General features: G+C 34.4%; 1 protein-coding gene across 6 annotated transcripts; it reads left to right on the top strand.

The window, feature by feature from the left end:
• Positions 1-4612: 4612 nt before the first annotated feature.
• HOMER1 (homer scaffold protein 1) lies at positions 4613-115313 on the top strand. Of its 6 annotated transcripts, XM_054688468.1 has the most exons (11): positions 4684-5705; positions 10598-10715; positions 45254-45410; positions 48860-48991; positions 52623-52715; positions 54170-54226; positions 60177-60316; positions 98179-98335; positions 102675-102785; positions 103377-103457; positions 113098-115313. In XM_054688468.1, exons 2-11 carry the CDS (start codon positions 10612-10614, stop codon positions 113284-113286), a joined length of 1221 nt encoding a protein of 406 aa, XP_054544443.1. In that variant the 5' UTR covers positions 4684-5705; positions 10598-10611; the 3' UTR covers positions 113287-115313. The 6 variants fall into 6 exon arrangements, with proteins under 6 accessions (XP_037386603.1, XP_054544443.1, XP_037386599.1 ...); XM_037530702.2 differs by lacking the exon at positions 10598-10715 and having other exon boundaries at positions 4685-5705; XM_037530701.2 differs by lacking the exons at positions 4684-5705; positions 10598-10715 and adding an exon at positions 24434-24607.
• The last annotated feature ends 8655 nt before the right edge of the window (positions 115314-123968 follow it).

Genomic DNA, 123968 nt, shown 5'->3' with positions numbered 1-123968 from the left:
CTTGGTGATGTTTTTCTCCTGTCTGATATCAAAAGACTCACAAAATAAGGTAGCTCATTTAAAACATTTTCCTCATGGTTGTCCTGTTTCCCCATTCAGGAAAAAGATTATTGGTTACCATGGCAATCAGCTTCCACAGCATTCCATTCTAAGTAACTGCACAGGTATAAGACAAGCTTTACTACTTGTTCTTTACTGTAGCTCCGCAGATTTGTATATTTTTCCTGCCTGTTGTTTAGAACAATCAACCAACCAAACAACCAACCAAAATTAAAAAAAATCTGAAGTTAAGCAGGTTAATTTTTTCCAAAGGCAACTTATCCTTTTCTGATGATTTAAAATACTTACATAAATAGCTGTACAATAATTTTCCTCACAGCACCATCTGAAAACTTTCTGGTATATTCTTTTACAATTCTGGGATTATATTAGAATCTCCTTAATCATATTTAGAAAAGAAATGATTAATTTACAGTAAAAATCAGAACAGGAGATATTCATGAAATCATTTCCCATGTGTTCCGTATCATTTCTTTCCTGAAGATAATATCTAATTTCCCTTCCTTCACCACTACCAAACTCTCTAACAAAATAGGGCAGACACTCAAAAGAGCAAAAGCTGTCCTCAGGCCAATGCCTTGGAGATGTCAAACACTTATTTTCCGAGCCCTAACACTATTAATTTTCATGTTTCTGTTCAGAACATTATTTATAACAACTAAAGTTGCTTTATCAATGGCCAAACACAATTCACTGGTGCCCAAAATGCTATATTGTAGATAAGGTGGGATGATTTTGGAGAATCAACTGGGTAAGTTCTGTTTTCCTACAAGGCTAGCATTCTTTTATCATTTGCTGGTCATTTAGCTTCTTTATAATTATGTGGCATAAACCGGGAATCTTGAAGTTCCTATTGTATGGATAGATATCTTTTTATCTATTATTTCTACTTATGACTTTATTTGAGGCAAAAAGTGGAATTTGATAATTAAAATGGAGCTTGAAAGGGATTTGCTATTGTTTAATGTTAAGTAATTAAAAATAAAAGTTGACTGTAACTCTCTTTCCTGCAAAGTTTTTCTATCTCCTAGATATCTTTTCATTGAAAAAGACATATATCACGACCAATCTATGAACACCCATTGAATATTGCCATCTCCTATTAAGGGCATGGAAGCAAACTCTGTAACTAAAACAGATGCCTTCGCCCACAGCTTCTAAAATCAGAGGGTATTCATAAACCTCTCTACAAATTCTCAGAGTATAGTGGGAAACAGAAACTGTTAAAAATTTGAAACTTCACTAAAGTTTAAGTTACTGTCTTTTCCGGTAAAAGAAAATATATTACTTTCTAGGAAGCTCATTACTTTAAAAAATATAAGCACTCAAAATTGGAAATTCATAGCTAGCATTGGGTTCCATCAGCTCAGTTTCAAGAGAAAAGATACTTTCTTTTAGATGGAAAATCACAGAAGGGTTCTCTGATTCCTCTCAAAACTGTATTAGAATTGCTTTAAAGGAGAAAAGTCAAGCACTTTACTTTTCCTTTCATAAATTTTATTTTTCTTGAATAAGTATTGCATTGTAACATAAGTTTCAGGTATGAATCACTGAGAATCAACATGTGTGTGGACTACTTTAAGTTTACTGCTAAAATCCAATTCTATCTTTCATCGTACAATGAAGCAGACATTTCGTGACACAATGTGTTATTTATTCCCTTCTATACTTATTACAATTCCACATACATTAGAAAGAAAAATTGTCCAATTATTTATAGAATTTTCTAGATTAAAAGTAGAGGCTACAGTTAAATAATCACATGATCTGTAAGTAATTGTATCACACTGTACCATTTGATTTATATAGAAAAAAAGTTGCTCTCAATCTTCTCTTGACAGATGAGCAGCTGAGAAGAGCTTCAAGCAGAAAAAACTAATGAAGGGTCAGTCTTCTAAAAGGCGGATATGCTCCTTTGACAGCTGGCTGCAGATAAGGGGAGGAAAAAAGATTATAAATCAGAGGAAGTCATGATGAAAGGATAAATGGAGTGCTTGATATGGTAAAGTGAGAGCTTAAATTAACTGGATGGGAAGAGCAGGAAAGTGAGATAAGTGATTTAGTTCAGATAAAAAACAGTTTGTAGATAAAATTCAGTAAAGTAATAACTTAATTTGTATTTTAATTTGAATGAGGCAAGGGATGACATTACTGTAGAATGGCAGTTTTATTGTTTTAATATTTTATAATAAGAAGCTCCATTTATTTCTTATTTGAAATATGAGTGAGTACAATTTTCTATTAATATGATAATATTAGACAAATAGGAAGCAGGGGTTTGCTTTTGATTAACCTTTGCTATAGCCTTAAAGAAAAAATCCAACAATAAGCAAAACCGTGATTTTGTATTGTGGCGATAACCAGAAAGCCCAGCTTACTTGCAAAATTGCTAACTTTTTTGGCCGGTGTCCTTTAACTTGATCAATAAAATGTAAATGCAAAAAGCTGCAAAACCAATGTCCTTAATTAGAAATCATGTGAGTAGTTTGACATTAAAAACATTTTTTAAATGACACGATTTAAATTCTCTAGTTTTCACTTCATTTATTTAAACTGCATTCATATCCATTTATAGCTCTCTTAACAATTATTTTATAGGTTGATTATGCTATGTCCTGGATTTTCCAGGTCACATCTGATTCCAAATATTTTGTCTATTATTAAATAAAGTGTCTAGATTTCAGTTTGGAAAACGTGGCCACTGCATTTACAGACTAACTCTGAAATAGCAATGGCCTTTGGCATTATGTAGTAACTATTTCTGGGTCATGATTATCAAGTTAAAACAAATTTCATTTTTTGAGTCTACGTAATACTAACCAGACAAAATAATGAGGCTATTTAAAGGATGTAGTAATTTGCAATTGGGAAAACACTCACAATATGCTTTATTATAGGCACAAAAACATAATTAGTAACCCTTTAGACCACCACTCATCCTTGACATATAGAAAATGAAAACTGCTTAAGAGATGTTGTAATTATGTATTATGTGGTTAAAACTAAGGACAAAAGCAACCTAAATGTGTACGTGTTAACATTAAACTGGAATTCATAGTCTTGATAAACCAGAACATAGAAGGTATATACTAGCATTGCTAAGTATGTGATAATTTCGAGTGAACTGTTAAGACTGACTCATTATCCTATGTTGAAGCATCGCTGTTCTGCAAATGAAAACATTTAGATCATCCAACGGCCTCTCCTCCTTTAATTATTATCCTTTATAACGTAATATTTGAACATGGCTCCCTTCTTTATTTTTTGGTGATTTAGGTAACCACCAAAGGGGTGGTGGTGGTGGGGGTGGTGGTGGTGGTGGTGGTGGTGGTGGTGGTGGTGGTGGTGGAGTTTAAAAATCTACTATGTGCAGAAGAGCATTTCATAATTATTTCGAAAAATAGGATTTTTCCCAAGTTTGTTGGAAATATTCCATCGCGAGTGATCAGGCTCTCCTCCCACATTTCGCGTTAGTTGGGATTTGAGAAGCCCGGGAATGCTGCCGTATCAGGGGTGGGAGTGGGAGATAGGATATCACCGGCTTGACACTTCGGCACTGTTGCTATGAATGAATCACTCGTGTTTGGCACATTTCTTGCAAGGAAATCTCCTCCCGTCTCTTCCTTCTCCGAGCTCTTCTCGGGCTGTCTCCTGCGCTTTGGCCTTTAAAGAGAAGTGAGAGCAGGTGGGCACAGAGGAGCTCGCCCAGTCCGCCTCCCCCTTCGCCTTCCCTAATTTAGCAGTACTTCCGGCCGCGTGACATCATCCCCCGCACCCGGTGACGTAAGCGGCGGGTGACGTGTGTGCGGAGAGGAGCGCGCTGACGTTGCTATTTAAAGGTCCTCCTGCGGGGAGGATGGAGACACAGCGCGAGCACCTGGTGCGGGGCGCGGAGGAGGCTGTGGCGGCCGCGAGCGGGGCCGGGAGCCAGCACTGGAGCAGAGCGCGCCGCCCGCCCGCCGCCGGCCACTAGGGGAGGGGGGAAAGGAAGGAAGGACGGACCGACGGACCCGCCGGCCGGCCGCGCTCCCCACGAGGGCCGGCGTGGCCCCACACCACCAGCCTCCTCTCAGCCCTCGCGGCCGTCGCCTCCTCCGGCTGCCCGCCGGGCCGCTCTGGGCTCTCCGGACGGGTCAGCCTCAGCCCCCGGCGCCCGGCTGCGGTTCCGCGGCAGCTGTCGCCTCCCGCTCCCGCCCGTGAGCAGGGGGAGGGGCCACTCGGGCCCCCTCCTCGTTCTCCCCGCCCCCTCCCCCCCCCCGCAGCCCGCTCTCCCGCCGCGCTGGGCTCACGCGGGCGGCGCTGACCCGGGAAGCTGCGCCCTGCGCTCTGAGGCGGAGGCAGCGACGGGCTTCAGGCCGCCCGGGCCGGCGCTGCTCTGCCGAGCGGGAGCTGGAGGCCGGCGGAGGCGGGTGGTGATGGAAGTGTGAGGAGGCGGCGGGCCCGGGGACTGTGAGGCGGCGCGTGGCGGCGGCGCGGAGCGTGAGAGGCGAGGAGCAGGGGTGGGGGCGCCGGAGCGGCGGCTCTCCCGCGGCTTCGAGCTCCGCTCCCCGGCCCCCGACGCGGGATTCGCCGCCCGCTTCAGCTCGGGCGCGCGCCCGTCGACCCTTCAGCCCCGTCCGCCGCTGCTCGTCCCGCCCCGGAGCTGGGGGCAGGGAGCCGGGGGCTGCGTGGGGCTCGGCGCTCTGATTCATTCATTCTTCGCCGAGGAGCCTCCGACCTGCTGCTGCTGTGTTCCAAAGAGAGGAGGGAAGAGGGTGCAGCCGCGAATGAAGGGCCGCGCGCCGACCGGGCTCCATTGTGCTCGGCGACGGGGGGCGGGAAGGGGCTGAGGGAGGTGGGATCGGGCCCCCTCCCCCTGCGCCCCGGCGTGCGCTGCGCCCCCAGCCTGCTGCCATCCTGGAAATGGCTCCGTTTATTCTCCTCGGGAGAATGAATCGATCCTGCCCAGCCTTCTCTTCCTCCTCCCCACCTCCTCTCTGCTCCGAGTCTTAGAAGGGGACAAATTAAAAAGACAGATTCCTATGTGGAGTGCCGTGCACGTCTCGAGCTGCCGAGTTTGCACTTCAAGGAGATTTTTCTATATCGCTTTTTCTAATGTGAGCGCAGGGAAGCAGTGGCTTGCTGCTTTTAGGATTTTTATTTTCACGTAGGGATCTCTAAAGTGCACGTCGCATTGGGTTGCACGCTCCACCCCCAGGGACCTGGTGTGGTGGAGAAATTTGAACCCGCAGCCTTAGTAGCACCGAAAAGGCCGAGTTACCTGGCTTTCCCTGAGTGTCGTGGAGGACATGAACAAAATGACCACCGAACTCATTTTTTATAGGACTCGGTGAAGCTGGATTCTGCGTTTTCCTACACGTAGACTCTTTTTTGTGGAATAGAGTTGACCGCTGTTTCCTCCGCGCAGCATTTTAACTCTAATAAGCAAATGCCACCTCTGTTTGAACGTTTTGGTATTTACGAAAGAGAAATCATTTTACCTAAGGGAACTAATTGAATTGTCAGCATCACCGAAATACCTCCAGAAAAGGATCTCGGGGGGTGGAAAAGCAACTGCGAAATAGCAGACGGAGGAATTCCTTTGGAAGTTATTCCGTAGCATAAAAGCAGAAACTTCAGAGCAAGTTTTCTTTGGTCAAAATGGGGTAAGGATTTTTGTGCTTAACACAGCTTCGAATCTGTTTATGTATGTGTGTTATTGAGCGGTGGTGGCGATTGTCTGTGTTTTATGTTTTCAAAGAAATTTGCCACCATGCTAAGCTGGTCGCACTTTAAAAAGAGGTGTGCTAACCTTTTAACAAGTTATTTTTGTAAAGTGACACCGGCGGTCATAATTAAGAAACATTTTTTGTTATACGAATATAGTTTTATTAGTAATATTTGGAATACATTCTTCGTTTTACTGGGCAAAGTGCACGATCAGTTTGTAATCAAAATCATGTTGTTTTAGGTTTTGTTGCCGGTATCTTTCAAAGAGAACTACTGCTTTCTCTCTGTACTTTGCACAAAGGGACGATTGTAAAGTAATGAGTGGTTGGAGTACTGTTCTTGAAAACGATCCAGTGTGTATTGTTGCCCTTACTGTGCCCTCTCTTTTGCCCTTGAATAGCCAAAGCTAAAATACATAGATGTATTGGGGCATTTGAAATCAAGAAAATCTGTGTGTCCTACTGATGGTCTCCACAGTGCCAGGCACTAGGTAGGAAAATCAGAGCCTCAGTAGGAAAAAGCTTTGAACGAACTTGTTTACTTTTTTTGTTTGTCTGTTTTAACCCTTTTCAGCTCAGATCTTTGTGTAACATGTCAAATTTACACCCTTCAGATTCAAAGTCAAAGAGTGCTTTTTCCAATCTTGTATTAACTCTTCAGACAGTTACTTAGTAAAATTCTTAGTGACTCTTCCTCAGTTAAGCCAGAAACTCATACTATATTGAGTAATGACTAGTCATTTCACTTACAGATTGTAGATTCTTCTCTTCTAAGAAGAACTTCCAGAATTTATTCTCTCTCTCTTTCTCTCTGTGCCTGTGTTCTGGTTAACACATCTGAAGTGTAGTTAAGGGGCAAGGATTGAAAAGATAGATTCTGAAATTCACCGTGACAGTTTGAGGATATATGCACACTCCTTAAAACTTGGAAAATTTTTTGATAGTACTATCTTTTTTGCTGAAGTTAGAATGTGAAGCTTATTGAACAACTTAAAAAATTTAGAATATATGTTGTAGGACTTCATCAGGAATTATAGAGAGTGACAATTGTTATAAAAATTTAAATGACAAGTGATGAGAATATGTATAACTTGCATGATTTGGGAAACTGCAGTTTAAATATCTCATTCTATTTCTAGTGTTGCTATTAGTAGCTTGGTTATCTGAGTAAATTACTTAACCTCTGTGAACTCTTATCTACAAAGGAAAGACTTAGATGAGTTTTAGGGATTTTTTCCAGTCTGAAAATGTGATTTTTTTTTCCTCCACCTTCTTTCCATTTTAATAGTTACTAGTTGGTTTCTTGAAGTAAATCTTTCAGATGGAGACATTGTATTCTCTAAGAGGTTTTCAAGCACCTAGGCTGGAAAACAGTTGTATTTGAAAATTATTTTTGCATGAATTGCAACAATTTTAATGTGAAAATTACTACTATTCAAAATCTTTGAAATATGGCTTCCCTTGACAATCTGCAGCTCTTGTTTAACATGTGCCAGAGCAAAAAAAAAAAAAAAGAAAAAACCAAGTGGCAGTTTTTCATGTTGAAGGCTGCATTCTCTCTAGGTGGTGGAGTGGTAGCATCATGAAAGAAAATCGATTTTCCACAACCTTTAGGCTGCATGAATGTCCATTATTTTACCAGGGGAGCTTGAGGTGAATTTAATACCAAGGGCTCTGATATTTAAAATATGAAAATAAGTCTTTACACAACATGCATTTAGACACTTCAGTGAAATGTGATTTGTTTAGAATCTGGTTTATTTGTCCTTATTTTAAAAGAACTTCAAAGAGGTTGAAGGAGAAAGGAGTGAGCATTTATGGCATTTGTTTTTTTTTGAAAGTCTGTATTTCTCATCAATAGTGATTTGGTTGCTGTAAGTTGTCAAGAGAAGATGGTGAAAGTAGAAGAGAGGAGCATACAAAGAAGGCATTTATGGACATTTTCACACTTTCTAGGTATTTATGCCTAGCATGTTTGTGAAATAAGCATAGCCTGCTAGATCTATTTATATCAAAAGGCCTTTAAAGTTTTAAACCAAGGCAATCGTAAATGACCTTACTCTGACAAGTGCCTAAAATTTAATATTGTGGGTGGAGAGTTTCATATATGAATTTATTTTTGACTACTGTTAGTTAATAAGAATTTGTCTTTGCTTAATTATGGATATAATTGCAAGTCTAGGGTCAAATTCTAAGCAAAAGGAATTATTTGAAAACACAATGAGTGATTAAGCTGAAAACAAGTCTATGACCCTTTAATTGCAGTCTATGAACTAGGGTGGAAAGGGGGTAAGAACAGCTGAAACTGACAGTTGGCAGCGTCTGTCAAAGTATCTTAGGTGCTCTGTGAACTGTGTTTCATTGCACTGAAAGCAGCTAAAGTATTGGTTTGTGAAACAGGTGTTTCACACCCCTGAAAATTAGAGCTTTTGTGTAAGATAAGGTCTGTGAAAAGCTTCAAAGTCTCAGTGAGGAGCCTGTTAGGTATGACCCCTTCTCCCATCTTATCTCATAATGAGAGAGTGAGTCATTAGCTATTTCAGAACTATTAGAGTAGGCAATGGAAATCAAGCACCCTCAACTAGTTTTTTATGCTACCTTTTGTTTGGCTTAACTCATATTGGCAATTTTGTACCATCAACAAGGGAATAGCGAACACCCACTCCGTTAAGAGTTATTTATAACATGTGGTTCTTCCTGCAATTGGGGTCTGATAATGCTGTTTTTGATTAATCTCACCTGCTTATGGAAACCTTGGGAAATCCATTTCTCTGACCTTCCTCAGCAAACTTCCTGAAGTGTGGAAGTGGGTCCTGTAGCATTGCAACCTGAACTGAGTCCCTTGTTTGCTGAGAGAGGAAACTGACACCTCTTTCTATCTCAGGCTACTTTGTGCCGCTCTCTGGGGCCTTATAGAAAAAATACGGAAACCTTTGTCCTGTACTGCAATGTGAGTGAACTTTGTTCAAAACGAGCAATCATTTTTAACATTAGAGAAGTTATATGCAAATCTCTAATTACTTGTCCATTTTAGCAATGTTGAATCCCTGTCATGTAGTAACTCAGTGTTGCTGATATGGTCGATTAAAACATGTTCCTTCCCTCAGAGAGTTCGTAATTTAGAAGTTGGAAGGACAGTTAAGCTTAAAATTAAGAAGTAAAATTGAGAAGTGAAATGTCTAAGGGGAACCAGAAGCACAGAGTGTGTATGTTTATAATATTAGCTGCTGAAGGAAGAATAAAAAAGATTTTGTGGAGGTGGTGATAGGTATTAAACTCTGAAAGATGAGTGCAGGTGAACTTGGTAGGCAAGTGAAAGGCCATTCAAGGATAGGGAACAGTGTGATTGGCAGCACTAAGTTGAGGTATTGTGAAAATCTGGCATGAAGAACTTTGCTTGGACTCTACAGGATGTAAAGCAAGAGAGTTCTGAAATCCAGTGCAGGGGCCAGGTTAGAGAGTCTTGAAGCACAAATGAAAGCTGATATATTTCATGTCCTTTTTGGTAATGACCCATTATAGTAAAATATACATTTTAACCTCAAAACCTAGTGTGCGTATGATAAAATGCCACAAAATAATGTGCATTGTGTGATGTACTCTGGTATTTTCTATGCTATTTGATTCAGTTTTATTTTTAGGAAAGAAAGACAGTTGGTACCCACTAAATTGATTTAACAACCCAGTGGTGGCATCTGGTAATTTGAAAATTAGTGATATAAAGAGTCAATGAGGTAGAGTGAGAAAACAGTTAAAAAACTAAATTGTAGTGTCCTGTGGAAAAACCAAACCAGAGCAGTGAATCCTGGCCAGTAGGGTAAGTCGATAGCTGGGCAGGTCCTAGAAAATTCCAGAGTGGGAAGAGGGGAGGGATGGAGATTGAGATGTGTGTGGTTGGTTGGTTGGGTAAGATTTTAGAATTACGGCATTTCATGTGCAGAGGTAAAAATGTTGGAAAATACATGGTAATCTTCCCAGAGATATACTCCTCAGATGGACCATGAGAAAGTAATTTGGGAATTTGAAAGGATTTTCTTACTGGCATAAAAACTGCACGGAAAGTGACAACACTTACAATGCAAGAGTACTTGGAGTTGTAGATAAGATTTGCCTTATAAACTAAAAAGTCCTATCACCTGAGAGAAACAGATTAATTAATTTTATATCAACATATTAGGAGGGTCTCAACCATAAGAATTTACATATTTTGTATACAGACCTTCCTCTCCCCCCACCCCAGTTTTATTGAACTTAGTGGATCTATATAGCACCTTATTGGTTTAAAGTGTACAGTATAATGATTTAACAGATTAATATACTGCAAAATGATTACCACAAGTCTAATAAATGTCCATCTCATATAGCTACATTATTTTTCTTATGAGAACTTACGTGGGAATAGGTTTAGTTCTGAATGTATTAATGGACTAATAGAGCCTACTGTGCTCCTACTGATCTTTTAAACTTTTTTTTTTTTTTTTTTGGGACTTTTTTTGAGTATTTACTTGCTCTTTCCAAATATTCTTTTCACCTACTCTGTAATCCTATTGCTATGTACAGTGAGGACTTTTCAAAAGAAACTTGGTTTCTCTTTGCTCTTACTTCCTTTTATCTCTGTGATTTCATCCCATTTCCCCCCTTGTCCTAGTTAAAACAGGCAGGAGATTAATAGCAGTGAACTCTGAGGGTTTTTTCTCTTTGATACAATGCTTTTACTTGCTTATAGGTAGTAGGAAAAACTTAAGTCCACTTCCACCCCCAAACCTGCTTCTTCCCTAATTTAACTCCTGAAAATTTACTCTTTTCCTCCCAACTTCTGTTTGTTTCAGAGTTGGGATTGGTTATGCTTGTCTGCTCCTCCCCTCACACTATTCTCTCCAAAAAGAAAATTGAAGTTTTTTCCCACAAGTTTGGTGATAATGGGATGGATTCACTGTCAACTGACAGGTAACACTATCTATATGGGATAGCCAGTGGTGTTACTGTGCCCTGATATAGGAATGTTATTTATAATTTATAAATAAGATATTTATGTTTTTTAAAAAACAAAATATTCTAGTTTTAAAAATGGGAAAAACCTTTAAAAATAGGTACATATTTAAGAAGGCACAATTTGAATAAGGGGAGGAGAATCAAGATTATGGTACTTGAGTACTTGTGTAAAGCACTTAGTAAGATTATATAAACTAGTCAAGATTGGTTACTTTACCTATGTGAATTAACTTGAGGGGAGCAAATATTAGAGCTAGGATAGAATGAATATGATATATGATGTTTTTGGCTCTGGCCTGAGATTTTTATGAGAACGAAATAGTGATTATGAGTAGTACATTAAGATGTGATTATGTAATTCTTAAAACAATATATATTATGTCATTTTGATTTGGTCACAACTTATAGAAATTAATCCTTTTAAAAAATACCCGCACTGTTCCTATTTTTATTTCTTTTACTTGTTTTCTTTGATTCCTGACTCGAGAAAAGAATTACTATTAAATTAAAATAGTTACCTTTCAAACTTGAAGGATTAAAACTTTTTCAACAAATTTGCAGGTCTATAATGAACAAACAAGTATAACAAAAAAGTTACTTAAAAATATAATGGCTGTGCTTAGGGAATTTCTTAATTTTGGTTCAGTGCAATGATTTATTTAATAATTTTGAAATGAAATCACAAAGTAAATCTGACTAGCGTTGCTTTTCCTTTTGGGATTTAGAGAATCATGAAGGTTAGTTTGGCTAATTTCAGGAAATGTTACTCATGTATTTAAAAGATAGAAGAAACTGTTCTATATGTAGTTTGTAACTTCAGTTTAGTTTTAAGTGGTTGAATGTCTCAGATGACAAGATGGTTAAATCTCAGAAGGTCTGACCCTTCCCTACTGTCATGTGATTTTTTTTTTTTTCTGACCTATGGTGTTTTAAATATTTATTTTTAGTTACCTGAGTGTTTTGTTGTTTAGGATTATTCCAACTCATTAGAAAGAGAGAAGGGAAAATAAATTTCAAATATATTATGCTTCCTGATAAAATAAAACTTTTTAAAAGCTTTATTTCACAGTTAGTTAGGATCTGGTTAGTTTAATGAAATATAGTTTCTTGTTTGTGTTGCATATTTGTAATACCCATGATCTGTGGCTCATACAGGAAAGTGAGTCTGTAGGTCATGAAATTCCTTATACTCATGGAATAAGTGAGCTTTCCTAGGGCCCAAACAGAATTTTCTGTTAAATTTTGAAAAGTTAAGTGCTTTTGAGGCATTTCAAGCTTATTAAATATTTTCATTTCAAAAGAATCTCCATGTAATAAGTGGTGTTTATTTAGTTGTTAGTCCATCTAAAGAGATAAAATTTTCAATCTTTACTGAATGGATATTGCAAAAGTAGGTAAAACTTTTTAAAAGCCAATCTTCAATATGTGAATAAAATTGTATAGTTAGAATCTTAATTTTGGGCAAGAAAATCTTATTTTTTACTGTATACTCCAGATACTATACTGTGTACAGTATATATGGTATAATCCAAATACAATAAAATTAGATCTTCTATTATCGTTCTGTTAAGAGAGAGATTTATCAGTGAACTTAAAAATCTTACTGTAGCCTGGTTTTCCTTCCCCCTATCACAAATCTAACACATTGGTCATTTCTTTGCTTCCTAATAAATATCTGTTGAAAGAAGACAAAATTTAAAACTTCATTGCTGTTTGTTTTAAGCAGCATTTTTGAGGGAAGAGGTCAAAACTGTTGACATGTATATATTTTTTTATGCTCTGCCTTTTCTCTCCACTTGCATTTTATCATCTTGTTTTTAAAAACTCTCACTTCTCTGATAAGTGTAATTTGGAATTAATTTTATAGGGACAAGTATAATTTAGAATTCCTTTTATGGGACATCTTTTTAGAGACTTTGCAAGGAAAAAATAATCTTAACAAATTTCTCCCCCAATAATGGATTTTGAAACCAGTATGACTCTTGTGTAGCTAAAAGAATTTAAATGTATAGCATTAACATTTTGCTTATGGTTTAGAACTGAATTTTGTTTACACTTAGCTGTCTTTTAAAGATAGGCTGCTGGAGGAAGTCAAAAGGTCATTGGTTTCTTTCTTGTATCAGAAAGCAAAATTCTATCAATCAAAAATTTAGCAATTTAGTCACTATTTTCTTTTCATAACAGTTTACCTTTGCAGTTTCTCTAGTGTGTAAAAAGTTACCTTACCCTTAATGCCCAATATTTGCTTCTATAAAAACCTTGCTTTATAGACATACAATGTTTTTCTATAAAACATGAAACGTTCCATGTTGTCTTTGTAGAGCATTGAACCAGTTCCTCAATGCAGAGCAGTTGTAAGAATTGAGGGCTTTCTATAAACCAATCAGGTCTAGGTAGAAATTCAACAACAACAACAACAACAAAACTACTGAGGGACCAGAGATATCAAAGCAGCTCTCATTACCTTGTAAGTCATTTAAAGACATGTTTATCATGTCATGCCTGTTAGCACATCTGGATTTTTATGTTCACATGCCTCAGTCCAGAATGATGTAGGAGTATCCTCGACATTGCAACTCCAATCCCCATGGAAAAGTTTGTTCCTCACTGTCCCTGAGTAGGAGACCTAAATAGAAATTTGCTGAGAGTCACAGCCCTGATACACATTCCATGGGTTCTACATGTTGCTTTTCCCTTGTTCACATACTAGTTTGTAGTGTGGCATACATGTATGATAGAAATTAAAATGATTTGGGGAATTAGACCCCATTTTTATTACACATTACTTCTTGATTCCTGGCAATTCGGTATATGGTTAGATGTCCCAGGTATTTTTCTGATAATTCTTCTAGGTAAATTGTGGAATATTTTTACCTTTATGTTTAAACATGCCTCATTCTTAATTGACTAGTTACTGCCTCCTGTTTCGTTTAAGTATTTAAGATAAGTTTAAGAGGGTTTTTCTGAATAAGGCTTTTTTTGTGAGTTGAAATTTTCTGCCCTAGTTATGTTGTTTCCCCCATTAGGTTCTTAATAACAGTCTATAGAAAATTATCTTCAGTATCTTGACTATCAAAGACTTCAGCACACTCATATTAGGAAATTTGTCAGTCTTCCTTTATGGAAGGTAACTGTACATTACTAAACTTATATAGGGTAATTATTTTGAGCCTGTTAGAATATATAAGCGTACTTACCCTATCCATTTACCTTTCTGTGCTCCCATTTTGCTTATTAATCTTATATAAAATGGCTGTTTTGTCTTACTCTCTTATTATGAATCTGTCACATGGTTTTTGACATTAAAATTCTTGTGCTTTGCCTAATCATCCTGTGACTCCTTGATTGTTTATAGAATGAAGATACTACCTATGCTTGTGTTACTTAGTATTGCCAGGGATTGTATACATTCAACTGAGTGGGGAGATTCCCAAGTTACTCTTAACTCATCTTTCTTGAGCTTCTGTTGATTAAAAAAAAGCTAGGTCTTGCAGACTACCTTTTTCCTTACTCAACATATATACATATATAAAATTTTAGTTGTCTGTTGTTGCTTTCAGTTAGTATTCTGTTAATGATAAATTGAAATTTATTGCTATGCTCATATTAGCATGGGGAAAATAATTAAATATTAATGACATTATTGTTTAGTTTTCTTTTGTGGCATATTAGTATATCACCTGTGGACATTTAAATGATAGATTATTTGTATGATAGGCAAATAGCCTAAAGAATGTTTTCAAAGATGGTGCAGTGGTCATTAGAAACCAGATGAAAAATTGTATAGTCCTTATAACCATAGCTATGTAAATTTTTTTTGTATATGCATAAAAATATTTGAAGGAAATTCCTTAAAGTGCTACTATGTTTATTTCTGGCAGCTGCCATGTGAAACTTTATTTTTTGGATCTTTCTGAACCATTTAGTTTCTCTTAATATACTAAATTTTAGACCTTTTCTTAGGTTTTAAGAGTGAAGGGTATTTAAAAATGTTTGTATCTGCAATGCAAAGTTACAAGGATCATTGTTTATACATGTAGATGCTTATGTGTATCAATTTTAGCTGGCTTTTCTAAAATTTTATTTCATTTTCTTTTCAAAATTGGCTTAAGAAGTACTCTTTTGCTATCATGACAATGATCATGAAAATTGTGTCTTTTTTAAGATTAAATGTAAAGCATAGTTCTGTTATGTTATTGTTATTTAGCGATGGACCGTGTATATGCACTGTAGTTCCTCAGAGCTTTTACTGTTAGTTCATGGGATCCTAAAGAGATACTCATATTTTTAGAAACTCATTTAGAGAGGGTTTCTAACCCCTCAGTTAAAAAAATATCTTATTTAGTATAAGTTTAATATTTTTGTGATGAGTTCATGAAATGTATCTTTTTTTCCCTTTTGATAGCGCTGAAACTGCATCCTAATTTTAGTGTACTTAAGTCTGTTCAGTGCATTATTTTTTAAAAATACATTGAAGTCTCACAAATGATTTAATGTTGTTATATGTGTTTGGTATTATAGTCCAAGAAACTGAAATCTGGTTTAGTTACAGCAAAGGAAAACAATTTCTTTAGGGCAATCCAATAGATGCAGACTCAAGAAACGGTTGACCTGTGTGTTTGAGTTGCCTTGGTTGGGGAGCTGCTTATGTGTATAGGAAAATCGAGAGAGTGCACACTCAGGTCTGCTTTATGCAAATACGGTTTTTCATTTAGTACAGTTCTGATTGGTGGAAAGTTCACTAAGGGATGATTGGTTGAATTTCAATCCTGAGTGGTCTTTGGCCTGCTGGCAGGGTTTCATTTTCTTATGGATGGACATTTTTGTATGGATGGGCTTGCCTGGACATGCCCTGGGACACCTCGGTCCAACCATCTATAGCTTCCCAACTCTGGTTTTTACCTGAACTTAGGTAGCTCCATTTTGGTTCTTCTTTTTTATATTACCTATTAGTATGGAGTTCCCAAAGCCCTGGCCTAGTACTGGGCACAGCTTGTGGAATACTTAAGTAGGCAGAGTCTACTTCTCTGAAGACTTCAGAAAAAGAAATCTTCAGATGTTATCTTGAAACACTTTTAGTAGGCTTAATCCTGAACCAAGAGACCTTCAAGGTGGATGGGCCTGTTGTAGCATATTGTACAATTTCTTTTCTTTTTTTTTTTAAAGATTTATTTATTTATGCATACAAGAACTGGAGTACAGGCCAGAGGTGTGGGGGTGAGAGGATTCACCAGAGACAGAGCGGGGAGCAGAACTGGCCGATCTACTGAAATACACTGCTGAGAGGAGCAGTGGGTGAGTCAGGAGAGGTCTGCTGTGCCATGTGGGTAGCTCCCTGGCTGGGGATCGAACTTGTGCTGCAGTGGCTGTGGATAGCTTCATAGGTTGTGTCTTAACCCCTTGCACTACCAGGGAGGCTCCATATTATACAATTTCTGAACCATCATGAGATAGTTGTAAGTTACTTTATCCCCTTATTCTGAAGAGAAGGTTGGGTTATATTGTGTCCAGATTTAAAATTGTTATTGTTTCTGAATTTTTTTCCCCCATAGGTTCCAAACTCTGATGCTACCATGGGTTGGGCAGAAAAAAATATGTCAAAGTGTAAGGTAGAAGGCAGTAGGGATTGGTGGTGATTGTGGGAGAGTGAAAAGAACATGTCCTGCCCAAAGATATTCATATCCCTATTCTAAAGATCCTCTGGCCAAAGAAACACATCTGAAGCCTAATCTCCTGATTTAGCAAACTTTTTTTTTTTTTTCAGTTCTTACCATGTACTAGTGACTGTGGTACTCTAATACAGGTTGGATACAGAAAGTTTAGAAATGCTTTAATTCTTGACTGAAGAAGGAAGAGCAGGACAGTGGCAGAAATCAGGTGATTGGCAGGTCTCAATTTTGACCCTGCATCAGAATCACTTAGAGGGTTTCTAAAAACACAGGGCGCTGGACTCTATACCAAGCATTTTTGATTCAGTAGGCCTCGGAGTGGATTCCACAAATTTGCTCTTCTAACAAATACCCAGTGATACTGGAGCTGCCTATCCAGGACCTTACTTTGAGAATAACTGCAATGGATAAAGTGAAGCTTACACATATGAGAAATTTTTGTCCTTTCAAAAGCTTCAGTGATCCTTGAAGTTTATTTTTCCCCCTCTCTGCTTTTAATTTGAAAAAATTACAGGTTTGAACTGAGGGGGAAAATCCCTGATTGAGTCATGTCTATTTCTTATAAGCCAAAAGATTCAAGACAACTTGAAACTGATCTCTCTTTAAAAACTGGTGTCTGTCAGCTGTTACCAGTTATACCAATTTCTTACTCAGTTACTTCTGCTTTTTGACATTCTGAATGTATTACTTTTAGACCTACTTGACATTACTTTGAATTCCTAACTTTTTATGTTTTTGGAGGAAGTATGGTTTCCTTTTAATGTAGTTTATTCCGCTTAGATAACTGAGTTTGTCCACATACCACACTATTAGTTTCCTATTGCTCTATGACAAAGTCACCACAATTTCAGTGGCTTAAAACAACACCCATTTATTTCAAAGTTTCTGAGTCAGATCATAGCTGGGTCTTCTGCTCATGTCTAACAAAGCAACAAGGTAGATGGCAGCAGGAACTAGAGGCTGTGGATCACTGTCTTCAGAACTCACAATGTTGGCTGAATTATTTTCCTTGCAAGGAGAGCTCATGGAAGATATGTCTTCAGAGCTGACAGGAAGAGCCCGTCTGATACTTCATTTTCTTTTGAAGTATTTCCTTAAATAGGCCAGGACCACCCAGGATAACTTTCCTTTCGATTACTTTAAAATCAACTGATTAATGACGTAATCACCCTTGTGTAGCCCATCATATTCAATCCTCTGTTCTCACTCAAGAGGAGAGTTTTCTGCAGAAGGTTTCCACTAGGAGGCAGTAATCTTTGTCCATCTAAAAAGTCAGTCTGTTATACCACATCTAATACCTCTGGAAGACTCTTGGTGGTTATCAAGATGTAGTCTATACAGATGTTGAATTTTAATCCTATATGCCTGAAGCTTATATGACATTATAAAGTACTATTTCTTCAGTTAAAAAAAAAAAAGCCTATGGAAAGTTTCCAAATGTTAAAATATTAATATATCTATTATGTTTTTTTAAAAGTTTTTAAAAATCTTGTAGTGCTGTGAACTCCTGGTCCAGTATGGACTGGTTACTCTTTAAGCAGGCTATACTAGGTTCTCATATTAGACTTTGCCTTGAATATATATTTGGTATTGTGCCCACTGTTTCTTGGACATTGTCTTCTCACTTGGTTTACTCGGTTTTGCTGAGGCTCACTTTCCTGTAGTTAACTGAAAATGGCTAGGTAAGTAATAACTTTTTTGAGACATTTGTGAAGGCATTGATCTAGTTTTATAGTTTCCAGTTTTTCTGTTGAAGTCTGCTTATTTGGCATTCCTGTTCATGTGTGACTTTTCCCCTACATTAGAAAGTTTTAGGATTTTCTCTTTATCCCCCCTGTGCTGCTAAAAAGGCTCATGATGATATGGTATGGATTTTTATTTCTATTTTGTTGTTTGTTATTTTACCATTTATTCTTTTGGTCACTGCTGGACCCTTTCAGTCTGTCAACTTGCTTTCCTAAGTTTGGAAGATTTTCTTCTATTTTTAGAAAATACCTGTTCGCTTTATGAATGCCTATTAGCTGATGATAGACCACCTTTTCATTTTAGTTTTTTTTTTTCTTTTTATGCTGCCATTTAAGGAATTTTCCGTGATTAGATTTTTAATTTCCACATAATTTTTTATTCCAATTTCTCTTTATTAATATCTCTTTTAGGGATATTTATACTGTTTTGAAGTTTTGTTATCAGTTCCTTAAATTGTCTGGTTTTTGTGTCCTTTTCTGTTTGCTTAGTTTTTTATTTCATGTTGTAATTTTTCCTGGAATATCTTACATACTGAAAAGCTGAATCAGTAATGCCTGTCACTGTTGGATTTTGTATTGGTTATTTAACTGGCCTCTCTCTTGGTGGTCCCCAAGTTTAGCTATAGAGAGATCTGTTCTTGAGATTGTAGGTCTTTTCTGTGAAAATGTTTAATTTTTTGAGACAATGATCTTCCAATATAAAAACTTATTGAATTCTGAGAGCAAGGCAAGTATATTCTCCCATTATGTACCTAGGAGGCATATTACCTGCTGTAATCTGGAAACCATCAGTGGGAGGGTTTTTAAGGGTTATGGCTTGGTTTGCAACCTTTTAGTGCAACTATTTTAGGCCCCACTTTTGTCTTCTATTAGGAAAGATAATTGCTGGACTATGTAGGATGGGAAAGGAAACAGAGCTTTTATTGCTATTACGTAAATTTCTGGTCAACTCCTCATCTCACACCCTTTTCCATAGACCCGTTACCTCTAAATTATGACCAGCAAGTTGATCAGTTATTAATTCCCATTTTGCAGGCATTTTACAGTTTCCTTGGCTTTGCCAAGTCATGTACTATTTCTTCATTCAAATCTGTATCATTCAAGATTGTATTAAAGTTAGTTGTGCACTGACATTACTTATGTAATTTCTATTCTTTGGTGTTATGGGTTTATACCTTCTTTCCTCTTCTTTAATTTGGTGGAAATTTCACAAAAGATGAATGTGTGCAATTAATTTGCCATGTTTGAATGGAATCACTGAGCCTTAGCTTTGAATTTATATAAGACATCTTTCAGAATGTGTTGACACTGTTGACGGTTAATTGATTGGAATTTGGTGGATGATGAAGTGTTGACTTTCTAAAAATCTGCCCCTGCAACCAACACCTGAAAAACCAATACATGATGTAAACACATCTTAAAATTAAAAAGTTAAAATTGATAGTCCAAACTTCATTAAAACAGAGCACTTATTCTCAACTCTGTCAGGTAACTAAGGTGTTGTTACACTTTATTCCCTAACTCTGTGCCTCTTGAGCACTTATAACAAACATTAAGCACTTAATTTGTTTTTTTTTTTTTTAAGCACTTAATTTGTGTCATGAGTCATGCCAGGCACTGGTAATATAAAGATGAGTAGACAGCCATGTAAACAAGAAATTACATTACTGTGATTTAAATGCTAAAATGGAGATGTACCGTTATGTTTGAGAACACAGAGAAGATTGCTTAGCCCATCTCTGCCTAGGAAGGTCAGAGGAGGCTTCACCTAGCCAGTTATATTTGTTTTGTGCCTTCAAGAACCCAGGGTGATAATTGGGGAGTGCAGGGGGCAGAGGGGAGAAAGAAAATGTGAGGGGGTTATTAGAGCATTTCAAGCATAGGAGTGGTGTATGTGAAAATTCAGAGGTGATGTATTTAGTTAGAAAATTAAGGTAATTTGGCACAACTCAGATATGGTATAAAGATAGAAAGTTATTTCAGGCCAAGGCATGACTGTGTTTTGTGTTAAAGGATTATATTTTTCTGCTAGACTAGTGGTCTTCTACATATTTTTATGTGGTACTCATATATCAATGAAAGATTTTGAGCATATTCCATCATAAGTATATAGTTATAAATTGTGTGTCCCACTCTCTGTGTATGTGTGTATATATATAAACATAAAAATAGAGATGAAAGAAGAGAAAATTAACATCTTCCTTGTTTCCCACTTTAGAGACCATTGCTTTAAGTAGTGGTGAACAGGAACAATTTTAGATACAATTTCTATACTTTTGTTCAAGATTAACGACTCAGGCTGCAATATGAAGGAAGGAGGAAGTTTGCACTTGGTGAAGGAGTGTGTGTGTGAGAAAGAGAGACAAATTGATGAAAGTGTCTTGCAGACACTCAAATTAATTGTGTTTTAGGTTCATTGCAACAGATTAGACAAGAATAATGAATAAACGGGGCCTCCCCCTGTGGCGCAGCGGTTGAGTGCTGGGCTGCGAGGCTGCCCGCAGTCTCTGCAGTGCCGGTTCAATCCCCGGCCTCTGGTGAGGGTCCCACATGGTGTGCAGACCTCTCCTGCCGCCCGCTGCTCCCCTCAGCAGTGTACTTCGTCAGTCTGCCTGTTCTGCTCCCCGCTTTGGCTCTGGTGAATTCTCTCACTCTCCCGAGCTTCTGACTGTACCCAGTGCTTGTATAAATAAATAAATAAATAAATAAATAAATAAATCTTTTTAAAAAAAGAATAATGAATAAGGAATAATGAATTAAGACAGAGTAGAACATGGACTGGATTCCAAAGAAATTTAAGTAGTAGTATCTGTAGGAGTTGACAGTGAATTAATAGGTATGGAGGGGTAAGAAGAGTGGCTTGGTCAGCCATTTGTTAAGACCAGGAGGAATGAAGCAAGTTGAGATGACAAATTGAGTATAAAACTTGGTATATTTATGACCATCTACATGGGAGATATTTATGGTTGGATGTCTAGATCTTTTATTCAAGAAAAGAAAACTGGGCTAAGGATAGAGTTCTAGGAAACACTAGAACATGTAAGTATTAGTTGAAGCTATGGATGAGGATGAGCTCATTCAGGGTATTAGTGGAAGAGAACAGATCAGAACTCTCTGGGGAACAATCCTTTAAAAGGGAGATAAGGAAGAGAGACACAAAGCTATGAGGCTAAGCCAATTAGAAAACTGTCAAAAATCCAGGAGAGGTGTTTTTAAAAAATGAATAGTTAGGATCATATGTAGCAGAAACATCAAACGAGGCAAAAAAAAAAAAAAGGTATTAGACTAGGTAAATAATGGTCCTTTTAATGCCCTCACTTTGAGAAGTTTGAGCAGCCTGGAATGAAAACCAAATTACCACAGGATGATGGTTCCAATTCAATGTGTAGATTTCTTCTTCAAGACCAAACTTTTTTGAAGTAGAGTATTGCTTCAGCAAGTTCTAGAGTTCAGGAAATTCTTTCGGTTTTGTTTTCAAAATGTTATTTAGCATTCGTTTTAAGCCCTGGAAAAGATTCCATAGCTCAGTTAAACTTAAAGTAGAGAGGGGAAAAAATGAGCCGATTGTATGTTAAAGGGCAGGAAACTGAAAGGGAGTTCCTTCGGTGGGGGCTTCCACTTCATTCACTCATTAAATGAATCTGTTTAATCTACAGCACTTGGGGATGTTCTATAGTTAATCATCATTGTATTATTCCTACCTTTTTTTTTTTTTTTTGTGGGACCCTCGCTGGTGGCCGGGGATCAAACTGGCGCTGCAGAGGCTGCGGGCAGCCTCGCTACCCAGCGCTCAACCGCTGCGCCACCAGGGGAGGCCCGTATTATTCCTACCTTTTACAGCCTTACAATGGTTGGATTTAGGGAGTTTAGAAAGACGCCTAAATGTTTAAATTTAAATTTTGTATTATAAAAAGTTTTGAGCAAACAAAACCTAAAGAGAATTGTGTAGTTAACCTCTGTGCATCCATCACCCAGCTTCAGCATATTGTTTTATCTGTACTACCTTTCTTCCACATTATTTTAAATCAAGATTTACATATAAACATGCAAAAAAACATTTATAATACCATTATCATACCAGAAATACCTAAAACCCCTAATAATTCCATAAAACCTAATCTGATACTTTCATATGGCCAAAGCTCTCCAGTGGCCTCATCAGTGTCTTTTTTTAAATCATTGGATCGCTTTAAGTCAACTTCCAGATGCAGTCTATCCATTGCATATGGTTGATATGTTTCTTGAGTCTCTCTTTTTTTTTTTTAAAAGATTTATTTATTTATTTATACAAGCACTGGGTACAGTCAGAAGCACGGGAGGGTGAGAGAATTCACCAGAGCCAGAGCGGGGAGCAGAGCAGGCAGAAGGACCAACGTACACTGCTGAGGGGAGCAGTGGGTGGTGGGAGAGGTCTGCGCGCCATATGGGACCCTCACCTGGGAATCGAACCGGCGCTGCAAAGGCTGTGGGCAGCTTCGCAACCCAGCGCTCAACCACTGCGCCACCGGGGAGGCCCTCTTGAGTCTCTTTTAATAACAGTCTACCGCCCGAATACCTTCTCCCTTTTTTCCTATTCATCAAAGTTGTTTTCCAGAATTTTCCACATTCTAGATTGGACAGATTGCGTCCTCATGGTGTCTTTTAACATGTCTCTCTGTTCTGTTTCTGGTAAACCTGGACCTGGATCTAGGCTTAATCAGATTTAGGTTTGAATTTTTTTCATACCCTCAAGAATGTGCCATAGATAGTATGGAATACTTCCTGGCATACTAGTTCATTACATTAGATAGCACAGAACAGTGTCTTGATTTTTTTCCTTTTTGTATGTTAAGGTTGATCCTGGGACTTGGTGTTATCTGCTTGATAATTATAAAGTATATTCTCCACATATACTTTATATATAAACCTTTTTTTTTTTTTTTTTTGTGGGACCCTCGCTGGCGGCCGGGGAACGAACCAGCGCGGCAGAGGCTACGGGCAGCCTCGCAGCCCAGAGCTCAACCACTGCGCCACCAGGGGAGGCCCTAAACCATTATATTTTAATAATTCCTAATTTTAATCTCCAGGAGTACCTTGCTGTCAAACATTGTTGCCTTTCTTGTAATCTTTTCTTCACACATAGCCAGAATGATCTTTTAAATATAAATTGAATCACTTATTATAACCCTGTTTTAAACTCTTTTAGTAGTGTGCCATTACCTGGAAACTAACATCTAAACTTCCTACCATGGTCTGTAAGGATCTGTGTAATTGTGCTTGATCTACCTTTATAGTCTAATTTTATGACATTCTTCTATTCTGTGGGAGGAAATATGGCATTATTTGTAGCATTGACTCTTGTACCAGACTGTCTGAGTGTGATCTTTGGCAAATCTTTAACTGTTCTGTGCCTCAGTTTTCCTATTTGAAAAATCAGTGTTTTAAGAGTATCTACCAACAAAATTATAATGATTAAATAATACATTTGAATCACTTAGAACAATGCCTGTGTACTGTAAGTGCCAAATGTTAGCTGTTGTGGTTGCTGCTGATGTTGCTGCTGTTGTTTTTGATCTCTGTGTTCCAGCCACACTTGTTCTTTTCAGTTTCTAGAACTGCCAAGTTCTTGCCAGCCTGAAGATCTTTACACTTTGTTCTGATTATCTCTTGCTACATACCATCCACTCCAAATTTACTGGCTTAAAGCAGCAGCAATCATTTATTTAATGCTCACAAATTTGCAGTTTGGGCAGACTTGGTGGGTATAGCCCATCTCTGCTCTACATGGCACTGGCTGGAGTGACTTAACTGGGGACCACAGGATGTACTTTTAATGAGTTTTTCATAATGTTTGTATTGTTCTGTAGCCTTAATTTTTTTTATTGGCTATTTGTTCATTTCAGAACATAAAGAACTTTTTCAATCCTTTTTACATTTGCAAATGAGAATATGTAAGTTTTCATTTTGATGGAAATATATGTTTAACCCTGTTTTTTAAATTATATTTTTCATTGAGTTAATGGTTTACGACACTGTAATGTTTTGGGGGAATAGGTTCACATCTCTTCAGATGTTTATCACCACATCACACCCAAAACCAAAGCACACCCGTAAGCCTCTTCTATAGGCCGTTGGGCCTCCTTGCCTCTTTCTTTCCCATCTCACATTCTTACCCTCTAGTAGCATAAGTTCTATGGTCACATTTATAGGGTTTGTTTGGGTTAGCTTTGTGTGTTCCTTTGTTTCTTTATATTCCATATATGAATGAAATCATCCAGTATTTGTCTTCTCCTGCTCATGTCATAATCCCCTCCAGCTCCGCCCATGTTTCTCATATGGCAAGATTTCATAATTTTTTTTATAGCTGAGTGATATTCCATTGTTCTTCATCTACTCACCTGTCCTTGGGCAGTTAGGTTTTTTCCACAACTTGGCTATTGTAAATGGTGCTGTGGTAAGCATAGGAGTGCATATATCACTTTGAATTAGTGTTTTTATACTCTTCGGATAAATATCTAGGAGTGGAATTGCTGGGTTATATGGTAGATTTATTTTTAATATTATAAATTGTATGCTTCCACTTACATAGAAAGTATGTCGGGAAAAATATATGTATTTGTAGTTCCTTGTATTTCATAAAAATCTCTGAATACTACCTATATAAGAAACTAAATACAGTGTTTACTAGGGGAAAGGAAGAGGAACTAAATGAATAGAAGACCAGGTAAGAAAGGAGATTTTAATTTTAAACTTTATTTATGATCTTTGTGAATTATTACCTAACCACAAAACTTAAATTAACAAAAAAAAAAAAAAAGTTTTGTCAGTGGCCGTGACTCTTTCTAGTTTTAAACTTTTCAACAGCTGTATAATGTGCAGTGGACTCAATCTTTCAACATCAGTTCAAGGATCTTAGCTCATTCTTCTGGACCAGACTTGAGGAAATCTGTTAGATCGCAAAGGATTTTTTTTTAAAGTAAAATGGACTTCTTTAGAGATTAAACCTGTGGTAAAGTGCTATGAATATGTTACATGTGTTACAGAAAAATAACAACTGCTCTATGCTGGATTAGAAAAAATAGTGAGTCACTCATAAATTGGCAAGGTAGTATTGGCTCTTGACTGAGAATTTACCTGGGCTGGGGACCTTGGGGACCTTCCCAACTTGGTTCCTTGATTCCTCTCCATAGGAAGCTTGGCTTTCTTCACATCATAGTGGCCTAGTTCTAAGAGTGAGTGTTCTAAGAGGAGAACCAAGCTGCAGCTGAATGACCTATTACAATCTAGACTCTAAAGTCACAGTGTCAGTTTTGCCTCATTATTTTGGTCCAATCACAAAAGCCCATTCATATTTAAGGGGAGTTGGCAAAGGCTCCACCTTCTGATAGCAGGATGGAAAGGTTCTAGAAAAAGAGGATATGTTGCAGCCATTTATGGAAAATTCACTTTGCCACACACATGCTGTTACCTAAGCCTGAAAAAGCTCTTTTTTCATAGTTCTTTGTTTTCCTTGGCAACGCTGATCACAGTTTGTGATTATCTCTGGCTGTCCATGAGGGTGAAAGTTTTTTTTTAGTTTGTTTGTTTGTATACCTACACGGAACCTGGTGAAGCATTAAAATATATTATTTGTAACATAATCTAAACACCATCTATCACATTTTCACCAGGAAAATCATATTCCAAACTGTGGGAACAGAGGTATACAAACACCAGTCTTTTAACTCCTCCTATTTCAGGTACTTCTGCTTAACTTAGGTGAGGATTGGGGTGGAGAGGAAAAACATGTATGTTATATAAATTTTGTGATATTAGAAGGGATGGGAGGAGTAAGCAGTTTGAATAACTGAATTCATATGAACTCTCCTATTTTTAAAACCCAAACCCGCAAATACTCTGTTTTCCTATTTTTCTAGTGTCCGTTTCATGACAAGAGGCTTCTAGTGGGTCTGACAAAGAAGCATGATAGCCTTAGAATTATTCAGTACTCTCAGGGAGCAGCAAATTCTTCACTCAGAGAAAGCTAAGCAGACCCTCACTCAGAACCAGTGTTTTCTCTTTTGGCACAGATAAAATGATTGGTTATGAGGTTTCTTGGCCCCCAGGAGATTGGGATTAGGCTTTTGAAAGTTCTATACATATAACATCAAGAACTAAAGATGACCTCAGATATGGTAATATCTGAGGTAATAGGGGGGTTGGGGGGTGGAATTTTCCACAGATCCTAAAAGCTTTAATTTACTTAAATACTGTGTGCCGTTTTGCTAAGTGTTGGAGACACAAGGGTGCCCCTGACCTCAAACGGTTTGCAAACTGGGGATGGGAGTTTACAGTAATTCCTTTATTATCTTTAACTCTCTTTTAACCCATAGTGTCTTTAAATTTTAAATGATTTTCATGTAGAAAGTTGGGTGTTGCTTTATATCCAATCTGACAATCTTTGTCTTTTAATTGGGGTGTTTAGATCATGTACATTTAATATAATTATTAATATGATTGGTTTAACATCTTTTTTGCTTTTCTCATCTGTTCTTTTTTCTTTTCACACCTGTTTTTTACTCCTTATTTACATTATTTTTTATGACTCTTTTAACCTACCACATTAGTTCTATACCTTTACTTTTTGAAGATTTATAATATATATCTTTAGCTTATCACAGTTTACCTCCAGGTGATGTTACATTACTTTACGAATAGTAAGACCTTTATAATATTGTACTATAGTGCTAATCCCCTGCCTTTGTGCTATTGTAGTGCATTCTACTTCTAATATAAACCTTACAATCCATTGTTATTATTTTTTACATAAACAGTCAATCATTTTTAAAGAGATTTTAAAAATAACCACTTATTTACCATTTTTGGTGCTCTTCATTCTTTTAAGTAGATTGAGATGTTGAAATGGCCTCTTTTTCTTCTACCTAAAACTCCTCTTTAACATTGTACAGGTCTTCTGATGATGAATTCTTTTACCTTTTGTGGTTTTTTTTTTTTAAGATTTATTTATTTATACAAGAATGGAGGTATAGGCCAGAGGTGTGGGAGGGTGAGAGAATTCACCAGAGACAGCAGGAAGCAGAACAGGCAGATGGACTGAAAACACTGCTGAGGGGAGCAACGGGCAAGACAGGAGAGGTCTGCCTTGACATGTGGGTATCTCCCTGGCCGGCTGGGAATTGAAACCGCGCTGCAGAGGCTGCGGAAAGCTTTACAGCGCTGTGATCAACCCGCTGCGCCACCAGGGAGGCCCAGCTTTTGTGTTTCTAAAAAATTCTTTTTATCTCTTTTTTTGAAAGGTAGACATCACATAACAGGAAAGTAATCATTAATCATTTTAAAGTGTAGAACATTTTAGTAGATTGACAATGTTATGTAACTATTACATCTGTCTAATTCCAAGACATTTTATCTTCCTAAATTCACTTTCATTTTTGAATGATATGTTCAGGTTGATGAGGTTTTTTTTTTTTTTTTAATATACTTTTAGTTGTTCTCCTGTCACCTGACTTGCCTTGTTTTGGATGAGAATTTTGCTGCCATTCTTTGTTCCCACTGTATGTCAGGTGCCCCATCACCCTGAGACTGTTTACAGTTTTCTCTTTATCATTGGTTTTAAGCAATTTAATTATGATGTGCCTTCATATAGTTTTCTTCATATTTCTTTGCACTTCATATTTGTTGAACTTCTTGGTCTATGGCTTCACAATAGTTTCTGTATCTGCAGGTTAACCTTTTTTTCTCTTTTCTGCAATGTCTAATTTGCTGTTAATTTCATATACTTTTTCAATCTCAGACATTGTATTTTTTTAATCTAAGGAAAATTGATTTGGGGCTTTTATGTATCTTCAAATCTCTCAACATGTGTATGCCTTCTTAAACATGTAAACTATTCTTATGATAGCTATCTTAATGCGCTTCTAGTTTCATTATCTATGTAATTTATGGGGATTTTTGTTGATTGTTTTTTCCTGTTATGGGTTGCATTTCACTTCAACAGTGAGAGTTAGATATTTAGAATTTTAGTTTGAATGCTGGATTTTTTTTTTATTTTTGGTATTCTTGTAGAAAGAGTTAATGAAAGAAAAAATTTTTCCACTTTCTGAAATAGTTCCTATAACCCATTTTATAAAACTCGTTTTTATGGCATCTGACCTTCTGTGTGTGTGTCAGAATCCTATAATTGTTCCAAAAGCTTTTACAGAAAGTGTATGCAACTTCCCTACAAATACAACTAGTTAGGAATTAAATTTTTAAAACTGAAGTGAAGCATTATCCTGAAAAAATGCCTTCTTTATAAGAGCTAAGGTATTCAATAAAATGCTGGAAGAATTAAGTTTTTAACATTTTTTCCCATAAGGAAACTAAATAAATAGGAAAAACAGTGAGACGAAAGTAGAATGTCTGTTTGCACATGTAAAATTTCTGTTTTATCAGAATATGCAATTTATTCCTTATCATATAATTGTTTTCAGAATGCCATGTGTGATGAAATCTAACAAAATCTGAAGCAGATATGAGATACTTTCAAAGACAGTTCTTTCACTACACATAGGCTAGTGCTGTACTGTTATTACTATTCTGTTACATAAATGGAATGAATCATTTTGTCAAAATATAATTGGGAGACTTATTGTCCCTTGCGGAAGGGAAGTTCAAGGACTGTGATAATTGCATGACTGAAAATAAGTTTTTGGATTATTCTAATCTACACTAGTATTCTGATGAAGTATTTTAGTACAGATTGTTTTCAAAATATAGGTAAAAGGTAAGTGGTACTAGTGCACATATATCTCTCTTATAAAAATACTAAAGTACTCTTGAAAGTGACAACATGCATAGTAACCATAGTTGTGTAGCTGGACTATGTCACTTCTGTCAAAAAAAATCCAGGCAAGGGCTGGGCAAGACTTTAGTGATAGTAGTGGACTCAGATCTACATAAAACAAAGAAAATCTTTTCTCATTCAAAGAGTCAGCATAGGATAAAGGCATGGGCTCTAGCGCCAGACTGTGAATGCCAGCTCTATCGTGTGTCATCTCAGTACAAATTACATACTCTCTATGCCTCAGGTTGCTTACTCATCTTCTGAAGAGAGATGATAATAACAACCTCATAAAGTTGAGAGGATTAAATAACACAGGCATGGTGCTTAGAACAGTATCTGACCATATGGTCAGCTCTCAAAAATGTTAATTACAACCAAAGAACTTATCACATGTCCACTTTATAAGTTTAGGCTTTAGTTTTCAGCCTTAAGAGTGACATACTTGAATGTGTCCAGTTGGATTAACTAATCTATGACTTCCCCTCTTTGGTACAAATGATGAAAGTTGTTAAACTGTGTGTTCATTAATTTCTGAAAGGACAGCTATTGAGATATATCATTATAACTGCAAGAGACTAAAAACTCATTTTTTTTGGTCACTATTTTTTTTTAATTCAGTAACTAGTGTTAAACTATTCAGTTTTTATTACGTGTGTAATCTTTCAGTTTCTATAGGGAATTTCCAATAATTCATAATATCAGGAATGAGTAAAAGGGACATTTAAAAATACTGTGTGAAAAGACCCAGATGACTAGATGTAGCAGGCACCTGAGGTGAAGTCACTGCAATAGTGGAGGAGAGAACATGGCTGTGTTTCTTGGCAAGCAAGTGTCTTGAGCTATAGTCTTGTTTTGGAATAATAACAAGCAGACAAGTTTTTTTCTAGTGCTGCCATATGGATTACTGAATAATACAGGGGTCCAATGGTACTTTTACCAATCTCTGAAAAGCTTCAAGGAAGAAATTTAAATCTTAATCCTGTGAAGGCTTTCTCCTAAGGAAATGAGGTAATAAATTTGCCTTCTGACTATATTACTAATGTGTGTGCGCGTGTGTGTGTGCATGTGTGTGGTGGGGGGAGATTTAGTCTTAGAGAATTTAGAATAGTTAACAAGTTCCTTATTAAAATACTTTGGATATTTCTGCCAAAGTGCCTAACAAAAAAGAGTGAATGATAGGAAGTGCCGATTTTTTAAAGTTATGGTTTAGCTTATAAATTTATAAAAACTTTGCATTCTTCCACAGTATAGCCATATTTACTTTTTTTTTTAATTTTTTATTTTTTATTTATTTATTTATTTTTTTTATAGAGGCATGTTTATTTCTTTATTTATTTGTTTTGTTTGTTTGTTCTGTTTACACATGCACTGGGTACAGTCAGAAGCGCGGGAGGGTGAGAGAATTCACCAGAGCCAGAGCCGGGAGCAGAGCAGGCAGAAGGACCGAAGTACACTGCTGAGGGGAGCAGCGGGCAGCAGGAGAGGTCTGCGCGCCATGTGGGACCCTCCTCAGGTGGCCGGGGAGCAGCCGGGGATCGAACCGGCGCCGCAGAGGCCGTGGGCAGCTTCGTAACCCAGCGCTCAACCGCTGTGCCACCGGGGAGACCCTAGCCATATTTACTTTTGATGTAATGCATGATTTTTTTATTACCATGATGTAAAATTGTTGTAGTGACATGCTGTGATTTTGTAGTGCCCCTCGTTTTTAGCACACTATTTTCTATTTTCTTGAGAGAAGGCTAATTTGTTTTTCTGAAATGAGCTGAGACTCTAGAGTTCTTTTTCACATGATGAGTGGCTGTATCTCACTATGATTGTTTTAAGAGTAGGCATTACGGCTTTGTCAGTAGTCCAAGGTATGGCTTTTGTAGAACGGGGTCGTAAGTGGTCACCAAATAGTTGGATGAGGAAGTCTTAACTGGAGTTCTATTATCCTCTTAACCATTACAGAATGTCTGCCCAACACAAATCTTCAGTAGAATTGATATGTTTTCTATTTATCTGTTGGCTCAGCTAACATTTGTGCATGGTTAGTCATTAAACCATCATCTTCTATGCTTTGCTAGCTGGAGAACCAGTTAAGGAACTTTCTCTAGCACTAGATGATTGGCTTTCTTAGAATTGGTGTTTTATGGGGTCCCATAGGACAAGATTGCTGGTTCACAATAAAGAGCCATGAAGGTAATTCAAGGTTACTAGTTGTGTAGGATAACTCTAGGTATTGTTACACATCATAAATGGAATTCTGATGGAAAACTTGCATCTATGGAGATTTGTGGCTGAATTGCAGGAAGCATTCTATAGGTAAGAGTGTCCCCAATCTGTATTTGCTAGATGGATGCATTATTGCTATGGTTGTGATTTTTTTTAAACTGTCATTCACTTTTTTTTTTTAATTTAAGGTATGTATTCAGTAATGTGTGCAAATCTGTGGCTCATTTTATTGTGTAATCACCAAGGTAATAATCTAGCAATGTTTTTTAAAACAAGCAAAAACATTGCTTTAAAATTGTTTGCTTAGAATTACTTCTTATTAGGAATACGGTACATGATTACATATAGGAAAACTGATTACATATAGGAAAACAAGTTACTTATAATTCCACTACTCAGTGCTATAAATGTCTTAGTATATTATCATTCATTCATTCATTATTTTCTGAGTGCTTAATATGTGCCAGGTATTTGAGTTCCTGGGGACACAGCATTGGTTAAAAAAGAGAAAATCCTTGTCCTTGAAGAGATTACAGTTTAGTTGGGGGAGACTGGCAATAAATAAGAAACTACATTGTATGTCAGATGATGATAAGTGCCTTGGGGAAGAGTAGAAGAAGGGAAGTAGGGGTGTCCTGGGAGAAGAGAAGAATAGGCTGCAATTTATATAGAGAGCAACTAGGAACAGTATCCCTGAGAAGGTAACTTTTGAGCAAACACCGAGTGGAGGCGAAGGAAGATTGATGCTAGAAAGTACTTAGGCAGAGGTCAGGTATTTTGCAAGTGTGAGAAATACTAGGAGGGCCAATATGGTTGGTGCAAAAGACAGTAAGCAACAGATGAAGTTAGAGGAAGCAGGGGACATATCCTATGGTGGTTCTTCCCTCTGGCTAACAGGAGAAGCACTTTGGAAGCTGGGTTACCCATCCAGACCATTGATTCTGGGACTGCAGGAGACCAGGTTTCTAAGGTGCAGCCAGGGTTCAGAAACTCTGGTAGAAGGTGTTTAGGTCATTTTAAGGACTTTTTATTTTTTTCAATACTTTGATTTCTAGTGAGGTTGAATTCCATTTCTATTTGCATTTTCTAAAATATGCTTACTCATAACATTTGCTAGCTGTGTGACTTGGCTAAGTCACATAGGACTTAATGTTTTTGTACTATGAACTGGGTGTGGTGTACCTGCCTCAGAGGATTTTCATGAACATTAATTAAAGGATTTTGTATTCCCAGGTTTTTAAACTTCTTCAACATGATCCATAGTAAAAATTCATCTTACATTGTGACAAGCATATATAAATATGTAGCCAAAAGTTTCATGGAACAATACATATACCCTTCCTTTGATGCAGTGTGGTATTTTGCATTCTCTTTTACATTTAAAATGTTCATTGTTAGCATTAAATTTATCATTGACTTCTTGAGTTGTGACCTGTCTTTGAAGAAGCACTGCTGTGAGGTGTGGAGTACTGTATTTTGTGAGGTACTCTTTTGTCTATAGTGATTATCACTTCCCAATACCTCAGAACTAAGCCTCTCTTTACCTCTATTAAAATTCATTTTTAGAAAAGTTAAATAGGAAAAAGACCTCACACCTAGCTTATTGTATTCCTGTATTGTATTGGTCAGAAAAAATGTTAAATACCTTCATAGTTAGCAAATATATTTGTTTGGGTTTCTATGATGATGTGACTGAATTATTAACACCTCTGTTTGAAATAGATTAGTGCATTGGATTTTATGTGCAAACCCCCAAACTGGGACATGACATCTGACAAGAGAGCTTTATCTATAATTTTTGTTACCTATAAAGCTGACAAAAATGGAAACATAAATCACAGTTATATTTAATACAAATTTTTTTTAACAGAAAAAAATATATGAAAGCTAGATAATCTGGAAAAACAGAGAAGTGTGTGTCTGCCGTATGTGAATACCAGATTCTGTTCACTGGTAGACTTTATAGCTAAACTATAAGGCCCACTCAGAAAGGAGCTAGCCATTAGCTATGTCTAGAGATAACTTGAATAGATGAAAGTGAAAATCACTTCAAAGTCTTAGAGATGTCTAAATGAAAAATGGTACTGAGAAACAGAGTGGAAATGGAGTAGTAGTAGTTACTCTTTGAAAAATACCCAGGAGTGTAACTTACCTGGTAGTAGAATTGTGTTGCCACTTTTGACCTCTAGTTTAACATTAAATATTTTATTAGTTTAAATTATGTTTTGATGATTAGCCAGGAACATTTTAAATAACTCTTAAAAGTCTGACAATATATATTTGCCACTCTTCCACTCATATCCTTCTACAAAGGAGAAATTTTGAGAAATGTTAGAAATGCTTTGGTATATGAAAATAGAAACAAAAATATACCATAATTTATTTCTAAAAAGAATAGAATTTATGTGCTGTGTCTTACCGTATTGATTTTTAAACATTGTCATCAGACTTAGCAAACCAAGCAACTCTGCCCTTTCCTATTTTAAGGAGGGTGACTGTAATTAAACTTATACATGTGCCAGGATTGTATGTATGACATGTTGAGTGTATATGGTTTGTGTGTTGAATTTTGTCTCTGATCTTTTCACTCTCTAGAGCTAAAATAATGTTTTAGGCAAGCCTGGAAATACGTATAGAAACCTGTTGGTCTCAAATTGTCCAGAAATACATGAAGAGTTCTGGAGCCTTACTAATAATCAGGGAGTGCAAATTTAAGCAATGATGAAATATCCATTAAATTGGCACAAATTAAAGATGTTACTTGCATATTACCAGTGTTGGGAGGAAATAATAGACTATTAAGATAATAAATTGGTAAATGTGCTATAAAGAGCACTTTGTAAATATGCTAGCATGCCCGCTCTATGGCCATGAACACTGCTTCTAGAATATCTCTTGCATGTGTACACAAGTAAGTATATGAGTGCGATTTTTTTTTTTACTAGCGCAAAATTATTAACACCTCTGTTTGAAATAGATCTAGTGCATGCCGTGTCCCCCAAACTGGGACATGACATCTGACAAGGGAGCTTCATCTATAATCTATGTGTTTGTCTGTAAGGAAATGGCTATATAAGATAGCCCAGTATTTTTTACTTCAAATACATTGTAAATACCACATGTAATTTAAATTTACTTTTAAAATTTTAAAAGGGGAAATCAATTTTAATATATTTTGACACAGTATATCCAAAATACTCTCTTTAACATGTGCTTGATATAAAAATAATTGATATTTTACATTCTTTTTTAAAATGGAGCCTTTGAAATCCATGTTGTATTTTGTACTTAAAGCATATTTCCGTTTGTATGCTAAGATTTTCATTGGAAGTACTTGATCTGAATGTAAACTTCAAAAACTAAATAGTTGAAAAAGTAGATTAAGCACAGGTTGTTCCATAACCTTGGAGCTTACACGTATTTTAGTAACTGCTTTGAATAGCAAATAAAATTTAAACTAATTCACTTTCTCAGTTGCATTAGCCATATTTCAGTGCTCAGTAGTCATATGGCTGATAACTATGCTATAGGATAGTGCAATTCTAATCAGCAAAAACTTTTGCCTAACAGTTAAAATAAATGATCTACATACATGTAAAATGTGGATGAGTATTCAAATTTCACAGTATCAATAAGAATTTCTAGACCCAGAAGTAGACCTCCATACATATAGTCACTCACTTTTAGACAAAGAAGCAAAAAGTGATTTAGTGGAGAAAGAATAGGACAGTCTTTTTAGTAAATGGTGCTGTAAACTTGGATAATCATGTGCAAAAATAAAAAAATGAATCGACATAGATCTTACACCTGTGACTAAAATTGACTCAAGTTTGGATAATAGACCTAAATGTAGAATTCACAGCTGTTTAGAGAAGGAATTTCTAGAAATATGTTGTAAAGTGTTACTATTTTGAGCAATTTTAAATATTCAGAATAATAATACAGGAGGTAATAGAATATCCTTGCATCCATGTAGCAATCAAATATAGCAAATATTGACATATTGCCAAAATACCTTCATATCTTTCTCATCAATCCTGGTTATATTTTTTTAGAATATTGTGTAGATACTATGTGGATTGAGTATCTAGTTTGTAGTAGATGTAAAAAAAAAAAAGGAGTACCAAAGACTATCACTGTTCCTTGAAGTATTATTAGTATTATATAATCTTTTAATGTTCAATTTATTTTAAATTTTTTTAGGAATTGGATGTCTACTAGAAAATTACTTATTGTAGATTTTAGGCCTGTGCTGCTGATATTAACAGAATTAAACTATTTGAAACAGGAGGCTATTTTCCTTACATTGCTCTGGTGTATATTTAACTTTAGTAGAAATTTAGTAATTTAACTTTAGTAGAAATCATTTGGGAAGAAAAGAAATGCTTGAAGTCTAATGCAATTGAAAATACGATATTAATACTAATTTTAAATGTTATTTAGTTATCTGCATATATCCTGATACATTGTGAAGCCTAAAGTGGATAGAGTTTTAAATGAGGGGAGGGGCAAAGGCAATGTCATTTTGCATTTAATAAATTAGAAGCCAGGTTCTTTGAGCATTGAACATGTTGAGTGAGTTTGTGAATTTCATCATATTCCTTGACCTATTTTTTTAATGTAGCTGCTAACTACAGTGTCCAAAATAAGTACTACAGTTTCTTTTAATTATTAGTGCTGTGGCCTAACACAAGGATTGGGATTGATAAAATCTATTCTTAAGGCGAGGAATAGTATTTAAGAAGCATGAACAGTCTAGTTTCTGTTTTTAAGTATAGCTTTATAATTTAATAAGCTTCAATTCCAAATGGAAAATTTTATCTTATCATAGTTTATTTATATGTCAACTGAATTCTCTATGTCATGAAAATATTTCTAATGCTTAGTTGTGATGCAAATTATGATTTTCTAAAAAGAGAAAAGTCACTTAAATATACAATTTGCTAGTTAAAATACCAGTGACTTCAAATTATACACTTGACAAAAATCCATCCAGAATAGGTATTTTGTAGTTGTTGGTGTCACATTTTAAGTCTGTAATACTTCTTATAACAATATCACTTTACAATTTTGTACTTGCTATGTATAATAACTTGAAAGTTTAAAAACAAATATATGCCTGCTATGTTTTTGGTTTATCACTAGATGGAGTTCTTGCAGTACAACTATGTGTGGGGCAGCCATTAGTAGAATAATCTTTGCTTTCTTCAAAATAAGCAATGTATTTAAAAAATTCTAAATGTATGAGCAATCAACTGTTAAAGACATAACATGGCAGCTGGAATACATAGTTGGCAATAATGCAGTCGTAATCTTTTAGTATCGTCAAACCAGCTCAATAAGATTTTTTTCATGTGTGTAAAAGGCCGAAGAGTAGAGGGGGAAGGGAGTTAAACTGTGTCCTTGATGATTCAGTAGACTTAACAATTTAAATTAACTTCTACAGGATAATACTTTAGAAGAAAATTCCAGTGCTTGAGTTTCAGCTTGTCTGAAAGCATGCTGTGCAGCCTCACAAGGACACTGGAACTAAATTCTTCAGGCATTACATCTGCAGCTAGTGGTCATGAGTGTCTCTCCACTCCTTGTTTTTTATCCTTGCCCTTGTTCCTTTGGCCTCAGCAAGTATTGTCCATCTCCTCTTGCCCCTTCAAACTCTAAAACCAAGCTGAAGATATAATGACTTCTGTCTTACTTCCTGTGTATTTACTTTTAGTGGAGGGTTTTTTTTTTCACCTGGAAGTGTATGTGTTTTCTACATGTCCTGTCTCACAGTTAGGCATGTTTGGATTTCTGTTTCTCTCCTGCTTTCATTATCCCTTTTTATGAATAGTACTTTTGATATAAGTACTGTTCAGTCAAATTGAAGACATTAAAAATTGTCACTTATTCTATAGTTATTTGGCTGTCTTCAAAAATAGCCCTTAAAGCATACTTTTCTCAGTATTCATTGTGATGCAGGTATAATTTCTACCACAGTGCCACTTATGAACATCCTTTAGTACCTGTACAAAGCTAAAAAATTAAATAGTACTTAAAGTTTTGTAAAGATGAGTATTAGTTCCTTATCTCATCCTTTCCTTCTAGCCTCCTTCAGAGGCAACTGCTTTTTAAAATTGTAATTTTGACTTATCTTGGTGGCTACTGCCATATCTGATATGATCTAATACTACTTTTTGATTAAGAGCTTTAAAGTCAATTGATAGTGAATTTTCATCATATCTACATTTCTTCCTCCCACAAGTCTCAGAGCAGTTAGTCTTATTATTTTTTCCATTGATTGCCTCTTTAATTTTATAGGGGACTCCAAAAATCTAATTATGTCTATTCTGGTCTTGTATTAAGAAGTTAATGAAAGACCAATGTAGCTTCCAGGGATTCTGGAACACCACCAGTCACATTCTATAGGATGATACATTATTGCAGATTTTATTATATATGTAAACAACTTTCTTAAATTATGATATGTTTAGTGTTTTAAATGACAACTGAGTGAAACAGGAATGCCTGGAGGCAGATTCATTGGTTCACTTTATCAAGGAACCCAATTCTTTTGTCTTTCCATCTACTATTGTTAGCAAACAATTCCTGCTTTGTTCTCAGGTTAGTGGCTGCCGTCAGTACTAATATGACTTCCTCAAGTCCAGGAATCACTGCGAACACAGCATTTGCTAGAACATTCCTTCTGTGTGTATCTCTTTATGAGTGTACCCAGAAGCTTCCAGCAAACTTTCCCTGATGATCTCAATTGATTAGAATTGCTTAGAGACTCATTCCTAATGCACTTCTTGCCATGAGAATTGCCATAATTAACTGTGAATGAAAGCTCGAAGTTGTGAGAAGGTTAGTTGCACCAAACAATGTGAGGTATATTAGGGAGGAGAGAAAAGGGAGAGGTGATGGATAGTCAGCCAACAATGTTTGTAACAGTGTCAGACTTTTAGTGGAGAACGTTACCTACCTTATTTTTTACATTTCTGTCAGGCTATTTTTTTTTAATTAAGTAGAAAGGGAATTATTTGAAACTATTTTCATTATGTTCCCTTTACTACATATCTTATTGTACTTACATATCTGACAAGAATATGTGTAACCTAGGCATTAAAAGAAAACCAGAAAATATAAAAATTTTCTTCCTTGCGCTTGATGCTATTTTTTTGATTTATAGCTTTGTACTTCCGTGGAACAAAAATTTATTGAGTAATCATAAATGTTTGCAAAAATAAAGACTTCAATAGTAAGTTTTAAAGAATGTTAGAACAAAGCTATCCAAATGATAAATGTTAAATTTTGGCTTTTTTCCTAAACCTAGAATATGTATTTTGCAAATCTTTGTTTTGTTTCAGTTTTTCATGATCTTCATTTCTTTCTTAAAACAGATGCCTGAGAGTTCAGTGCAGTGACATATCAACTCTTATGAGTTTGAATAAAACTTATTTTTAAAACACAATTCTAATTGTACATTTTTCTCAGGGTTCATCTTATACGTACATTCCTCTAATTTTCCACATCCATATTATGTTTTAGAGTCCGTGATTGCCATTTTTACAGGTTTTTATCTCAAGATAAAGATCTTTGATATTGTTCTTATATCAGCTAACTAGAATTCATTTAATAACTAATTGGAAAGTACTACCATAAGCTTTTCTTATAACAGGAAGGCCATTTGAACTACTCATTGTCTGATTATTGGTGTAAAAAATTACAAAGTAGATGATTCCCTAAGATCAGTGTGTGTTTGTGTGTTTAGTTTTGTTTCTCTAAGCTAGTTGCAAGTATTGCATCCAAAATTGAATTTCTTTTAAAACTGAATGTTAATGTTTAATTTCTTAGAAGAGTTACTTTAAATGTTAATATATATCTACTGAGGAAATAATACTGTGGTCACGGTTAACTAAATCTCCACTTTGTAATATGTCATTTATATATTTTTTCTAGTGCTTATTAGTAATAGCACTGAAGTTGGTAGAATACCCAGGCCAACTTTCAGTGAGATCTAGTTGCCTCGAAATTTATCTTTTGAGGACCTCCCCTGGTGGCACAGGCGTTTAAGCGCAGCGCTGTGAAGCTGTCCACAGCCTCTGCAGCGCTGGTTCAATCCTGGCCGGCCGGCAAGGGTCCCACCTGGCGCGGCAGACCTTTCCTGTCTCGCCCGCTGCTCCCCTCAGCAGTGTATTTCGTCAGTCTGCCTGTTCTGGCCCCTGCTCTGTCTCTGGTGAATTTTCTCAACCTCCCACACGTCTGGCCTGTACCCCGGTTCTTGTATAAATAAATAAATCTTAAAAAAAATTAGAAAATGTACATTTAAAAAATTTATCTTTTGATTTTCATATTGTGGTTATAAATATAAGTCCTACAAGAAATTAATGTATTCCATGAAATAACTCCTCGGGTTATGAGGTTTTCTTACTGTAGGATTTCTCAGAACCTTTTATACACTAATGTGCATTCTCAATATTTCAGAATGAGACATAACACAGTTTTTGCAGAACTTATTTAAACATGGAACAGTCATTTCCAGTGTTTCATAGAACATACTTTGGAAAATGTTGCTATTTCATGCATTTAATAATTGTGCAAATTGTTATAAAGGAAGTGGTGTGCCGTCTAACCTTTATGAGTGCTATCTGGTTTATTTGAAAAAGTTTTAACTTTAACACTTAGGCATTTGGGGTATCAGCTTCAGCTGCTTTACAGATCCTTTTAAGAAGATAAGAGCTTTAAGATTTCAGGTATAGCTTCTCTAAAATGAAATTTATCCACATGCTTAGTATTGAATGTATCTTAAACAGACTAGTGATAAGATCTCTTGACGATTCCCCAAACTTTTCATTCCAGCCTGTGGTTTCCTCTGCTGAACTACAAACTAATAATTAAGTTTCTTTCCAGACAGTTTTACATGTAAACCCTTGTAGATATCTGAACTCAGTCCAAACTGAGCTCATCCTCTCCCTTTCCTTTACCTATCCCAGACTTTTCTGTTTATTTTTCTGGCTGGTTGCACTTTCTTCTTGTCAATCAAATCAAACCAGAAATCCAGGAAACTCAGGTTTCTTTTTATCTTCTACATTAGTATTTCTCAGTCATGGCACTGTTGTCATTTTTGGCTAGATAACTCTTGCAGAAGGCTGTCCTGTGAATTGTAGATATTTACCAACATCCATGGCTTCTAGCAACTAGCCCAAAGTGCAGTTTCCTTTAGTTTTGACAGCCAAAAATGTCTTCAGATTTTGTGAAATGTCCCCTGGGGAACAAATCATCCTCGTTAGAACCACTGCCCTATGCCCACTCTGTTACTTATTCTTTCTTTCTGATTCTACTTTCTGAATTTACCTTTAATATCTCCTCTTCATTCTGCTCCCTAACCTCACATCCTCTTTATTTTTTTTTTAATACTCAAGATTCTTTAATAATGTTCTGACTAGCCTCCATGTCTAATGTTGTTTCCTTCCAATCCACACCCTTCAGTGCTGCCAAATTTTTCTTTGCAGAATGCAGACCTTTTCCGTTTTTATAGACTGTAGCTTCTAGCAGGGACTCTCATGAACTGGCTTGTCTCCCTCTTGCCTCATTCTTCAAAAGCATTCATCCTCAGGTCTAGCTGCTCAGCCACTGCACTGTGTCTTTTTCCCCACTATGCCATACTTTGTTTCAAATTCTACTTAGGCATCAGGTTCTCCATGGTAGCCCTCTGTTGCTTATTTACAGTCTATTGTGAAGATTTTTATTTTTTAACATACCACTCCTATGTGCATTTTTCAAAGGCAGAGGACCATTTCTCTTTCAGTTTTTGTGTGTAGTAGATACTCACTAAAAGCTTGAATCATTTATTCTCAGGCCCTGTTAGATGCAGTTACCTCCTTTTTACTTCTAGGAATTCTGTTCTATCAGCAGTGAAATTATTTTCCTAGTCATCATTCTGACTTTTATGGGTAAACTTTTGACAAGAGAAATCTTGAACTATAATTTTAAGAAATCAGCTGTTTCAAAGAGAATTGAAGAAAGCACTGTACTTAATTAATATTCATATATCATTTGCTTGTAAAATAGCTAGTTTATGCTAAAGATCTTTATAAGAGAACTAAATAGTGTGGATTAATTGTGCAGATTAAGTAAATTGTGTGAATTAATATTATATGGACTTATTTACTGGGCTCAATGTTTCATTTCTATTGAATGAAGACTTGCAAAAACAGGATTATTGTCTTAGCAACTAATTTAGTTTTTTTAGAAAATACATTTGTTAGAATATTTCTATAATTATGAGTCTGTACTCTTTAGAAATGTACCCCCAGTCAAATGAAAAAAAAAAAAAACAACCAAAAACCCAGTAAAGGCTACTGCCCCACTCCTCTTCCTTACATGCCTTAGTAGTTTTGTGTGATTTGATTTCCCTATAAATTGGAACTAGTCACTGCCAATATGGCCAACTACATATAGTACCTAGAACTTTAATTGAAAGATGGAAAGAAAAGCTAGCAGTGCAGGTCTTTTAGAAGGTAACCCAAATATTGCATCAGCCTCACTAAAAGTTAAGGATTGAGGTTGGGGAAAGAGGGAATGAATAAGATCTCCTAACTCAGTATTCTTCACCCTGCCACAGTGCCTGAGTGTTAAAACTTATTTGTTGAATGAATCCACATAGAATGCAATTAAGCCAGGAGTGTTGATTTTCTGTTTAATATTTTAGGGGGTGTTCTAAAATGTATCACTTTCTTTGAAAAGCAATTCTTTAATAAGAAAAATTATCATTGGAGGTTTCCAGAAATAAAAATTGAGACTACCTACAGGAAAGGTACCTCCCTTTTACACCAGCTCTCTCATACATCAAGGAGCTAACAGGAGGCATATGTGTCACCTATTACTAACACAAAGAACCATTTTGCTAAGAGCCCAGATTTTCCTTATCTGTTTTCTAATTTCTGTTTTTCATTCAGTGTTTTTAATTCTTTAAAATGTTTTTGATTTATTTGATTTTAAACATTAATGCCAGCTAATATTCTTCTTAGGACCTTGAATTGCGTTAAGAAAGTGAGGTATTGCGTAAATGAATTGAGCTTTATTTGGGCTAAAAATAAAGCTTGTAAATGCTGTTTCAAAAGAATTTTTTACTCAAAACTTGGAAACTTGCATTATAACACTTTTTTATATATACATCTAATGTTCTTTCTTCAGACTGTTAAAAAAAACTAATATATTTTAAGTATACATTTTTGAATAGTTTTGGTCTTGAAAATATAATTTTAAAACCTTTTTCTGTCTGTGTTTGTATTCCTACTTGATCTAAGTAAAAGAGACTGGTGGTGAGCTACTTTGTCTTCCTTATACTTACATGGAAATATGTATATACATATATTCAAAAATATATAGTAGAGATGATATAGAACTTTTTCAGTGTACTATTTGCCTATGTATTGTTATTTTTTCTTTTACACTGTGTATATTTCAGGAGTACAGTTTCACACCTGAATATGTGTATAAGCCTCACTGTACCCATCACCAAAGTTCTAGTGCCATTCCCACTATCAGATCGACCCCTTCTTACCCTTTACTCCTACTCATCATCCTCACCTCTCTGGTAACCAGTATATTTTTCAGAGTCTAAGTTATTCCTTGCTGTGAATTGTTAGTTCGTTTGTTTTGGTTATTTATATAACACACAAGTGAAAACCACTTTCTGATTTATTTCATTTAGCTTAATCACATCATGTTATACCCATGTTGGTGCAAAAGGCAAGATTTAATATTTTAATATCTGAGTAATATTCCATTGAGTATAATTGCCACACTTCTTTATCCAGTCATCCATAGATGGGTATTTAGGTTGTTTCATGTTTTGGCTATTGTAAATAATGCTGTGAACATAGAGGTCCATGTGTTTTTTCAAATTAGTGTTTTCATATTTTTTGGATAAATAGGATTGGTATTCATAAGTCATATGGTATTTTTGTATTAATTTTTTAAGGAATCACCATAGTGAGAATAATGTAGTTTATTTATTTCGTTGAGGTAACTGGTTTACACTGTAACTGGTTACTGAGGTAACTGGTTTAATCACTGTATGTAATTTGGAAATATAGGAACACACCTCTTCAGATATATGTTTCCTTACCACACCCATAATCCTCCCCCATAGTTCATTTTGCACCCTTCATACCCTGCTCTCCATCCACCATTCTCTCCCTCTAGAAGCCTCAATTCTGCAGTCAGGCTTACAGGGTTTGCTAAATGGTTTGGTTCTGTCTGACTCTTTGTTTTGTTTATATTCTACATAAAAGTGAAACCATCTGGTATTTCTCTTTTTCCTTCTGGCTTATTTTGCTTACCATTATCCCTCTAATTCCACTCATGATGTTACAAATGGCAAGAGTTCACTTTTTTTTTTTTTTAATACCTGATTACCATTCCATTGTATATATACACCACCTCTTCCTAATTCACTTGTCTGTTGTTGGGCATTTAGGTTGTTTGCATAACTTGGCTATTGTAAATAGTGCTGTAATAAACATAGGAGTGCATATATCCCTTTGTATTAGAGTTTTTGCATTCTTTGGAGTGGAATTACTGGATCATATGATAGATCTATGATCTATATCTATCTAACATTTTGAGAAATCTTCATACTGTTTTCCAAGGGGGGTTGGACCAGTCTACATGCCCACCAATATTTATATCAGTACCTTTTCATTTATATCCTCACCAGCACTCATTTCTGGTGTTTTGATATGGGTCATTCTGTTCTATCTGGTGTAAGGCAGTATCTCACTATGATTTTCATTTGCATTTTTCTGATGATAAGGGATAATGAACTTTTTTTCATGTGCCTGTTGGCCATCTGTATGTCTTTTTTTGAGAAATTTCTATTTAGCTTCCCTGCCCATTTTTTTATTGAGTTTTTTATTTGCTTTTTGTTGTACGATTTCTTTTAAGTTTTAGATATCAGTCCCTTATTGGATGTCTGGTGGGCAAATATTTTTTTTCCTATTTTGCAAGGTGTCTTTTTGTTTTAATAATTGTTTCTTTCATTCACCAGAAACTTTTTAGTTTCATGTAGTCCCCTTTGAGTCCCTTTTGTTTATATTCTCTTTTGTTTCTCTTGCTATGTAACATAGTTTTAAATGGGTAAAAACTTTTAACCTACTAAGGGTCAAGTGCAAATAGTTGTCTTTTAACAGAGTACAGTTGTATCTCATTAGTCATGGTAGTTATGTTGCATAAAGTTACCACAAATGCTGAATTATCAAATAATGAACCATTGCTCTTAAGGGAAGTAGAGGATTAGGGTTCCTGTGAGCCTTCAGTCACATTTTCATTAGCCAGTCAATACATAGCCTTGCTTTAAGTGTATTTTTGCTTAAAAACACCTTGTTTAATATATATTGTTAATTCATCACCACTGAAATCATGGCATATAGCAGTATAATTCATATCTGAATGAAGCTTATATGACATACATTTTTTCTCTGTAAGTCACATTAAAGCCTTCCAGTGCCTAGGAATAGGCAGCACATCAGCGCTGTGCTTAGCGTCCATTTTATTATGTTTTTTATTGAGGTAACATTTGTTTACAACACTGTATATGATTTAGAGGTATAGCTTCACACCTTTTCAGATGTATATTACCACACTACTCCCACCACCAAGGTACCCATAAACCTTTGCCATAGTCCATTGGGTCCCCTCTTAGGATACATTTTAAACAGAGAAAGCACCAATAAGGCACAAAAATGCAAAAAAATATAGCACTCAGTGGACTTCAGAAAGGGCATTTCTTTATAGTGTAAGAGTTGAAACAAGACAGAGGTTTGACTTGAACCTCATATGGGAACCATGCCTATCAGCAACTCATATTTTTCACATAGTGAAAGCCCTCAGTATTGATTTTAGTTCTACAAATAAATTTTAGTGAGTTGGAAAATTCACAAATATGGAGTCAGCAAATAATGTTTGATTGTGATTGTTGGAATTTGGGGGCATGCTGAATCATAGTTTTCATGTTCTGTTGTCCAGTGGAATAAAATTGACTACTCTTAGTACATCCTTTTATTTTCTGCCATACAGGGAACAACCCATCTTCAGCACTCGAGCTCACGTCTTCCAGATTGACCCAAATACAAAGAAGAACTGGGTACCCACCAGCAAGCATGCAGTTACTGTGTCTTACTTCTATGATAGCACAAGAAATGTGTATAGGATAATCAGTTTAGATGGCTCAAAGGTAAGTTACATTTACTTTAAATAACCTTGCTGCTTTATTTTATACAGTACAGCATTCCAGCCTTATTCAGAGGATTTTTATCTCTACTAAAATATTTCCTTTTGAGTTTTTAAAAATTTTAAACAAAATCATTTTCAGGAAAACATGTTTTGTTCACTAAATTACTTAGAATAATCACCTTATTTATATAGAGTTACATGCCAAAATCGTCTACAGATTTGAGGCCAGTTTACTTGATAAATATTAACTGCATTTTTGTTTATGTCAGACTCTGTGCTAGGAATATAGTGGTAACATGTATACAGTTTTTGGAGCACACAATGTGCTGAACTAGAATTCTTTCTAGATACACTTCTATAGATTAGTAGTCAGTTCAAAATCTCCAAAAACATGAAATCTGTCAACGTCAGTATTAAGACCAGGATCCTTTATTCTAAACAAGTTCATATGGAGGGCCTCCCCTGGTGGTGCAGCGGTTGAGTGCTGGGCTGTGAAGCTGCCCACAGCCTCTGCAGCGCCCGTTCGATCCCTGGCCACTGGCGAGGGTCCCACATGGCACGACAGACCTCTCCTGCCACACCTGCTGCTCCCTTCAGTGGTGTATTTCGTCAGTCTGCCTGTTCTGTTCCCCGCTCTGGCTCTGGTGAATTCTCTCACCCTTCTGTGCTTCTGACTGTACGCAGTGCTTGTATAAATAAATAAATAAATCTTTTAAAAAAAAAGTTCATATGGTTAAATCTAATTTTTTAAATTTTTTTTTAAAGATTTATTTATACATACAAGAACTGGGGTGCAGTCCAGAGTTTTAGGGGGTGAGAGGGTTCACCAGAGACAGAGTGGGGAACTGAACAGGCAGATCAACTGAAATACACTGCTGAGGGGAGCAGCAGGCGAGTCAGGAGAGGTCTGCTGTGCCATGTGGGTCACCTCCCTTGCTGGGGATTGAACTTGTGCTGTAGTGGCTGCAGTGAGCTTCATAGGTTGTATCTTAACTCCTTGCACCACCAGGGAGTCTCCTAATTTTTTATTTTTTAGAGGAAGCAAACAGAATGATGTTAAGAATATGGGTTCAGATTTCAGCTCCATCATCTACTAAGTTTTTGACTTTGGACACATTACTCTGAGCTCATTGTTCTTCTCTCAGTACTGATAGTCATAAGGATTAAATTCGTGGATATCTGCAGAGAACTTAGATCACTCGCTGATGGATAGACTACCAAAGGGGAAGAAAGTCCATTTTTTCATCAATGAATTTTGACTAACATATAGGTCATATAGATAGGAAATACAGATGTCAGAATCTGGTTATATAACCATGTAGAAAGATGAAAACTCCATTCTTCTCCTCCAACCTTTCCTGATGCTAATGAGGCTATTACACTCCCAGAAATTTTAGCATTTCATTGTAGGGGTCATAATGACATAGACTGTAGAGCTAACTGATTTGAATTTCTGTTCTGTAACTAGTCTTGTGGCCTAGAGCAAGATACCTTCATACCTTGGTTTTCTCATCTGTAAAAGGGATCTAACATGCAGATACCTGTATCATTATAAACTGGGAATGTTGTGAAGATTAAATAATTAATTTAGGCCAAGGCACTTAAGGTGTGTTTAACAATAACACTGCTGTTGTTATTGTTATTAATATTATTAGGCTATCAGTTATGTATTGCCTAGTGGTTTGGGGAAAATAAAATGATCATTGACTTAATGTTCAACTCAGTTTGTTTTTTCTGTGTGCTCATCCCTTGCTCTAACTCAATTTAAGCCCAGGGGCTAACATGTACTTATTCAAATAATTGATCTTCTTTTCATTTTCATTCAGAGGCTTCAAAGGATTTGGGAAATAATGATAATTTCTGTGAGGCATTATTTAATGAAGAATAATTTTGTTATATTTGGTAATTATTTAGTGAAATTAATAGATATTAATTATTATAATCTCAGACTCCATAGTGTTATTTTTCTTGACTGGAACGTTCAATTTTCTATCATCTGTATTTCTCTCTTAGCCTAAACTACAGTGAATTTATCATTTGTATTAGACGGGAGGGTTAAATAGTTTTTAAAAAGTGAAGTTCAAATGAAGTAGTTCAGTGTCTCATGTGATTAAATAATCCTTGTGTTCTTCCTCTGAAACAGTATGAACTGCTTCTGGCATTTCCATTTTTAAATATAGTTTACAGCTTATAATTATTAGGCTCTTAAATAACTTGTGGAAAAGTTTTTATTTTAACAAAATCTACTCTCTGTAGCAGAATTATATTTTCTATCACATGTTCTAGTTGCTTTTCTAAGCAACTAAACTGATGCTGTTGGTTTTTGGTAAGCAGCAATGGTTTATTTGGTGTGTTTAATGAGTATTTTTCTCTTCCCTACCCCCACTCCTATTTTGGAACTTCATAATGAGTTGGAAAGTCCTTATGTATCTAACCAGAAAAATGTCTTATTTAGTAGAACAAGTGTCTTGCATTCATTGTTACAACTTCATCAGTACTGCAGAGATCATCATATTTACATTAATACTGTTGTTTACATGGCAAACAGATTTAGCTTTGTTTTAAAAATTCTTCATTTTCATTCAACATTTAGTTGAATGTAGTTCACCAAATAATTGCATATGGACTGTCTAATGCTTACTTTTACTTTTTGCTGGAATCACTTAAAACTCAATTTTGGAGGCCGTTAGACTAAAATATTCTGAACTTTCACAGTAGAGACACAGGGAATGCACGTAGGCTAATATGTTATAATAATTGAAATATATTATTCAATAATTGCCAATGTTAATGTTTAATAACTTATGAAAATATAAGTTTTCTAAAATTACTAAGTGCTAAACAGAAGTGATAATGATTCTCAATTCATAAATTTATACCACAATGAAAAAAGTAGCAAAGTATGTAGTGAATTGATTTTTTTCTTTGAGTAAAGTAAAAATGTACTGAATAATTGAAAATATTTTCTCTATCATAATCAGGTAAATAAGCTTGAAAATTTTTGATTATATATTTTAAAAAATTAGTATACAAATAGAAAATTTGTTATTGATATATTATTTTTTTAAAGATTCTTTGGATGGTGAGTCCTAATCTTAAGTAACTACTAAAATCTACTTCCAGTGAGTATCATAAAAAATTAAGAGATTGGTTTTAAATATTCAAAGGGTAGAAACTGACACAATAAAAACTTTAAAAATTTTTTTGCGTCATAGGAAAATCTATTTTGATTGTAAGGTATTCAAGTCTTTGACAATGTCATTAATTTTTAGCTCTATTAACTATTTTATTAACACTGTTACAATACTATAAAATATTTCTCTAATTATCTTTATATATTTAACACTGTAGCTCATTATAAGCCCTAAATTTTATGTAACTAAATGGTCCTGTGTTTAAATGCCTGTTAGGTAATAATTGACAGATACTCATATTTGTTTTATTTTTCAGGCAATAATTAATAGCACCATCACCCCAAACATGACATTTACAAAAACATCTCAGAAGTTTGGCCAGTGGGCCGATAGCCGGGCAAATACTGTTTATGGACTGGGATTCTCCTCTGAGCATCATCTTTCAAAAGTAAGTTAAGCTATAAGAGCAAAATAGAAAACTCATCTTCAGCAGTTTAAGTCAGTTGTCTTAAATATATAATAACAAATTATAGGAGAAATTTGTTTAATTTTCTCAGCCCAACTTTAGAGTAAGAAATGAAAGATCATAGGTTCCTTTGTCAATAGGAAAATTTACTGTACTCATCAGAAACAGTCCCTATTGATTGAGAAGGGTTTGTGTGACTGTGTGCATGATAGGAAATAATGGGGGAATATCACTTTTTAACTGGGAGGATATCACTTCAAAATGGACTTAACTCAGGGATTAGAGATGTTGGAGATGTTCTGTAAGGCATGTAGACGCAACACTCTAATGAAGTGATAAAGATTTAGTGATAAAGATTTAGTGATAAAGATTTCAGTTTTTGACATGACAGCAGGTATACATAAATTACTGTGTTTTGAGAAAATTGTGTTTTGTCTTGGTGAGAATTACTCTGAGCGCTCTCTGTTGCAGTAGAGTGAGATCCAATAAACAACAATGAGTTGTTAGAACAGGGTGACCAAGTGAATTACTGCCTCAAGAAAAGCTGATAAAAAAACAGAGCATCCCCAGGCTAAGTACTAGAAGTAAAACAGTTGTCCCGCCATAAGCAAAAGCTGTGCTGTGTTAAACCAGCAGTACCTTCAGTTTTAGTGGTTGCCAAACAGGAAGTATGTAAGGAAACAATGTCAGAATAATAAGATAATTGGTGATGAGTATTGCACTTTGTCTCTTTTAATATTATGCTCACCAGTCCTAAAGATTTATGATTAAAGCCTTTCTGTTTGAAGCATTCACTAAAAAAGAAAATATAACCCTACTTTTGAAGCACTTTACATATGATTCAATGTGCATGACGAGCTGAAATTGTTCACATGTAGGGTAATTGGGTTCTTATAGACACACACCATTCACATTTATATAAAGCCTTATGCTATTTATTATAGACATCATTCAGGTATTAAAAATGAGTTGTTTTTTTAAAATCTTACACTTGTATAATATTTATTGACTTGACATGATAGGAGAGTTTAATAGTTGAAATAATCTTTGTTTCCTTTTGTTATAATTGTAAACATTCCTCAACACTGTTTTCAAGTGTTTTGATTTCTTTTTGAAGTTTAAAGCTCAATTTTAAACTATTTTAACTTTGTGTTGGTGATTTCAAGATATATTCTGTAAAATGATTAAAACAAGTGTTATCTGATTTAGCTTCTCTTTCACCCTTCTTACTCTCTAAATATACTTCTGGAATTGTGGCTGAGGAGTGAGTTTTAGATTCAAAATATTTCAGCATAACAGGGTCATAGACACCCAATTCATTATCCTTCCTTTAACAATCCCCTGAGAAAATTACACATTTATATAATACTTTAACCATTACTTGGGACCTTTTGGGAACTTTTCATTTGGAATTGTGTATTAAATTCTATAGCAGAAATATTAAATTATAATTGTATCCCACTTGCTGAATTTCTTGACAACACAGGAACTAAGTTATGAATTAATTGCTGAAACTTGTGTGAAATGATTTTCAGCCTAAGTCATTTTGATTATAAAGTTTTTGTTACAACTTTCAGGTAATTGGACAGCTATCTGATACAGTAAAGGAATAGTTTATTACATTCTATCAATCTTACTGTCTCCTTTCATTCTCCTTCCCATTTTTTTCTGGGAATGATTTATATTTCAATAATTTCATTTTTCCTCTTTAATGTTAGCATGTACTTTTGACCAATCTTACTGGTTAGTCTAGTATTTTTTTTTTTTTTGAGTGTAAATTGACTATTATGAAACAACCTGTTAGTTTTTGTAGTCAAGGTTATTTATTCACTAGACTTGACTCCAAGAATTCATGATCATCATCAATCTGCTCAGGATGTTTTGGTACAGAGACAGAACCATAATTTCTTTTCCAGCTACTTTGAAGGCTAATTTTGGTGCTTTAAAAGCTGGAAGGAGCCCAAACAAGTTTGTAGCTTTTATATAAATGAAGCAAGCATTTAGAAATATTCCTGTTTGCTTTATCATTGAAAACCATAAGTGAATCAAAGTGATATAAGGCAATTCTAGATAAGGGCCTCTCAAAGTAGGAGTATTGGAAGAACTGTATGGTCTCCTAAGTTAGATGTATGAGGAATATTCCAACTATGCTTGGATTGTTAGAGTGCTTACCACGTTGCATCTTGTTATCATGGAAACCTCAGCCTATGAGAACTAGCAACAGTGTAGGTCTTTGTGAAATTAAGAAGGATTTTAAACATTAAGTTCTTCGGAATGCTAAATTACTTGTTAAAAACTTTGTGTGCTACTTCAAGTCACATACAAAGAACTTAATTATGGTGTTTTTTTTTAAATTTCATTTCCATCATTGTGAATGAGACCTTTAAAGCTCCATATTCAGATTTTTTTCTTTTTTACAATAAGGAGATATTCTGTTCAATAAAAGAACTATAGTAACAGATTCAGTTCCCTGATCTATAAATTATAGATGGGGGTGGGGTAACAATATTTAATATCAGAGGAAAGTTGTAATAATGACAACTTTAATTTAGACACTCTTCCATCTCCCTACAGCAGGTCGGAACATCATCATTCTTTCCATCCAAAACTTTCCTTCCCAAGATGGCAATGAAATCAGGTTGGCTTATGGGAGTTTGAGGAGGGAACTATAATTTCAAATTTTTATTGCCTGTGCTAGCAGGTGTTTTAATTACATAGAGATTTTAGGTTTTTAAATTTGGTCATTTTGAGCCCTAACTTGATCTCTCTGAGAATAATAGTATACTACTTTCAGATACTGTTTGTGGCCATGGAATTTTTAGTTTCCTGGAAGTCCTAAGAATTAGCATTTATGTATGGTATTTTTAAATTGTTACTAGTCTTTTTTTTTTTTTTTTTTTGTGGGACCCTCGCTGGCGGCTGGGGATCGAACCGGCGCCACAGAGGCTGTGGGCAGCCTCGCAGCCCAGCGTTCAACCGCTGCGCCACCAGGGGAGGCCCAAAATTGTTACTAGTCTTAAATGACTTTGTGGAGTTAAGTCATTCCTTTCTGTTGCTAAATATTAGCTGTTTAGGAGTCTTTGGAAACGAAATTCAAGTAATGTCCAGACAGAGATAATATCTATGTTGTTTGATTGTGGAAGACAAAATGTCTTACGCAATAGAAGAGTTTATAATTTGTTAAAGTTAACATCATGCTGCAAATATTATGATGTTTAAGATTAGAAACTTAAGAGAGTCAGTTTTCTCCATGATAAACACACATGACATACCCATCTTTAGTAATTTTCACCCCTCTCCTGTTAGTCTCTCACTGTGATATTAATGTATGTATGAACAACCAAGAGGGATATAGGTAAGCTTGCTGATACCAGATTCTAACTTGGTTAAACTGTGCTGTTCTTGAATGAGATTTGTCAGAATACTTTATAGTGTACAAATGCTTGGTATTAGTTTTCTTTTTCTGTTGTTTTAATATTATTATATACTTGTAATTGATTTGAGGGCTAGATTGTGTAAAAGACAGTTATTCAGAAAATGGAAACAAAGCTAAGAAAGTGGGCATTGCAACTTAATTTTATTTGGTTAATGTATATAGTCTTCATACATTCAGTTTGCAGAAAAGTTTCAGGAATTTAAAGAAGCTGCTCGACTAGCAAAGGAGAAGTCACAAGAAAAGATGGAACTTACTAGTACACCCTCACAGGTGGGTATTTAATTTTTATTAGTATTTATGAGCCTTGTTCATTTCAGATGGTGTACTTTATGCCTGAGTTAAATTTGGAGAGGAGTGGCAAAATTAAGTTTATTTCCAAAGAGGACATAGAAATGCATGTACCAGTTAATCTGTACTCACGGAGAAAGGTTTTTTCCCCTCTGTATACCAATGTCTGTAAGAATCTTGAGGAAGGGGAGGGTAGTCAGGTTAGTAATTAAAACTCTAATTCTTTAATGCGCATACAGCTTAAAAACAATTGTACATAGAGAACATGAATTAGCCTGTTGTTTGCATTCTATATCTTGTGACAATTGAGTGCAGCCACACAGGAGAAGGTCAGAAAAGCACAAGTTTGATACACTCACAGATCCTAGAAACAGGGGGCATGGCACACCTCTGGAGCACTCACAGGATACCTTAGGGTGGTCAGGAAGCAGAAAACTGGGCAAAGAGCCTATATGGGGTGGCTGTACAAGGAAAACTGGAAGTAGTGCCTGTATGGGGTTTTCCCTGGGATGGGCTCTACACTACAAGAATTGTAGTTGGCTGATACATGACCTGGGATCATTAAGGCAGAGGAATATTGCCTCCTGGGTTGCACTGGCTAGACAGAGTAGGGATGGCTCTGGATTGGTTCATTTGCTTATCAGAGACATCCTACCTTAGCCCTTTGCTACCTCTAGATATTGAGTAGTTAGAGAGGTTATATAAGATGTAAAACATGATAATAAACAGAAAATTTTAAAAATTAGCTACTGATTTTAAAGTGTACTCAAATCTGACAGTTATGGCATCTTACTTTGTACTCTGCACTGAAAGCCAAAAGTTATATGGGTTTTATACAACTAACTTTCTTGGTTAAGAAATGAGTTAATAGCTGCTACTTGTCCATTATAGCCTTTCTTCATTAGAAGTTAGTTATATCTACAAATAATTTATTAGCTACATTTCAGTATGTTTACAAAGGTTTTAATATGCATGGTATGATTTATATAGAATGCCACTTATTTTCAGATTTTTAAAACAGATTTTCCAAAAATTAATTTTTTAAAGTTGTTTCTGTAACTTTTTTTGAGGTAACATTAGTTTATAACACTATATATGTTTTAGGGAAATAGTTTCATTATTTCAATTGTGATTTTAAGACTAGTGTTCAGCTTTGTGCTGGATTCTTCTCTATAATAATTATTTTTGAAACATAATATGAGAAGGAAGGATTAGATGTTACAAATGTTTCTCTGCAATAATGTCAATAATAACACGCTTACAAAAAACCTTTTTGAGGAAGTAAATAGGAATTGCCTTGGACTTTAGTGACCAGTCAAATGATTGGAACATTTTGGAAAATTTTTTGCTCTTCCCCCTTCTTCTTCACCTTTAGTACCATTATCTAATAAACCCTACTGATATAAAGAGTTCTGTTTTGGTTTTGTTTTTTGCAGGAAAGGAGAGCTCTGCTCAGTATGCTTTCAAAGTACATATTTCCTGACAGACTAAAGGTATACTCTGGATTGAAGCCAAGGTGCTATTTTACCTCCTCCGTACATGCAGTGACCTGGAATAACATGAATGATCATTTTAAAACTTAACCTTGAGTCTGTCTCCCCTAAGTGCTGTGATAGTGTAGTGATACTTTTAAGCATAAAATCCTATTTAAAATTTAGTATCAATACAAGTTGGAGCTCCAATTCTTCGGGTAAATGATTGCAGTGTTACAAGAAGATGCTGTAGCACATTCTGTAAGAGAATACTTAGAGGACTCCAATAAAACTGTAATGGATTACACTTGACCATTGTACTTAGTTCCCGTTTCTCTAACCATAGCTGCTTTTTGATTAAATGGCCATGAATTATTACAGGTTGCTGCTAAGTTTCCTTTGAGGTGGAAGGAATGTCTTTGAGCATTTATTTTCATCAAAGGAATATATCAAAGATATTTATATTTGGAAAATGCTGTGAGATCTAAGGAATAAATATCTTAAGTTCCTCAGTATACCTATCTTAATTTAGCTTCTCAAAATATTTTAAATTTGTTAATGTACTGGAACCAGAAAAAAAATTTTTTAAGTATTTTTCTTTTTGCACCTTTTACCTTTTTTGTGACAGTTCACCACACATCATAAATATTTCTATTTTAGTTTGCATTGTATGACCACTTAGCACTCTGATCCTACTCAGCCAGAAAGCAAAACTTGTCACTGGTTTAACACAATCTGTTAATTTAATATTCTACTTGAATAATAGAATATTCTCATGCATTCAGCAAAAGATGTCAAGAGGCTAACAGATCATCAATAAAGGTAGACACTCAGTTGGCCATAACTCTTGTTTTTATTTGAGGAAGTATATAGACTGGCTAAAATTTTTGAGTCTGACCTACTTTTGCTATCAATATGTACTCTTTAGAAACTGCTTACCCCAAGTCTATTCTTTATACGCTTGTTATGAGTGTTACATTAGTTACAGGATTGTTGGGAGGAATGAATGTGATAATAGCGATGTCATGACATGACTAATGACATTGTCATAAGATAATGGCAGTTATGTAGCCTCTAGAGTCTAACTTTGAATCCAGTTTCTAACCCTTTTTTTTTTTTTAACTTAAACTATTTTTTTAAATCTATAAAATGGGAATGAGCAATATGTCCTTGTAGAGCTCTTGTGAGGATTACATAGTGCTCACCATATTGTAAATGCTTAGTTATGTTAACAGCTGTTGGTTGTGGTGTGATTGTAATGATGCAAATAATGGTGAAAAGTCTTGGTATAGTATTTGACACATAAGTTATTTAGAGACATACAGATACTTTTGTTGAATTAATCCTGAATCCCCTGGAAGACTTGTTAAGATGCAAAATGCTGATCTGGCATTTATAGGGCTGAAATGGGGCCTGATAATGTGCGTTTGTAACAAGTAGTGAGGAGATGTGGATGCTGTTGAACTGGAACTACACTTTCAGAAGCAGTACCGTTTCACTTCCGCAAGGGCTTGTGATGAATGGGGTCTGGCATTTAGAGCAGTTAGCCACTTCCTTATTCTTAGACTCTTGAACTAAAGTTGTACACTTGATGTAAATTTATGGTCATGTCATGTCAGATAATCATAATGTCGTTTTGATCAAGGTAACATCTGTAGGAATAAATTGAATCCCATGTTGGCTGTTTCTTTCATTTCCCTCTTTAAATAATAGACATTAATCTAGAATTTTTTTCTCAGGTGAACATATTGCATTCTTTTGTTTCCATGGGAATCTTTTAAACAGTCAATTTTTTTGTTAAATTTGATAATTGACTTTAAATATGAATTTCTCATACAGTTTATAGTAAAAATACTATATTTCAGAAAATATTTTAGATACTTTCTTTAGAATGTGCACTGAAGAAAAAAAAGGGCCTCATAAGCAAATACTATCCAATATTTTTTTCATTTGAATTTAGAAAAAAAAATGTTCAGCTGTCAGTTAACTAAGACTTTTAATCTGAGTAAAGTCTATTTACCCTATCAGTTGTTTGTAACCAAACAAAAATTGCAGGGTTTTTTTCCCCAATTTAAAATTGTCATGTTCTTATAGTATTGAAAAAATTGTAGTAGCTCTCTTGATTTACATTGGATATGTCTAGCTTTTTCCTGAAGATTTTTTAGAATTCACTTCATAGAAAAAGTAGGTTATATATGTATGTGTGCATGTGTGTGCAAAGGAAGAATATTTCTTTAGCTTTATAAAAATAACATAATTTTTAAAATTTTCATCTTAGTGATGAATTCTATTTACCCAAATGAGCACTAACTATGTAAGTGATTACATTCTCAGTGAGTAATTATTTTATTTTATGAAAGTCAGATGATAGGCGTGAGTAGTAGTTTTTAGATCTATAAGATTAGAGGTTTGAATTATATGATTTCTTAGGACATTGTGAATCCAATAAATCACGAATGTTTTTAGATTTCTTTGAACAGGTATGTCACCGGGCTCTTTCGAAAGGTGATTGCACTTTCCAAATGTTACTACCCTGAACTATTATTTATATGTAGCCCATATATATACCATTAAAATTCATGAATGCTTATAAATTAATATTAAACTTTCTTAGTATCATTTAACTTTCTTAGTATCATTTCTTAGTATCATTTAATTGGGTTTTACTGAACCAGATCCAATAGATAACTTTACAGCCTCATGAAAGTTTCACTACAATTCTCTAGACATTACTGTTTGCTCTCCAAAGTAAGGGCAATGTAAATAAATATCTCTAATCCTGCTACTTAGCTCAGTGGAATGTTTATCAGTTTAACTAATGGGTGTACTGACTAGTTATTAGCAGTTTACCATTATAACCTTAAGTTAAAATTCAGTGTTTCACTTATCCACCAATATTTTGACTTAAACCTGACAACTTTTCTTTGAATATGAATCTGTTGTTTGGAATTTCATGTTATCTTTCTTATATAAACCATATAATAATTGTCAGCAGTTTTCTGTAAGTAGAGCCAAAACTCTGTACTTAAAAAGAAGTCTGAGTGTGATATTTGAAAGAGTTTTATGGCATTTTCTAATATGGTAGCATATTATATATGTTATATAATAGTATATTACATATACATAATTCAATCATGGGTTTTATTTAATTTTTTAGCCATTTATCTTTTAGTTGCTTTAAAGCATTTGTATTGGCTTTCATTAAAATAACCAATCTGATTTTATATTCAAATTTTATTCGTTTATATACATTTAATCCAACTATATAATTATATAAATAAACTATATAATTATGTAAATACAATTGGTATAAACATGTTCTGGACAAATATAACTGACTGTTGGTAAGCATTTAATGCAGTTGGTAGGTACAAAAATATGAGAGTGGAGATAAACACACCAGCCCTAAACATCACTCAGTCTGTACACTTTACATAGATAAGGAAGAGCTAGTCAGGAAGGAAGGAACTTCTATGAGATTTCAGAGAGGGCACTTGATGATGACCAACTTTAGGGTTAGGGTTAGGGTGTTTTTAACAACTATGTTGTATATACATATACACATACAAGTTTCTTTATAAAGATAATTATTTTCTTTTTCAAAAATTCAGTCTAATAGTTATGCCTCTAGTTTTTTATTTAATGTTTGATTTAAAGAAATAAAGTACACATAATTTTTATGTAAGATGTAGGGTTTTTTTTTGAAGAATAGAGGGAAATGTTTAAGAAATTACAAAAATTGTAATTTTAAAAAAGAACTATGTGTTCGGAATTTGTTAAAATAAGTGTCACAGTGTTGTTTTTACATATATAAGTTTTCTCAGAGGCTTCACAGAATATTTTTGGCTACCTATGGGGTAGTTGGAGGGCAAAGGGGTTTCATTTTCCTCTTATGCCCTTTTATACTGTTGAAACTTTTTCTTGTTCTCATGAACAAATACTAATTTTGTTGTTTTTAGACCTACTTTTAGAAAGTCATGCTCTGAGGTTTTTTTTTTCTATTTTAGAGGTAATGATCTTGGGTAATTAAATATGTCTTTTGTTAATGTAGCTAATATTCACCTTTCCTGAAGAAAAAGTTGCTGCACTGAAACATTGGAATTGTTGCAACCTTTATCCCTTTTTCCCCCCATCTCCTGCCCTTTCTTCTTTACTTGCCTCTGAGAATATTCTTCTGATTTCAGTAGCAACATTGTGGCTTCCCCATACCCACCTTATTTTCTCCTAGAAGGTAATAAAAACAAATATTAAATGATTCCTCCTCTTCTCTTTTAATTCTAATTTACTTTTGTCCCTTGAACTCTAGTCAATCAATTCCACCAAATCTATTAAGCATTAATTTCTAATGATGGTTATGCTCTTTCAAGTTAATAAGGTAATTTATGTCTGTTATTATTTCCACTAAATCAAGTCTTGGCGAACTTACTGTTTAGCAGAATGAACAGCTGGCCTTGATTATTTTAGTTTGGTTTGGACTTTCTTGAAAAATGGTACTGATTTATTGAAAGCAAAATTATAAGTTCATGGTTTCTCTCTCTGCTTATGCTTTTTTTCTGCCTAATTGACAAAGTTCATAACTAGAGGTGGTCATTTGGAGTTGACATTTTTGCAAAACAATTTTATATTGTCACATTACATACTATACAATTTATTCATGGATTTAGTGTCAGTGAATGGAAGCAGAGGATTTAGGAAAACAGTAGCAATGAAATTTTAAAAAGTTCAAAATGGAGTTTCCATTAATAATTGAAAAATAGTTAAAGTAATAATATAGAAACAGGAAAGTAGCCTTTTGGTCTTTGATAGCATTAAAGTACTATTAGTTAAAATATTTAAATATAAACAGCAGTATTAAACCAGGGATCCCCCAAAAAGAAAATCTTACCATACCTTTATGTTTTCTTTGTAGCACATCTTCATGTGCTGTTTTTAGTGTAAGTCTGTAGATTATCATGACTTAGATATCTTTTTATATTCTCATGTTTTTTTCCTGATTACAAGCATTTTCCCTTATTACACATATTCTTCTTGTTTTTATTTGTGACAATTTTGTTTTCTTTCTAGTTGGGACATTTTGACCCTACCTATGCACTCCCCCATTGGACACTGATGTTTTCATTTTCTTCTCTGCCACAGCCTAATGTTTCAGTTGTGAAGTTTTTTTGCTCAGAGATCGCAAAGGGTCCACCAAGCTGCTCTTTAACAGTATGGCTCTAGAGCCTCTCCTGGTTAACAGACATATCACTCTTTATTCTGATAACTAATTTCAAATTTGGAAATTTTAATGATGTCCCTGCTAGAATAATTCTCAGTTTGAACTTCATTTTAAATTCCATTTATTTTCCAGAGGATTTAATTAAATGTAACTACTACACAAAAAGTAGAAATAAGACAAGAAATGTGAAGAAAAATAATTTCATTATGAGTAGCAGAAAGAAAAGCTGAACTATACTGTATCATCATGTGTGATAAGTTATAGTGGTATTTCTGGTAGCTTTTTAAAATAGCTATAAGAGTGAAAAGGAGGGCAGGTAAAAAAAATTAAAACTTAAAAGATGACATTCTCTTTGCTTTCCTTCCCTCCAAATTAAAATCATATTTGTTTTTATGCCATCTTCCTTTCTTGTACAGTAATAACTTGAATTTGTTTTATTCTGGCCAGTTAGTTACTTACATTTTTCAATTCTTTGAAAGTACATTTCTAAATTGTGTTATGTTTATATATCTAAATTGTATTGTTTCAGTTAGTTTTCATATGAATTGCTTTGCTTTAAGATTTCTTCTCTGTCAAATTAGACCAAAGACATTTCTTCTCCTTCCAATTTTAAGTCTGACTCAAATTTCAATTGAAATATGGTTCATAAGTAAGTATATACAACAGTCAGTTTTAATTTTAAGATGGTCTTGTATCTTAAGTGTATACAAAAGTGTAACACTTTTTCATCTTTCACCTCTTCTTCTTTTAAAAAAGGAATCAGCAGGTGGAGATCTTCAATCACCTTTAACACCAGAAAGTATCAATGGAACAGATGATGAAAGAACACCTGATGTGACACAGAACTCAGAGACAAGGGCTGAACCAACTCAGAACGCATTGCCATTTTCACATAGGTACAAATTCAATTCAACCGTCATGATTAAGTAAATTGTATAAATATGAAGTTTACTTGGGTTCAGATAAAATTACAGTTTCAATCCTGGGTGAATGTTCCAGGTCAGATTTTTTTTAAACTATTTCTGTTAATCTCGGAAAAGTTTTAATAATAATTTTGATAGTTGCCTGGATGGACTAGAGTGTACCTTTTCTTTACCTTTGCAGAAAAAGGGCTACTGATCTAATTTTAGTACAAATAATTTTTCAGTGAAACGAAATTTATTGTAAATCTCTTCTACTCATTTTTTAACACAGTCCCTTAGAGGCCCCTTTTGCTAACCTGGTTTCTACTTTCATGAATGTTTTTGAGGGTTATAAATTTTTTTAATAATAAGCTTCCTACTCTGAAATTAAGCTTTACTATAGTCTTAGAGGTAATTTTACCATATGATTTCAAAGAAGGAAACGAGTTATTGGGGTAACTTTTAGCATGCACATGTTAATGTTAGCATCGGATTTATTTTACCATACCAAGTAAGGAGATAAATCTTCACATGCTTCTGAATGTTAAAAGAATTTGATACATTTAAAAGATACAAGTTATCCTAAATATGTTCCAAACTAGTTTCATTAGTTATTGAGCATATTATGACAGTTTTAGGCTATAAGGAGGCCTATGAAACTGCAGTTTTTCAAATATAAACAATTGCCTAGCAGTCATTGTTTTATCGTTAATTTTTCTTTGGAAACTTTTGTCTAGGTAGTTTTAGTTAGAGTTATGAAAACAGTTTTCCTTTGTTGTGTGTCTCTTAAGAGACCAGTTTTTAAAAAATAATTCTTTAGCATATTTTGAAGAATTGTGAAGTGAGATATTCCCAACTCTTTTTCATGAGAATTTTAATTTTGATTGAATTTGTTGAACATTAGGGCATAAGATTAAACACAGGGACTAACATTGAGCAGCCACATGGTTGGACTGAGAAAGAAGAGAAATTAATATTTTTTAAGAAATGGATGAGACAAACTATTTGTGAGACTATTCTAAATTGTTTTTAAAAATACTAACAATTTTGCATAAAGGAGTAGATACATCTTGGAATTATGGAGATCATGTTCTAACTATTACAGTATAAGCATTTTCTCTTTTATATTTATAAAAAGGAATATACCCATGAAAATTTTAGTTTCTCTGATTTGTTGCTAGGATCACATTGATTTATAAAACATGCAAGTTTTTAAAATATACAATTGCAATCAAAGAGCAATGTAAGTTTAGAAAAATTTTTATGTTGAGGGAAGGAATGTTTCTTTTTATTGCATTTGATATATCAATTTAATAGAATTAATTGCATTGAATATAAGTATTAACTTTGATTTATTTGGGTAACATGTAAATGAGCCATGTGTATTAATATGGTAGTATTTAGAATTATTGTATTTATCATTTACAAAAACTATTCCTAGTTTACTTTATGCACCTGAAATTTTCTAAATATTTATTGTTTTGCTAATCCTTAGTATTTAGAGTTCTTAATGGAAATTGGCTGTCTTTTATTGATTTTTCTCTGTTCTTGGGAGTATAGTAAGTGTCATTGCTTTGATTTGAAGGTATAGCTTCTTTTACTACTAGAATCTATAGATTAGCGAGGGGGAGATTTCAGTTCTAGAAATAAAGCTTAACAGATAGATTTGAGCTTTTAATTATGTTAAAGGCATTGCATAATTGTATAGTTCTTTTATAATTTTAAAAATACTTTAGCTATAGGACTTTAGAAGACTTATTCTCTGAACTTGTTTGGATTTTACACTAATCACCTAGTTGCTTTACTAAAATCACCATTTCTTTCTGAGATAAAAGATTGAATATTTTATAACTAATGTTCGAATCTCAAAATATCAAGATTAGACCTCAGAGATGGTATAATCTAGGATTTTCCATTTTACTGCTAAATAAAAAGCGAAAGTATTAGAATGTCTGTGATTTTTTAAAAAACAGAAAGGTAGGAAACAATGATTTATTCAATCTCATCTCATTATCAAACCATTTTGTGCTCTTAAAATTTCATACTTAAATCTCATGAATTAGTAATTAAAAGAATACCCTGGTTTTCATTTGCTCCTAAAAATTTTAGTAATATGGTTATAGTTCATTCTTCTCTGTAAGCTGTTTATTTTTTTAAGCATTACTTAACTTTAAAGCAGTATGCAAGATTTTCTGTTACACTTTAACATACAAATACATACAGATTTTAAGATACATATAAAAGAGAGAATACTATAGTGAACTCCCATGAAGATATGACTGGCTTCAACAGTTAATGAAAAAAATGGCCAGTCTTCTTTCATTTCTATCCCTACCCACTCTTCTACTTTTGTACTATTTATAAAACAAATCCCACACATATATAATTTTATCCATAAATTCTTTTTCAAATACTTTTGAACTTTTATAAAACATATTTAATAAGCTAGATAACTTTTTATATTCTAATTCAGTGGTATTTTAGGATTACCTTGAATTATTTTCTCTTTGATTTATAATTATACTGCTGAACTAAATTTTAAAATGTACAAACTGCTCATTATTCCTTGGCGAAGTGCTGTAGTACTGTTTTATGTCATTGTCATAAACTATGCAAAAGCATTATTTAATAAGTTTTAATAAATTAATAATTTTAACATACATTTAAATGCTTTTAAAAGCTTAGGAGTATGCAAAATTGGAAGACTGTGAGAATGAAAATGCTTACTAATTTCTTTGGGAAATTGGTATTATGTTTTATCTAAATTGCTGTTTTTTTTTTTTTCTTCAAATTTTCTTTTTTACCTACATGGTAATAATATCCTTTTGGACTGAGCAAGTATATTCTCTGTCTCACTAAAGTATTCAGGGCATCCTTTGAAACAATAATCTTTGATTAACTATATACTAAATAAAGTATAAGCTAATAGACTACCAAATACACACAGGGGGGACAGTTTTATTCTGTCATTCCAGAGAGGTGTTGTTTGCTTCATAGCATCAGCTAAATAGAATTCTGGAATTTACTTATTTTGTAATAATAATAATAATAAATTCTGGATTTTAAAATACAGTTTAAAGCTCTCAAAAATTCTCATGGAAGTGGTTAATTTTATAGTATCCCAATGCTGTTAGAATGCATTAGTGAAATAGAATACTGAAAATTAAAATCCCTTTTCTTTTTCTTTTGTTCATTGTGAATTTATGATCCTCAGACACAGAGTAAACACTAATAAATAACTGCTATTATCCTATTTTTGAGAGTTCAGAACATATATATGTACATTAGTAGTTCATGAAGCTATTTTTGTATTCATAAATTTTAATAATTTTGAATTAATAAAATATAGGCTTTTAAAACACCGATTATATATAAATTCTTTTAATGCTTAGCTAGTCTATTCTCATGGTGCTGTTAGAATTTATGCATTTTGGGGTACTGCATGTATTTTCTAATATAAATTTTTTTTCTGTCAGTTTGTGTGTTCCCAACAGATATTCATTAAATATGATATGCAGAAACATTACTCTTTTTAAAAAGATTTATTTATTCATGCATACAAGAACTGGGGTATAGATCAGAGGTGTGGGAGGTGAGAGGATTCACCAGAGACAGAGTGGGGAGCAGAACAGGCAGATCTATTGAAATGTACTGCTGAGAACAGCCAGCGAGACTGGAGAGGTCCACTTTGCCATGTGAGTTATCTCCCTGGCTGGGGATCGAACCCATGTTGCAGTGGCTGACAGTAGCTTGATGTTGCTGAGACTTAATCCCTTGCGCCACAAGGGAGGCCCAGAAACATAACTTTTTAGTGTATTGATTTTGCTGTAAATCAGTATAACAACAGTTTTACCAAAATTTATCTGAATGGTTTAACCCTATTCATATTCATTAAATTAAGTTTTTCATTATCAAATTTTTAGAAAGCTATTACTTTTAAGCTGTGATTAGAGATTTTTGTACGATTTCAAAAACTAATTTCATTGGAAATTTTACACAACACTTTTGTCCCATGTTAATATTTTTGAAAGTGCTTTCTCTTGAGTCATACAGTCTATGCTTCAAGATGATGCAAACAAGAAAAAAGTGAATGATTTTTAAGAGCTCTGAGGTGTTGTACTGTGTTGTACAGCTGTGCCATATATCTCACTTTTTTAATGCATAGTTAGCAAAACTTACAAGATTATACTCATAAACTAAAATAGGAATAATTTTTGCAGATGACTTGTGGGGTAAAATTTGTAAAGCTGGGCCTTAGTTTCATTAAGAAGTGCTTTATCAGTATAACTACAGATGAAAGTTTAAGTTATAAGATTCCCCTTTATTGTTAAAAAGTTACAATTGACTTAAATGTTGTTATTTTCCATCATCAAACCTCAAAATTTCGATTAGGTTTTTAAAAATTAAATGCCAAGACATTTTTGTGGGAAGTCAACAATGTAAAGATAACTAGAATTTCCTTTACCATAATTATGAACAGATAGTATTGTGTAAGTAGTGCTGTAGTAATTTGCTAACATATATGGTTCTGCATCTTTGAGAACCGAGAAGCAATCTATATGTTTTTAAATGATATTCAATAAAAAATGTACTTTAGTGACTAGGAGTGTTTATTAGCTTTCTAAAATATCCTTAAATTTCCTATCTTGCCCATTTTTTAATTAATTTTTTTATTGAGGTAACATTGGTCTATAATATTGTGTGTGAGTCAGAGGCACCTAGTTGATTGTTTTAAAAACAAGCCTTTTCTCATATCTACTAGAAGATTTTCAAGAAACTGTAAAAATGTGCTAAAGCAAATTTGTTTGGCATTAACCCTTAATATAGGTTATCTGTAAGAAGACAGATATTCATATGCTTAATAAAGGTGAAAGAATTTTCACAAATCCATTCTTAGTGATGTCAGCTTTATTTTCAAGATGACCAGTTGGAGTTAGAAGTGTGGCCATTCCCAATGGAACAGATTAATCATTGATTGATTATGATCTCTTCCCTGTGGACAGCTTTAAAAAATGTCTTTTGTTTTCTCATTTCAGTCCTTATAAGACCATAGTGGGGAATCCATTGGAAGGAGTTGTGTGACACAGACAATTCTGCTTTAGGACTTAGGGGGAAATATTCTTCCTTTGGATTGTCTTTCCTCCTTCTTTTTGCTGGATTAGTAAGGGACAAGATCAAGGTGTGAATATAGGCAGAGGCCTAGCAAGCCACAAAATATGTGAAATTTTGTGGTGTATAGGACAGTAAGGAATTGAGAGGTCTGTGGTAAACTGTGCAAGTTTGATTGAAAATATTAAAGTTTTTATAAAACAAAGCCAAATAGAGGGGTGGAAATTAGAGGATCCATCTGATTTCTAATCCATGTGATTTTCATATGGTTTAGTCCAAGGTAAGGATTTTGAGCAAATTCCCAGGTAGTAATATCCATTGCTATAATACCTTTATAAGCTCTCAGTTGTGATATTTGAGAGGATATGATTTACGGATTTGGAGTAACAGATACTTTTCCTCTGGTGACATATTGCTCTGTAGATATTACTAGTTCTCTCAAACAAAAAATCTGACCGTGTCACTTTCCTTCTTAAAATTCTGGCATGGTTTGTGTGTGCGTGTGTGTGCGCATATGTACGTATATATATGTATATGACTATATATATATGTACACATACCATTCCATGGTCATCAGATGAGGCCTCCCCAGCTTCATCACCTGGTGTTTCTATAGCAGTTACTCCACATACAACCAAGCTACTGCTAATCTTCAAGTCTTTGCTCCCTTGATTTTATAATAAAATTGTTCTCCCTTTGTATTACAATGATTGTATTTTCTCACTCTCCTTGCTCCACTCCCATGTCCTCGCACACTACCTATGTCTCCAATTGGACTACCATCTAGTCAACCTCTATATGTCCTATAAGCTTCAACATCACCTCCCCCAGTAAGCTTTCCCACATGCCCCATTCTGAATTGTGAGTCCTCTTCTCTTAAGTCTCTATTGGCCTCCAGACTGGCTTACGGAAGATAACATAGACTGCCCAGTCTCTTCTGACACAAGGATTGTGTTTTATTAATTTGTATCCCTGGTGCTTAGCATGGTAGACATTGAATAAACATATGAATGAAACAATTTCACAGAATTTGAATATATGCTCTGAAATCACCTTGGTATGGTGCTTCAGTCAGCCAAAGTTACATTTAAAGATTCACAAGACCTTGCAAATAAATATTAAACTGGTTATAATTTTTGAAAGTCACTCTTTTGAAGAATGAGATTTGAGTTTAACTGACTTAGTCAGATTTTCATGGTAATGAAGTAATTTTTCATACTTTTCTTGAGAATACTACTATTTAAAGAGCAATACAGTGTTTCAATGGTATATTTTCTGTGAAATTAGACAATATAATACTTACTTTTAAAACCCATTATAACCAAAATATGTTTCTAATAAAGATCCACACAAGTATTTAATATTGATTCAAGTGAACTTAGGGACTATAGATTAGTATAATTCTGTAGATTGGTATAATTCTCAACCAAAAAGTTAAGTACAGTCCCTAAGTTAACTTGATGACTGGCATCAAAAATATACCGCATAATAAGCTAACAAAAGATATCAATATTAGCAATAATTAATTTACCTTTTATTCTGTATTAGTTAATTATACCATTTAATCCAGTTAGCTAATATTCCTATTAATATTTTTAATAGCAGCTTTAAGAGATACAATTCACATGCTAAATAATTCACCAATTTAAAAGGTACAATTAAATGGTTTTTAGTATGCATATATGCCTTGTATTACTGTGCTTCAATTTATTGTGCATCACAGATCTTGTGAATTTTAATGACCTTCCACCAGAAAAAAGATTATGATTTGCTAAAGACTCAGATTGGATTTAAAAAAAAATTTTAAATTAGGATATGTACTTTTTTTTTAAAGATACAATGCTATTGCACACTTAATAGTCTGAAATATAGTATAAATATTATTTTTATATGCACTGGGAAACCAAAAAATTAGCATGTCTTGCTTTTTGCAACAATCAATTTATTGCGCTTGTCTTGTACTGAACCCACACATTCTCCAAGGTTTGCCTGTATTCAGAGTTGTGTAGTCATCACTGCAGTCAATTTTAAAATATATTTATCCCCCCAAAGCTCTGTATCTATTAGCGGTAACACCTGCTTTCCCTTTCACGCATTACCTACATCCCCCATACTTAAGCAAACACTAACTTACTTTCTGTTGCAATAGATCTGCCTGTTCTGGACAATCTGTATTTATGGACTCACAACATGTGGTTGTTTTGACTGTATTCTTTCACTTAACATATATTTTCAAGGTTCATTATGTTATAGAACATATCAATATTTCCTTCAGTTGTTGGATAATATTCCATTCTATGGATAAACCACGTTTTATTCATTCATTCATTAGTTGATAGACAGTTGGATTGGTTCCACCTTGTGAAATGTCCACCATTATTTAATGCTGCTATGAATATTTACATACGAGTTTTTGTGTGGACTTGTGTTTTCAGTTCACATGACTCATAGCTAGGACTAGAATTGCTGGGTTGCATGGTAATTCTGTATTTAATCTTTTGAAAATTGCCAGATGGTTTTATAAACCAGATGTATCACTTTACATTTCCACCAGCAGTGTATAAGGGTTGCAGTTTCTTCACATCATCAGCAACACTTGTGTTGTCTTTTTGATTATAGCCATAGGTGTGAAATGTTAGTTCATTGTGGTCTTGGTTTGTAGTTCCCTGATGACTAATGTTGTATACCTTTCCACATACTTTGGTGAAATAGCTACTCAGACCATTTGCCTATTTTTCCTCAGGTTATTTGTTTCTTAGTTATTGAGTTGTAATTCTTTATATACTCTGCATGTTGACTCCTTATCCTATAAATGATTTGTGGATTTTCTTCAACTCTGTGGGTTGTCTTTTTACTTTTTGGCAGTGTCCTTTGCAACACAGAATTTTTAATTTTAATGAAGTCCAGTTTATCTGTTTTCCCTTTGCTTTCTTAGGCTTTGAGTAGTTGAGAGACCATTTCTTAATACAAGGGCACGGAGGTTTACACCTATGTTTTCTTCAGAAAATTTTATAATTTTAGTTCTTATGTTTAGGTCTGATCCATTTTCAGTTAATTTTTGCATATGATTTGAGGTAGGAGTTGACTTCATTTTTTTGCAAGTGAATGTCCAGTGGCCTCAGTACCATTTGTTGAAAAGATTATTCTTTACCTCTTGAATTGTCTTGAAACCCTTGTGAAAAGCCAGTTGGCTGTACATTTGAGGGTTTTCTTCTAAACTCACAATTCTGTCCCACTGATCTTATGTCATTACTGTACTATCTTTATTATGTCATTACTGTACTATCTTTACTAGTAAGTTTTGAAATTGGGAATGTGAGTCTTCCAACTTTATTCTTCCTTTTTAAGATCATTTTGACTATTCTGAGTTCCTAAAATTTTCATGTGAATTTTAGCATCTATTTATGAATTTTTGCACAGAAGCCAGGGAGCCAGTTGAGATCCTATAGAATTTGTGGAAAAGTTTTGAGGGTCACTTTAACAATATTAAGTCTGTCAGTCATGAACATGGGATGTTTTCATTTATGTTTTTCTGCAGTGCTGTTTAGTTTTCAGAGGATAAGTTTTTCACTTAATTTGTTTAATTCCTAAGTATTTTATTGTTTTGATGCTGTTATTTTCATTTTCTAATTGGTCATTGCTAGTATATGGAAATATAATTGATTTTTGTATAGTGATCTTATATCCTGTAAAACTGTATCCTACAAACACATTAGTTTTAATAGTTTTTTAGTAGTTCTCTTAGGACTTTCTGTATACAAAATAATGTCATCTGGAAATAGAGATATTTTTACTTCTTTTTTTTTTTTTTTCCAATCTGGACTACGTTTTATTTCATTTTTATTTGATTATTTTCCCCTGGCTAGAACTTTCAGCACTATGTTGAATAAAAGTGACAAGGGTGGACGTCCTTGTCTTGTTCCTGATTTTAAGAGAAAGCTTTCAGTCTTTCCACACTTAAGTATGATATTAGTTCTGAGTTTTTCATGGATGTTCTTTGTCAGGATGAAAAAGTTGCCCTATATATTCAGCCTTTTCCTGTTTTACCATTAATATTCTTACTGGTTAGTGATTTTCTCATCTCATTTGGTATCTTTAGAACAAATATGAATAAGGCAGTATGTTTTCCTTATGGTTGCTTCTTAAAAGGTAATTGATAGTTTACTTCAAAGGAAAAAAGAATGAGATAGATAATTTTTCTTATAAACCTGTCACTGTTTTTTAAAAGCTCAAAACTAGGCCTCAGTTTTCCTATCTAAAAGTAAAATGTTCCACTTTTCTAGCTTTTTGTTTCTTGAAAATACGTCCAAAACTTTTATAAATGGTAGGAAAGGGGGTATATTTACTTTTTTCCTGATATTTGTAAGTAAAATAGTTAATTATTTTTCTTCAGTATTTTTAATGAAAACAAATTGATATAAAATATGCTCTTTTTAAAGGGTAAAGGTAAATATTTGTTTAAAAGCATAGTGAATAAGTTATATCATTTTCCCATGAATAGAAAGCACATTCTTATTAAATATGTATACAAATGTGCATATTTCAAGTTGTTGATTTCAAATAACTGATTTTTAATGTAATTATTACTCTAGAAAAGCATTGTGTAGTTTTTCTTATTGCATTATAGAAATGTTAGATGATTAATATTTTAAATGAATGTGATGAATACTTGTTTTACATCAACACTAATTTATCATAGAGGGATTGTATTTCTGAATGAGTATAAACTAAAGGAATTTTTGGCATGTTTTCACATTAGCGTGTAAGCAATATGGGAATGTTATAATTATGCATAGGACACTTTAAAGTTTGCCTATGCATAAAAAAATAGAATTTTTATCAAATTTTAGTCATTTGGTAAACTAAATTTTTTAGTCTCGTTTACCTGGAACACCAGCTTTTTATAAGTTTTAAACAATAAGTTTACCATGATATTTAATATTATATGCATGATACTTATATTCCATGATATTTATATATTACTTATAGTATATATACTATTACTAGTTACAGTACATATATAGTTATAGAGAGATTTCCTTCATAGCTTCTTTGAAGTTTATTGCATGAGGGTAATGGAAAAGCATGTTACAAGTGTCTTTAGAAAGTATATTCAATCCTTAAGCTTAATAGTTTCTTGTAATGGGATCATTCTCTAGGGCATACTTTATTCACAAGTTAAGGCCTTTCTGGCTTTATGAAATAATAGGGTTTTTTTTCCCTCTAAGATACAGAAAATGGATATTAATAATTTGCTAAATTACGTGAAGGACCCTATCAGTAGGTGTCATCTGAATCCAAGAACATTGCTATCATAAGCAGTCATACCTTTTCAACTTCTTTAAAAGGTGTCACTAAGCCATTTTGTCCTTCTTACATAAGATCAGGAAGTCTTCGCTTCCACAGTAAGGAAGGCAGATATTAAGAGGTCTTGTAGCCTGCAAGACTATCTGTGTATCAAGCCCTGAACATATTGCCACATTTTGTTTTGTTTTTTAAAGATTTATTTATTTTTATACAAGAACTGGGGTACAGGCCAGAGGTATGGGGGGTGAGAGGATTCACCAGAGACAGAGTGGGGAGCAGAAGAGACAGATCTGCTGAAATACACTGCTGAGGGGAGCAGTGGGCGAGACAGGAGAGGTCTGCCGCACCATGCAGGTATCTCCCTGGCTGGCCGGGAATCAAACCGGCGCTGCAGAGGCTGTGGACAGCTTCACAGTGCTGTGCTCAACCCGCTGTGCCACTGGGGAGGCCCCACATTTTGTTTTGTTTTTTTGAAGGCAATAGATATCTTAGGCAGAAATAATAAAGAAGAAAAAAAAAAAAACCCCAGCATAGTTAGATAGACTCCATTCCCTTTTCCCTGTTTCCCACTTCAAAAAATATTCTCCCTGAACATTTTTTCTCTTTGTGGAAAAGTTGGACTCCTTACTTCCTCCATCCATACCTATTGGATAATTTTTTTGTGGAAAGTCAGAAAAGATCAAGTTGGATTTTTTTTTTTTTTCTTACTGTGGAGAATGCCAATTTTTCTTGGTAGATGACTTCTGTGACCACGTTTAGTTTTGGACCTTAGCGGAGTCACCATTCCCCATGGAAGAAGAGGATCTGCGGTTTAACCTAATTGAAAAGATGCAAGTAGTCCCTGACTGAGAGAGACTGACATCCTGGAAGAAACTTGACAGTTTAAAAAGACCAAATCATCCTAAGTATAACTTTGAAGAATCAGAAGAAGTAGTACCTTTGAAGAAGACACTTAATTAAAGACACTTAATTCCTCTATATTTCTCAGTAACATTTATGATCTCACCATGTAGTGGAAGAGAAAAATGACTTGGCATGGCATCTTGCGTTTTCTTCCTTTGGCAAAATACTGTCATACTTGCTACACTTAATTTTCAGAAGACTGAAAAAGCCTTGATGGAGAAAGTTTTCTTTCTTGAAGATTAAGACAGCTATTATTCCTGATAAAGATAGTGAAAAATAAGCAACTTAATTTTCCTGGACTGCAAAATAGAACTGGTTCATAGATGCCATTTCTTTTAAGGCTTTAGCCATTTTCATGCGTGTATTCTTATATATTAGTCCATTTCTTGTGTTGTCATATGAGAACACTTAACTCCCCACCTCACAGGGATGTTGTGAGGCAAATTTCAAATGTTCCTAAGAAAAGTTTAGAATAAATCATTCTTGGCTGTTTCTTTGTTAATAGTTTCTATAATCATAAGATTTTGTTTATTTTAAAGTTTATAAGTGCTTTATTATAGTTATAAATGGATATTAAGTGTACTAAATGGAAGTAAGATAATTTGTATTTGATTTACAAATGAGCATACTTGTATAAATAATTCAATTGCATGAAACGTTGCATTGATATATTTTTCAACCAAGGGCTTTTATACAATTTTAATTAAAGAAGCTAAAGTAAAAGTGTCTGGTTTCCCCTTTTATTTAGTTGAGATTTAATTTTTCATACCTCTTAGATAAAAAGTGCAATCCAACTCATAAAATTTTCTTTTTTCCCCAAAGATATTTTTGTTTATTGTTTTAAATGCAAATATAAAAATTGCATTAGGTTGATACAGTAGTACTTAAATGATTCTAGAGTTTAGCTCTATCACATTTATCTTGAAATTTAAGTATCTGATTAAATTTTATAGAAGTTTAAATCCTTACTGTTTTAAACTCTCATTCTCTAGTGGGAAATTCAGACATAAATTGAATTTTCCATAATGCAATGCTTAGGTATAAATTTTGTTTTAAGACACAAAGGTTTCTTACCATGAAAACAGGTTTAGCTTTGAGGAGCAAGGAAAGCTTGCTTAAAGAGACAACATTAAATAAACCATTTCCTGATTAGTTTAAAAATACTAAGCCAACATTTGATATCTTTTTCCAAAGCAAATTTGCAAAAACAAAATCATAATGACTATGTACTTCTCATTATAACACACCATGATAATACTTGCATATAGAATAAAATTATCAATTTTAGGAGGCATAATTGTGATTGCTGTAATCTCAAGAAATGTATACTTTGTAGGAAAACTGTGTCCCCATGAAATTACAAAACTTTTATCTCTTACCAAATTTTGGGTGTTTTAAATATCATTCTTTTCCATATGATATTGTGATTGAGAAAGAATAGTGAAGTTCAAGTGGTAACAAAGATAGTTTTTATGGCATGGTGGAATATGCATTATTATTTTTCTTTCATAATTTATGGACAGGGAGATAAACTTTTAATTCCTTAGTTTGTGCAACACTCCAATTTAAAAAAACAAATGTAGCACTTTACTTCTTCAGTTCTCAACATTTTTTGACATATAATTTTCATCATTTGTGATAAATTAGTGGAAAATTAATCTATTTACTATGGGCAGTCAGTGTCTTTTAACGTGAGTAAGGCTTTTCATGAAGACTGGATTTCATTCATCTAATAGTAAAACTCCCTTAAAATCATAAACCTTAACTCATCAATCAATAAGTGTTTCTGTGTATCTTGAGAAATTAAAACTGATGTTTTATCTTTGAGCTATAAAACTATATAATAAGTAAAATGACAGTAAACATGTTCTATATCAGCAAAAATTTGAAAAGAGAATGCAAACCACCACTCAGAAATACAGAAGACTGAAAGATTACCATTAAAAGGCTAACTACAGTAATATTTGTTTTCTTTTATTACAGTTTATTTTTCTTCCCTCAAAGAGAAGTGTTTTCTATAGACTGTATTATTACAGGCTTAATCGAGGTGTAATACCTAATTCCTGTGATACCTGATAGACAAAAAGGTCGTAGCTCTGGTTGTCAGTAAAATATCAGTAAGATATACTCTGGCCAACAGTGATTTAATGGAAGTACAAACAACAGATGGTGAATCAGCTTAAGAAGGTGAAATAAAAGCATTTGTAATTTATCTCGTTTATGAAATGCCTCCCCAAATAGTATAAATAGTAAAAAATTGAAGAAAATAAAATAAAAACCATGCCTTAATTACAAGTAATTAGCAATAAACTGTGATGACTAGCTTTTCAAAGAGGGAGACATTTGCACATAGGAGCAAGGAATTGGGACATGCCTTGGATGGGATACATATTTCACTAAGTGTCAGGGTCCTGAGACGTCCTTCAAAGATTGAAGCTTCCTTGGGGTATAGATAAAAAAAAAAATCTGTGTTCTTAAAATGCCTGCAACTATATATTTCCAAATGACAGACTATGGAGGTAAAGGAAAAAATGCTGATAGATTACATTCGTTAGTTGTGAACCACCCTGTTGAATAATAAAGACCACTAGCATAAGTGGCAGAGGCAGAGAACTTTAATTATTAGAATGTTTCTTTGAGCTCAAAATAATTTGAATAAAAGATGAAAAACAATGAAAACAGTAAAAAATAAAAAAATAAGATTCTTAAAAACAAGATTCAAGCACACTGAGATGTCCATTATTTAGATTTTGATAAAAGTTGAGTAAACTGTGTTATTAGGTACAGGTAAAATTTAATAACTTTCATTAAATATAGTATTGTAGCAATAAAGAGTTGATAAGCCCTTGCTTCATATCATAGCAAAAAGAGTAAAAAAGAAAATTTGTATATAATGAGTAAAGGAAAGTGGTTTGAGTTAAAATTCATACATAGAAAATTCTTGATAGCCTGCAGCATTTGGTATCATTTTTATAATTTGAGTTTCTTAACATTTTGAGAAGTAATTGTATAACATTTCCTGTTTCACATAAATCAACCAACCCAATTTTTGCAAGTCAAAGCTTTGATATAGCACATGAATTATCAGATAATGGCTCCCAGAGTAAGGCTTTAAAATTGCTATCAAATGTCTACTTTCTATAGCTTTATTCCCACTGTCACAGTATCAAAAGACAAATCAATTCAAAGTGAATTTTGGGACTCAAGCTTATAATTTGGTAATCATAAATAATCTAGCAAGTCTTTTCTAAATTATTATATAATTTAAATGTTTGTTTTATAGCTTATTCTATATGCTTTATTTTTTTTCTTGAATTTTACTGATTTGCAAATCTTTTTTTTTTTGAAGATTTATTTATTTATGCATACAAGAGCTGGGGTACAGGCCGCAGATGTGGCGTGTGAGAAGATTCACCAGAGACAGAGCAGGGGACAGAACAGGCAAATTGACCAAAGTACACTGCTGAGGGGAGCAGCGGGCGAGCCAGGAGAGGTCTGCTGCGCCATGTGGGTAGCTCCCTGGCCGGCCAGGGATTGAACTCATGCTGCAGGGCCGTAGATTGCCTCATAGTGTGGTGCTTAACCCCTTGCGCCACTAGGGAGGCCCTGATTTGCAAATCTTTTATGTAACTCTACTTTTGGGAACACAACTCACAACTCTGTACATGCACGTGTCTTACCCTATCCCAAAGCTTCAGTGCCAGTACCTACCACCTTCCTTCTATTCTTCCCATCTCCCCCTCTCTTAGCCCCTCTGGTAACAAGTATATTTTCAGAGTCTATGAATTATCCTTATGTTTTACCAGTTTCTTTTCTTTGATTATTTATTATATGTTCCACAAGTGAGTGAAACCATTTGCTACCTGTCATTTTCAGCTTATTTCACTTAACATAATCACCTCCAGATCCATTCATCTTGTCCCAGTATAGTTGAGAAGATTTCCATTGAGTATCTATTCCACATTTTCTCTTTCTCTTGGTCTCTAACTGTGTTGATGTGCGTTTAAGTAGGCTCCATAACTTGGCTAATGTGAGTAATACTATGAACATAGGAGTGCATGCATCTTTTTGTATTAGAATTTTCACATTCTTTGGCTAGATACCTAAATGTGGCATTTCCATTTTTAGTTTTTTGAGCAATCTCCATACTGCTTTCCATATTGGCTACACTAAATTCACCAACAGCGAATGAGTGTTCTTTTTTCTACATATTCTTGCCAACAATTATTATTTCCAGTCCTTTTTATATAGGCCATTCTCATAGGTGTTGTGATACCACATGGTGTTGATTTGCATAAGTGATGTTGAGCATTTTTTTTTCCCCTTTCATGTGCCTATAGGCCATCTGTGTCTTCTTTGGACAATTGTCTATCTAAGTCTTTTGCCCATTTTTTGGTTGGGTTATTCTTTTGTGATTGAGTTGTATGAGTTCTTTATATATTTTGGACATTAACTCTTTGTTGGGGGTGTGATGTGCAAATATCTTTTCCCAGACCATAGGTTCCTCTTTTGTTTTAAAACAAAAATTTCAGTGTGATACAGTACAATATGCTTTTGTTTCCACTAAATGTATCTCTGTAGTTGATGTCCAGGAGTGTTACTGCCTATGTTTTCTTCTATGTATTTTATGGTTTCAGTCTTATATCCAAGTCTGTAATCCATTTTGAATTAAATTTTGTGTATGGAAATAATGATCTAGTTTCATTTTTTGGCATATGGCTGTGCTTGTTAAAGAGATTTTCCTTTTTCCATTGCATGGTCATAGCTTCTTTGTCAAAGATTAATTGTTTATATTGTGTGGGCTTATATCTGGGCTCTGTATTCCATTGGTCTGTGTTTCTGTTTTTGTTTCAGTATCATACTGTTTTGGTTACAGTTGCTGTGTAAAGTAGTTTGAAATCAGGGAGTGTAAAACTTCCATTTTTATTTTCTCAGGATTGCTTTGGTTATTTGGGGTCTTTTTTCGCTCCATACAAATTTTATAATTGTTTCATTTCCTTGAAAATGTCAGTGGGATTCTGATAGGGATTGCATTGAGCCTGTGATTGTTTTGGGTAACACTGCCATTTTAAGTTTATTTACCCAATCCATGAACACAGGAATCTTCACATTCTTTGTATCTTCTTCTATTTCCTTTGAATATAGTATTTTATACTTTTCAGTGAATAGATCGTTTACTTCCTTTGTTCAGTTTACTGCCAGATATTTTATATCTTTTGGTGTGGTTGTGAGTAGAATTGTTTTCTAAATTTTTCTATCTTCTAATTCATTGTTTGCACATAGACATGCAGCTGATTTCTGTGAATTGATTTTGTATTCTGTCACTTTATAGTATTATTTCTAGTAGATTTTTAGTAGAGTCTTTTGGGTATTCTGTGTATATTGTCATCATGTCTGTGAATAGTGATAGTTTCACTTCTTTTCTAGTGGATTCCTTTGTCTTTTTCGTGCTTGATTGCTCTGGTGGGATTTTCGACACTGTTGAATAGTAGTGTGAAAGTGGAATCCTTGTCTTGTTTCTGATCTTAGGGGAAATGCTTTCAGTTTTTGACCACTGAGTATGATATTCAATGTGGATTTGAGATATATTCCTTTTATTCCAAAATTATTCAGTGTTTTTATTGTAAATGGGTATTGAATCTTTTCAAATGATTTTCATCTTCCATTGAAATGATAGTATGATTTGCATATGTTGAATCAATTTGTATCCTGGAATGAGCCATTTGGTCATGGCGAGTGATTCTCTTAATATACTTCCGGATTTAACTTGCCAAGATTTTCCTGAGGAATTTTTGTGTCTGTCTCCGTTGGAGCTATTATTCTATCATTTTCTTTTTTCGTGTTGTCTTTGTTTGATTTGGGGGATCAAGGTAATGTTGACCTCATGAAATGTATTCGAGATTACTCCCCCCACTTCAATTATTTTTGAGAAGTTAGAAGGATAGGTATTATGTCTTCTTTAAAGGTTTGGTGGAATTTGTGAAGCCATCTGATCCTGGACTTTTATTCTTCAGGAGAGTTCTAATTATTTTCATTTCAGTGCCTGTGATTGTCATTAGATCAATAATAAGTGAATATATTATATATCAATAATAAATGAATGCAGTAAAGTGGCAGGATACAAAATCAGTAGACCTATTTCATCCTGATTCTTTCTTTAATTGTAAAAATTTGCCTATTTCTTCTGAGTTGCCCAGTTTGTTTGCACTTAAATGTTCATTGTAGTCTCTTACAATCCTTTGTACTGCCGCAGTATCTGTTGTAATTTCACCTCTTTTATTTCTGATTCTTTTTATTTGGGTTTTTTTCTCTTAGTGAGCCTAGCCTAAGGGTCTATCAGTTTTGTTTACCCTTTCAAAGAACCAGCTTTCACTTTTATTGATCTTTTGTATTTTTGGTTTCTTTTTTATTTCTGTTGTAATTTTTATTATTCCCTTCCTTCTGATTTTTTTTTTTATTTTGTTCTTTTTCTAGTTCCTTTCAAATGTAAAGTCAAGGTTTCTTTTGGTAATTTTTTCTTATTTATGTGACCCTTTACTGCTATGTGCTTTTGCTTTTAGTATATCCCATAGGATCTGATATCTTCTCTTCATTTTTGTTTATCTCTAGATAAAATTTATTTTTCCTTGATCTCTTCATTGAACCAGGTGTTGTTATTTCAAAGCTTCACCCCACCCACTGCACATGTTTTCTTCTTGGCATTGATTTCTAGTTTTGTACCTAGGTGATCAGGAAAGATGCTCAAAAATAATTTCGATTTTCATATATTTCTTAAGACATATTTTGCGTTCTGCATATGATCTACCCTTGAGAATATTCTGTGTTCACTTAAAAAGAATGTGTATTCATTTTGTTTGGCATGAAAGGCTCTATAAATGTCGTTAAGGCCACCTGATTGATCCATTGCTTAATTTAAGGCCATTATTTTCTTTTTTACTTTCTGTCTGGATGGTCTATCTATTGATTTAAGTGGTATATTGAGGTCCCCTACTACTATTATTATTGACAGCAATACTTTGTTGCTGTTAATAGGTCTGTTAGGTCTGTTAATAGTAGGTCTGTTAATAGTAACTATGTAACTTTCTGTAGGTCTGTTAATAATTATTATATATATTTGCATGTACTGATGACATTTTATCTTCTTCATGAATTTTCCCCTTGATCTTCATGTAGTGCCCAACATTGTCACCAGTTTCCTTTTTTGGCTGAAAGTCTGATTTATCAGATATGAGAATAGCAGTTCCTACTTTTTTCTCTGTTATTTATTTGAACTATCTGACTCCTGTCTTTGTCTTAAGATCTGATGTGAGTCTCTTGTGAGCATGGTAGAGATGGTCTTGCTTTGTAATATAACCCATATTCTAAAACTTGATCTTTTAATTGATAACTTTGGACCATTCACACTTAGGGTGATTGTTGACATGAGTTTTATTTGCTGTCATGCTTGTGCTTTGGATGGCTTTATCTTTCTGATACTTTTTTCCATGTATTCCTGTCTTTTCATTTGGATGGCTTTACCTGGTGGTTCTCTGTTTATTTATTTCTTCTTCTTTATACTCAGTTTTTGTTTTGTAGCTACCATGATGGTTCTATCAAACTTACTGTATCTGAAAATAGTTCTTTTAGTGCCACTATCAATTCATTCTATTGGACAGAATACTACAGCAAGAATAGTGTTTTTGGAACTCCTAACCTCATAATAATGAGAAAAATACTATGTGAACAGTAATCTAGTTTGAGGGTAGTTACAAAATTATTGACAAAATTTTATACATTAACAGTAATAGAAATAAAGGTCCTTTTAAAATAATTTGGAACCGGGTTTCTATAGCCTCTAATGATTTTTAATACCGAGGTTTTTTGTTTTTTTTTTCATTAAAAAATTTAGAGTGCTTTCCTCCTAAATATGATAATATCTGATATAAAATGTATATTCTTCTTACCAATCTAGGATAGAAAGCAAATATTAAAGTTGGTGAATACATGCTACATAAATAATGAAGAAATTTAACAGTGCTGGTCATCACCTTAATAGTATTACTTTTCTGGTCCTTAAAACTTAGATGAGCTAGCTATCTTGTATCAATGCCTGTTTTATTATGGGAACAGTTCTGGGGATGTATCCTGAGCCAAATTTAGTTTCAGATAGAATAATTTCCTGGGAGGAAATGTGAACAATACAATGCTTTTATGATCATTTTCTTGGCCTCTAAAATTAATACACATTCTTACCATCATCTTCCTTTTACAAATAAAAGGGTAGAACTTGTATTCTTCTGATTATACCACCAGTAGTATTCATTTAAGCAAATTACCATCTCTGAGTAGTTTTCCCATCTATTAAATATTTGAGGACAGTAATAATATTTAAAACCTCCTTTAGTTTTATAAATGAATAAGATATCCTCTTGCAGTCTTCTATAGCTGGCATAACATTTAGTAGTGTTTGTAATCATCATAAGCATTGATAATGTTACTGAGCTACATAAAAAGTATTATATTAATGAAATTAACCATTTTGTCTTAAGTAGAAAATTTCTAGGAAAAGTAAGTATAGTGTTCTGTGTTTTTAGATTATATGAGCATATAAATCAAATTATTTAAGTTCTTTTCAGATAGCACTATGGATTCAAAGTGTGCGATCCATCAATTACTACTTTTCAGCAATAGATTCATTTATAATTAAGTTAATACAACATCATAGTGTTCTAGAATGGATATTATAATGGATTAAATTTCCAAACTATAAAGCTATCTAATAACTAGACTTTTTTAAACCCATAGTGACAATTAAATCTTCTATATTTGGGAATAGATTTTAGTGGTGTTAAATCATAAACAGAAACTAGGGGAACATTGCTTTATATAATTACTCACTATGAAACCAGTTGAAAAAAGGTTTAAGTAGAAAATACTATCCTTTGGGAAAGAAAGATATAAGGATTTAGTAAGTAATATATTGCTATACCTAGAAATAATAGGGTAGATATTTTGCACTTCTAATAGTGTTGTTTGTTGTTTGTTGTCTCACCTGTGAGCCACACCTCACAGTCTTATAAATTCTAAAGTACTTTATATAGAGAACACATTATACACAAAAAGGATGAATACCCCACTGAAATTCAGTGATGCTGATTGAGAGTAAGATCATCTTTTTTCTTTTTCTTCCTCTGTTTTTCTTCCTGAAGAGATCTTGTAATAGTTAATTTATTTCAATTCAAAACTCTGACTGCTAGGCTGTGTGCACTCTCCTTAGTTCTTCTAAAGATGAGGTAGTAGAGTATATATAGAAGTCTAGATAGGCTTATATTTAAGCCATTTTAAAAAATTAATTTTTATTGAGGTAATGGTTTACAATACTACATGTTTTAGGGTTCACACGTCTTCAAATGTGTATTATCACACCATACCTACCACGAAAGCACCCAATTCTCCACTATAATTCACTGGCCCTCTCGCCCCAATACTCCCCATCTCTCACTGTGCCCCTCTTATAGTTTCAATTTTGCAATTGAAACAATTCTAGGATTTGTTTTGTTTTGGTTTTGTCTGTTGCTTTGCTTTGTTTATGTTCCAAATGTGAATGATATTATCCAGTATTTTCCTTTCTTTTCCTGACATATTATGCTTAGCATAATCCCCTCTAGTTCCATGTTGTCACAAAGGGCAAGATTCCATCTGTTTTTTTCATCGCTAGTTAGTATTCCAATTGTGTATACCACTTTTTCTTTATCCACTTATCTTCTGCTGTTGGGCATTTAAGTCATTTCCCTGTCTTGACTATTGTAAATAGTATTGCAATGACCATATGCAACAACCAAGGGAGTGCATATATCCCTTTTCATTCTTTTCTTTTTTTTTTTTGCATTTGTTGATAGCTACCTAGGATTGGAATTACTGGATCATGTGGTAGATCTTTTTTTTAAATATTTTGAGAAGCTTCCACACTGATTTCCATAGAGGCTGGACTAGTGTACATTCCCATTAATAGTGTGTGAGAGTTCTTTTTCTCCACATCCTCACCAACATTTGTTGTTTCTGCTCTGTTGGATATAAGCCATTCTCATAGGTGTGAGGTAGTTTCTCATTGTGGTTTTGATTTGTGCTTCCATGATTATAATTGTTGATGAGCATTTTTTTTTTCATGTGCCTTAGGCAATCTGTATGTCTTTGGAGAAGTATCTATTGAGATTTCTGCATCTTTTATTTGGTTTCTTGCCATCTTATTGTATGGGTTCTTTGTAGATCTTAACTATTAGCTCGTGTGAGATGTGTGATCTGAGATGTAAGGAGGTTAGGAATTTTTCTAAAATCTAGAGAGACCAGAATTATAATTTGATTCTAATCCTTTGTTGCTCTACCCCAGTCTTCCCTAATCTATTTTAAATAAATTTTAAGTCTTTATGTGAAGATTAAACTTGTAAAACATAATTAACAAGATTCATGCATTATTTGGTATAGAAATAGATTATGGCTCTTTAACTGTGTAGTTGAAATTTACAAATAAATAATAGCTCTGTACATTTAATTCATTTGAGAATATATCACATATTTAGATTGAGTCATCAATGTTGATTTTACAGTCATTTACATTGATAAATATTTTAACAGGTATTAGTATATATGTGCATACATGTTTCTGTTACAGTATTCTTGATTATGTAGCTGCAAGCAATAAAAATTATTAGGAAATGTTATATTTGGGTAATTTGTATGAGCCTAGGACACAGGAAACTTACATGCTTTTTTTTGGCTTTTAACCTGTTTTCCTAATAATATAGTTAAGAATACAATATAGGTATTTAGTAGCTGGCTTATAGCTTTAATTCCATTTAGAGCTAAGCTTTATCTTTCCCAAACCATAATGGAATGAATACACATCTGGAATGCTTGTTCTAAGTGTTCTCAGATTTGCATACTAGGCACAGCAACTTAACAACAACCAGAGGGGTGCTCATAACAAGTTAAAATCATTTCATGGGTAAAGCAAGTTAAAACTTGAGTATAGCTTCAGAGGTATTCTGCAGAATAGGCTTACAGTCCCTAAAGAGTTCAAAAGTAAAGTCATATAAATTTTATTTGACAGTAAAGAGGTTAAAATTAGCTCTATTGTAAACCAGTGATTCCCAAACCATGTCCAGAGACAGGAATACCTGGAAGGCAGTTATCTTTGTGGAGTGTTTTTAAGGTTTTTTTTTTAAATATTTATTTAATTATATATATAATTTACATCATTTTTCCTTTTTGTTCATTGTATGCTTTCTCCTCTCAGGTGCATTCCCCCTATAATTTCCACCACCAATTCACCCATGCACCATCACCATAGTCCCTTGTGCTCTTCCCTCCTGTTGTGATTCCCCTCCTTCCTGCCCTGCATGGTGTCTCTTATTTATAGTTGCCTGTTAATTTTGTTTTTTTAATACAAGTTTGTTTTTTTTTTTAATCCTATTTGGTTCCCCTACATTCCTCCTGTAAGTGAAACAATCTGATATTTTTCTCTTTCTTTCTGGCTTATTTCAAGGAGCATAATCCCTTCTAGCCCCACCCATGTTGCTGTGAACGGCATGAGTTTATCTTCTTTGATTGCAGAGTAATATTCAGTGTGTATATGTACCACATCTTCTGATCCAGTCATCTGTTTCTGGGCATTTTGAGTTGTCTCCATATCTTACCTTGTAAATAGTGCTGCAATAAACATAGGGGTGCAGGTATCCTTTTGGATAATGTTTTTGTGTCCTTTGGGTAGATTCCTAGGGTAGATTCCTGGGTCAAATGGTAACTCCATTTTTAGTAGTTTGAGGAACCTGCACACAGCTTTCCTTAGTGATTGGATCAGTCTGCATTCCCTCTAGTAGTGTAGGAGAGTTCCTTTTTCTCCATGTTCTCGCCAACATTTGTTGTTTCCTCTTTTTTAATATGAGCCAGTCTCACTGGTGTAAGGTGGTATCTCATTGTGGTTTTGACTTGCATGTCCCTGATTACAAGTGATGTTGAACATTTTTTCATATACCTGTTGGCCATTTGTATTTTGTGGAGTGTTTTTATATGTATATAAAATATAAGAGAAGTGAGTGTATTACATATATAATGGCATATATAAGGGCCTCCCTGGTGGCGCAGAGGTTGAGCGCTGGGTTGCGAAACTTCCCACCGTCTCTGTAGCGCCGGCTCAATCCTGGCCACTGGGTGAGGGTCCCACAAGGCGTGCAGACCTCTCCTGCTGCCTGCTGCTCCCCTCAGCAGTGTACTTTGTCAGTCTGGCTGCTCTGCTCTCCGCTCTGACTCTGGTGAATTCTCTCATCCTCCCGTGCTTCTGACTGTACCCAGTGCTTGTATAAATAAATAAATAAATAAATCTTTAAAAAAAAAAAAAAAAACAGAAAGAAATCACCTACCAAGTTATTTATGTGAAATTACCATGAGCTACACACAATGATAGTCAGTGGTCAAACTAAGCAAGACCAACTATTTCTGGCAGTTCGCCAAATATAGGTCCATTTTAATACACATACAAAACCATTTGTTGAGGATGTCTGTGTTCCAGGTCAGAGTGAGAAGGAACTTTATGAGGCAGTAGAACATATAATAGTATGGTAGTAATAAACAATAATATAGAGGTAGTGATTACGGGGTGCTCTAGAAGCCCAAAAGCCCTAGCTATTTCCATGGCTACTTTGGCAGTAGTTTCATACTTTCCTATATACTTGCTTGACATATTTGAGTGCCAGGTACTGTGGCTACATTAGTGAACAAGAAAAAGTCTCTATTCTCATGGTGTTTAAGCTTATGTGGGATAGTGAGAAAAACAATTACATAAATAATTGTATAATTACTGTCATAAAAACTACCTTGAAAGATGAGATCAAAGTGAGAGAGTGGGGCAGGTGGTAGTATGGCTGGATCAGAAGAGGGAGGCCCTCTTGAATTGTCACATATCTCTCACCATTCCAGAGAATAGAAATCAGTTTAAAATAAAGGGAAGGAGGGCCTCCCTGGTGGCGCAGCGGTTGAGCGCTGGGTTGCGAAGCTGCCCGCAGCCTCTGCAGTGCTGGTTCGATCCCCAACTGCTCCCCGGCCACCAGAGGAGGGTCCCACATGGCGCGCAGACCTCTCCTGCCGCCCGCTGCTCCCCTCAGCAGTGTACTTCGGTCCTTCTGCCTGCTCTGCTCCCCGCTCTGGCTCTGGTGAATTCTCTCACCCTCCCGCGCTTCTGACTGTACCCAGTGCTTGTATTAATAAATAAATAAATCTTTAAAAAAAAATAAAATAAAATAAAGGGAAGGAGTGTCCCATTGAGAGGGAGGGGCATCTGCTTTGGACTTGAAGCACTAAGGTGTTTAGTGCCCTCACCCAAGATCACAGCAGTGACAAATGGAAAAAAATCTTTAGAGCAAGACTGGGATGGAAAAAGTGAAAGGATTGCTCATTATCTAGCTTTGTGAGCAAGGAATTAGGAAGAGATGAAGATTTTTCTTGTTCACTAACTTGTAAGCCTTTGAGAACAATAGCCATACTTATTCATCTTTGAATTCATATTGTGTGGTAGTGGGTATGTAATAAACATTTGTTGAATCATTTAACTGGCTAATTGTTCCATATATATTAGATTTTTTTTCCTCCACTTAGAAATACCTTGGAGAATGAGATAGATGTATATTAGACACATAAAAGTTATTAAATACTGTTGATTTATTACTGATTGCTTGAATTAAGTTCAAGAATTACACTGATAAGTTATTTCATTATCCAGTAACCATAAAATGCTATCATATGACTAAATAAATGAGAAACATAAACCTAATGCATTGATAGAAAATGAATCAATAGTTTTTTGACTATTTTATCTTTCTTCAAATAGACTACAGGAACCAAAATAAGTAAATGTCCATATTTCCTAGAATTTTTCATGTTTCTCAATCTGTTATAAACCTGGATTATCACTTAATACAGGTTAAGATCATCTGTGGATACAGTATTGTGGTTTTAGTAATTGGAATCCAAAATAAATATTCCTTCTAAATTCTTCGTTTTTACAAAATGCATTCAAAAGAGAAAATTGCTATAGTTTCAAAAGATTAATATTTTTAAGTTGCATATGAAGTTAATTGTGATAAGTCATGACATTTAAATGTAATTCTTAAAGAACTCAATGTGAAGAATCAGCCTTACAGATTTTATATTTACATAGTTTCTCTTGTATTTATTTCCCCTCCTCACCTTTATTGAGATTGAGTATACATTATGTAGGTTTGGAGTGTAAAATGTGTTGATTTAGTAAACTAATATGCTACAAAATATTTTATCACCATAGCATTAAATAACACTTGTGTTGTGTAATTATTGTTTCTTTTTTTGTGGTGAGAGTTCTGCTCTCTTAGAACTTTCAAGTATATTATACAGTATTATTAACCATAACCACTCTGCTGTACTTTAGCTCCCCAGAACTTATTCATTGAATAGCTGAAAGTTTATACTCTTTGACCAAAATCTTGATTCCCTTTCTTCTCATTCCCTAGCCCCTGGTAACCACCATTCTAGTCTCTGTTTCTGTATATCCAGCTGTTTTCAATTCCACATAATAAATAATATTTAGTTATTTGTCTTTCTATGAAAAGAAAAAATGAATTATTTCATTTAGCATAATATTCTCAAGTTATATCCATATTATCACAAATGGAAGGATGCTCTTTCTGATGGCTGAATAATATTCCACCACACCATCTTTTATTCATTCATCCATTGATGGATACTTAGGTTGTTTCCATAGGTCAACTCTTATGAATAGTGCCGCAGTGAGCATGAGATCCCAAGTCTTTAATGTGTTTTCCATAAATCAGTAATAGTTGTGGAGAGGTAATTTAATTGGTTTAATGTTGCCAACACTATGGCATGACCAGCTCATACATCAGGCATTTACATGAAGAGATCACTTATATGGGTGGTCAGAAAGTTTCTGATAAAAGTTCCTTTCAAGCCTGGGATATGTGGTTATTTGGGGTGGTTTTCTGAAAGCTGTTAATAAACCAAGTAAACTTCTGAAAGTATTTTTTAGTACTAAGAGCCCAATTTTAATGGAATACATATATATTCATAAATATTCATAATAGTCTTTCAATTTTGAGTATTTAGTAACATGTCCATTATTTTCATATTCTCAAAGAGAAATATACAAGTCCTACTTTATTAATTTATCTATTTAATACCATTCTCCATTTTGAAATATGTTTCACAAGACATCTCAGCTTCCAAACTGAAATAAGGATGGGCAGATAAAAATATTATTGTCTTCAGTAAAATATAGCAAATACTATTTCCTTATGAATAAAAGGACAGGTTTAAAATTAATTGATATCACTCTTTGCAAAAAATAAATGTCTATTCTTAAGAACTGAGAGAAACATAATTCTTTACTTAGTATGTAAGGCTATTTCCCTGACAAAGTCTCCCCAATAGGATAATCTAACATGCTCTGAATAAATTTCCAAAGGAAGTTTTTAGTCATTAACCAGTTTTTATAAAAAGGAAACCAACACAGAAATTGACTTGTATGAAGAAGTAGATGCATAATTCACCACATCACCTTGAGTAAATTCTTTTCTCACTTAGGAATTAGCATAAGACTCACTAAGTAGCTTGTATTTACTCCCTTCCTTAGATCCAGCATCAATACTCCAAATTCACTCACACGGATGGATAAAGTATGATTTACATAAAATATTTAAAACACCTGTAAAGTATTCTAGTTTGAAGCTTATGTAAATATCTTTGAACAAGACGTTGGTATCCATACTTCCTACCTTAAAAAAGAATAGGCTGCTTTAAAATGTTAAAGAGAATCTCTTTAGAGGTTTTAGATCATTGTGGATTCAGGAGTGGCAGTGAGAGTAAAAAGTAGACGTGAACTGGTATCTCCTGTGGCCCTTTTCCCCTTGTATCCCCTTACTTGACCAGAGCTACCTTGAAGTACATGGCAAAGACACAGAAGGCAGCACACACAGATGTTAATAGGTGTTAGAGTATAGTGAGTCCTCACTTAACATGATAGTTAGGTTCTTGGAAACTGTGACTTTAAGCAAAAGGACATAAAACAAAACCAGGGTTGTTTCCTTCAATGTTGGCCAGAATTCTTTTTTTCTCATCAATGTTAGAACAGAAAGGATGTTGAATGAAACTTTTTTCAGGGCTGCTGTACAGACAGGAGGAGTAACAGTTACTCTAATCTGTTGATACATTTTTGTTTCTGCTGTGGCAAAATTGTAAGTGCCATGAGGTTTCTAAGGGCCTCCTTTTTTTATGGGTTTATGGATCCCTCCATTTGAGTGAATAAAAATGAGAGTAAAGCTACAAGCTCGTGAAATCATATGAGAAACTCCACTGAAGTGCAAGGTGTTTCTTATCAGCTAAATATGACATAGTTCCTTTCTCTCATAATCAGAATTGAACTTTGCCACTTCATAAAAATCATTTTTGTTTACTTATTCATTCATATGCAAGTTTTTTCCTGAGATCTATACCAAAGGCTTAAACTTTATAAATACATCTATAATAATACATTTATTGTGCTTAAAGACAACAGCAGAAATCATTGAGGCACACCTCATGTGGCTTTCATTTAAATTACGTCTCTTTGTTATTCACATCACTAGTCAAGAATAGCTCTCTTAAAATATTTAATGTGAAATCTTTTTTTAAAAGATGTATTTATTTATGCATACAAGAGCTGGGGTGTAGGCCAGAGGTGTGGGGCGGGGATTGAGAGGATTCAGCAGAGACAGAGTGGGGAGCAGAACAGGCAGACTGACTGAAATACACTGCTGTGGGTGAGACAGGAGAGGTCTGCTGTGCCATGTAGGTCACCTTCCTGGCCTGGGATCAAACTCTGACTGCTGATAACTTCATGGTGCTGAGACTTAACCCCTTGCGCCACCAGGGAGGCCCTGAAATCATTTAAAATTTTTCATAGCTCACTGAAGATTCTTTAAAGATTCTCTATTGCTTGTGCATAAGGGATGATAATAATAATTGTTAAATGTCTTTTATGTGCTTTCTTCAGGGGTACTTATCCCTCATAGTCACCCAATGAGGATAGTTAATATTTATGGTAATTTTCTAGATGAGGAGTCTGAGACATAACTAACAGATGTTTGGACCAATGATTTGAACTAAGTCAGCTGGGTCCTGAGCTTATGCTTCCCCACCCCATTTTAAATTGATACATAATTGACATATAACATTGTATTAATTTTAGCCATATCTGAAACTATGTTTTTAATCACTTTTTGACAATTGGCTCTTTTTTTTTTTTTTTAAGATTTATTTGTTTATTTGTTTGTTTATACATACAAGCACTGGGTACAGTCAGAAGCGCGGGAGGGTGAGAAAATTCACCAGAGCCAGAGCGGGGAGCAGAGCAGGCAGAAGGACCGAAGTACACTGCTGAGGGTAGCAGTGGGCGGCAGGAGAGGTCTGCATGCCATGTGGGACCCTAGCCGGTGGCCAGGGATCGAACTGGCACTGCAGAGGCTGCGGGCAGCTTTGCAATCCAGCGCTCAACCGCTGCGCCACCATTATGCGTTTTGAAGTAATTTGTTTCAGATTAATTTTATTTTTTTAAGATTTATTTTTATTTATTTATGCCTACAAGAACTGGGGTGTAGGCCAGCCAGAGGTGCGGGGTGTGTGTGTGAGAGAATTCACCAGAGACAGAGTGGGGAGCAGAACAGACAGTTCTAAAATACACTGTTGAGGAAAGCAGCAGGTGAGACAGGAGAGGTCTGCTGTACCATACGTGGATTAGCTCCTTGACTGGCAATCGAACTAAGGCCATCAGGGTGATAATGCAAGACTTAACCTCTAAGCCACCAGGGAGGTGCTCAGATTAATTTTATAACTTCCTCGGAGAAGTCATTGATGTTTGATTTTCTTAAGTAAAATTCCTTATTTTATTTGATCTCTGATCCCTTTGATGCACCATTATTTTATGTACTAACAAGAAAAGATAATTAACAATCATTTCAGACTTAATGTAGACATAGATGTTAATATAACTATGTTATACTTTTGTATACATGTACTAATAAGTGGTTTAGATGTTCTGTTACTTCATTTTCAGAGTCCAACTCTTCTAACTCATTGTGTTAAGAAATTATGTCCACATTTTTCAGCCCAGTATCTTTTTTTGTCTATGAGTAACATTGTTGTTTGATTGAAGTAACATTGTATTTTTTTTTTAAGATTTATTTTTATTTTTATTTATACAAGCACTGGGTACAGTCAGAAGCGCGGGAGGGTGAGAGAATTCACCAGAGCCAGAGCAGGGAGCAGAGCAGGCAGAAGGACCGAAGTACACTGCTGAGGGGAGCAGCGGGCGGCAGGAGAGGTCTGCACGCCATGTGGGACCCTCCTCCGGTGGCCGGGGAGCAGCCGGGGATCGAACCGGCGCTGCAGAGGCTGCGGGCAGCTTCACAACCCAGCGCTCAACCACTGCGCCACCGGGGAGGCCCATGAAGTAACATTGTATTACAACATTAAATAAGTTTTAGATATTCATCATTGAGAATCAACACTACAGTGTTTCTTTGAAAACTACTTCTCTCTTTTCTCTGAGATTGTCTTCCAAGCCACTGTTTGTTAAAGTTTTAAGACTTAAACTCCATTTTAATTATAAACATCCTGTTTCCCAAAGTATGATCAAGTGGTTTACAGTTCAGTATAGGGACTTTACTCAAAACTTTCCCAGAAAGGGACTCCCTGGTGCCACAAGGTGTTAAGTCTCAGCACTATGAAGCTATCAACAGCCACTGCAGCAGGAGTTCGATCCTTAGCCAGGGAGCTAACCCACATGGTGCAGCAGACCTCTCCTGTCTTGCCCTCTGCTCCCCTCAGCAGTGTACTTCAGTAAGTCTGCTTGTTCTGCTCCCCACTCTATCTGGTGAATCCTCTCACCCCCCCACCCACCACCACCGCACACCTCTGACCTACACCACAGCTCTTGTATGCATAAATAAAATAAATCTTCAAAAAAAAAAAAACTTTCCCAGAAAACATGTCTTGCTCAATTTACCCATAGTTGTCAATGTCTGTATTGTTTGTTAATCCAGACATGTTTACTAAGATGATGGATTGTGAGACAAGGAAGGAACCTGAACTGAAAAAAAGTAAGATTTGGGAGACCATCAGGCAAAAACTAAAGGCAAGTGTTAGAGGAGTCAGCGTTTATAAGCATAGCATAAGGAACAGAAGAAAACAAACACTGGATAAGAGGACCCCAAGGATAAGGAAGTTAACAAATTGTCCAATTTATAGTAAGCTCTGAGAAACATTTTATGCAATTAGGCAAATGAAGACTCAGCTATGTCTAGTAGATCTTTCAGTTTATTAGACTGCTTGACAGGACCCGAATTCCCTACTCACTGAAGTCCTTTTGGCAATAAATACTGTTTTTAAACAATAGAAAGGTGTTTTTATTCAAGAGGTATTGCTCTCCTTTAAAAGAACAACTTCAGTATTATTAGGAAACAAAAATTTGAATACTGAAGTGTTGAAAAGACATTAGTTTCTAAGTGGAACTAATTTGGGGCCAATTGGCCAGTGTGAAAGCACCTAGCCCCAAAAGTGGGACACAAGTAGGCTCATGTGCATTCTGGTTGCTTCTGCATTCACAGGCATGAAAAGGAATGAAGAACAGGCAGTTGCAGAAACAAGGCCACATTGTGGGGCCTCCCAGAATGACCTCACTAACAATACTGAGAATAATATCAGAAGAGAGTCCATTGCAACCTACTAGTTCTTTTTAAAGAGATTATCTGGATTTTCACAATTTTACATAATTAACAAGTGTAGGGAGTATGGAGAAGGGATTACCATTCTAATATATGCAAGGGGTTTCCATCCTGGACCCTGGAGGCTTGGGAGAAGCAGTTTTTGTAAATTCTATAACCACTTGCATATAGGTTCACTCCACAGGTTTAATACATGCATTGCTTTATGCATTAGGCTCTTTTTAAGTTGTTAGTCTTTTGAAGTTCTTTTTCTTCTAGATTTTACATAGTTAATTTAATGAAGTTTACTTTCTCAGAGATCTTTGGCTTTAAAGAAAGAAAACCTGTACAATTCCAGCTTAAAGAACCTTTCAAATGATGTTTTTGGAGTGTTTTGAACTCTTTAGATCTGAAGCCAACAGGAAGCCAGCTGGTCCTTTTTGAAGGGAAACCTTACAACAGTCACAGAAATAAAGAATTATTTTGCCCTTATTTCAGTATTCAGATATGAAATCACAGTGATATTTCAATATCTCCTGACTCACAAGTGTCTCCAGCTAACCAATTTAGTGATTTCTTTGCAGACAGTTTACTTAATGTAAAACTGTCAAACTTATACCTGTAAAAAAAAGAGCTAGATTAGCCAGTGAAACCCAACATTTTTAAAACAAGTATTCCTGAAATGTAAGATGTTAACTTAAAGTTTTGCTATCACATACCTGAGGAGAGAAAGTCTACATTGTGGAAAAAACACATGGGATGGAAAATAATGGCATGTCATTAAATAAATTAATTAAAATAAAATAAGAATTAATAACAAGGTATGAATTAATTACTGTTAAAAGTCAGTCTAATGTTGGAGTAAAGAAAGGATTTTTTTTTCCCTCAAAATTGCTCAACGTGCAAAGTATTTAAAATGTTATACAAAGACTGAATACATCTAACATAACTAACACAGCTCATATAGAACTTTCTTCAGGATTCCTTTGGAATTTATTGTAAGTTGAAATTGTATATGATTTTCTAATCTAGGAGACAAAATGAGTATGTGAAGAAGCAAAGACAATTTAAGATTGACAAAAATCAAAAACTTTTTATTTCCTAAGTTGTACTTTCTACTGTGCTCTAAAAAAATGGATTATTAACGGAGCCATTCATAAAGTAGAAGAAGCAAGAATGTTATAAAAGATTCAAATTTACCAGCAGAGGTAAAATTTTGGTTGATTTAAAACAAAGCTTGAAAACATTTATTTACCTTGGAACTAAGTATAAGAAAACGCAGAAACATAGCTTAGCATTGAACTTATTTTAGGATTATTTAGTATTCATTATCAGCATTATTAAAACTCAAGTAGTTGTGATTTATTATAATATGAAAAAAATTTTATATTGATAATTTTCTTGAACATTTATTTAAGTGCAATCAGCAGTTAGGTTAATTGGGAGTCTATTGGATAATTTATCTGGGGCCAGATTTCACTACTTAATATATTAGAGGCTCAAGGCATATTCATGGACATGAAGTAATAGACCAGTTATAGTATATCAAGACTGGTACCATTACCTTCGTTATCCTGTCCAAGAGACCTTATTTAGATTTCTTCCTGCCCAAAACTAGTTTTTAATTACACCTTCTCTATGTCCCATTCCTTTTGTTTGTGTATCCCTCTGGCAATCCTTGTATGTACTTGTTATCATCATCTCCAGATGCCCACTCACCTCTTTCTTTTTTTTCATTCTCATTATGTGTCACAGCCATTGTTTTCTGCCCACCCAGTCTCTTCCCATACCAACAAGTACAGAAACGAGTAGAGCAGCTTAGATACCACTGGACATTTAAGATCTGATTTTCCAGCTTATTTTTTTGTAACCTTACAGTCACAGAAAAAGTATCTAGGAGTGTTTAGAAACCCCCCCCCTCTTTTTGATAACATGGTAATGTCTTTTTTCTTTTTAATGAAAGTATAATTTCTATGTGCTAAGATTCATCCTTTCTACTGCATTGTTTATGAGTTTTGATGAATGTGTGCAGTTGTGTAGAGACCAACATGATCGAGGTAAAGAAAATTGTTGTCATCCCTCAAAGTTTTGTCTGCTTATTTGTAATCCACCTTTTCCCCGGCAGTCAGTAATCTGTTGTTTATCCCTATAGTTCTGTCTTTTCCCCGATGTCATAAAAATGGAATCTTACAGTATGCGGCCTTTTTTTTCTTTACAAAATTGTGATAAGATATGTTTAACAAAATTTATCATCTGAACCATTTTTAAGTGTATAGAGTTAATTTTATTCACATTGCAGTGGAATCCATCTGTAGAACTCTTCATATTGCAAAACTAAAACTATGCACAATTCATTCCTGTTCTCACTAGTGAGCCAGTACCTGGCAAACACACTTCTATTTTCTATCTCTATGAATTTGACTAGGTAACATATATGTGCAGTCCTACAGTATTTGACTTTTTGTGACTGATTTATTTAGCCTAATGTCCTCAAGCTTCATTCACATTGTAGTATGTTCAAAAATTCTTCCTTTTTTGGAGTCAATTATATTCCAATTTATGTATATACCACACTTTGTTTATTCACCTGTTGGTGGATACTTGGGTTGCTTCTTTTTTTGACTATTTTCCATAATACTATTATGAATATTGTTGTACAGATATCTGTTAGACATTATATATAGAGAAGTGAAATTACTAAGATCATATGGCATTTCTAATCATAATTTTTTGAGGAACTTAAATACGGTTTCCATAGCAACTGTGCCATTTTTACATTCCCTCCAACAGAGCACAAAGGTTCCAATTTTTCCATATCCTTGCCAATGCTTTTTTTCTGTTTTTTTTTGTTTGTTTGTTTGTTTTTGGTTTTGTTTTTATAGTAACCATACTAATGGGTACAAGGTGGAACACATTGTGGTTTTGATTGCATTTACTAATGATAGTAATGTTGAGTATCTTTTTAAATGCATATTGACTCATTTGTATATCTTCTTTGGAGAAATGTGTACTTCAAGTCCAAATGTCACCTCATTAATATAAACTCCATGTAGCTTAAAAGAACTTATTGTAAGTAACAATAATCACAGTTTATCATCATGGCTTTGAATTAATTTCAGAAACTAAGAACAAAAGACCAAATATTATAGCAAATGATCATTGCTTTCATTGCACAGGGAATTCCAAAGTTTTTGGAAACTGTGAGTGAGGAATTTTTGACAAAAACCAAAATATTATTTATTATAAACCATAATATTACAGATACATAGTGTGGGCTATTTATTTTTAACTGAGGTAATATTTGGATACTCCCATCAGGTATTGTCACTGTAATGCACCCATCACCCATTCACCTATAGTCCACCATCATAGTCCACTGTGCTTCCTTCCCTCATATACTGTTAACTTTTTTAACAAGATAATTGTATGGGGCCTCTCCGGTGGTGTAGCGGTTGAGCGCTGGGTTGTGAAGCTGCCCGCAGCCTTTGCAGCGCCGGTTCGATCCCCGGCTGCTCCCCGGCCACCGGAGGAGGGTCCCACATGGCGCGCAGACCTCTCCTGCCGCCCGCTGCTCCCCTCAGCAGTGTACTTCGGTCCTTCTGCCCGCTCTGCTCCCTGCTCTGGCTCTGGTGAATTCTCTCACCCTCCCGCGCTTCTGACTGTACCCAGTGCGTGTATAAATAAATAAATAAATAAATAAATCTTTTTTTTTTTAAAAAAAAAGATTAATTGTATGTATGAGTTTGTTTGCTAAAGCTATTCTAACAAAGACCACAAAATGGATGACTTAAAAAATAGAAATTTATTTTTCACAGTGCTGGAGGTTAGATCGAGGTGTCAGCAGACTTGTTTCTTCTAGGATCTTCCCCTGACCTGCAGTTGCTGTCTTCTAATGTTTTCATGTCATCTTCCTCTGTGCATGTCCATATCCTAATTTCCTCTTGTTATAAGACCACCAGTCATATTAGTTTAGGTCCCACTCTAGTGACGCCATTTAATATTCATAACCTCTTTTTAAAACCCTATCTATAGTCATTCTGAGGTACTACTGGTTGGAACTTCAACATATGAATTTGGAAAGGACACATTTGGGCCCATAATACATGGAATTAAAAAAAAAGCCAAATGTAGAGATCATCTAGGATAGCCCTGTCCAGTAGAACTTTATGTAATGATGAAAAGGTCTATATCTTTGCTGCCCGATATGATAGCCACTAGCCACATGTGACTATTTAATACGTAAAATATACCTAATGGGACTAAAAAGATTAATTTTTACCTTTACTAATTTCTGAGCAGTTTAAATTTAATTGGCCTCTTGTAGATCTGGTGACTAACATTTATAGTTTTTGTTTTTTTTTTTAAAGATTTATTTATTTATACATGCGCTGGGTACAGTCAGAAGCGCGGGAGGGTGAGAGAATTCACCAGAGTCAGAGCAGGGAGCAGAGCAGGCAGAAGGACCGAAGTACACTGCTGAGGGGAGCAGCGGGCGGCAGGAGAGGTCTGCGCGCCATGTGGAACCCTCGCCGGCAGCTGGGGATCGAACCAGCACTGCAGAGGCTGAGGGCAGCATCACAGCCCGGTGCTCAACTGCTGCGCCACCAGGGGAGGCCCAAACATTTATAGTTTTTGACTAATCTCTATTTGGCAAGTGAAGTATAAATGTTTGAAAGACTAGTCTAAGATCGTACAAGTAATTATTGAAATAATTGTGATGTACACTGGGTTCTCAAAACTCTTAATGGACTTTGCCACCTATAGACTATAAAATAAAACCTAAGGAAATAAAGTCTAAAACACCATATTTTTTTTATTCTTTTTCCACTATAAAACCACATGTGGTAATTTTATAATTATGTAGCTTCTTACAAATGGATTTTAAAAATATTCAAAACAATTTTTTCTTCTCTTTAAGTTTTAGAAGCTTAATATATCAAGTGTTTAAATTAGTTCAGTAAGATTTTCATTATCAGAAGCATTCATTTCAATAAAACTCATGTCTGTAGGGGAAAAACAGGCAGGAAATTTTTTTAAAATCTGTAATTCCATTAGAGCAGTTGAATCAATGCATACTTTGCTCAGAAACTATGAATCTAGAAAATCAATTCACAAAAGAAGAAATAGAGAAAAGCTTTCTTTTCAAGGATAAAAATAGGTTGCTGATATTGCTAGCTTATTTTTTTTTCATTTTTTGGTAAAATTTAAACAATTTTAGCATTCATTAAAATATTTTAACTTTTCATTATACTATTTTAACTTTTAAATAGTTTAAAATATTTTAACTTATTAAACTAATTTTATACTTGTAGAAGAGTTATAAAAACTGTACAGAGAATCCTTGTATGCTCCTTCACCTAACTTCCCTTAATGTTAACAACTTCTATAACCATAATAAAATTATCAAAATCAGAAAATAACTAATACTACTAACTAAACTACAGACCTCAGTCTTCACCTATGTCCCTTCTCTGTTCTTGGAATTTGTCCAGGTTCCCAGATTGCGTTTAATTATTTCTTCTTAGTTTTCATTCTGTTTCTCAGTCTCATCCTTTTTTGATACATTTAAATAGTATCAATCGGTTATTTTGTAGATTTCCCTTGGTTTGGGTTTAAACAGTGTTTTCTCATTACTGAATTAAGGTTGTGCATTTTGGCATGAGTAATGAGAAAATGATCTTGTGTCCTCTATACATCGTATCAGGGGCTTCATGATGCTGAGATGGCTTGCTCTTGGTTATGAGTTTTAGAAATCTTGGTGAGAGGAACTATGCTTTCTTTCACATAGTATACATTGAAATTACTGTAAAATATCAGTGCATCAGAACATTTACTCTATAGTATAAATGACTTATCAAAAATCAAAGTACCGATTAAAGAAAGCTGTTAACATCACTAGTTAGCTAATGGGGCGAGTTTAATAGAATTTCACTAGTAGGAACTGTTCAATAATGAGAAAGAGAAACCACCTTTTTCTTTCAAATGAGGCAATTCTTTCTTCATTGGAAAGTTAAAAGAATTATTAAGAGAAGGGTCTTCTCAATTAATGGAATTGTCTTTGTAATAGAAAATCGTCTTGGTTGAGATACTTAACTCTGGGCAACATATGAAGTGGAACATTAAATGAGAAAAAAGTGATTCGTTTAGGTTTTTTTGTTCTATATATAACACTGGAATTCTATCAGGAATTAAGTTATTAGGACCAGTTTTTAAGTTTAGCCTGTAATATAACCCAAAATCAATTTATTGCAGCAAATTTTTACATTTTGGACATTTAAAATATTCTAAATAAATTGAAATAAACCAGCAATCATTTGAAAAGGAAAACATGCTCCAAACCTTATTGACATTAAACCATCTTCATTTGTTTTATGAAGGAAGGAAATTTACTTTAGGCTTAATGCTCTTAAAATATGTAGTACATTATTAGGTTTGGCTTATGGATTTGTTTAGGATATTATATTTATTCCTCAAAAGAGAATAGATAGAAAGTCTTTTTTTAGGTACCTGTGTCAGTTATAATGAAGATGGAAACTATTCCACATTAAATCTACCGCTTTAGTATTTTCTAGATCTTCACTGCGAATATTTCATTGAAATAATTGTTTTTATGCGTTTTGAATTGTATTTGAAACATACATAGACTATAAAGAAAATAATAGATTGTTATTATTAAGTATTCAAAGTAAGAGTATTAAGTATTAAGTAGTAAGTATTAAGTATTCAAAGTAAGAGTATTCAGTATAATGGGTGGAGTATTCTTTTCTTTTCTTTTAGTTCAGCAATCAGCAAACATTGGGAAGCTGAACTGGCTACCCTCAAAGGAAATAATGCCAAGCTCACTGCAGCCCTGTTGGAGTCCACTGCCAACGTAAAACAATGGAAACAACAACTTGCTGCATATCAAGAGGAAGCAGAACGTCTGCATAAGCGGGTAGGTCCAGGGATGTATGGCTAACACATTTCCTTGTCAGAGGAAATGTACATGTAGGTTCAGCATAGTTCCATCTTCTGAAGATTTTCATTGGTTGTTGAAACATATATATGAGTTGTATATATACATGGATTTATTCAGTGAAAAAAAATTTTTCTACAGTTTAATGAGAACGAAGAATATATAACTTCTGGAGTCAAAAGACCTGGTCTCAAATTCCTGTTCTGTCACTTATTAGCTGTGCAACTTCAATGAGTTATTCCCCTTTAAGTAGGAATAATATATACTTAGTGCAATTTCTAATTGAGAAACTAATTGACATTTCTTTGCTTGGAGCCTAAATGATAGATGCTTTTATTATTTTTATTGTTTTTTAAAGAAGGAATAATGTAAAAAATATAGATAGGGTTTTTTTTTTTAATAAAAATTGGTAGTATTGGGAATTTGGAGCAGGAAAAGAAAATCAGAAATCACAATATTATTAATATCAAAAGCACAATTACTTTAAAAAAATTTTTTTATTCGAAGAATATACTTTCACCAACAGGAAGAAAGTGCTACTAATTCATTTTTAGAAAAAAGATGCCAAACAATTGAATGCCACAGAAATGGGTTTAGTACCAGAGCACAGTTTGAAAAGTGTACTATACCCAGGGTAACTGGCAAAGCAAGATAGAAATAGAATAAAGACTGGGAGGGAGAGTAACAAAACTGAGTAAATATCATTCTATCCCATGTTAATTTATAAGGAGGAATTAGGAAGATGTTATTTAATGAGTAGTTTCCATTTTGTAAAACTTTTTTTGCAAAAAGTTCTGGATATTTGTTTCACAACTGTGTGATTATATTTAACTGAACTGTACACTTAAAAATAGTTGAGATGACAAATTATATGTTTTTCATTGACATAAAAAGTAAGCCATAAGCCAATATAGTCATTGAAGAGATACCTTGTCTACATGTTTTATCTCCTGCCCACGGTAATTTTGCTTTAAATAGTCAACTGAATTTTAAAGAATTTAAGAGGGGCCTCCCTGGGGGTGCAAGAGGTTAAGCATCACACTATGAAGCAATCCGAAGCCTCTGCAACACAAGTTCAATCCCTGGTCGGCCAGCGAGCAACCCAAAGGCGCAGCAGACCTCTCCTGTCTCTCCTGCTGCCCCCCTCAGCAGTGTATTTCGGTCAGTCTGCCTGTTCTGTTCCCCACTCTGTCTGGTGAATTCTCTCACCCACCCCCCCCTTATCTCTGGCCTGTACCCCAGCTGTTGTGTGCATAAATAAATCTTTAAAAAAAAAAGGAATTTAAGAAATAGAATTTTTTAATTTACTCACCTATTTATAATTCTCAATGCTCTTTTTTTTCCTTCCTGCATATCTATTCAGGTTAAATAACTTTCTTTGCATTTTTTTTTATTGCATGTGTACTAGCAAAAATTCTGTTAACTTTGATAAAGACTGGTTTTGTCATTACTTCAGGTTGCCTTTTCCCTATTTCTTCACATTTCATTATTTTTCAGTTGTGTTCTGGACATTGTAAATGAGATGGTGTAGAGCCCATAGATTCTGTTACTTTATTCTGAATAGTATTGATTTTGTTTCAGTAAGTGGTTGAATTACCTTAAATTTGTGAAGAAATGGACTTAAAGCTTTATCTGAATAAGTTTATTTCAGTTTTGCTTCTACTTTTAGCACAAAGCCTTCACTCTTGGGATATCATGATCTCTAAGGCACAAGTCTTCTGGGGTTTCAGTGGAAAGCTTTAGGTATTTGCCCAGGCCCTCTATACACTTTATTGAGAATGATGACTAAACTCAAACATGATTTTGTCTTTTTGTGGTGAGCACTACCATGGGTAGTGCTTTAAACCTTCCAGTTTTTTTCCACCTTCCTAAACTTCTTACATTCTTACCTGTGCATGTGTAGTTCAGGGGTCAAAGATCTGAGGAAAATCTATATGCTTATTTGGCAGCTTCCTTTCCTACAGTGCCTTCCATTTTTAACTATTTCCATTTGTTTTGAGGAATCTCAGAGTTCAGGCTTCTCCAGGAGATAAGGCTTCTGTTTTCATTGCAGTCGAGCAACACAGCCAGATTACAGAGTGCCTTCACACAAAAAGATGTGTAAATGTTTGTCTCATCCAATGTAATTGCTTTCTCTTGGTCTTTTGCCCAATTAGGGTCATTGAACAGTTGATTTTTACATTTTGTCTATGATCTGCAATTGTTATTTACAAGAAAGTTATTCTAATAAAAACTACATCATTATCAGAACGCCCATGAGGAATTTATTACCCAAATGGACAAAGAAAACTAATAAATATCAATTCTTAAGATTTTTGAACATATGTTTCATTTTGTGGACTAGAGGACAGGAATATAGAGGAATGGCTCTCTGGAGAAAGTGTGTGCTGAGTTGGAAGTTGAGAGTTTATTAGGATCTGAATGGTTTTCAGAGGTAATAAAAGGCATTCTATAATAGTTAAATCAACAAGGTGAATATGAACATGGCTTGTTCTTCCGACAAGGAGACTTCCCTATTTTTACTTCAAAGTACACACTGGGTATCTTCAGCAATGAGGATGGTTAAGTAGATTGAAGCCAGTGTATAGAGGAACGAGGGCATAGATTTGATGTTATAAAAGAAATGAGCAGTTGAAAGACTGAGTGGAGAGGAGTTGCCCAGTGAAAGATAATGTTAGCTGTTAACAGAACAGATAAATATAGATAAAGATTATAATTATATCCCCTGGCAAGCCATTGTTTTTATTTAGGGTTCTGAGTCTCAGCACAAGGCTATTAGTACATAAATAGAAAGGAACAAAATGATTTGAGGGATAGAGTGACAGAATGTGAAGGACGATTAGGTGTTTGGAAAATGTGAAGGAGAAGAATTTGCTGTTTCCTTAGTTGTCTAGTTGTCTAGAATTTACTATATTCTAATCATCTAAAATGTATGAGATCTTTATAATATGTCTAATATCTAGAAATAGGAAATGACTTATGACATCTATGCAAATGTAAAATGTATGAGATCCTAATATGTATAAAGAAATGTGATGTTTTGTGTGTATTTGTGTGCAATTTTGTCTATTTTGACCATCTTGGATAGAATAACTTTTAAAGGACAATTCTCTCTTCTGCTTTCTCAAAAAAAGCATGTGCTTATTTATTTATTTAAAGATTTATTTTATTTATACAAGAAACTGGGGTACAGGCCAGAGCACGGGAGGGCGAGAGAATTCACCAGAGACAGAGCAGGGAGCAGAACAGGCAGATGGACTGAAAACACTGCTGAGGGGAGCAGCAGGCGAGACAGGAGAGGTCTGCTGTGCCATGTGGGTATCTCCCTACCTGTCTGGGAATCGAACCCGTGCTGCAGAGGCTGCAGACAGCTTCATAGCACTGTGCTCAACCTGCTGCGCCCCTGGGGAGGCCCAAGCATGTGCTTATTTAAAGTTAGGTTGTTCTTTGGCCCCTCAGTACTTTTTGTTTTGTTTTGTTTTGTTTTGTTTTTTAAAGATCTATTTATGCATACAAGAACTGGGGTACAGGCCAGAGATGCGGGGGAGGGGTGAGAGGATTCACCAGAGACAGAGTGGAGAACAGAACAGGTGGATTGACTGAAATACACTGCTGAGGGGAGCTGTGGTCAAGTCAGGAGAGGTCTGCTGTGCCATGTGGGTTGCTCCCTGGCTGGCCAGGGATCGAACTCATGCTGCAGTGGCTGCGGGTAGCTTCATAGGTTGTGTCTTAGCCCCTTGCGCCACCAGGGAGGACCTCTCAGTACATTCTTATTGGCCAAAGAACTGTCATCTTTTGTCATGAGAGACACTATTGATGTGAAGTCATTTTATTATTGAATGATTTAAATTGTATTATAAGTATATCTTTTCTTCCACATTCTCTTATATTTTAGAAATGTTTGAAAATGTTTTTAGAAGTGTTTGAAAATTTCTGTCCTCTGTAAGGCCTGTTTTGAGACCCCATATTTATTTTGAAGGCTACAGGTAGAAGACAGATGACTATATCTGATTTTGGGTATGTTTTTAGAAGAAATTTTTGAAGAAGATTTTCATTATAAGGGCCCTCTACTGTCATTAATCACTTAATTTAAATTTTCCTAACCTTTTCTGACTAGACCATGTAAATATGTAATTGTTTTCTTATGTCTTTTTTCTTTGTCCTAAATTCTTATCTTTAAAGACTCTTCATTCTACCCTCCATTGCATTAATATTTCATAATTAATTTTCACCTATTGCTTCAAAATTCTTCATTTCTTTGACCAGAAATCCTTTGAAATTGTCGTATTGTTTAACATGTGTTGTCATTTAATTTTAGGTTACCGAACTTGAATGTGTTAGTAGTCAAGCAAATGCAGTGCATACCCATAAGACAGAATTAAATCAGACCATACAAGAACTGGAAGAGACACTAAAAGTGAAGGAAGAGGTATTTGTTACTTTCTACTCATCTGTAATGTAGCTAACATATGTGTACAGAATAATAGAGTTTGTGTCACATTCAAAGGCATTTTATGCAATAAAATAAGATTGTGGGGGTTTTTTAAGATGAAATTTTCCTTGAGTGATTTAAGCTTGTCAATAATTTTTTTATCCCTGTTTCTGTTGTTGCAAACTGTGAAGAAGCCTTTAGACTGAGATACTGCCTGTTGCCTTCTGCATGAAGGTTGCTTTCATACAATCAACAGAAAATATGTTAGAGGTTAAATGAATTTTACAAGTTGTTGCTTTCTCTTGTTTCCAGTAAAAGGATTTAAAACCCTAGAAAAGAATTATTTCCACAAAACTTGAAGCAACATTAAAATGTTTAAATTGTTATTTCTAAGTAGTGTTTTGCCAAAACTTCCAAGTTAGACTTGTTGCTTAATAATATTCTGTTCTAGACAACATATCTATAAAGATTAATTCAGTCAGTATAAACATTTAAAATAATGTTTTTGAATCACCTTTTTTTCTAAGGATTGCGACAGTAATTTCAAGAAAAAAATAAGGCTTTCTCTTTTTGCTCTAACTATTCTAGGAAATAGAAAGATTAAAACAAGAAATTGATAATGCCAGAGAACTACAAGAACAGAGGGACTCTTTGACCCAGAAACTACAGGTAAACTTTAATAAAATTTGTAGTCATTTCTGCATAGAGAGGCATAAATCATTCTTTCACATAGTAATGGCTTTTTCATGAGACTCCTTTTTGTAATGTTTAGTCATTCTTCTTTTGCAGAACTTGTGATTCATGCCTAATCATTGATTTTTCAACGATTACTTAATACCTTCATCTAGGGTAGCATATAATCATCATAGATGGTCATTTGTAAGTTATTGGTAATAAATTATTTTAGAAATTTAGACTTAAAAAAAATGCCCTAAATTCAAAGAAAATTTCTGAAATTGATTTCATTCATCATGGGAATTCTGCTTATTTTTTACACTTAATTAATAGGTGAATAACAGCAGTAGTTGTGCCTTAATAGAAATCAAGTTGGTGCTTTTTCTGCCTTTATTCTAATTTCACTTGGTTTTATCTGCATAAATAGAATGTTTTCTGATTCTAATTGATCCCTATATGCCCTGTGGCAGTGGTAGCTGACCATGGTTAAAAGAGATTTTTCAAAATTTATTCCATACTCTCGTCCTTCCAGATCAGGTACTTTTCTTATACCCCTTGGCTAGTAGCTGCAGTAAAGAAGGATTAAAGCTACTTTAGGATTTGTAGTAGAGATAAGTATATGTAGAAAGAAGAATTTGAGATAAAGAGAGATGTGGTACTGAAAGCCCAGAATTATGGGCAGTATCAGTTTGTAACAAGAATGGCCAATATTTAGTGAGTACTTGCTATATACTGGAGTCTGCTAAGCTCTTATGTTATTCATTTAATCCACATGAGGAAACTAGAACATGGATGGTTTATCTTTTCCAATCTATATTGAAGTGGAGATAGACAAATTCTATGACAATAGACAATAGATTCTTCATGAAGAAAACAGAGTCTTTATATGAAATGAAATATTTTTCTCTCCCTCTCCCATCACTGGCTTTTAGCTATCTGAGGAAAACAAGGTTACTTGTTTTGGTTTGCCCTATTAAATTTGTTTCTACATTTTAATCATCAGTGTAGATTAGTAGATCTCAACTGAGATCCCCAGGGTGCCCCAGGGTACATTTAGAAGTGTATGGAGGCATTTTTTATTTTCACAACCAGGCCTATGCAGCTATCATCTAGTAAGTCAGAGCCAATGATGCTGCCAAACATTGAATTATCCCACCCAAAATGTCACTAGTGCCAAGACTAAGAAGCCCTGGTGTAGAACCAAAATTTGAAGTGTAATCAAGTCTGAAAGAAATGAAGATGCAGTCCAGTTTTGTCTTTTTTTTGGTCTGGTTTTGGCTTCCATTTTTTTGAGTACTAGCTCTGATTCAGGCATATGCTAAGCACTTAACATATATTAGCTCTACTGTGTTTAACACATTAAAGATGTGATTTTCCCCATTTTCAAACTAGTTCAAAAGTGTTAACAAGTTTAATCTAGGCACTTTTCTAGAAAGTAGTGAGCCTACATTTGTTTTGATTACAAAGTCTTTGTTCTTTATGCATTATCACACTACTTCAGGCAGTCAAGCATCCAAACTACCTAACAATTCCAGAGAAATCAAGAGACAATTCATTCATAACAGAATTCTAAATATATTTTGTCAGTGATTAGGCAACTTTAAATATATTTTATCATTGATTGAGCAACAGTTAATTGAATTTTACAACTTTTACAACTGGTACCTGGAATGATGAATATCCATTCTTACCTACTGTTTCACTAAATTTCAAAAATACTTATCAAAACAATCTACCTAAAGCAGGGGAGGGAAGTTTTCAGAAAACCTCAGGATGAATTAAAAAGCCATAGAAATAACCTGTATTTTTTCCAATTAAAAGAAACTTTTTCCTTTATACCCTCCCACCTTAAAATATCTGCTTTTCAAATGTCCCAATACCCTTGAACTTCTGTTCATAAGTTCTTTATAGAAAGTTGGATTCATTAAATTTCTTGAGTGGTAGATAAACTTCTGTAATTGCAGTACATGGAATGGGTGGTAAGTATGAATATGGATAGAAAAGTCATAGTTATAGGTACATTAAAATATTATGATACAATTTTTCCAAGTTTTTCCCCAAATATGAGTATAACATATGCGTATTGTAAAAAAAATATAAAATATTTTGTAAGTTCTAACAAGATATAATTTACAAAAATATAATTTATAAGGAAACATAATGAATCACAATCCCATCATCCTAAGGCAAAGCACTTGCATTTCCTCCCTTCAGTTTTGCATAATTTTTTCTGTGCATGAGACACGTAGACACCATTTTTATTTTGTTTTCCTAACATCACATTGTAACATAAGGCCAGTGGCTGCATAGTGTTCTCTTATATAGATGTGCCACCACTTCCCAACATTACTACAGGGATGGCGATTTATGTTGTTTCTGGTTTACCTATAATAAATCTTATTTAATTAAACTTTGCCTTTCTGATTATTTCTTTAAGACAGACTTTTAAATGAGAAATACTTGGTGTCAGTGTTTTAAAATTTCTTAGGCAGAGAAATTGATATCTAAAAAGCAGGATACCCACTGGTTATTGGTCTCCCCTAATCTTGGCTGTCTGACAGCTCACATAGTAGTTTCTTTGTCTCCCTCCTTGCCCACCTCCTCCACAGCCTTTCCTGTTACACACTCTTTGTAATATCATATTTTCTTTTCCTTGTAGCATTTATCACTATCCAAAATGATCTTGTTTGTACATTTTATTTTTAAACCGTTTATTTCTAAATTATTTATGACAGAAAAGTTGCATAAACAACACAAGGATTTTTCATATACTTCTCATGTACATCTCCCAAATGCTTTGCCATATTTGTTCTGTTTTTCATTCTGGATCTTTCTCTGTATCTCTACGTATTACATTTTTCCTGAAATGTTTGAGAATAAGTTGAGATATGGTATCCTTTTACCTCTATATACTTCACTATGCATTTTTTAAGAGCAAGAACATTCTGCTGCATAACCATGAAAATTAAGAAATTACAGTCTCTACTCAAATTCCTATAATTGTCCTAATATTTTCCTTTACAACAACTTTTAAAAATATGTTTTTCTGGTACAGGGTTCATTCAGTCTTGCATGTTGCATTTGATTGTCCTATTTATTTTGATGTTCAAATTATTCCAGATTTGACCAATCAGAACCCTTCAGTCCAGACTCTATGTCCTTTTAATATGATCACATCATTTGTTAAAGAACTTCATGTTTTAGCAGAACTTGATATTCTAGCCCTGGGATTAGCTGTTTCTCTAAGGAGAAAATTCTTTTTTTAAAAAAAGATTTATTTTATTATACATACAAAACTGGGGTACAGGCCAGAGGTGTGGGTGGTAAGAAGATTCACCAGAGACAGCATGGGGAACAGAACAGGTGGACCGACTGAAATACACTGCTGAGGGGAGCAGCGGGTGAGTCAGGAGAGGTCTGCTGTGCCATCTGGGTAGCTCCCTGGCCAGGAATCGAACTCATGCTGCAGTGGCTGCGGATAGTGTCATAGGTTGCCTCTTAACCCCTTGTATTACCAGGGAGGCCTTCCAAGGAGAAAATTCTTTTAGCAAAGATTGTTATTTCGAAACTGAGATCCAGGCACTAGATGTTCTTTTTGCTATTGTGATAACATTTCTTCAGGTTCCTCTTAATAAACACAACTAGGAGTATACATATACCACCACATTATGTCCTATATATATGTTTTTAAAATGAATTTATACTCTGCTCCCAATGTAGTCCAATGTGAAGTTCATTGTAAGATTCCCAATTTTCATATTTCTAATTTCTTCCCCAAAACTAAGAAAACTGTCCCATTCTCACAGTGTATTTACTTACTTCCTCAGTCCTAGAAAGCATAGAATGTAATTTCTGAATTGTTAATTTTATACCACTGCAAGAAAAAAAAAACCTTACCAACTAGACAGCAGTATAAATTTTTTTATGTTCAAAAGTTAGTTGGATTAGTTTTTCCCTTTCCCGTCTTTGATTAGATTATTCATTTAAGATGCAATTATGTTCATTTGTGTTATATTGGATTCCAATTTAGTTTTTTCTTCCCCATCCTTTTTTAATTATATATATGTGTGTTTACTGAGTATATGAAACACTATGTGGTCCCCAAAGTCAGAATTATTGAAAAAGATATCTTTAAAGAACTATTATATCTTCTTATCTCTTCCAATCAGTTTATCCAAGTTCCAGCCCCAATTTTTCTATGCTACAAGTGGACAGATGTATCTTTTTTACTGTCCCCCTATTTCTACACAAATGGTAACACACTCTAGATTGCTTGATATACAGCTTTTTCACCTAGAATATGTACTGAAAATCACTTTATCAGTTCATAGATAAAAATCATTTTTTTATTTTAAATAATAGCTCTTATATATTGAAGAAAACCTAAGCAGGCATCTTCCACAGTATGTCAAAAACCCAAGACATTTGCCCATTCACACAGCAAATTTCTTGGCACCCAGAGCCATGGCTTTCTCACAGTTGACATAATGCTGAACTTTTCCAATTCCACAACACAAGGCAAGCTCTGCTCTTGGTGATTATGAGGATCCCATCTGTACCTACCAAATATACAGTGTAGGTGATTCCAGCAAGCTTTAACACTGTACAGTGTAGAGTAGTGTAGATGGTATAGAGAAAGATTTTAGGGAAGAATGAAATAAAAGTATATTATTAGGAATATTGGAAGTACTGTTTTACATATTATTTTTAACTCAGTACTTTAGCGATTAGATGGAGTTTGTAAACCTGAAGATTTTTAAGAGCATTTTTGAAAGTATTATACAATCAGACTTTCAGAGATCATTCAGTTCAATTCAACAGCCTGCTAAGCACATCATCAGGTGTGAATTACAAAGATCAGCAAAGGGATCATGCTCAGCGAAATAAGCCAGAATGAAAAAGAAAAATACTGTATGGTCTCACTCATAGCAGGAATTTAGAAAACCTAACTAAGGGACCAGGAAGAAGACTAATTATAATAAAGTAAAAATCAAAATCAACAAGAAACTATAAACCGGAGACACACTACTGGGGGCGGGGGGACGAAGGGAGTAGGATCAAAACAAGGCTGGTGGGAATTGTATGGGTGCTATAACCAAGATGAAAATGCATACATTGTGCAAAAATGAAAAATGGTGTAAAAATATATGTAAAATAAAAAAATTTGTAAAGTGTACAATAATCATATAAATGCAAGGAAGTAAATGATGCTTTGAGAAAGTAAAAAAAAAAAAAAAAAAACCACTTTTCTATAACTACAATACTTTCAGGACAAAGTCCGGGCTTATTAGAGCATTATACAAATTCCCCATAACTCAGTCCCTTATGTCCTACAAAGTACAGTGCCCTGACATACTATGCTGTTTCATGCTTCAATGTCTTTGTGTAACACAACTTTTTTCTCTTTGGAATTATCCTCATACCATCAACCTGCCAAATTTCTATTCATACTCTTAAAATCCAGTCCAAGGGACCTTTCTTCATTCCCCTTTCTCTCTCTCTTTTTTTTTTTTTTATATCTCAATAACCACTTTATTTTTTTTAAATAATAAATTTTATTTTTATATTCCCCATACAATAGCAGCACTATTTACAATAGCTAAGCTTTGGAAACAGCCCAAATGCCCAAAAATAGATGACTGGATCAAGAAGATGTGGTGCATATACACCATGGAATATTACTCAGCATTCATTCCCCTTTCTCTTGTTCAGGTGTCAGGTGGCATCACATTCTTCTGTTGACCTGGTTTCCCTTTTTTATAGGACTGGGAGGAGCATTTTTTTTTATAGCTATGTAGTACTTAATTTGTATATGTGATGGTTTATTCAGCCACACTCCTTTATTATAGGTATTTAGGTTGTTTACAGTATTCTGCAAAGTATAGCAATAAATAATACTTGCATAGGTATTTTGTTATTATTGGATGTATATCTTCAGAGTAAATTCTAGAAGCAAGATTACTAAGTGAGAAGCTAAATAGTTTCATTCAATATTGTTAAATTCCCCTCTTTAATGACATGTACCAATACCCTTTCATACCTGCAGTAAAAGTGAGTGTCCGTTTATCCACAACCTCACCATTAAAACATACTGTCATACTTTTTAACTTATGGCAATGTGTGATAGGTCAGAAATTATCATTTTAGTTTGTATAGCTCATATAATGGGTGAAATTGAATATCTTTCATAAACTTAAGGGCAATTTTTGCTACTTTTATATGTGTGGATTGTGTGTTCCTCTCTTTTGGCTTTTACTCTATAGGTTCTTTAGTCCTTTTTCCAGTGAATTTCAAGGGATCTTTATATATCTGTGATTATGTCACAAATATTCTCTAGCTTGTCATTGTTTTTGGTCTTTGCTTAAAGTGATGTTTTTGTTTTATGTAGTAGTGAAATTTATCATTTCTTTTATTATTTCTGGCTTGGCATCAGAGGTAGCTCTTTTCCAAACTCATACAAAAATTTATCCATAACTCTCTCTAGTATATATATGGTTTCATTTGTTACAATTAGAGCTGTGATTCATTTGTTTATTCTTAGTAATATTTATTGAATGAGTCAAAATTTCTATATGTGGTTGCTGTGTTGTTCTTCTGTCAAATTGCTAGCTGAATTGTTAACACTGTCTTGATACTTATATGTCTTGCTGTATATTAAGGTTAATTATCTAACATGGTAATAATATATCTAGCTTGTTAGAGTTCATGATACGAATTATATGTCAAGAACAGCATTTTTTCTGTAGTTCTATTTAGATTAAATAAAGTTTAGATTTAAATTTATAGAAAATTAAATCTGATGTGGCCCCATTGACATTGGTAGTAATTGTTTAAAATTTTTTTAATCATGCTGGAGTTTTAGGTTCCATATCTAACTGATACAAAACATGACCTTCTGTCCACTAGGATATTATACTTTCAGTTATTGCCCTTTCAAGCTCTCCGAAGGGAGTTAGCAAATTCTGTCTTCCAATGCTTTATCTAGGCTGAACCGAGCCTCTGAGTGCCTTGGCACATGTCTTACATATCTGGAAATGAGAAAGGGAACACAGTAGGAAAAAAAAATGATAATAAGAAAATGATAATAAGAAAACTGTGTTAGGAGGGAGAATAAAAGGCAAGAAGGAGGAGGATTGGAAAATACACAGAAGGTAGAAAATCAGAAAATTCTACCAGCTAGGTCTCCCATGCTTCATATTGACCCCTGTGCACTGGGCTGTCTGTGCTTGCTCTATGGTCATGTTCCCCACTGCAGAACAGGCCAGCAGCATCAGCATTGTGTTGGGTCACTTTTGTTATATGCCTAGTAAAATTCCTCCAATCAGAGAAATGGCTATGAGTGCCGGACTCCTAGACAGAACAATTCAATATTAATAACTGAGGGAATTTTGTATTTTGCTTGCTTCCATTGAAAATGTTTGGGTGTTTCATTGATTGGCAAGGAGAACAAGGCAGCCTTTCATTTCTAAGGAAGGCTTTAGAGGGCAACTGGGTGGTGCCTGTTGAAGTGGGTGTTTTCTAGTGAATGACTTTTAGTCTATTTTTATAGTTGAAAATGTTCTACTCTTAACCTTATTGTTTAAGCAGGCAAAAGAGCATGCTGTGCAACCATGAATGGAATTTTTACATTTGATCTCAGGGTCTAATTTTCTCTTTCATAGTGTAGAAGCTCCTTGAATTTGGCTTCTGAATTTATAAATACTTTATTAGTTTCAGATTTTACTCTCAGTTCACCTGTATATTATTCAAAGGCAAAAAGATTAGAACTATACCTGTTTAATATCAACAGTAAATACTTTAGAATTAGATTGGGATTCCTTAAATTCTTCTTTTATAAGTTATTATAGCTGCTTTTTTCCTTTCTTAGTTTCCCAGACTTGCAATTTATCTGTGGAATCTTTGCTTGAAATTTGTTCATATTTATTTATGTCAAAGCAAGTGAACATTTCCTTATGTTCAGAATCCTAAACCGAGTGTTGCTTTTGTACATGTATTTGAGCCAATTTCCCAGTTATCTTTCTGAAAACTTTAATTTTTCAGCTATTAGAAGGCATAATCCCATAATCCCAACAACCAGAGTTACTTTCTGTTGTGCATTAATTCTTAATGTTTGTCCTTATTGATAGAAATTTGTGCACAGGTGAAATGTGTTGCTTCATGTTCTGTTCTTTTTATTTAACATTCATCGGTCTTTCAATAATTAAAAAAAAAAAAACAGGGCCTCCCCGGTGGCGCAGCGGTTGAGCGCTGGGTTGCGAAGCTGCCCGCAGCCTCTGCAGCGCCGGTTCGATCCCCGGCTGCTCCCCGGCCACCGGAGGAGGGTCCCGCATGGCGCGCAGACCTCTCCTGCCGCCCGCTGCTCCCCTCAGCAGTGTACTTCGTCAGTCTGCCTGCTATGCTCTCCCCTTTGGCTCTGGTGAATTCTCTCACCCTCCCGCGCTTCTGACTGTACCCAGTGCTTGTATAAATAAATAAATCTTCAAAAAAAAAAAAAAAAATTCCACTATCATTTAGACTTGGTAGAAGTTTTTTTAGAGATTTACATTTAATGATATATTAACACTTAAAACATTTTCTGAGGCTGATTCATACTGTGCAGCTAACTTCAACATGTCTTAATTGTCCCATATAATTTTCATATATGATTATAATTTGTGTCAGTCATTTAATTCCTCACAAATATATACATGAACTTTCCAGAAAGGATATATGACTTTGCTTATCTGAATATCTTATTTAAAGTGTAATAGTTTTTTAGGTATAAAGTGTAAATTTCTGTGTCTGAAGTGTGATAGACTTCTTGCTGTTTTTCTCTATTTAATTTTTTTAATCGAAACTAAATCTTTACCTCATGGCATATTTTATTTTTTAGAATCACTTATTATGTTTGTCATGATAGGAAATACTTTTAAAGCAATAATCACTTCTAAATAACTCTTAAGCATGCCAGATTTATTGTACTAAAACAAATTAAAAACATTTTTTTGTTCCCATTTTTTCTTTCCTTGGTTTGGAATATGTTGGATTGTTAGCTTTGCAGTTCTCTTATATGTCCTGTCATTATATATTGTCCCCACAATTTTTAGCATTGAGCTATATTCTCGACTACACCCATTCATCTTGATACTGAGGCAAAACAAATTATAATTGACGTATTCTGAGCATCCTAAAACCTCATCTTGGAGAGTCATTTTCTTCTTTAAATCTTCCTCTAGAATTGCCAATGAGGATAAGAAACTAATTTATTTCTTTTCCTGCTTTCATTTGAGATTGCTAACATTGTGCATTAGGCAAAGTACTTGGCAGAAGTAGAAACGAGATGCAGAGAGTCCACAAAATGGCTCTTCAATCCTGTCGTGGTATATGAGGTGCCTAGAGTATTCTCTGGCATGAAGTAAGCAATCAGGAAATTTTTGTTGGATGGAGGGATAGATTCCTGAACAATCCAGTCACTAAAACCACATGGATTTCTCAAATGACAGAATCTGAAATATCTTTAAATTGTGTTAATGTGAGATTCAGAAGCTCATCTGATTGTCAGATAGCATTAATTACCATGATAAAAGTGAAAGTTATATGGTTGTCTAAGTCATGAACTGACATACATGCATTTATTGAACTTTTGTTTCTAAAGGAAGTAGAAATTCGGAACAAAGACCTGGAGGGACAACTGTCTGACTTAGAGCAACGTCTGGAGAAAAGTCAGAATGAACAAGAAGCTTTTCGCAATAACCTGAAGACACTCTTAGAAATTCTTGATGGAAAAATATTTGAACTAACAGAATTACGAGATAACTTGGCCAAGCTACTAGAATGCAGCTAAGGAAAGTGAAAATTTCAGTGCCAATTGATTAAAAGATATACTGTCTCTCTTTATAGGACTGTTTGGGCTCTGCGTCAAGATTGCACAAAAAAATTTAAATATCACTCCTCCAGGAAGAGGATCTTTTGAAAATTGGAATTGTATATTTCAGTGTAAACTTTAGAATTCAGCTTGTAGCTAGTTTGGGGAAAAAGAGATGAAAAACTTGAACTACAAATTACCTCCATGTATATTATTGGCCATAGTTAACTAGAAAGTTATAGACAATTAATGCAATCTTTTTTCTGATATTAGCCAATGGGAGAATTAACAATGTCTGGGTCTCATTTCTCTTTTGTGTTCAACACAGTGAAGGTTATCTGCTTTTTAAATTATTTTATTTATGATATCTAAAACTGTGTTTTGTGCAAAAACTTAGTGATGAAAGCCCTGTCTTTTGTTGTAATCTGAATAATTTCTCAGGATATTTTTGCACTGCTGAGAAGCAGTGCCATTACCAATTAATTCTTGCCAGGAGTGAAAGAGAGCTGCATCTTTAAATGAAACATACTTACTCTAACTGGGTGTATAGAGTTCTTCCCTTTTTTTTTATACTGGAAGATATTTCACTCTGGTGACCACTCTGGTGTTCTCCAATCTTGTCTGCTGTATAGTTTACTTTTCCATATTGATTCCATGTACTTCTGAGAAGATATTGTCTCCCATTTTATTACACATTTTAAAGCCAACTAATGAAGGCAGCTGAGTCCCTCAGAAATTTTTCTTTTTAAATTTCTAATAAATTTGACACACAGTACTGAACTATAGCAGCCCGTCACTGACGGTCTGGTCTAGCAATGTTAAGTATATTAACAGAATATGCAGTTACTTTATTTATATATTTTGCAAGAAATCTTTTCTGAATGATCAATGCATTTCAATTTACAAATATTAATGGTTATTGGGTAACTGTTTATTATAGATCATTTTAAGGTGTATAGCTATTTTAAAGGGGATCCATTTCCATCAAACAGCCTATCAGAGGACTATTGGAATTGGAGCCGTGTACTCTGTCTGGGTCTTCACATCAACCACATCTTTAGTCAAACCTCACAAGGCAATATTCTGAACTGTTAACTAGGCATTTCAAAACTAGGCATTTCAATTCAATAGACTCTTCTCAGTGAACAGGTTTTAATGTTGTTTTGATGTAATTTTAAAAGACTTTTAGCAAACATGCATTTCTTTCTATATTTCTTTTAAGAGGCTATTTTAAAAGTAAGCCAAGTGCTGTCTAGTCTGCTTATGGAATAGGAATTGCATCAAAGTCCATATATTCTTGCTGTACAATGCCTGTGATGTTGAGGAGGGTTCTTTTTTAAGTGTATGCCTGAGTATCTGACTCTATGGAGTTTGCAAATGCACTGACTTTTTGTTTGTATCCCAAAACAATTGAATTGTTAAGTACAAAATTAAGCTAATTAATCAATTTGTAACCATTTTTTTCACTCACAAACAGCTACTTAAAACTAGATAATTTTGTTTTATATATGTATGTGTATGTATGTGAATACATACATATTAATTTATATTAGAGTGAAAAATAAATGGTTTGTTTCTAAAGTTAATTTCTAAAGTGAGTTTTCAGATGTCTATGAAAGTTTATATCAGACACTTAATCATCACTTAATCATCAAGTAGTATGTGTGCTTTAACATCATGTAAGTTACCTCCATCTTAGGATATTTTCCTCACCTATTTAGTGTGTGGAGGATAATTTAGGTACACAAACTCAGAGCTGAAATTTTTCTCTGATAAATCAGATAGTAAAATGTATTTGATTTATTTGATTGGAATTTTGAAAATAGAAATTATTTAATCCATCAGTTTCTGAGTAACAAAGAGCACCAAATTTTAATTTAAATAGGGGGTTTAACTCTAGGAATCAGGGAATTTGGTTATGAAGAGTTAAAAATTTAAAAAAACAATTAAGCTGTTGAATGGTAAGTGAATTATTTTAATGCTGTAATAAGATATTTTAAAATTTTCACATAGTTGTCATTTAATGGGAAAGTAATTCACCAAAATGTCTCCACTTGAACTGTACTGATATGCGAGACATGTGTGTAATTCATATGCATATACCCATATGTCTGTACAGAAAATTATTTTTAATATTTTCCTACTGATATGAAATTTAAAATTGGAAATTTTGTGAGTTTTTTCCTTTTCCAATAAGAGCCTAATTTTTTTTCCTTTTTTAGTGATTAAGCAATTTCTTGAGGGCTGCACCTTTAAATTCCCAGATTGTCATTTAGGCATGTACAGTAAATGGGATAAGGTGGACACAAGTGCACATATAAATAAAATCTTTAGACTATTTTAAATATTCATTTACAGTAGGAGAGTATCTAGATTCCTTCATCAATAAGTCATAATTAGGTTGTGTGCCTACTGTAGTTTTCTCCATTTCTGTATTATATAAATAAAAGTTTGCATATTAAAATTTGATTTTTTTTCCCAGAGATAAGCATTATAAAATGTATCTATATTTAGATCAAACTGTGGTAATATATTTATCAGAAAATAATGTTGGGGATGATAGCCTGAACATGTGGACTTGAAGTGACACAGAAAAGGAAAGCAGACTGATCCCATTGTGTATAAGTTATTATATGACAACTATGAATTCTTGTACAAAAACAACTGAAAAAAAAAGAAAAACAAAAATACAATTTTTATTTTGAAATACATTTGTTGTTCTCTGAAGAATGTACTTTATCCTTTTTTTCCTTTAGTCTTTTACAGATATTTAAAAGCATTTAAGTGATGGCAGCATTTACTTAAATCTTACAGGTGCTACTGGATTTTGCATTAGTGTGTTATGTTGTGAAATCCTAACTTTGACATAAAAGGTTTTATAAGTATTTCCCTGCCTGGAAAATTAGTTTTTGTTTCTCTCTCTCTGTCTCTCTCTGTCACTCCCCATCTCTCCTCCCCTTCTCCCCCCCTCCCTTCTCTCCTTCTCTTTCCCTTTCTCTCCCTCTTTCACTTTCCCCCTCTCCCACATTAAAATGTTCATGAAGTTGCATCCTTCCTTGTCCCCAGAGGAACTCAAGCACCATCTTAGATTTAATGTTTTGCTGTCATTGAACTGTTGGGAAGCAGAGGAAAAACGTACTTTTTTTTTTTTTTCAAGTGGTACTAAAAGGGACACTAAAATTAAACCACCACCATCTTTTAAAACTCATTTCTTTGCCCTGTTAAAATTAAATTTATTCTTTAACATGTGTGCTTACAATTGTCTATGTTTTTATTTAACTCTGGAGTATACAGTTCAGCTACTCTTGTGAACTTGATTTTCTGTCAGTTCTGGAATGGGAGGCAGGCCAGAAGGAAAATTTGTTTGATGACTGTGGATTTGTTTTGTTTTTTAAGAAACACTTTCATTTATTTGATATCAAATGATTTTAACTTCCTGAAATTCTGTACTTGAAGTCATGAAATAGTCTTCATTGAATTTTTATCTTCTGGATATTTTTTGCATTGTTTCTTTATCACTCATGAAGTAAATTAATTTATATAAAATCTTAAAGAAGAAAACCTTCAGGTAAGAAGTATTTGAAAATAACACAATTTTCTAAAAATAATTTCTCAAGTAGGATACTGTGGTGTAATATTTGTTGAAAAGATAATTTTCATGTGAGAGTATTTTTAAAATTACTAGAAAAGTATTATTCATTAGACTGGAAATAGATGTATAATTTGCCTTTATATTGTGAAATTGTGTTTTTGCCTAATATGTCAAATTAGAACTTAAATTTTTATGAGTTTTTCTTTGTGGGAAACTGATATCGCACAAATAGAAGTATAGTTATTGAATTAAAGAAATGTTTTTCATTTTTTGATTACATGTTGCTAGTAAGATAGCTAGCAGTTTTAGCCAAGGAAAAAAAGAACTCAAAAACTCAATCAGCACTACACTGCCTAGTGATTTGTTTAGTATACTAGATAGAAAGAAACAGTGTAAGTCATTTTTGCCAAAAACAGATGACCCAAGAAATAAATTCCATCTGAACTAGAATAAAACAAATGCCACAGCTCCCAATAGACTTGTAGAAAGAACTCTGATCTCTTTAAGGACCCTTCAGTCCTCTAGAGGAAAGGATACATTCCTGAGACCACCAGTAGTAGGTTTGGAAAAGGAGAGGATATGTATTATGATAGCAGAATCAGAAAAAGAGCACAGTGGCTTTAGGTTTTTTCTCTATGGCATATCGAAATAGCCAGAGACACATAAAGTGCCACGTCTACTTTGCTGTTGCCTTTTTTTTTAATTATTATTATTTTATATATTTTTACATCATTTTTTATTTTTGCACAATGTACGCATTTTCATCTTGGTTATATTCCCCATACAATTCCCACCCCCCTTAATTTGACCCTACTCCCTCCTCCCCTCTCTCCCCCATAGTGTGTCTCTGCTTTATAGTTGCTTGTTGATTTTGATTTTTACTTTATTATAGTCTTTTTTTAACAAAAAGGAGTTGGGATTGTCCTAATGAATTTCAGAGGCTTTCAAGAGATCCTGTCATTTGTTTGTGAGGATGTTTTCCCATATAAGACATCTAACTTTCAGAACTCACTGAACTGTGGGATTCTGACCAACTTTTGTTAACTATTTTCATGTCAGATCTACACAGATAAATATATTATTCTGCTTTGTCCTAGTAATAACAAATTAAGATGATAATGGGTACCAAATAAATTCAAAGTTAAACCCATTTCTGCAATGTAGAAAAATGTCTTCTGGGTATTTTTTCTTATCAACATTCATTTTATCTTATGATATATAATTGTTACTATATATACATACATATATATATATATAGTAGATCATATTTAGATGGCTTGTGTATGTGACTTACCTAATTGTTGTACCTTAAGTAGAAGGACTGTTTCAGAAAGCATGGGTAGAAAGCAGACATACTTAAAGTAAATGCTTTCCCGACAACTTCAGTGTGAAATGGAACAGAAAGGACTATTTGTTGAATATCGGCTATTTGACAAGTACTGTACTAACTTTGGCATTTCATTTTTATGTATAGGCCCCCTTCCAAGGGTATTCTTTTGGAAGGAGGAAGGGGTGAAGGAAGGGAAGAGGCTGATATGATCACTCCTGCTGTGTTCTCCCAAAGCTCAGCTGGGACATCCATTATGCCAGGCAACAGGTGGAGAGCTTGTTCACATTTCTGGTAGAGTTTTTCCCTCTAGTTTGCCTGCCTTGCCTCTAGAATATCTCTGTTAGCCCACTTCTTAACAGTATATTTTATATTTGCTTTTCTTGAACTTCTTCCTACAACCACCTTTGGTGTTTATAATGCTTGTTATCATTCAGTTATAAATTATACTGTTTATAGGCATCATATTTATGCAATATTTTTTAGTCCCAATTTTTTTTAACTTACAGGCTTCAGATAAGCCAGAGAAATAAGTCTCATATGCAGAATTTCAGTCTATAAAATTTAAGTAGCAAACTATATAGAAAGATGTTGGGAAAGCAAGGTCAACAAACAAATTGTAAACTATAAAACTCATCCCTTAATACTAAACAGTAGTTCAGCAGGATATGACTTTTGCATTCAGTTGTGGGTAAGTTGTGGTCAGTTTTGCTTCCACAGAAGTTAAGACCTTTCCAGGTTGATCAAACTGTTAGATCAGCCACATTGAAGTAACGCATAGCTGTAGAAACTTTAGCTGGGTGATACTAGAGATAAGGATGAAAACACTTCATATAGTTCCCAATTGGGACAGATGTTCAGTGAATAATTATTAAAGCACTTGGAACTGTATTTTACTGGACATGGCATATGTTTTTAAAACCCAGAAATTTCATGTACTTAATTGTTGACCTTTTTTTTGTGGTTGCAGTAAAGGATACATAGCATAATATAAATGTACCATTTAACCATTTTAAGTGTACAATTCATTGGTGTTAAATACATTTACAATGTTTTATAACCATCATCATTTTCTATTTCCAGAACTTCATCATCCCAAACAGAAAGTCTATACCTATTTAACAGTAATTTCCCAATCTTCCTCCCCCAGTCTATGAGAATCTCTATTCTACATTCTATCTCTATGAATTTGCCTGTTCTAGGTTCTCATGTAAGTGAAATCATGCAATATTTGTCTTTTGGTGTCTGGTTTATTTCACTTAGCATAATGTTTTCAAGGTTTATCTATGCTGTGGCATATATCAGAATTTCAGTCTTTTTCAATGCTGAATAATATTCCCTTTTAGTAATACACCACATTTTGTTCATCCATCATCTGTTGATGGACATGTGGGTCATTTCCATCTTTGGGCCATTTAGACAATTGTGCAAAAACAATCATGTACAAGTATTTGAGACTCTGCTTTCATTTCTTTAGGTATGTAGCTAGGAGTGGAATTGTTGGATCCTCTGGTAATTTTATGTTTAAATTTTTTAATAACTGCCAAAGGATTGGATTCATTTAAAGGACTCATAGAACAGGTGACATCTCTCTGGTACTTTAGTCATGTTGTTAGTGTTTTAATAATAGACCAGCAAGTGGTCCATGGCCTCTTAGTGATGCCTTCTATTCTATTACCCAAAACATTTATTGAGGACCTGCTATGTTCCAGGCCCCAACAGAAACTAGAGAGACGCTCACAACTTAGTACAGGACACAGAGTTACTTCCAATACGTATGTGCTATGATAATGAAGTGCACTAATTGAAGGGAGCCTAGAAAAAAGGAGTCAAGAATTCTTCCCAGAACAGATGTTAACTGACTGAATCTTGATGGAGGAATAGAAGCTAGCCAATTGAAGAAGAAATGAAAGAATTGTAGAAAGTATCATGAGCAGAGGTTCAGAGAAATGAAAACATTGAGACATGTAGAAAATTAGAAGGAGTTAGAACATTAAAATAACACTAAAATGTTTAATAACATTTAAATGTTATTCCCTAACATTAAAATGTTAGGGAAAGGTTTGACAAAAGAAAGTGACATAGAATTGGCCAAAGGAAAGACTTTGTAAGTCTTATGAAAGGTTTTATTCTAAATGTAATGCAGAAATATTGAATAATTTTTTGGAAGTCATATAATACAAATTTCTCTAAGTATAGGTAGTTTTGCAAATCACAATAACCTCTATCGAGAGGTAAGTAACTGCCAAAGGACAGGCGCAGTGGAAATCAGGGCAGGCACAATGGAAATAGAGAAGATAGGATGTATTTAGGAGGTAGAACCAGTAGAATTTCTGGCTAATGTGGATGGCAGGGAAAGGAGAAGAATGCAGGATGATTGTTAGATCTCTTGAATTGGACAACCAGCTGAGATGGTGAATTCAGGAAAGAGAAGGGCTTAATTTTGGTGGAGGTGAGGAGACAAGACAAAGCAATATGAGTTTTAAGGTGCCTGGAGAATATCCAAGTGGAGGTGGGAGTCTAAATAGAGAAATGTATAGTAGGAGATAAATATATAATGGTAGCTGAGGATATAAGAAATGGAGAGAATGCAAGATAAAATGTTGCTTTGAACCAGGTGTAGGATGAATTTAGAAAAGAGGCAGGAGGAATGACCAAAGGGATACATGGATAACCAAAGAATTAGAACTCATGGAAGACTAGAGTGGAGTTTCAGAAAGGAAAATTTCACATTAAATAAATCAACTCATGTCTTGAGGCAGTGATATTCAAACTGTGTGCTGTTGAGACCCTTCATTAATATTAAAAATATTTAAGTTAAAACCAAATTAAAATATGCTATATATAACATTTTAATGTTTTGAAATCCAGCAAGTATCAGGACCAGGTTGGTTGGTTTTTGTGCAGACGCCAGAATAAAGCCAGGTCTAGTAAACTGAAGATTGTCCGATGTTTCAAGGTGAGCTATTAACTACATTTTTTAGTGTGAATCAGGAATTTTTCAATACTGTGCAACTGAAACAAAATACAGAAATGGGGTCTACATAAGATAATCTGTATCTTCTATAAATCCAGTCTTTCTGTTCATATAATAGAAATCCATGAAGCTGTCATTTGTAAGAGGTTGTGGGGGGTGGGGTTTGGAGGGGCTACAGGCAAAAAGGTTGACATCCACTTTCGTAGAGAACTTGGATTATTAATCTTTCTGTGACTCACCTGCCTCTCCTGAAAGTCAGAGTGTAGAGGCTTTAGTTTATTTATTACAATGTGTTTCTTAAATGTGTTATTTTGATACTGAATTCACACTGAGACCAGGTGATTTTATGTTTGCATTGCTATAGCAAGTTTAGAGAGTTAACTTTTCTGTTATCTTAAATGTTCCTTACTCCTTTTCTTTCATACTAATTCATGAACAGATAACTGTACACAAATTATCTCTGGTAGAAATTATCTCAAATGACAACAAAGTACTCTTTGTATTTGGTTTTAGACTGCTGTATGGTATTTGACTTTTATTTTTAGTTTAAAATTAAAATTAGCCTGAATTCCTTGAGTAGACATGACTTGCACTACTTGGACAACAAATTAGAGCATGTTAGACATTCCAGGAAAAAAGAGGAGCTACGGGCTTTCAAATTTGGCTCCATACAATCCATAAAAATTGCAAATCACTTGTGAATTGTCAAATAAACTCTAACTTTCAAACCACTTTTGTTTATATTTTTCTATTTAGGGGGTTAATCTTTGGACTCCTTTGGCAGAACTTTTATTTCAGAGTACATTCTTTGCTTTAAAACCCGTGTTATCTATGTAATAGAGTAAAACATAGCATTTTAGTCTGTGGCACATGGCCATCTCATAACAGTTCACAGCAAAGTTTCACAATGTCACAATCTCTGTGTTACTATTATCCCTACTTTATAGCTTTATATAGAGTCTGCAATTCAAGCAAGATTAAGTGGTCAGCCAAGGAAGAAGTAGACTGAGTAGGACATAGGACTTCTTTCTGTTAATCCTTTCCCATTCCCACTCCATCATGCCTATGAACTCTAGGCCTTTTTTAAGAAGGCAGATATAAAATTTTATCAATTCACAATATTTATTAACAACCTATCACTTAATGAGGAAAGTCATTTATTTTCCATTTCACAGTGGCATTAGATCTTTGAGTATTTCTGCCCCTCCCACTCACTTTAAAAAAACAACTTGATTTTAATTATGTAGATGGTTCATATATGCTTTCTTTTTGCAATCAGTTTTAATAGTACAGATAAAGTAAGAGTCACCCTTGACATCTTAGTTCCCACCCTAAAAATTACTGTGAAAATCTAGTTAATGTCTATCCTTTCAGCTTTTTAATATACATTTATAGGCTACATATATTGCTGATAGAAATAATTGTATTGGAGAAAAGAACACATAAATTTTATTTATTGTATGTCTTGTTCTATAATTTGTAATTTCTTACATAAATCTCTTTGGACGATCTGTCCAAATTGGTACATATAGATCTACTTCATTCCTTTTGACTCCAGAGTATTCCATTTTATTGAGACATCATAGTTTATGTAAGCATTTTCATTGTTTTTCTTTTTAATTCTACTCAGTCTTCTTGACCTTGAGGCTACTTGGTTAAGTATTAGGGGTATTCAAGTTTCATTAGTGCCCATTCACCAAATATCACACAATTCCCCTTATATTCCCAATCAGAATGAACTCCAGATAAGTAAATGTTTCTGAAAACCAAACTCAAAAAAAGTCGTAATTTTTTTAAATGAAAATCTTTCTAAATTATACTATAAGCAACACTTAGCAACTTGTTTTAGATGTAGTACTTGACAACTATGTTAAATGGCTGAATGCTTAGTGTCTTAGAAAAGAGAGGACATGTAATGTAAACTTTCAGCTTTGCTGGGTGAGTTGGTCCACCAGCTATTGTAGAGTGTCTATGGAAGACAGGGGAACCAGCAGGAGACAATTTAGAACTTAAAGTGCTGTGTTTTACAACATTCAGAGTGGGGAAGGAGATAGGATTAATGAGGAAGAAGAAATAGGGAGATGCCTAAACTGTGATGTATCTGGACACATCTCTCCTATGCCATGGACTTTTTGTCACCTTATTGGTGGCATTGCTTCTGGTGATTATTCAAACAAACATTTTGTGAGATTTACAGTGCCACTAGAGACATTTCACAAGCATTTTTAATAGTACAGGTAAAGGAAAAGTCACCTTTGGCTCATCCTAGAAATTACTACTCAAATCTATGCAAAGATGGATGCAAAGAAGACAAGATACATCCACACACTCAAGAAGTGTATAATCTAATGAAGGCAGCACATATGATAACCAATGGCTGCCACAAGACATTAACACATATCTATGCAGAGGGTTGAGCTTGTTGATGTCTTTGAGGTGGTAGCATTTGAGCCGAGATATAAAAGATGAGTAGATATCCTAGATTTGGTGATGGAGAGCCTAGAGGAAAGGATCTGCTACAAGTATAAAAAGTCACACATTCAAATTCAGCCTGGGATACTGTGGGGACACAGTGACTTAGCTTGGGGCACTCAAACAGACCAGGTGGACAGATTCCACCTTGTCTGGTGTCCTACTGCCCTAAAGGCAGTAAAAAGCCACAGAAAACTTGGAGCAAAGTGACATGATTTTAGGAAGAGTAAATCACAATGTTATATGTCAATTATACTGTATTAAAGCTGGGGGACGTAGGAATAATGGATTTA

Source organism: Talpa occidentalis, unplaced genomic scaffold (genome assembly GCF_014898055.3).
Source record: "Talpa occidentalis isolate TD23 unplaced genomic scaffold, MPIMG_talOcc4v2.1 talOcc4.6, whole genome shotgun sequence".
Classification (NCBI taxonomy): domain Eukaryota; kingdom Metazoa; phylum Chordata; class Mammalia; order Eulipotyphla; family Talpidae; genus Talpa; species Talpa occidentalis.
This window is presented reverse-complemented; position numbering and strand designations above follow the sequence as displayed.

Coding starts and splice junctions, on each gene's coding strand:
- HOMER1 (XM_054688468.1), top strand. CDS start 10,612: ATGCTTGTCTGCTCCTCCCCTCACACTATTCTCTCCAAAAAGAAAATT. Junction 48,992..52,622: donor CTGAGCATCATCTTTCAAAA/GTAAGTTAAGCT, acceptor TCATACATTCAG/TTTGCAGAAAAGTTTCAGGA. Junction 52,716..54,169: donor TTACTAGTACACCCTCACAG/GTGGGTATTTAA, acceptor TGTTTTTTGCAG/GAAAGGAGAGCTCTGCTCAG.